Source organism: Peromyscus eremicus, chromosome 18, assembly GCF_949786415.1.
Source record: "Peromyscus eremicus chromosome 18, PerEre_H2_v1, whole genome shotgun sequence".
Classification (NCBI taxonomy): Eukaryota; Metazoa; Chordata; class Mammalia; order Rodentia; family Cricetidae; genus Peromyscus; species Peromyscus eremicus.
The window spans coordinates 4,705,379-4,849,557 of NC_081434.1; the positions used below are offsets into that span (position 1 = coordinate 4,705,379).

Consider the following 144,179-nt stretch of genomic DNA (forward strand, 5'->3'; position numbering starts at 1 on the left):
CAGGCTCCCTGGTTGTCAGTTCAGTCACTGTGAGCCCCTATGAGCCTTGGTTAGTTGATTCTATGGGTTTTCTCATGGTGTCCTTGACCCCACTGGGTCCTATAATCCTTCCTCCCCCTCTTCCACAGGGTTCCCCAAGCTCCACTTAATGTTTAGCCGTGGGTCTCTTCTGTTCCCATCAGTTGGTTGGGTGAAGCCTCTCTGATGACAGTTAGGCTAGGCACCAATTGGTTCTGGCTGGTTCATTGGCCTGCCTCATTGTTCTTTCTTGCTCCTACTTTAACTGAAGCCCGGAAGTTAACAGAACAATAAAGAAGAGAGGAACCATCTGAACTTAAAAAAAAAAAAAAAAAAAAAAAAAAAAAAAAAAAAAAAAAAAAAAGCCTCTGCAATGAGTTAGCAGGAAGTGTCAGGCATATTCCATTCCTCAGTGTGACTTCTTTATCTCTGGCCCTCTTTCCGAATTGTGCGCCCAGGCAGCAGCTATCTCATCCCCGTGAGAAGTGCGCCACTCCTCTGCCACACACAGTCACTGTGTCCTCATTCCTACACTTACACTGCCGATCGTGTGGGTTGACATCAGGGCTAATGAGCAAATGGGGCTTTTCCTTTCAGGAACAATTGGCTCGATAAACATTTGGGGCAGTGTCTTTTTTTGCTTGCTTGTTTGTTTTCATGCAAAATATTTTGGTCATTTTCTTCTTCTCCCAATTCCTCCGTTCCTTCTGGATTCTTCCCACATTCCTACCCACCCAACTTTATGTTCTTTGTTTTCTCTTTCTCTCCAAAACAACAACAGAAACAAACACATACATAACACACACACACACACACACACACACACACACACACACACACACGACAGAGAGAGAGAGAGAGAGAGAGAGAGAGAGAGAGAGAGAGAGAGACTGAAATCAAAATAAACAAGTAAAAACACCATAAAACAACAACAACAAAATGCTCAAGCAAAGCAAAAATGAGATAAAAAGTCTACAAAAATACTATTGAGTTGGTTTTGTTTTGCCCAGCTACTTTTGAGCATGGGTCCTTCCCTGAGGTATGGGTTGATATACCCAGTGAGACTTCACTGAAGAAAACTGACTTTTCCCTCTGCCAGCAAGCATCAGTTGCACATAGCTTCTCAGTTAGATGTGGTAGCCCATGTCCACTTCTCCTTTCAATGCTGTGATTCTGTTTATCTTGAACCTGTGCATGCCTTCTATGGGCTGCAGTCTTGAATACTCCTGAGAGTTCGTATGGGCATTGGTCTTGTTGTGTCAGGAAGAGGCCGTTTCCTTGAAGTCATCCATCACTTCTGGCTCTTAAAAAAAAATCTTTCCACCCTTTCTTCTGCATAGATCACTGAGTCTTGCTTGAGAGGAAGGCTTTGATGAAGACATCCCATTTAGGACGAGGTGCTCCAAAGTCCCTCACTCCCTGACAATGTCCAGCTGTGTGTCTCTTTGTTAGTTCCTATCTACTACACGGGCAACATCTATCTTTTTTTTATATTTACTTTATTAATCTGATCCATGAGTACAGCAGAATGTCATTAGGAGTCATTTTGTAGCTAGAGTTTTCTTGCCTGGCCCACAGTCAGGGCAAATCTCTCTCACCTGCCAGTCCCACAGCCGCTCAAACCCGACCAACTAAACACAGAGACTTATATTGGTTACAAACTGTATGGCCGTGGCAGGCTTCTTGCTAACTGTTCTTACAGCTTAAATTAATCCATTTCCATTAATCTATACCTTGCCACATGGCTCGTGGCTTACCGGCATCTTCACATGCTGTTTCTCATCATGGCGGCTGGCAGTGTCTCTCTGACTCAGCCTTCCACTTCCCAGCTTTATTCTCCTCCTTGTCCCGCCTACACTTCCTGCCTAGCCAATGGCCAATCAGTGTTTTATTTATTGACTAATTAGCAACACATTTGCCATACAGAACATCCCACAGCACATTTTATTGATTTTTTTTTCCTTTTAGAACAGTAGTAGTTTTTCCCTAGGTCCCTGGCCTATCTAGTCTCAGGTTCTTGATCACTCAAGCAGTATCAGATAAGGACTTAATCTCATGGAGTGGGCCTTTACTCAAATCAGATATTGGTTGGTCACTCCCACAAGCTTTGTGCCCCCATTACGCTATCGTATCATACCTTGCATACAAGACACCATTGTAAATCAAAGAGACTGTGGCCACCTTCATATTTATATTTCTCTATTGGTAGCATACAGAGTTCCTTCCTGTACCAAAGAGACTAGAAATTATGGGTGAAGGCTCTCTGTAGATGCCAGCTTGACTTCTGCATGTTCACTGAGCTGTGTGGGTGTTTTCTTTAGCGATGAGACCTTGCTGTCAGATTGTGGAGAGCAACCTATAATCCTAGCAACAGTTTCCAGATTCCATGGGCAGTGTCTCACACCTAGAAAAAAATTCAAACCTAGTATTTGTTCTCCTCTACCTCTCATATGGTTCAGAATAACGAAGTAAGAGTTCCTGTCAAGACTAAGTCATTATATTTGCTAACGTGTCCCTAAAAAGTTGGGTCAGAGAGGATGATGTTTTCAGACACAAGGAAATGATTCGTCTATAACATCCAGAGAATCAGAACCTAGCATTTCTTAGAAGCTTTGTGATACAGAAGATGCCTGTAGTACATGGTTTTATGAGCTTTCTCACACATGTCGTCTGTGTGAATGCATGTGCTGCTGAGTTAAATCCTACCAGGCTCTACAGGACATTGATGACTCTATTAAGACTGTGCCTCTATTATAGCTTTAATAATTCTGGCTGGGTAGCTCTGCACACATCTATATTCATCACAAGGAGAGCACATATACGAGAAAAGAGCACCAGCCTTACTTACCTTGACATCGCTCCTTGTCCTTCCATAATGGCTTTTGTATGCTAGCCACCCACTAAATGTTGGTTAAACTAATTAATTAAGCACAAGGAGGAAAAAAAAGCAGATTCAGCTAGCTTCTCAGATGCATCTACTCAATCCTTAAACCTGATGTTGCACTAGAGAATGTGGTTTGAATACATAATCAAGTGGAGATTTTAATTTGAATTTATCTCCAAGCTTGGCTTTCTCTTCTCAGAGAGAGAATCTGTCCTAGAAAAGGCATCACAGTGTTCATCTCCAAATCCATCTCTCCTATAGTAAGACACCTGAGAAGAAGCATGGGGATGACCTCACCACCCTTGCTTAGCTTTTTGAGGGGATGAGTATTTTGATTTTTCCCTTTTCTTGAAAAAAATCATCATCTAAATGTAGAATGGACTGTAGTGTTGTTTTAGCAGATGTATTTGCATAAGAAACTATGTAAAAACACTAGGTAGGTGGTAAGCCTGAAACTCTGGTTACGCACCTTGTTCAAGGTAAGAATAGGCTGGAACTCTACACTGACAAGTAAAAGCCAGTATCTATAACAAAATCGGGAACCTAGAACCCCAGTCCTATAGTGCAGAGAAGAATTGCAAGCAGTGGGTTATGTTAGACTATGTAAGGAAACAGGTAAGAAAGCAGGACAAAGAGACCCAGGGAGGACTCCGGGGCTGGTGACATGGCCCATGAAAGGCAAAGGAGGCCTTTGTCCTCTGCTGCTAGGGGGTCAGCAAGGAGATCTAGTCTATGCAGAAAAATAGCAGACAGGAAGATAACACTGAAGCCTATCAAGCCTCAGGTGTGGTACAATTCCAATTAACTGTCTTTGTGCGTGAATTTATAATAATGTTCTTCATTTTTAAAAGTTTACTTTTAGTTATGTCATTATTATTATTATTATTATTATTATTATTATTATTATTATTATATTTGTATGTTGCTATCAAGCTTCAGGCATGATTAAAACTCCTGTTAACTGTGTTTCCTATATGACTTTATATTACTTTTCATCCTTTTTTATTAGATTTCCCTTTTTAACATGTTTTTATTTGAGAATTTCATACAACTTAGTTTGACATTATACTTTCTCTTCCCCTACATCCTTCCAGATCTTCCCCCATTTCCTTACCCCTAAGTGCATGTTCTTTCTCTTTATTTTAAAAAAGAAGAAAAAAAAAAACATCACCGAGTCCCATTTCTGTTGGCTGACTACTCCTAAGCATGGGTGCATATACCCAGTGTCACTCCATTGATGACAACTGACTTCTCCCGTCCCAGAAACTACAGGTTACAAACGTTTTCTTGACTGGAGGTGGTACTTGTATCTACTTCCCCTCTCTGTGCTGTGGTTTTCATCTGGCTTGAACTTGTGCAGTTCCTGGACATGCTCTCACAGTCGCTGTGAGTTCCCATCAGTCCTGTTTTATCCGCACAGTGTTGTTTCCCTGAAGTCATCCATCATCTCTGGCTCTCACAGCCTTTCTGTTCCGTCTTCTGCATAGATCCCCCGAGCCTTGAGGGGAGAGGCGTGATGTAGCTGCTTCATTTGTGGCTGATTCTTCTAAAGTCTCTCATTCTCTGCACTCAGTCCAGTTTTAATTACCCTAGTGCAAGAGGAAGCTTCTCTGATTAGGGTTCAGGGGACACAATGGTCATCTGTCATATGTATACACTTATCTTCTATTGAAGAAAGTTGAATTTTAGTTCTTAACGTTATTGTGTGTGTGTGCACGTGGGTGTGTAGGGGTGTGTGTGTGTGAGATATACATGTAACATAGCACTAATATGGATGTCAGAATACAGCCTTCCAGAGTTAGTTCCCTCCTTCCATGTCTACGTGGGTTCTGAGTTCTGGGAATCAAACTCAGGTCATCAAGCTTTTATGGAAAGTTTATTCATTGAATCATCTGGCTGGCCCTACATTTTTTTATTGCTATTTTCTGATGTCATCAGATGAAGAGCTTATACTTTCCTTTAAAATAGCAGTAAAAAGAGGTTTTTGCCGGGCGGTGGTGGCGCACGCCTTTAATCCCAGCACTTGGGAGGCAGAGCCAGGCGGATCTCTGTGAGTTCGAGGCCAGCCTGGGCTACCAAGTGAGTCCCAGGAAAGGCGCAAAGCTACACAGAGAAACTTTGTCTCAAAAAAAACAAAAAAACAAAAAAAAAACCAACAAAAAAAAACAACAAAAAAAAGAGGTTTTTACCAAAACATCTTAGAATGACTTAGGAGTTGAGTAATTTATTCATTTAAGTCATTCTGAGACATTGAAGTGTCTCACTCCCAGTGAGAAGATGTGTCTGAGACAGTCTGTCCAAAGCTGTCTTCAACTTAACTTGTAGATACCTTGTTAAGGGTGAATGCCTGTATGGTTTAAAGAAACAGTATAAATAACCGCTCCTCATTTTCCAAATGACATTAAAGAGCCAAAAGACATTGAGATATGCATCCTGCTGCTGTTGCCTGTAACAGTGCATGGCATGCACACTCTGGTTATACTATATTTTATTTAAAAAAATGTTTCTGGAATTTCCATGGGGTTTGGGCAGGTAGGCATGTGTGTATGGTCTGTAATTAGACAGGTGGATGGATAAAAATTGGAGGCTACTACAGTTATTGAAGTTCAAGGTACCCATGAAACGAAAGAAAGAAAGCTGAGTCTGTGTGGTCGGAAACTTTGATCTCGTAAGGTAGTGGGGACATTTTTGCCAGTCTGGACTTTGTGCTGAGTCACTGACAGAATGTTGGTGCGTGGGACAAAAGGCGGCGGCGGGGCTGGTCTGTGCTGAGGGTGATGCCACAGAGTTCTGTGAAATCACAAGTTCTGAGATGGGAAGATACATTGTTCCTGAATATGCCCATCTGTTAGCTGAATATGCTGCGGTGTACTGTTGACCAGACAATACCAAAGAAGGAAGGGACCTAAACCTCTCTTGCCCCTAAGTCACCTTTTCATGCTTCTGCTCTATTGACTTCCATGAAGGACAGATGCTCTGAGATGGTAGAATACTTGCATATTTTTTAACATCTTTGTCCACCCTGTTTTATTTTCCTTTGATATGTTGAAACCTTAAAGGGATGACTCCATGATACAAATTTAACAGATAAGCTCTCTTCTTGTCCTTGATACAAACAAGATGCCTTTTATGTTGTGTCTCCGAGGGATAATTAACTCAGGAAATGAACTAGCATCCTTTCCCTCTGCTGTCTGCTAATTTTGAGTTCTATTGTGTTCTAGAATTCATAATATAAAATCACAGTGAGTTCTGTTTAATGAATATAAAGGGTATAGTACTTTTTCCAGGAAAGAAAACAGAGAAAAAAAAAACTACAACTCAGAAAATAGATACTCAGATTACGTTGGGAGTCTTTTGTTTTATTTTTGTCTGTTTGTTGTTCAACTAATTTCCTTCTAAAATATGTACGTGGGCTCTCTGTTCTTTTTAATCAGGTGAAAAGCATGGGTTTTGCTCATTCGTCCATTTTGTAACATTTAGTCATAATGTACACAGCATCAAAACCTCACAAGGGAAATGTGCAATGACTGCGTGAAACTTGGGAATAAGAATATAAACAAATCTATTGCCAGGAACTTATTGTCATGATTCAAGCATGGGCTAAATAACCTGTTCCAAGACCACACATGCTATTCATCAAGATTTTCTAAGACTATGTCCTCTTTCTCTTGTCCTGAACCGATTGAAGCGTGCTAAAAACTTGGGGGTCTGTAGGAGCAAACCTTTTCATGCTCACAGCTCAGGAATTACTCTTGAGAGCATGTCACCTTGGCAAAGGTTAGTCACCTTCTGCCCCAGTCTCCCTAGGGCTCAGTGAGCAGGAACAGGGCTCTTTTGCCTTTGTCTTTCTCAGAGGTACATGTAGCCAACACAATTGTATTTATCTCACACCCCACAGAGTTGATTGTACAACTACAAGTGTGTGATTTCTCTGTGCTTTTCATATTGCGTATTTCTTGTTAGTTAAAAAACATGAAGAAGAAGAAGAAGAAAGAGAAAGCTTGGATGGCTCAGTGGCACAACAGTTGTGCAAGGCCCTGGACTCAATGTCCATGTCGTGTGGTGAGTCAGACCAGCTACATTGGCTATTTTTTCAACTACAGCAAATGTTAACCCTTAATTTGATTTCTAGATAAATTTAATTTTTGGTAGAGTTAATAAAAGTAGATATTTAAAATGTTAAAACAAATTAATAAAGCAATACTTTGTGAGAAGAAAAAAGTACCTTATATATTTACAAAGTAAATGGATGAGAGAATTTGAGCATTGTAACCTTTCCTAACATTCTGTAAACTTAACATTTTGATTTTAATCAGCGCAGGGAATTTTTAAGGATTTAACATTGTAATAGCAGTAAACGAAAGATGCTAAAAGTGTAAACTATGTTATCCATATTCTTGACAATCATGTAGGTTTTGTGAAATTATTTATTGATTACAGAATTGCTTTTTTTAAATTTTTGCAATTACAGTATAATTACATAATGTCTCCCTTCCCTTTCTAACCCCCAAATTTTTACATATCAAACATAAACATATTTTTTTATTTCTCTACTTAGACTATCTTGTAATATCGAAACAAAATATTATACATATAAAAGCTTAATCAAGTGACCACTTGTGGTATAGTTAATAGTGCTTATTTATTGACATTAGTGTTCTTTTCTATGTATAAGATTGAGTATTATTGCCACCCTTATATAGATAAAGCAAACGACTTCAGGGACATTTATTCTTTAACAATTTTATTTTTAAAGAAATTGAGGTAATCTGGAGAGTGCACAGTGGAGTTATTTTCAGTTGCTCAGTCGTTTGTATTACATAATAATTCTATTCCCAGTGAATGTTCTGAACCCTGAATAGTGTTAAAAATTATACAAGAGGCATTGTTTTCTGGTCTAAGCTTCTTGGCCCCCACTAGACCAAGTTGAAAAGTCAAAATGGAGTCACCCATGATACTAAGTGTTGTTGGATCTTAATGATATAATCCAGAATGTCTGGGTCACCAAGAATGAAAACGAGCTGCATGTCTGCCATGATAAAGCAAGATTATGGAGATAATCAAATGCGTTTCCCAAGCAGGCCGGTTTCAGTTGGTGAGATAATGCCTTCCCCTCTCACCTTAATCTCACACAAAAGAAGCCGAATATTAACCAGTCAGTTGCCTTCAGTCCTGCTGTCTCCAAGTCCCTAGTTTACAAGGCAAATATTTGAAATGGCCAGTCATTCTCAGTTTTTTTAGGGGGTGTGGGTGTGTGGTCTGCTTTCTCTTTCTCTGTGTTTAGGGTCAACCTGTTGAGCTCAGCCCATTAGAACACTCACTCTGTTTGGTAGAAGGAAGTGCTGCTTGATGTTAAAATAGAAATAAAGCTGTTCAGGTCATTAAACTAAGTTGTTGTAATCTGTCCTTTGACACGAGTTGCTAAGTGCTGAGCTTTGTTAAGACAAAGGTGCGTTTGAAGAGGTTTCTGTAAAAATGTCATCTCTGGATTGCCAGATGTTTACTATGTCGTGGGAAAAAATCCATACAACAGTTTGTCACCATATCAGAACCTCAGTATCGGTCTATATTTGTAGAAGGAAAGAATTCCCATATGCTTCTATTTCATTTTACTTTGTAACTCAAAATTTTAATAGAAGAAGCAGAAACCTATCGTGTTTTTGGAAAAAAAAAAAAGAATTGCTGTATTTGGTCAATAAATCAGAGAATTTCTGGAAGAGAACTGTCTTTGTTACTTGGTCATTATAACTATTATACACATTATTAAAATCTTTGGGAAGCATATTTTGCAACTGGTTGGTATCTGGTGTGCTCCGTTCTAGAGATCTGAATCTTTCCCTTTGGAAACCATGAGTCTTGTCTTATTTAATTGACTGTTATTGTGATAAAATACTCTGACTAGAACAACTTGAGGGAGAAAGATTTCATTTCTGCTTGTAGTTCTGGCTACCGACCATTGTGGGGAGTCACAGAGGCAGGGGCTTGAGGGAGTGGTGTACATAATACCTGCCCCCAGTAACAGGCAGAGATGAAGGAATGCATGCATGTTGGCACCCAGTCATTTTTCCCCACTAAGGACCCTCTTCCTAAGACATGATAGATCTGAACCTGTGTTAAGATTAGCCTTCTTCCATCAATAAATGTAATCAAGATAATCACACATGCTTGCCCATGTTCTCCTGTCCCGGGTGATTCCAGGATTTGTCAAATTCACCATTAGCATTTAAGTCCCTACTGACTGTGGAGACATTAGTCTGCTGTTTAGTAGAGAGGAATATGCACCTTAGATCCATTAAAAACTAGAGAAGGAAGCCAAAACCCAACATTCCCAAGCTTTAGGACCTTACGTAAGTAACAGAAACTCTACACCTCAGTGTCCCCACACTTAAAATGTTTACATAGCCACCTATCTTATGCTATTTAGAGAATGAGGTGGTGAATGCAAATTATTTGGCAAAATACCTCAGAGCTGCAGAGATGGCTGTCAGTAAAGTGCCTGCTGTCTCTGTCCCCAGCACCAATGTAAAAAGCCAAGAGTGACAGCATGCCTCTGTCACCACAGCCTGGAGGAGGTGGAGCCAGGACAGTTGCTGAAGCTCAGTGGCCACCTTAGTCTAGCTAAATCTATGACTTCAAGGTCACTGAGAGGCTATGTCGCAATATAAGACAAGGGTGGAGAGCAACCTAGGAAAGCCACCTGAAGACTACTTTAGGCAACACAATGAAACTCTGTGACCTTGACCTTGTCAGTATTGTTCATAATGCTGTCTCCCCAGTATTCAGATTCACTTAAGATTCACAGACACAGCGTTGCACATTGTACAGGGTTTCTGTAGTGTCTTCCAGACATGATATCAAATTACATGATGGAAAAATAGTACCCTTGAAAAATGTGTCCACTTCAACAACAGAGGAGAATCAGAAGATTAAATGTAGCAATTCAAAGTGCCAGACAGGTCACCTTCTTTGACCCTGGATATAATTTAAGCCCAGTCTACGTTCCACTGTGTGAAGTATGAACTAATTGTGCATGTCATAGCAAGTTCTTCAAGAAGAGAGAGGGAGCTGCCTTTCCCCTATTTGAGAGGAGAGAAGGAAAGGGAAGCAGAGACGTGGCCTCTGGAGAGCTGTGTGCAAGTTTGCTTCTGGCTAAAAGTTAATGATCAATCGCTTGTGTTCTGAGCTCTGAGTCCCCAACAAGCGGCTAATGCAGCTTTTTTTCTCTCTCTCCAGGTAACTTTAAATTTCTACAAACTCTGCTCATGTTGGCTCTGGTAGATTATAGGCATGGCTCTTTTCATTGTATTACATGTTTTAAGATTATTGAAAGTCGAGTTAAAACTCATAAATGTTGCCTCATGGAAAAGTACTTGATTTCTGAAGTGGACTGAATTGAGGCTAATGAAAGATTGTGTGCTTGGGGTAGCAAAGAGAATTTTTAAATGTTCTATAAAAGTTATTACTGTGGTTCTTAGCCCTCCTGGCTGAAAGATAAACGAACCATAATTATTTAAAAGAATACCTCACATTATGTGGCCTGCCAAGTTTTGATTTGGAGGAAAGGTTTTAAATCATCAGTACCGAATTTTTGAAAATAAGAGTGATTCTTTACTCACTAAAATTCTCTTTGTGCCTTACATTATCTAACAATAAAGCGCCTTTTTTTCTTATATAAGTTGTTGCATCTTAGAAGTGTGTGTGCTCGGCTGAAAAACAGTCAAATGAACTGTGTTAGTTTGCGTATGCAGGTGAGGTAAGCTGGCTCCCCAATGTTTGGTTGGTATGGTGGAGGGGATGAGGTGAGCCTACAGTTCTATTTCGGGTGGTACTTCTGCAAAGCATTGTTGTGACTGAAGACCTTGTCTGTTGAATTTTCATGCTCAAAGCAACCGGCTGAAGATGACAGTACACACTCTGTGACCTTCAGAATCAGTTATTCTGCACTAAGTGTTCTTCATTGAGGGCACAATTGCTCAGTTACAGGAGCACAGGCTAGACAAATTCAGAGAGTTTTTGTTTCTGAAGTGTCTGCCCACTTGGTATCTTTATGCAACAAATATCTAAGGCCAAGAAAACTTGTGTTGGTTGGATTTAGACTCAAACCATATGAGCCTTGAATAGCATCAGCAGCTAGATATTTCTGTGATGCTACATATGTAGTCTTCCGTTTATATTTTTTTTCCTTAGCTGAAATTCAATGTCAGACAATGAACGATGATTTTGCAATTGAAATTTAGAACTGGTAGGAACACAAATGAACATCCGTTTTATACACCAGGAACAGGGTCCAGAGAGGGGACATAGCTATGTTATGGACAATGCTGGAACTAAAACAAGGCCTCTATTCATGGGTGACAAGTCGAGTGGATGGTTTATTAGTCTACACTCAAGCTGGTTTTGAAAGGGAAATCATGTGTTACTCCCTAGCAGGTTTCTAGTTTGGAGCCGGGCTGGCAAAGCATGTACAGTTAAGAGCAGGGGGCCAGTGATGTTTTCCGGTTCACCTTTGGTCTTGTAAACCTTTATCAGTTTGTCTTGGAAAACTGGATCTTGTCTATTTGCTTAGGTTTATTTAAGTTCCCCATACAAAAGGAGTTTCTCAGACTTAAGAATATCTCCAGTCATTTTGATGCACACAAAAGCAATGTAGAGAAGTTTGTAATTTATAATTTTTCAGGTGGCTGAAGTTTCCTTAATTAAGGAAATTAAGTTAGTGTTAAAATCAAAGTATACAGTAATAGATGAATATTCACACAAAGTTTGAAGTGATCCACATATAATCTGAAGATAGAGTGACTATTTGCCATGATACTGTAAAATATTTTAGATTCTAATGACTGAGACTGTGTGTGTTAGTGTCTCTTTGTGTGTCTGTGTCTGTGTGTTTGTGTATGTCTGTGTGTCTGTATGTCTATGTGTCTGTGTGTGTCTGTGTCTCTGTGTGTCTGTATGTTTGTGTCTCTGTGTGTCTGTGTGTCTGTGTCTGTGTGTCTATGTCTCTGTGTCTGTGTCTCTGTGTCTGTGTCTCTGTGTCTGTCTGTGTGTGTCTGTGTGTCTGTGTATGTCTGTGTGTCTGTGTCTCTGTGTGTCTGTATGTTTGTGTCTGTGTGTCTGTGTCTGTGTGTCTGTGTCTCTGTGTCTGTCTCTGTGTCTCTGTGTCTGTCTGTGTGTCTCTATGTGTCTGTGTGTCTGTGTATGTCTGTGTGTCTGTGTATGTCTGTGTGTGCTCATGCCCACACATTTGTGTGTGGTGTGGAATGTTTGCAGCTTGCTTGCGGGTGCTCAGGTACACATTCATGTTCATGTGTGCAGAGGCAATGGCAGGTGTGTGGAGTGCTTTCTCCCTTGATCTCCACGTGTCTTATTGAGAGACACAGTCTCTCACTGAACCAGAAGTTTGCCATTTTGACTAAGCTGGCTGGACAACATCCTCGTGGAATCTCCCTGTCTCTACCTTCCAATACCAAAGTTACAGGCACACAGCCATACCTGATTTTAAACGTGAATGCTGGGGATTCCATAGCAGGTTTTCATGTTCGCAGATCAAGCATTCTTAATTACCTAGACATCTCCCCAGACTGAAGTTAGGTTGCTTTTGTTGTGGTTGTTTTTGGTGTTGTTTTTTCTTTTGAGTTGGATATATTCACATTTCTTCTTGTAGTTGTAGTATACTCTTCAATTAGCACATAACTCATGTCTGTCTATTCTGATGCACTGTGCCTCTTGTCATTTCCTGCTCAGTTTCCCATCACAAGTTTACACATCACGTTACCATCAAAAAGCTTATCTCTGTTTCTTTAGCCCACTTATTAGACATGGATAAACTGAATTATGCACTGTTGACATCTGTCAAGGTTCTCATAGACATTAAATAACACAGAGACACATAAGATTTCAGATTCTCTTCAAAACAAAACAAAAAAAAAGCAATTGAGGATCAATGCCACATAAGATTTCAGATTCTCTTCAAAACAAAACAAAAAAAGCAATTGGGGATCAATGCCAAGGAGAATGCAGGAGTTAGAGAACCTGGCTTCCATTCACTGACTTTTTAGATCATAGGTGAATCACATGACCTGTGAGAACCCCTATTACATGAGCTCCAAGAGTAGGGGCTCTAGCAGTTGGCAAGCTTGTCTTTCTTGGTTCAGCGTGCCAAGCAGGCCAGTTACAGAGCCTTGGACCTGGTATGCGATGCAGCCTTCCTAACATTCCTTGGTCTGCCTGAACAAAACTGCATCAGGTGGGTGGCTTAGACCCACTGAAAACTCTTCTCATTCCATTTTGGAGGCTGGCAGTGTGAAATGAGGTGTAGGTAGGCTGGGCTGTATGTTCTTGTCTCCTCCAGTTCTGGCCTGACCTAGGCTTTGCTTGACTCATGGCCCTGTCATTCCAGTATATATACCTCAGTCTGCACATGACATTCCCCCCATATTCCAGGGATACCTTCTTATAAGGACACCCCTCAGGCTGTCAAGCAACCAGCCCACTTGTTTAAAGCAGGCACATCTGCAGCAGCCTTGTGCTAGAATTTGCATCTAGACTACCCCTCAGAGTCCTGTGTGTTAGAAGCTTGTTTCTTGCTTGGCAGTGGAAGCTTCAGGAGGTGTGGATTAGTGGGACAAGTTTGGTTATGGTAGACACGCCCTTAAGGAGATAGTGAGTGAGATATAAGCCCCCCCCCCCTTCCTGACTTTACCTCTCCAGCCAGGAAGTGAGTGGTTTTGTTCTCCTATACGTGATGTGCAGTCACAAGCTCAAGGACAGGACAGACTGGTCGTGGTCTACATTATCCAAACCTATTAGGCGAAATGTGTCCTGCCTTTGCAAGTTGATTATTGAGTTGTTTTTGAAATAGAAAGTTGACCAGCATACTTTGTTTCCAAATCATGACACACTATAAAGGAATTCCTGCTTTTCAGGAATGTAATCTAATCAGGAGATTCTCTGACCTTGATCCTGCCCACCCCCAGATACATTCACCAGATCCCAGCATCTCAAATACTGGCCCTTTTAACATCAACTCATAGTCCACATCCTACCGAAATAAATTGAGAGACATGGAGTAGAGCCCACGTTCCAGAATAAAATTCTTCTCCTCCTGTGGACCTCTGAAACTTTGGAAACCAGTGTCATGAATTCCAGGCTAAGATGGGGAGAGAGAAAGATGAGACATTTATTCCAAAAAAGAGGAAGTTGAAAGGAAGGAAGGAAGGAAGGAAGGAAGAAAGGAAGGAAGGAAGAAAAGAAGGAAGAAGAAAGGTTTCACTAGTGTAGAGGAAGCTTACAGCCCAGCAGAACAAAATCTAACAGTTACGCACTGGCTTGGCACACTGTCTGCTGAGCCTGCCACAGGCGATGCGGACCTCAGTCAGCCCAGGGTCTCCAGCCTTGCTCAGTTCTGGCCCTGAGCTCCATGGCCCTTCAGCCCTGTTTCTTACATCCTTGGAGTCACCTCTGCCCCCTCATCCCTGGCAGTGGTTCTTCTCTCTCCAAACAAGAAGGCTCTGTGTCTGGAAGGGCAGCCATAGTTCCACCCCCTGTGTCTGGGAGCCCAGCCACAGGTCTACCCTTAGAATTCTTCTTTCAGGTAGTTGGTTGTTTGTCCTCTGTTTTGGTTGCTTCCAGGGCAGGCTGGCCGTTTTTCTGATGGCTGGAAGAATTTCAAACATCTGTCACCCATGTGAGCAGTTCAAGGGATGCCAGGTCCTCAGACAAGAGGGTCCTTTATGCCTCTTTTCTTATATTCTTTACTATCTGTTTTGAATTTTAAATTTACACGTTTCCTTGAATATTTTGTTCTCATTTATTTCATTTTTTTTTGTGTGTGATACATCTGCTGTCTTTAAGATTTTTGAGGTTACAGTATTATATAATTGCATCATTTTCTCTTCTCTTTAAACTTTCCATATATATCCCTCCTTGCTCTCTTTCGAATTCATGGCTTCTTTATTTTTTTTAATTGTTGTTGCATACTCTGCGTGTGTGTGTGTGTGTGTGTGTGTGTGTGTGTGTGTGTGTGTGTGTGTATTCCTAAATACATAAATACAACCTGCTCAATCTATATAATGTAACTTGTATCTAAGTTTTCAGGGCTGACCATTTGGTACTGGATAACCTGTAGGTGTGTGCTTTCCTAGGAAGTCTAAATCTCCTACCCCCAGCATTCCTTAGCTGTCTGTTGTTCTTTGTCTTGGGCTGAGACCTCTTGGGCTTTCCCTCTGTACACGTTATAATTTCTATTGGTGTCATCTGTGTTCAGCTCCTGTTCAGGAAGTTATGTTGGTGAGACTTTATCCCTGTCACTTCTGACATCACTAGGAGACGTACTCTCACAGTAAATGCTTCTGACTCCTATTCTCCAATCAACCCTGAGCCTTAGGTATAGGAGCTGTGCTGGTGATGTCGGTTGGAACTGGTCCCCACAACTCTTCATGTTAGTTGGTTGTAGTTGTTGGCAGTGGTCCCCTGTTCCAAAGAGGAGTTTCCTTGTTGGGTGATGAGGACTACTCTGTGTGGGTATAAGGAAAAATAGTTCTAATGTAGTTAGGGATTGTGCTGGCTATTAACATAGCCTTTGTAGGTTCTCCTCTAAGATTCATGACTTCACCAGCCCCAGAGAGCTGGCTAGGTTTCCAGGACCAGGCATGAATTCTCTCTTGTTGAAGAGGTCTTAAGTCTAATTAGAGAGCTGTCAGTTAATGCCAAAGTGTGTGCCACTGCTACACTCTTAAGGTTATTGTGCCGTGTTAGAAGTTGTGGTTCCTGTGTGTCACATCTGGATAGAACTGTTCATCACTTCACCACCTTTGGAATCTTGCATGGTGCCTTCTGGTACCACAAATGCTCATCTCCAGGAAGAAAGCTGGTAGGGTTAGTTCTAGCTGGGGGGCCTCTGGGCTCTGCATCTAAGTTGCGTAGTGTCTTCAGCATTAAGGATTTCTCTTACACCTTTGAGGGCCAGCGAAGGGCAGCAGGAATCACTTGTGATGTATTTGGAATCTCTTGGACTCCTCTGACCAACAACCCAAAAGGGGGCTTTTCACACCTGGTGTTGTAGCTTAAGTTTTCCTGCCTGGCCCACAGTCAGGGCAAATCTCTCTCACCTGCCAGTCCCACAGCCACTCAGACCCAAACAAGTAAACACAGAGACTTATGTTGCTTACAAACTGTATGGCCGTGGCAGGCTTCTTGCTAACTGTTCTTACAGCTTAAATTAATCCATTTCCATTAATCTATACCTTGCCACATGGCTCGTGGCTTTACCGGAATCTTCACATGCTGTTTGTCATCATGGTGGCTGGCAGTGTCTCTCTGACTCAGCCTTCCACTTCCCAGCTTTATTCTCCTCCTTGTCCCGCCTACACTTCCTGCCTAGCCAATGGCCAATCAGTGTTTTATTTATTGACTAATTAGCAACACATTTGCCATACAGAACATCCCACAGCATGGTGTTCTGGCTATAAGCACATATTACCACTCCCAATGGATTTTTGGTCTTCAAACTTACAGGGCAAGTGCCTGACTGACTGAGCTACCCTTCCAGCTCTAATTATGTATCACTTTTATTTTTTTATTAAAACATTAATTATACACATTAGTGGATTCCAGTGTCTTTCCCCACCCTGCCTTCTAGTCCCTCTACCTCCACACCTTATCTGATTCCTGGTAACCACGATTCTACACTCAGGTTCACGATTTTAACTTGCAAAGACAAGTGGGAGTGCAAGGCCTATGTTCTTTCCTTGGTTAAGTCACTTAGCTTAACGCAAAAGGCAGGATTTCATTGTTTTCCGTGGCCTGGCTAAATAATACTGTACACATGCTACAGTAAACACTGGCAGGCAGGTGTGTCTTTATTGACCTGATTTCATCTCCCTCAGCTGCACACTATCAAGTGGGCTGGTGGGTTCCGTCTATCTACTTTTACTTTGGGGAGGTCCTTCTGTCCTGTTCTTCCACGTGGAGGGGTCTTTGAGGGGTCCTTTCACACTGCCAGTTGATTGTCCTTCACTCTTTGTTACTCACTGATTTTAAGTTGTTACATAATAGCAATTCTAAGTGGGTGAGAGAGTAACTCAGCCCAGCTTTGGCTAGATTCTGTGACTGACTCAGGATACTCGGGCTCATCCGTTTTATTCCTGTACAAAGAAAAATAATAATAATTAAATAAAAAAAATCCACTGTATGAGTAGGTGGACCTTCTCAGTGTCTCTGTCCAGCCAGCCCCGTGTGAAGTGTTTGTATTTTTCTATACTGTGTAAGTTGTGCCAGAAGCAGGTCTTCGGTACAGATGTGCACATCTGGAGGGAAGTAAGTGCTTGTAGGTTATTCAAAGGTTTGAATCATAGGCTCTTTTTTTTTTTTTTTCTTTTATCTTAAGAGAGAGGTCACATGTACTAGGTCATGTACTGGTTTGGAGCTGTGGAAATCCAGGCGTCATTCTGATTTCCATGTGCAGCCCCGCCCACGTCCTCTTGGCTGAACTGTTTGTTTTTGTTTTGTTTTGTTTTGTTTTGTTAATTGTCCTGTGTGCTTGTGACCTTCAGGAGGACTTGAGGACTTGGAAAGCAAGGCCAGGTGGGTACCGGGCTAGTACCAGTAGCAGTCTTTCTAATCTTCCATCTTGCACGGAGCAGTTAACCCCCTTCTGCTGTTTGGATGTGAGCTTCACTGACAGCCTCCAGGCTCCAGCAGATCACGGTTTCACAACACTGCTTCTGTCCTGTGTCGGGGCAGTAGAAATGTCCATCAGTACTTAATTTGTTTTTTTCTCTTCAGCTTTGATTTTGCTAACAGCAGAGGAATTACCGCCAAATGCAAATATATAGACTTTCGTGATCTGGTGGCTGATTTTTGACTAAACCTATATAGAATGAATCTGCAGTGGTTGGCACCACGGTTTTCTGTGTTTCTATTGGATGTAGCTGATTTGAATTCTCATTGTGGGGTTTGACAAAATGATTTCCTTATATAAAAGTCAGAGAACCATATTTGTATTTTCCCTAGATGGACGAGTGTGTCACAGCTCTACAAAGATGATTCTGCTTTCATGCTTTGCAACAGCCTGAGAATTTGAATTCAGCTAATTGTCTTTGGATTGATTCAGTCATTTGAACCAAAGATTTAATGAAGCCACGGAGCTCTATATCATAAAACATAACAGACTTGATCTGACTTGAGATATGTTTCAGGCAAAACTTCCTCTTTTTTATCACTCCTGTCTTAAAACTTACAAGGCTCTTAGAAGATTCAGGACATGGAACAGTGTAAGAGACCATCTGAGTGACTTTGCTGGTTGACATTCCCACATACAACGAAGCCCATGCGTTGGACAGAAATTTTATCATTTTGCTTCTGAGAGTAGAAGGACATTTGCCAAAACAGATGAGTTTGTATTGGCAAAATGAGTGTCGAGCTGTTCTCTCTGACAGTAATTGGCAAGTAGATTTAGTTATTTCTTGAGGCTAGTTCAAAAGTGCACACTAGCACATGTCATCGGTATATACAGAATGAATACTGGTTCTGAGAATCCCACCATACCGAGCACAGTTCAGTACTATGTCATTGATGCAGTGTATCATTTGTAGGCCATACATACAGTAGGTTATGGCACTGACATAAACTATTCAGAAAAGGAGAGATTTTGCTTTACTCTTGGCTTTAGAAGTTTCAGGTCATTTTTTTTTTTTTTTTTGGTACTATGACTTTGGCTTCAGCTGAAACAGAAAATTATGGCAGGATGCATTGTGTAGAAAACTCTGTTGTCTCAAGGAAGCAGAAAATGGGGAGGTATAGTCGGGGAGGGGGCCAGAGGGAGAGGGAGAGAGAGAGAACGAAAGAGAGAATGGCTGGATTCCAGTGTCTTTAAGATGTTCACAGTATTTTAATGTTCTACAAGGTTGGGTCTCCCACATCCCACCACCTACTCTTAGCCTCTTGATCTGGAAACTAAGCTTTCCATATATAAAACACTGGGGAATTCAAGGTCTAAACCATAAGACTAGTGAATAGAAGTTCTTTCAGTTGTAATCCCCAGTATATTCAGTGTTTGTTAGCAATCAAATGATTCGCATCAGTATTTAATTTATTCATTTTTTCCTCCTTAGTATATTCTAAAAGCCACAGACACATTGAATATCTTTCTCATAAAAGCCAAGAGGAAATGGACCAAGATAATGGAAAAATCACAAAGCTTATTTCTTACACACCCAATAGAATATTGGATAACTTTTATAAAAAAGAAGTTACATGTGCACTTTGTGTGCCAGTCTCTCCAAGTGACTTTAAGCTCTACTGGACTTGGTGGTAATCTTTGTTGGGCACCACTAGTAACTAACTAGGAGAGGAAGCCACTGTATCCATGAAGAACATCACCCCTCTCACAAGAACCTTAGGAGACTTTCCTGTTGGGTGTTTTTTTCTCTCATTTTGTCATCTTAGTGAATCATTTCATTTTTCAGGTTAAGCCAATGGAATCATGATCAGCTCGGCTGTGTAGTTACACTACTCTCTATATAGGTGTTATTATAGACCAGCTTTTCTCAACCAGTTTGATAAGAAAATTATGCCCTCATGTCATTTTTCTTAGACCATGAAACACTCACCTTATCTATTGAGCTAACTTTTCTCCTGGGCACCGAAGCATAATATTTACATTACAGAACTAAGACAGAAGCCACTGAAGCCATTTTCTCTTTCTGATGGTACAGTCAGCTCAAGCGGAGATAAGCTGCTCTTGAGACCTATAACACCTTTTTGCGTATCTGTTGTTATCTCCCAAACAACTATGCATGGAGTGAAGACATGGGCCATGGCTCCTTCCATGACTGTGAGTTTAGTACGACCAACCCAACTCCTTCCAGCAAGGGCTGATTTTATAAGTCTTGTGGATGAAATGGTAGAATCGAGGCTTCTTTTTCAGAGCAGAACTTCAGTAATAGAACAGTAATAGAACTCTCCAAGGTGACCCATCACTCATATCACTGGGCACAAGGAGCTCAGATTATATACGAACTAGTGTTGACATTTGAGTGGTGTAGTCAGCAAGTGAGACCAGCAGCTATTCTGAACTGTGTTGATACTTGGTGTCAGGGCACCAAGATTATCTCCACTGCTGATAGGTCTGCTTGGGGAAGGTAAAGTCACATGTCTTGTTATTGTTCTCTACAGTGAGAGACACTACAAAGGCTAGAAAGAGGCGACTAATGGCAGAAATAACGCCAGGAACCTGTGTTCCTGTTACAGAAGCATCAGAACTTAGGCAAGGAATCCAATTAGTTAGGGTCTGGAGTGCAATTCAGCAGCCCACAGAGGGGTCATGTTTGACAGAGAGTGATATGACTTCTAGATATCCTAAACCAAACTTGCATGTGATGGGACCAAAAAGAACTCAAGTACTTGAGAGGGCTGGGAAGGCCCAGAAATAGTAAGTTATACTTCTCTCAGAGAATGGAATGCTATTTTTTTCAGGATTACTTGCCTGTACCTTAACATGCCTGGGTCATCCATGATGACTGTGGAACCAGCCTCATATCTTTCATGATCCAGTAGATGAGCTGAGGTTCCTTGGCGGGGGTTGTGTGTGTGTGTGTGTGTGTGTGTGTGTGTGTGTGTGTGTGTGTGGAGAGAGAGAGAGAGAGAGAGAGAGAGAGAGAGAGAGAGAGAGAGAGAGAGAGAGAGAGAAGGATCACAACATACCTTTGATGCCTGGTAAGTGAAAACAGGCTCAACCATACAAAGGCTTCTCAAAGGGCTACATGATTCATGTCTACTACTGACTCATTCATTGGCTACAGTGTTAAATAGAATATTCATGTTCTCCAAATTTGTTTTGCCATCTATATTGCCCTAAGTGATGGTATTTGAAGATGGAGCTGTTGGAAGGTAATTAAATCATTAAGGAAGATTCTGGTCTGGTGATGTTAGTGTTCTCATAAGGACTCTTGAGGTCTTGATCTCCATTAGTCCTTTCTTGAGCCATGGAAAACAGGTGATCCCACTGGGAGACATCCCTCACCAGAACCCTTCCACACTGAAAACCTGACCTAGGCCTCCAGCTACTGGATCTGGGAGAAAAATCAGTTTGCATTGTTGAAGCCACACAGTCTGTTGAACTATGTTACCACAGCTTGAGTAAGCTAATAAAAGAAATCACATGGCCAAACCCTAGAGTAAATATAAAAGCAAATGGAGCTATTTCAAGAGGCAGATGTAAGAGAGGGAAATTCGTGGCCTGTTTTCCAATCAGCCATAATTGCACCATAGTCTGAATAAACAGAATCCATGATGCAAAGGCATTTGTGTAGCCTTTGTAGATTAACAAAGATACTTTATTTGACACATACTAATGAGTGAAATTTAACCCTATACAAAATATATAACTTGGGGTCAGGAGTTCTGAGGTTTCCTTGGTTCTTTCTAATTCTCACATTTATTAAATGCATCTTAAGATCATTACATACTTTACTAAATTTGCATTCTGAATCATATTTCCGACTGCATATGTACATAAAATTAAATTACAATGCAAGGTAAATATTCATTAAATCCTTCTCCCCATATACTGTTCCAAACCTATGATTTCTATTATTTCATTGCTGATTGACCTTCAGGCAAATTGTCAAGAAATTTATGAAGGCGATGGTATGAATATGTGTCCCCGGGTGTCTCTTGGGCAAACGATGACGCACAACTTTCTTGTTCCTGAAATGATTAAGCCTCAGACCTCAAGCTGACAGCAGAGGCACTGTGCAGATGGATGGTCTCAGTGACTAAGGACTGACAGTTTGGTTCTGATTTATTATGCTTCGGGGTAAAAACAATTTGCTTCATTTTAAAGGCATTTTACTATGTTCTTTCAGTAATTGAATGAAAAACTTAAATTTCTTTTTTATTGAGGACATGTGCAGTTTGAATAAACTAATGTTTTTAAATTAGATTTCTGTTTAGAAAAAAAGCACAGTTTCAGTTGTTTTATAGTGTAGTGACATAATTTTCTTTCTTTCCTATTTAAAAAAGTGTCAAGTAACTCCTGATTTTTTATTATATTAACAGTAAGGTATTACTCATATGAAGGCTGCTTAGCAGTTATAGAGTTTTGTTAATTTATCCAAGTCCATTAATGTACTTTAAGAAAATTATAGACAATTAGGCACAACTCTTACTAACTGAAATTATAATTTCTGTAAAGCAAAAACACAAGAAATCACTTTTTTTTTCTCATTGAGAGTGCTTTGGATTATAATATTTTAAAAATTTAAGAAATAAAACATGCCACATTAACTTACTACTGTGTTCTTCCCCTTCCTACCCCCTCTCCTTTTCTTCCTTTCCATATCCTTCTCTCTCTCCTTTCTTTCCTTCCTGTCTTTCTTTCTTATCATCTTTATTTTAGTGAGGGTCATATGTGGTCAAGACTGGCCTTGAACTCACTGTACATTCAAGGATGGTCTTGAACTTCTGACTTTCATGTTTCTACTCCCAAGTGTTAAAGTTACTAGCATATGTGCTGTCATGTCCAATTTACATGGTGTAGAAGGAGATCAAATGTAGGGTTCTGTGCATGCTAGACAAGTACTATATATATTCACACACACACATAATATATATATATATATATATATATATATATATATATATATATGTAATTTGCATTTTCCTCATGGCAGAAGTATCTAATAAAAAATTGTGATTTTTTTCATCATTTGAATTTTCAGTGGAATCTTCGATTTTAAGAAACTCTGCTTTGTTTTTTTTTATTAACTACAGTGTAATTTCTACTAAAAGCATAAATTCAGAAATTATGTGGAAGTTGCTAGGTCTAGCAGATCATTAGTCTACAGACCTTGGCTCTGTTGGAAATTCTAACATCCGTGCTGGAAATATCTGGGGCCACATAGCATGGATTTGGGGGATGACCTTAGTGAAGTCTCTGTTTAAATGCTCATTATGAAAGCCGGTGGTTATTTGTAAAAGTTGCTACTCGCTGTAACTCACTCTACGTTAAATGTGTCCTCTTCTACACTCCCTCTCTTAATGGAAGACTTCACTGAGGCCCTAACTTCAAATGTCTGTCATCTGCTTAGCCCCTGTTTCCCACTGCTTGTTAGTATCCGTTTCCCAAGGGTTGGTATGGTTCGAATTCCTTGACGGTGCTCAGATCTGCCCTCTGTCTGCTTTTTCCCAAGAAATCTTCAGTGCCTTGTCTTTTCTAGAACACTACTGTGAAAGATGCCAAAGCTCTACCAGCGAGCAAATGCCTAGACAGCGACTGCAGGAGAATATAAGAGGGTTGTCATAGCCTCTGTCCCCAGCCATTTTTGCGTTATCCTTAGGGTTATTTTTTAAGATGTAGGCTACTCCCAATTTTGTCCTTGCTAGTAAAATGAAAAAAAAAAATCCAGTATAATTTCCAAATGGATTTTTCCTTTTCACTCTCATTTCTCTCCGATTCCATATACCTTGATGTCATGCTTTCTCTCTCTTTCAGGAAACAGTCTACTGGTATTTTTGTGGTCCCCTGTTACTTTTTCTATTCCCACCCTAGTGTAACACATCCTGGGAGTTAAGACTGTTCGTGCAGTTCAGTGCTCCACTCAGTATAACTGTGTCTTCATTACAACTGACCTGAGACTGGATGACTTACAATAATGACTCATTTCTTAATAGAAGTGGGTAAGCACTAGGTCAAGGTAATGATACCTGATGATACCCATCCTATGTGCCATGATATCAGAGCATCACATAGTGAGGCAGAGGGCATGAGGGTCAAATCTCTCTTCCTTCTCTTAGAATGTCCTGATGCAATCTCTAGTGGCCCTTAAACTCTGAATGTCAGGGATTAGAGCTCAGAATTTAGTGGCACATGGGTGTGAAACTTCCTTAGAGATGATAATTGTAACAACTCTTAAAATCTTGAGGATGTCATAAAATGTGAAAAAAAATCCCTATTATGTTCACTGGTTTTATGAATCCTTTGTATGACTGTTAGCAATTACTAGTCTCCACCAATGTGGTATCATAAAGTTTGTATGTGTTTCACAACCTCTCAAGTGTCTTGACAATTTTTTAAATCCTATTTTACATGAATTTCTTAATCTTACAGGGTATGATTAATATGATTGTCATTTGTTAGCTGTACAGTACATATTTCTGATAGTGTATACATTATTCAGAAACAGAACTGTATAAAATACCTAGTTTGTGAGTGGAGACTGTAGTGCTTTCAAATACTGAATATAGGGACATAGGATTCATGGTGCTGTTTTCATTTTATCTTCAGAAATATCTTCATGTGATTGATTTGTGGCACTGAGCCAAATTGTCTCAGTTTTATGGGAGCATTTTCTTTTAAATAGCATGAAAAATATACTTCTCCATTTTGATTTTGATTAATGAAAACTCCTCCCTCGTACATCAGACTCTCTGAGGATCCCCTATGATAGCTTTTTATGGGAACTGAATTGTGATTTGAGACTGGAACAGGACTCTAAGTACTCGTTTAAGATGGAAGACTTAGCCTCAGGAGCACATGGGCTTCATGGCCGAGGACAGACTCTGTCTGCGTGGATCATGCAATTCTTTCCATGATTCTTTGAAAAGCACTTTTCTCCTTCAAACCACTTCTTTGCATCTTGGGGAAACTGTACACAGCTTTCTATAGGTGTTCATTACTGTGTTTTGAACAGCAGTGCCATTTCTTGGAACAGGGAAGAAGTTTATATTTCCCACTAGCAAAGTCTTCGGAAGAAGAATGGTTCAGGGTGATAGACTGACGCAAAGGGAACTCCAAAGAACCTTAGAAAATGTGACCTTTCAGCCTGTCATTCTATGGATGAGGAAATTAAGACCCAAGTGTAACTGCCACCTGCCTAAATGGTGACACATTATTATTTGCTCTGATGTGTGCATTGTGTTCTAATTCTGAAAATCACGTTTCGAATTACTGCCTGTTAGAGTCGCGCCGGTCCTTTTGACTTTTTCTGTTTCTGGTACTTGTTGCTTCCCCGTGAGGTTGGCACCGCATGGGGTAGCACAACCCTCTTCGGAGCATTTTTCAATCACGTGGGTGCAGATCTCGCTAGCTAGTGCAAACATTTGCACTGTATGGTTTACTGTTTGCACGGTTGTGACAAAATAATCTCACAGAAGCGACGCAAGGAAGGCAGGGTTTATTCTGGCTTGAAGTTTTGAGAAGGCGGCCTGTCATCTCTGGGAAGCTGTGGCAGCAGGGATGAGTCACATTGTGCCCATTGTCAGGGGAACAACGGACAAATGCTGGTGCTCAGCTCCGTGTCTCCTTTTGTTTCATTCCTAGACCGCAGCCCATGTGATGCTGAGGTCCATCTTTAATCCTCAGTCCTCAGTTCACCCTTCTGGAAACACACCCGCAGACACACCCAGAAGTGTGTTTTCACGGTGATTCTAAGTCCAGTCAAGTGGACAGTGAAGATTAACTGTAATGCATACCATCACTTCTGTGTGTGTGCCACTCTACATAGGTTTAATATAAAATAATGTTTGAGTTTCTCACATCGAAAGGGGTGACATACTGATCTCCACTTCTTTTTTTCTTTCTTTATTATTAAGAATTTTTCTATTCGTTTTACATAGCAACCACAGATCTCCCTCTCCTCCCCCTCCTGCCCCCCTTTTCCCCCAAATCACTCCCCATTCCCACCTCCTCCAAGGCAAGGCCTCCCATGGGGAGTCAGCAGAGCCTGGTACATTCAGGCAGGTCCAAGGCCCTCCTCCTGCACCAAGGCTGTGTAAGGTGTCCCATGATAGGCACTGGGCTCCAAAAAGTCCACTCACACTCCAGGGATGGATCCTGATCCCATTGCCAGGGGCTCCTTAAGCAGGTCAAACTAAACAACTGTCTCATCTATCCAGAGGGCCTAGTCCAGTTCCACGGAGGCTCTACAACTATTGGTCCATAGTTTATGATTTCCCACTAATTTGGTTTGCTTGTCTCTGTATGTTTCCCCATTATGATCTTGATGCTCCTTGCTCACAGAATCCCTCTTCTCTCTCTTTGACTGGACTCCTGGAGCTCAGCCTGTTGTTAGGCTGTGAATCTCTGCATCTGCTTCCATCAGTTACTGGATGAAGGCTCTATGATGACAGTTAAAGTATTCACTGATCTGACTACCAGAGTAGACCAGTTCAGGCACCCTCTCCACTATTGCTAGTAGTCTAAGGTGGGGTCATCCTTGTGAATTCCTGGGAACTTCCCTAGCACTCTGTTTCTCCCTGTTCCCATGATGTGTCTCTGTATCATGGTATCTCTTTCCTTGCTCTCCCACTCTGTCCCTGTTTCAGCTCAACCATCTCATTCCCTTATATTCTCATCCCCCATCACCTACCCTCCATTGCCCCCCCCACCCCCAGTTTGCTGATGGAGATCTCTTCTATTTCCACTTCCCAGGGCAATCCGTGCATCCCTCTTAGGGTCCTCCTTGTTAGCTAGCTTCTCTGGAGCTGTGAGTTGTAGTCTGGTTATCCTTTGCCTTACATCTAATATCTGCTTATGAGTGAGTACATACCATGTTTGTCCTTCTGAGTCTGGGTTACTTCACTCAGGATGATATTTTCTAGTTCCATCCATTTGCCTGCTAATTTCATGATATCTTTGTTTTTTACTGCTAAGTAGTACTCCATTGTGTATATGTGCCACATTTTCTTTATCAAATTTTTAGTTGAGGGGCATCTAGGTTGTTTCCAAATTCTGGCTATTACAAATAAAGATGCTATGAACATAGTTGAGCATGTGTCCTTGTGGTATGATTAAGCATTCCTCGGGTATATGCCCCAGTGTAGCATGAATCTTAAAAGTTATTATTAATAAAATCAAACCTGAGCCAAGTATTGGGGTGAACTGGAAGATCAGAGAACCAGAGCAAGCCACAGCTAACCTCACCTGGCCAACTTCTCAGCTGGTCCTGTTTCCTCAGACTGAATGCTTCTGTGTTCTCATCCCAAATGGCTCTCAGCTGAACTGCTTGCTGCTCGAAAGCCTGAAGCTTAAACAGCTAAAAGCTTAACCAGCCAAATGCTTCTAGTTTCTGGTCCTCAAGCCTTATATACCTTTCTGCTTTCTACCACCACTCCCTGGGATTAAAGGCTTGCTTTCTGGGATTAAAGGCGTGATGAGTCACCATGCCTGTTTGTATCCTTGAACACATGGATTTCTGCCTCTGGAATGCTATGATTAAAGGCATGTGCTACCACTGCCTATCCTTTATGTTTAATATTGTGGCTGCTCTGTCTCTGACCCCAGATAAGTTTATTAGCATGCACAATATTTGGGGGAATACAATACCACACCCAAGAGTGGTATAGCTGGGTCTTGAGGTAGATTGATTCCTGACAATCTGAGAAATCACCATACTGATTTCCCAAGTGTCTGTATAAGTTTGCACTCCCACCAACAGTGGAGGAGTGTTACCCTTGCTCCACATCCTGGAGGAGTGTTACCCTTGCTCCACATCCTCTCCAACATAAGCTGTCATCAGTATTTTTGATCTTAGCCATTCTGACAGGTGTAAGATGGTATTTCAGAGTCATTTTGATTTTCATTTCCCTGATGACTGAGGATTTTGAACAATTCCTTAAACATTTTTCCGCCATTTGTGATCTCTACTTATTTATCTCCTTCCAACAGATTTTCTTTTTTAACTGAAAAAAAAGAGCTGTTTAGATGTTCTCATAACATAATGCTATTTGCCAAATGATAGGTCAAGTAACTTGATTTAACCATTCCACAATGTATAGTTCTACCAAAACATCATGCTGTACACTAAAAATGATAAACCTTATTTTGTCAATTTAATCTAGTAATAAAATGCACATAGGATAAAGAAAAATTCAAAGTATGCTAAGACTAGGCTCACAGTTTGATGTTTGCCCTGGCTTGGTAACTTTGCCTTTGACTTAACTTAGTTTTGATACAAGGTTAAAGATGAGCAGACATGAAGAGGCTGTAGTTTCCATTATCTGTAACTTCACTTTCTACAGTTCCAATTACCTGTAGCCATGCTCCAAAAATTAAAAAAAATTGTAAAATTCTGGTAGTTGTGTACCATTTAAAGTAAGATGATGAAATTTCATGGATTTTAGTACCATACTGACAGAGTTTTAAATCATGACTTTGTCCAGCCTGGGGCAGTCTCCACTGTGAGTTGCCATTCTGTCCATCATTTAGTAGCCATGTGGGCCATTCCATATGTTCTCAGAGCTTCAGACTTTTGTGTTTGATAACTCCTATTGTGTATGTATTAGTAGCCTCAAACTACCTGAGTTATAAGACTGACCATTTGATATGACAAAGAAAAACTATAAATAACGTCATCCAAGTGAAACATGGAAGTTTCTAACATAATTAGGAAACAGAAAACTGAAACATAACCCAAGACTGGAGCTATAACGTGGTTGATAGAAGGCTTCCTAACATGCATGAAGCCATGGGTTCATTCTACAGCACACACACACACACACACACACACACACACACAGAGAGAGAGAGAGAGAGAGAGAGAGAGAGAGAGAGAGAGAGAGAGAGAGAGAACAAAACAAAAACAAACACCTGAACAAAACAGGCATGATGACTCATGACTGTAATTCTAACAGAGGCAGAAGAATCAGCAGTTCAAGGTCATCCTCAGCCACACATGGAGTTGAGAGCCAGCAGCCTGAGATACATAACAACCTCCCTTCGAAGAAAAGCCAATGAAAGTGCTCATGTGATGAGTGTTGATGTTGTTCAAAATGTCAAAATGTCAAAAATGTTCCTCTGTGTTCCTGTGAAACATCACAGTGAAGAATAAATGAAATTTGAGTGCAGTATTAACATAATCCAGTCTTATCTAAGGTGTATTTGCTGAGGCCCTTGGAAGATTCTGCCCAGTGTTTAAAGTTGGAGGTACTGTAATGGCCAGTTCTGATGTCCCTTAATGCATGTCAGTTTTCTTTTGACATCTCTGTTTGCAGGCCTGCTAAATATGGTAAGGTGATTGAGCTTCTCAAAATCGCCAATTAATTACAGTTAATTACAACATCTGAAGCTGCCAGCATCCTATCCTTACCTCTTTCCCGGAGACCCAAATACCTTTGCAGGACATCACAGGAAAAGGGGTTTACCAGATATTTTCTGCTTTCTAAAATAAGTTGCCATTTCCCTAACCTTCTCTGATAGTGCCTCCTTGCCAGCTGAGCGCACAAGTCAGCCTCTGTTTTCTGTACCCAACCTCAGATGGTCTTTCTTCTATAAAGCCATGCCAATGTCTTTGCACTCCCAACAACATACATTTGCTTTTTTTCTTGCCTCTTGGAGATTCATTGCCAATATTGCCTCCAGTGATTATTACGATGATTGCTGACTTTCAGGAATGTTTTTATTTTCCCTCAGGAATCCAGGCTAATGAGATCTGATGTCATTTTAGGAGGCTGGGTGAAGTCGAATGTGCCAACATAATTTTAAGCTTACTTTTGGTTGTGGCTTCTACAGCACTGGCATATTCCATGGCTCAAAGAAGTCACATGGCCACACTTAAAGTTTGTAGTCGAGAACTGTATGCTGGCTACAGGAAAACGTGGTAGGGATGAATACCAGAGGGTGAATTTTTAACAGAACTGACACAGTTTGATTGACCTAGGAATGTATAAATTGTGCTCAAATTGTGAGGTTTGACTTACGGTTTTTTGTTTTTGTTTTTGTTTTGCTTGTTTTACTTTGATATTTTAAGATTAGAACATCCTCAGTAGAAAGTGAATTTTGAACTCCAAGCTCTTTCTGGACTTGTGGCCTGAATGCTGGATGGCACTGGTGAATCATATGACTCCCAGTTACGTGCCCTGTCATGAGAATGAACAATCTCCTCTATCATGTGCCATATTGCTAAGCAGTGATGCTCCTCCGGTTGGCAGGCAATGCTTTCCAACTCAGCACTTTTCAATTCCCAGTAGGTCTATGAGATGAGTGTCACTGTACGCTGAAGAACGTCTGTAGTGGAAAGAGGGAAATTGATCACTTTCTTAGGTTCCCACAAACCCACAGTCACTCCCTTCAACAGGTTTCTATTGCCACCCTGACTAAATATTACACAGTCCTTCAAAATCTATAAAGAACTCTAGGTTTCCTTTCTTCTGCCTGTTTTAGAAATTATAAAATGATTGTTTCTTTAAGTCAGTGGAAAAGCGTTATCACTGGACTACTAGAGGGCAGACATCCCAGTCCCACTGTGGAACATATAATGACAGCCAGAGAGAGAAAGCCGAGTTGAATGGATGGCAGCAGAGGGCTCGGAGCGTTTAACCCTTTAACAGCCTTGTTCTAAAGTGAGATTCTTCCTATGGGAAAATATAAAGGCTTAGAACAAGACATGGAAGTCCTTTAGTTTTGTGTCTGCAGAACAGGGCCCACAGCTACCAAATCATACTGCCCCAAATCTACATGTTGAAGTGCCAGGTGCCCTGTTCGTTGACACTTACCTAGACTGTGACTGTATAAATATTATTTATACAGTCTGGTGCCAATCAGAAAATGTTATTTACATCTGTATGTTTGTGTGGTTGCCTTCTCTAGGTACATGCTTAAAAATCTTTATAGTTATTCAGGTGTATTAATTAACTTAGGTATAACCAAAACAGAAAAATAATAAAAGCCAACACAGAAATATTTTTCATTTAGATACAAGTTTGGCTTATTTTTATTTCACTTTATGATCATATTTGACTAATTAAAACCATTTTAAGGTATATTTTTAAAAACCCAAAAAAGCAACAAAGTAACTGTGTATGTAATATTAACTCAAAGTGTTTTGTATTTATTATATAATGGTGTGACTATACTCAGCTACTTTGAGGACATATAATTTTCTTGGACTTCTCACTTGAGCACTACAGCTAAAAATACTATGGTATTTTTCAATACTTCTTTGGAGTTTTGCTGACAGTGGTTAATATCTTCCTTTTCAGTGAACAGTTTATAATGAATACCATGTTTATTGTATACTTTTCCCAGCTTTGTCTATGGAATGTACAGGAACCTATCCAGATGATAGTATTACTTCTAGCCAGTGTCCAGGGGGAGCATTTAGACAGTCTAGTTCCCTCATGATATTAACATTACGACTCAAAGGAGGTGAGGGCAGAAACTGTAGAATCCTGTGACCTAACCTGACATAGCACTGAGTGACAGAGATATGTGTCATAAATGAAACTAAGTGCCCAGGATTCTGAAAGGAACAATGCCTCACAGGAGAGGCCCACTGTCCGGTGGCTAGAGGAGTCAGTAGACCGAAGCGGCTCATCTTGGTGACACGAAAGACTGTGTGGCCCCATGTCTCTGGCCAGCCCGACTCACTTTGTTGTGATCATTTAATCCTGCTCGAATGGTACTGTTCCTCCCAGAAACTTTGAGTAGATTCTAGCCTATTTCTGATTCATATTATTGAGACTATAATAATAATAATAATTAATAATGATACGGATTTTTTTTTCTTATTTGATGTTTGAAAAATGAGTATTTTAGTGGGAGAGTTAGAAAAATATTCTCTGGCTATGTACTTTTGCTAGAAATATCCAGGGATTTTTAAGGAATCCTTTCTTAAGGCCAGTATTAATTTAATCCTTTTGAAATTGATAAAGAATCTAAGGGCTAGTGTGATACTTTTTTGTTGTTTGGTTTGGGTTTTCTGTTTGTTTTTGTTTGTTTGGTCAGCCTGACACAAGCCAGGTTCATCTGGGGAGAGGAAACTTCAGCCTAGAATATGCCTCTACAGAGTTGGCCTGTAGGCAAGTCTGTGGGGTGTTTTCTTCATTAATGATTAATATGGGAAGACACAGGCAGCTGTGGGCAGTGCTACACCTGGGCAGGTGGTCCTGGGTTGTCTAACAAAGCAGGATAAACCAGCCAGGAGGAGCAAGCGAGTAAGCAGGGTTCCTCCATGGCCTCTGCCATCAGGTGCCGACCTTGAGTCCTGCCCTGACTTCTTTCACGATTGACTGTAAGCTTTAAGATAAAACAAATCCTCTCCTCCACACATGGCTTTTGGTTATTGTGTTTATCACAAGAGGAAGTGAAGCAGGACCTCGAAGATGTCCATGTAGATTGATTGCAAATGGACAATCCCAAATCTCTCAAGTCCTGTTCAAATTTTCTTATACGTTGTTCTGAGACTGTCAATAGGCATGAGGAGGGAAAGTTCTGGCCTTGTTCTGGGAAGTTCTAAGCATTTTATGCATACCCTGGGTTCTGTCTCATCAGAAATTCAGTATTGATAGGGGGAGATCCAGCTCTCTGTGGTCTCATCACTTGAACCAAACTGTCTGGTTTGGGTGGTAGGATTACAGTCAAGATTTTTCTTTCTTTCTTCTTTTTATTTAAAAGGTTTTTTTTCATTTTACATACCAACCACAGTCCCCCCTTTCTCCCTTCTTTCTGCTACCTGCCCCCAACCTCCCCTCCACCCCACCCCACATCCACTCCTCAGAGATGAGTTGACTCCATGGGGAGTCAACAAAGTTTGGCATATCAAATTGAGGCAGGACTAAGCCCCTCCCCTCTGCATCAAGGCTGAGCAAGATTTTTATTTCTAGTGATTCCTAAAATCGTCACAGCCCTGTGCCACTGGGTTCAGCTCTTTTAATATAAATAGAACAACCAGCTACTGAATACAACCATCTTATAAAGAACAGATTTATATGTGCATATTAAAGCTTTGTATTTTAGCACTTTTATGTAATAAAGCTTATAATACAAAAATAATATGCATTCATCATGTAATCTTTATAAACACTTTTAAAGCCCCACAAGTTATATAGAGCTACTTCCCAAAACCATTTGAAGTTAATAGCTTTTTATGTGTTGCTCTAGGTAATTTGTATGTGTATATAACCACATTATATGGTTAAAGGAAAATCTTCCCTAGACCCCTCCAGAAGCTTTCTTGAATGGGCCCACAACGGATACATTAATAGGGAGAAGACATATTTTTTGTTTGGTTTTGAGGTAGGATTTTACACATCCTCGGGGCTGGCCTCAAACTTGAGATCCAACTTTGTCAGCCACCTGAGACAAGAACAACAGGCATGAACCACTATTTCAGGTAGTCCATATGAACTTACTTAACCTGCACAGTGGTGACTAATGGGAGAATGATTACCTACCTGCCCAGGGAGATTTCAGTGGTTACTTCCATTCAGGTACTGAGGGAATGTGGACCATTCCCTCTGAGGGGTAGTAAGAGTTGTTTGTCTTTTTGTTGTTTTTGTTTGTTTGTTTATTTATTTCAGGAGAATGGAGGGAATTTAGAGGAAAAAAAGAAAACTCATTTGCAAACAATTATCTCTGGAATTTGAATGCATTCAAAGGACAGACTTCCATGAACAGCATTCTATCTGTGCAAATTGAGGTCATCAATATCCTCTTCTGCCTTGTTATCCATGAGATTTTAAGGTGATGTGGAAAGTAATTGTGTTCTGTCAGATCTAGCATTAAAGAGGATCAAAAGATGAGATATGGAGGCATGATGGCCAGCAATTATAATTCTCAGACTGTTTCTGTATCTCCACACATTGTGGTATTGTTCACTCAGCCAAACACCATACCGGTATACACAGGTATACCTGTGCAGTACATACTTTAAAACACACAGAAGTTGGCTGGAGAGGTGACTCAGCAGTTAAGAGCACCTTCTGCTCTTGTAGATGACTTGGGTTTGGTTTCCACACCCACATGGTGGCTTATGACTATCTGTTACTGCAGTTCCAGGTAATCCTCTACTCTCTCTGGCCTCCAATGACGCTGCATGCATATGATGAATACATATACGTTCAGGCAAGACACTCATGCATCTAAAATAAAAATAGATTTAATAAAGTAAATAGAACCACATTTTACTTTTTGTAATTTACTTTTATCCTTTGTTTCACTCATCAGTCGTATAGATCTGCTGCATTACTTTAATATTATTGGATTAGTGCTTTTCTTAATGAATGAAACAATTTGCCCTTTTATGAGGACTCTCCTTAAAAAGTATTTTCAAATATCTTTGTATAATTATGTAATTATCCATGAAAGAGACAATGTTACAGTGCAATCCCTGTGTTTATGGCTTTTAGAAACAATTTACCATGACATTATGGGAATTTCCCATGAAAATTTTAAAACATTAGTATAAGCCTCATGCCGAGAACAATGTAGACCCGCTCTTAACACTAATGGAGACCAACATGCAGGACAGCCCTCCCCAAAGAGGTGTAGAGGACTTGGCTCCATGCCTTCTCAAGCTTCTGGTGGTCATTGTTGTTACTGGATGTTCTGTCCTGTGGTCGCTTCAGTTTCTGCTCTGCATCCATGTCTGTCTGTCTCTCCAAACTCCATTCCTCTAGTCTAACGATAGTGTGATTGCAAGCAGATCTCACCTCAGGAATACAGGAAAAGGTTTTTAAACTCCTTATGTACTTGCAGATACTTTCTGTATCTCCACACTTTGTGGTATTGTTCACTCAGCCAAACACCATACCGGTATACACAGGTATACCTGTGCAGTACATACTTTAAAACACACAGATCCTGGGAATTGGGACATGACCATAGCCACCATTTAGACTATTGCAATTGTTGTCAGTGTGAGTCTAAGAGCATAATATCATAGTAAGCCAGGATGATTGTTTGGTGTGAATGGTTCATTTCTAATTATTTACAGTTTATTATGCATTAGTTTATTATTTTTCCTTAATTTTCCAGTTCCAAAGAAATCTTTAGTTAGTTTGACCCTTAACATCAATTAGAACTCTGAGTCATTTTAACTACAGCAAGAGTTTGCATCTAAAATAGGTTTTGTGTGGCTGACATTTTGAGGGCCATGTACTATTGATATATTTCTTGTCTGGATGTGAAAGTAAATCAGTCAATAGGATTTAAAAGATGGTCCGCTTAAAAGAGGAGAAGAGCCCCCAGGATCAGATTTCAATTTTAATTCAATTACAGGTTGGAAAAGAAAAGATTCGGTTCTATTTAGTTCCTGGTGTTAAATTGGATGAGCTTGCACCTCAACTTAAAACACTGTACATTAATTTGGCATTGTTATACTGTTTTGTGTAGGAAAGAAGAAATAGAGAACAAAAAGATCACATGGCTGTTCTTTATGGAGCATTTTAATCTACTTAGCTGACACATAGGCCAGTGTTGGGAATATGTGAGAAAGAGTTCCTGCTTTAATCTAAAAATTCTGGGGGCATTTACAGTGGAGCCAATCACCTCCTAACCACACTTAATCTGGGCCTTTGTTTGCTGAGTAAATTATTTCAGGATCTTATTTTTAAAGATTATATATGACACTATCTGGTTAAGGTTTGGGAAGTTAAAGAAAAGGACCTTCACAGTTCATAAAGGAATGTGCTGATATTCTGTAGTGTGGAATGCAAGAGAACATTGAATAGACTGAGGCTGTAGATTATAAAACTTTTAAATGAATGTCTAGAAGTGACAGAATCATTAAGGCATCATTTATTCAGCTATCCTATAAAGCATGTGGCATACATACGCACAGCCAAGAAAAGTATTAGAAAATATGATGTCCGCCAGTGATAGCTACAACAGTTAGCATTGCTTTGTAGTGAGGAGGAGGAAAGAAATCTACAAAATTTTTACTTTATGTACTTAAAATTTAAAAATTCATGTTTTCTTAATAATTATTTATTAAAAACAAATTCCTAAACCATGATCCTGTTAAAATTAACAATAAGCTCATATATCATATGTATATGTGTGTATGTGCCTAAGTGTCTATAAACTACACCATGATTAATCAAAATCAGTAGAGAAAGGATGTAACTAGATTATTTGAAACAACTAAGTTGAGGCTTCTGGATTATTATTATTATTATTATTATTATTATTATTATTGTTGTTGTTGTTGTTGAAAGGTACCTATAATATAGATTGAGTTTTTTTTAAATATGGACCAGTTAGATTGTACACTGAAAAATTTCACGGAGACATATCCATATTGGTGAGCATGTAGAATTTGTAGTATCCTGAGATTTTTCTCAGAGTTCCTTTTATTCTTGCTTCTTAACTAGTGTGTGTAAGACATGAGCAATTAATTATAGCCTGTGGGTCAGAACCCAGTTTTCAGGGATGCCTCAGGCTTTCCTCTGAGGCTATGCCCTAGTAAAGTTTATTATGCCAGAGAAAAAAAGAAGATATAAAGATTTCCTACATTAACATGGACTGGTGCTTGGGATAGGCTGGAGTTCATGACCTACCCAGCTTTTGAAAACTATGGCAACTCCCAAGCATTCCAGTAGCACCAAGGCCCACACAAACTACTCTACAGGCCCAGGAAGTCGACTGAGTGAACCTTTAGCTCCGTTCCTTGTCAGTTTCTTAGATCCAGGCAGTCTCTTCAAGACTTCTTCACACGCTTTATTGGTCGCCACACGTCCTTCATCCTCTTACACAAGCACCTTTGGCCCACTGGTCACGAAGTCTTCTTCCCATACTTGATGACACGCAGCTCTGTAACCAACGTGGGTGGCTGGTTATTTAACTGGGAGAATCTAGTTTTCACTTTTTTCCTTTGCTTACTCAGGTCAAAATTAAGTTATACCAAGTTTTATATGTTCAGTACCACACTGAAGTTAATACCGTGAATAAAGATATTTGATCTATTAGACATGTAGACCTGATTAGGAAGTTTGAATTTCAAAACAGATCCCTAGAATACTTTTTAAACAGTGTTGCACTGTTAAAACCTGTTTATTGATAGTGTTTAGAATTACTTTGTTAAATATTGTATGTACACACCCACAGACATGTACACACACACACACACACACACACACACACACACACGTGCAGCTGACTTAGCACCAAATTACTTAAAATGATAAAGGGAATTGAGTGGTAGCTAATAAATGTCAATACATTTTCTTTTTCCTAATGTAACCTGTCTAATCCATTCTTGTGTGATGTGTCTGTATATGTCCTGGTGTGTGTTCATTTGGGTGTGAATTTAGAAACGAGCCAGAGGCCAACCCCCATTGTCATTCTCCTGGAACCTTTCAGTGTTTTTGATGTAGGGTCTCTCCCTTGGATCTGGAACTCATCCATCCGGCTAGACTGGCTGGCTAGCCAGCCCCAGAGATCCTCCTGTCTCCACTTCCTAGAGCTAGAATCTTAAGAGAGTAACATATGCTGGACTATTTACAGGGATGCTGGGAGTTGAGTTGAGTTCCTCATGCTAGTATAGAGAGCACTTTATCCACTGAGCTATTTATCCTGGTCCTATAATTTGTTATTAATTTTGAAGAAAATAATTTATCTTTGTCTTCCACTTTTTATGTTTGGCTGTGTGTGTGTGTGTGTGTGTGTGTGTGTGTGTGTACATATATACAGATATATGTGACTGACAAGCATATCTATACACATACACATACTTATTTAATTATTGGCGTTATAAAAGATGTGCAGAATTACTGGGGTAAATTAAAGCTAGTGACAAATGAGGCAATGGAATACGGTTATACATTTAATACTTATTTCTCTCCTTTTTCTTTAGGTAATCTGGAGTCTGCTCAACCTCTCCCTTCATATTGCCTTCAAATATTGCTCATCAACATAAAGTGACCAGGCTTACATATACACAGCACCCAAAGAAATCTGTTAAAGTGGACATCTGACAACAGGTAAAAGAATATTTTTATTTCTGGTTCTTTTGGTCAGACTTACAAATAAAATGGACAAAACATGGCAGCTTCCAAAAATATTATAGAACTGTTCACAAGGAAAATCATTGTGAAGGAGTATGTATGTTCAGATTGAATCTTGACAGTTGATCAACTCCAGCTGCTAGTGAGAGTTTCAGGAGGTGCTGTTTTCCAAGGGTAACAGGCTTAGAACTTCATACCATGAACTATTAGTAGAGTGCTAGTAGTAAGTCCTCCCAAGGGCCTAAGATCTGTCAACTCACAGGTTCTCAGGCCCAATAACTGGTAGATGCATATTCCGTGTTGTGGAGTGTGTCATAAATCCAATGAGAAAGTGGTGGTTTGTTCTCATGCTCTCTGTGGCACTGTAGCTCTTTGGTTCACAGCTGGATAAGATTGATAGTACCTTTTCTCCTCTGGTGGTAATGCACACCTCCTTTAAGGGCTATGAAAGGTAGTAGGGATTAAACTCCAAGGCCCATAACAACTTGATTTCTCTGTATCTGTGACTCTCAAGTATGGCATATCTTCAGTCTCGGGGTGTTACCATCAAGTTCTAGGCAGTAGCCAAGAGCAATCACAATAGACTTTAGTATTTGAAGGTCTGTGGGGCCTCAGTAGCCAACAACACCAATAAATGTAAACCACTCCTGGCTTTGGGATTTTTGGTTTTTAGCCTATAGTTTCTTGTAGGGGGATTTATGCTGCATTATAGGGTAATTATATTTTGGCTTTTTAAATACATGTACATGCTTAAATTTTAGAAATGTCCTGCAGTAGTTTTGTTATGATTTTCCTGAAGGTCTTTAGTGTTAGTTATCCCTCCTTGAATTTCTTCCTCTACCCTCTATTCCTCCCCCGCCTTCTATCACTGTGTTCTGTCTTCTATCTCTTGAAAACCTCCTCTTGCCATGGCATTTTACTAATTTCCTGATCTGTATGGGTATTTCACATGAGACTTGTATACATAAAAACTCAATGCTAATATCCTCAAATGAGAGAAAATAGCTATTTGTCATTCTGGGTCTGGGTTGCCTCTCTCAGAATTATTGTTTACAGTTTTATCAATTTACCTGTAAATTTTGGAATTTTTTCCTTTGTACAGGTGAATAACATTCCATTTTGTAAATGTGCCACATTTTCTTATCCGTTCATTCATTGATTAATATTTAGGCTTTCAAATTACTTGTTATCATGGATAGAGCCTCATTGAACATGAATGAACAAGTATCTCTGTAGTAAGATACAGAGTCCTTTGGGTTATATGCTCAAGTGGTGTAGTTGTATTATGTAGTAGATCTGTTTCTAGCTTTTTCCAGAACTTCCATACTTCTGCAGTGATTGTCAAAGTGACTCCTATCACCAGTGAGTAAGTGTTCTTTCTCCATGGCCACACCAGAATTTGTTGTTTTTTGTTTTTTGTTTTGTTTTCATCTTAGATATTTTGACTGGAGTAAGATGAAATCCCAAAGTTATTTTATTTTGCATTTCATTGCTAAGCATTTTGGCCATTTGAGAAGTACTTCTCAGCCACTTATCTTGTGAGAACTTTCTAGTTTGGTGCCTCCTTTATTAATTGAGTGTGTGTTTTCTTGATGTTTGGCCTTTTTACATTTTTGCATGTCTACATACTAATCCTCTGTCAGATATATAGCTGGTAAAGCTTTTTTTTTTTTCTAATTGTGTAGGCTGCATATTTACTAGAAGTAAAACTCAATGTCCGAATTAGAAAAGTCAGGGGAAAGCCTTACAAATGGAATGCATAAAAAGAAGAGCTGGATAATATAAGCAAAGTAAATAAAAGATGTTAATAAGCACAGGATAGGAAATATGGGAAATGCAGGACACTATACAGAAAATATGGGACACTAACAAAACATAGGATCTTCAAATTATAGCCATAGAAGAGAGAGAAGAATCCAAGTTCAATGGTTTAAACCATATTTGTAGGAAGGCTATAGAATAAAACTTCCCCAAACTAAAGGAGGACATTACCATGCAAATGAAAGAAGCCACTGAACCCCAACTAGACAAGACCAAAAAAGAAACACCGTGTAGTATATAATAGTCAAACACTAAATATACATAATAAAGAAAAAATATTGAAAGCTGCAAGAGAAAACATCCAAAAGACACATATAAAGGAAAACCCACCAGAATGACAACTGATTTCCTAGGAAAACTCTAAGAGCCAGAAAAGCCTGGAGTTCAATAATTCTAAAAGGCCATGTCCGCCAACCTAGACAAATGTACCCAGAAAAACTACCTGGCATAGTTGAAGGAGAAATAAAAACTTTTCATGACATAAACAACCTAAAAAATTTAGTACTAAACACAAGATACTGAAGAGAGTACTGGAAGCAATATTCTGAACTGAGGGGAGGAACAAACATAGCCAGAAGACTCTAGAAAGGAAACAAAGCCATGACTTGATGAACACACACCACAGGTAAGACTATAAACCAGCAGGAAACATCCAATGGCTGCAGTCTGTGCATAGCTTTCAATAATAACTCTATCAATGACTGCAACTCCCCAATCACAAGACACAGCAACAGCAATCCCAAGCAGAAAGAACAATACTGGATGAATAGCTATTGCAGACTCAAAGACACATTTCAGAACTATAGAAAATAAAAAAAACAATATTATACTGAAAAACAGAGAGACCAATGGAACAAAAGAGAAGACTCAAATAGGAGTGAGCGTAACTACAGCCATCTGACTTTTGACATAGAGACAAAACACACATGGCAGAAAAGACAGCATCCTGAACAAATGGTGCTGGGAAACTGGATGTCCCCATTTAAAAGAATGAAGCTGGGTCCATATCTATAATCCTGCCCATAAATTAGATTCAAGTGGATGAGTGATCTCAGTTTGAATCCCCAAACACTGCTAGGAGAAAACCTAGTCGGTACCAAAGACCTTACAAAGTGCAAGCTTAGTATCCTAACAAGACATGGGCCTAGGGAAAGGACTTTGCAAACAGAACTCCATTAACAAAGGAGTTAAGGCCAAGCATTGACAACTCAGACCTCATAAAACTAAAAACTGTATAACAGCTAAGAAAAAAAATCATTCAAGTGAAGAAAAAAACCCCAAAAGCAAAAGAAAATCTTTGCCAGCTATAAATCAGAGGATTTATACCCAGAATATACAAAGAGCTAAAAACAGTCAAGGGATGTTGAAAGATGACCTTGGAATCTAAACAGAGTTCTACATAGAAGACATAAATGGCTGATACCTCAAAAAGGGATTCATTTTTCCTTAGCAATGAAAGGAATGTGGGTTAAAGTAACTTTGGAGATTTTATCTCACCCTAGTCGGAATGGCTAAGATATACTACTCTCTTCTTCCTGGCCCAGTCTATTCGTGACTTGGTCCTTGGATTTTTTTTTCTTTGAATTTTTTTTCCACTTCAAAATTTTACTTCATTTTGGCTTTTCTCCAGAGATTTTCTTTATTAAATTACAGTTTTGAATTGTTTTCACTATTTCATTCAACCGTGTGTTTCATGGTCTTCATCACAGCACTTACTCATACCCTCTGTGCGTTCTTCGCAATTGCATTTTTGAATTTCTTGTTCGTGTATCATTTAAGTTGTTTTTCTCAGAGAGTGTTACTGTGGTAGCAGTATTTTTATTATTTAATTTAACTTTATTTTTTGAGATTATAGTTAAAATACTCCTCCTTTCTCTACCCTCCATCTAAATCCCTCATACACCCCTCCCCATTCTCCTTCAACTCATGACCTCTGTTTTTTTCACTAGTTGTTACTGCATGCACATTTGTATGTGATGTATATTACTAAATATAACTTGTTTCCAGCTGTATAAAAACTACCTGTATGTTTTCAGGGCTGATCATTTGGTCCTGGACAACTGGTGTGCACCCTGCTGGGGAAGACCACCTCTTCCACTGGCAGCTTTCTTTAGTTGGCTACAGTCCTTGATATAGAGTTGAAGTATGAGTACCAGTTCTTAGCAGAGACAATTGTGTTGGTTAGTAGGTTGTTTGTTTGGTTGGTTTTTTTTTTTTTTTTGATGGGAACTAAAGATATAGAATTAGGTCTTTGGTAGTGTTTCTTTGTGTAGAAATCGTGTTTCCCCTTTGTTGAATGAGTGTTTAGATATCGGTTTTCTACTAGCACAGTTTATCAGGTTGTACATCCATTCAGTCTTGAGGCAACTCACTGATGGGGTTTGAATGGAGTATCAGAAGTGGTCCCAGCTCAACCCAGGCATGTGGAACAGACTTATGCAGAGTGGGAAAAATGCTCATAGATAGTCCTCAGGAGTTAAGAACTTCCCCTCAAGTAGCTGGAGTGAGTGAAGTGGCTATGGGTCTCTGAGGTCCCAACCTGGGAGCAGAGAGGGCATGAAAGCACAAGACACAGGGTCCTCAAACAAGCTGTAGGTGTGGATATGTTGGTGGCAGGAATCTTTCCTTCCTACATGGAGGGGAAGGGCCAGCCAGCAGGAAAGGAACAAGTATCCCTCAGGAGGTTGTGAGAGCAAGTGGAATTGGAGTGGAAGTGATGAGTCTGGTGTCCTTACCTGGAGAGTGGTGTGTGTGTGTGTGTGTGTGTGTGTGTGTGTGTGTGTGTGTGTGTGTGTGTGTATTTATGCCTTTAAAAATGATAGGAAATAAATCACGAAATTTTATGTCTAAATGTTTGCCATACCAAATGTGATCAAGACTACAGTCATTTGAACTCATGGATTAGTAATGAAAGATAGTTTCTTTTCCATTCTGCATTTTGGCAATTACGGGGCCACGTCTTTACCTCTAGTAACTATCTCTACATTCTACAAGAAAAAGCTGTTTGCTACATAAATGCCTTCTGGTTTTTCCTCAGTGATTCTCCAGCTTTTCTTTTTTAGTTTACAAGCAAGAAGGAAATTGGTAACTTCACAATTAAATTTAAAAATGTGTAATGAGCTCAGATTCTTAAGACAATTATCAAGGCCAATTGCTGTTGTCTACTTATTTAAACAATGTTTGCAATCCCCCTGTTTTCTTTAAGTGTTTTGCATTTCTAAAGATACTATTTTTGGACTGAAATATCGTAAATTGATCAAGATACAGAAATAGTACTATTTTAAAACCTAATAAATCAGGAAATAGGAGAGATAATTAGTGTTGTGTCCAACAAGAAACAATTAAAAAAGATTATATCATACTGTAAACATAAACATTTTAAAAGTAATTCTTAACAAATGTGGTATTTTTTTTAAGTAACTTGTAACCTCTATAGAATATTAACCTAATAGAAGTGTTTTTCATAAAAAAACAACCAACGCACATTTTATATGCATCATTTGTCTATGTCCAAACCTTCTATCCTGTTGCTGGTTTCTTTGATATTTTAGTAGACTTTTGTTGTGTGAGTCTTTTTCCCCCTGGGAAAACATCATAGACACACACACACACACACACACACACACACACACACACACACACACCTTACTCCCAAATGGAGACCGCTGACAGACCAAAGTCACAATCTCACCAAAGTACAAGTTGTTGAATGAGTGAGATTTTGGGGGGTGACTTACAGGTGTACAGACGATTCAGAAGCAGCTGCATCCCCGAAAGCCCCTCCCAGGAGCTCCCTGAAGCTGGGAAGACCTCAGAATCCCTCAGAATCCCCTCTCCTTTTAGCAGCTCCCTGTCAGCGGCTCCTTCTGCAGCAGTTTGGCCCTCTGTGTCCCTGGGTAGCGGCCCTGGGGGAGAGTTTCTGCTTTCCCTGACTTGTGAAGTTGGCTGGCCTCTCCAGTCTCTCGCATCTCCTGTCTCTGTCCTGGAGGGAATGTTTCAGAGGAAACTGTTAACACAATAGTTTCAGTGTGTCGGAAGCTTGCCTGTGCTAGCCGAGTTTTTACCACTGTGACAAAATACCTTATGAAATTAACTTTAATGGAGGAAAGAAGTTACTTTTATCAGATGTTTCAGAGGCTGTCATCAGTGTTGCTTCCTTTCCTTGTTGGGGACCGCTGTTGATAAATTGTACACCCCTATCTGGGGGTCAGAGGACACAACAGCCACTATGTTAAATATAGGTTTAGGCAGTGGTAGCACACGCCTTTAACCCTAGCATTCAGGAGGCAGAGATCTGTCTGGATCTCTGTGAGTTCAAAGCCACACTGGAAACAGCCAGGCAGGATGACACACACCTTTAATCTCAGGAAGTGATGGCAGGAAACAAAAAAGATATATAAGGTGTGAGGACCAGGAACTAGAGGCTTTTTAAGCTTTTAGGCTTTTAGCAGCAGTTCAGCTGAGATCCATTTGGGTGAGGACTCAGAGGAAACAAGATCAGCTGAGGAATTGACAAGGTGAGGTAGCTGTGGCTTGTTCTGTTTCTCTGATCATTCAGCATTCACCCAAATACCTGGCTCCCATATTTTTTTTTTTTTACTAATAAGACCCTTTAAGATTTGTCTTGTTCCTGTGGTGTGACACCTTGCACAGCCTTGGTGCAGTGGGAAGGGGCTTGGACCTGCCTAGGCTCAGTGAGCTGGGCTCTGCTGACTCCCCATGGGAGACCTCAATTTGGGGGATGTGGGGATGCAGGGTGGCTTGGGAAAGAGGGCTGGGGGTGGGAGGAGGGAGGAAGGGGGTCTGTGGATAGCATGAGGAATGAGTAGAAAAATTCTTAATAAAGAAAAATAAAATAAAATAAAAAAAGATTTGTCTTACAGTGGACCACTGTGAGAACACCATTATAAGGGAGCATGTGATGTATTCTACGAAAGATAATCATGATGGATGCCATGAAAAAAGTCAGAAAAGGCCACAGTCCCAGAGTTCTCTACAAAAGCTCACCCCAGGGACCCAACTTCTTTCTCTTAGGTTCCCCAAATTAAAGGTCCAACTTTTTCTCAACAGCACCAAAGGCCTGTGCCTAATCCTTCAGCACAACAACACTGAGAGATGTTTAAGATCAAACCATACAATTTCTACGGAGTGAAATTTTTAGGCTAATGATGTTTTGAAAAACAAGTGCTCTTGACTGTTTGAATCCTTAAGGACATTTAGATACACAGAATATAATAAAAAATGTCAAGTGGTTTTTCTTTGACTTACTTTGTTTCCTGAGTACATAACCAAGTAAGACTTATTTCTAATTTCTTTGTATATAGCTTTACCACCATCAGCAGTTATTAATGATATCCAGTTGCTCACATATTACTTACACTAAGTTTCTTAATATTTCTGAAATTTGTCTCATCTTAAAAATAGAGTATCAAAGGATGTTTATGGAAACTAAATTGATTAATAAATACTAGCGATCATAAGGACTTGTTTAGCAATAACAGTGATTCAAAATTTATAAAGGTATATCCCCTTTATCCATATCATTTTTGTGTACCATAATTATATTTAGGTTAACTTGAATATCATGCATTTAGGTCAGTAGAATAAGAGATGCACAATTTGAAATGTTTTTAATATTTTAAATAGTTAATTTTATTTTTAAGTTGAAAATAGTTTTTTTCTTATACTATATTCTGATTCTGATTCCCCTTTCCCCAAATATTCCCATATACTTACCACCTCCCCACCCTCCTAAATCCACATTCTTTCTTGGTCTCTTTAATTAGAAAACAAACAAGCATCTTAAAAAAAAAGAGAAAAATGAAATAAAATAAAACTTGGCAAATCTGAACAGGACAGAACAAAGAAAAAAAAGAGCCAGAGCTAAATAAAGCACAAGAAACATATATAGACACAGGGACACAAGGCTCAGCTCACAACAAAAATATAAAATTTGTGTGTGTGTGTGTGTGTGTGTGTGTGTGTGTGTGTGTGTGTATGTGTGTGTGTGTGTGTGTGTGTGTGTGTGTGTGTGTGTCTGTCTGTCTGTTTGCTGTGGGGCACATGTAGAGGTCAGAGGACGATTTTCAGGAATTAGTTCTCAGCTTCCACCATATTGGTTCCTGGGATGGAACTCAGGTTGACAGAATTGGTTGCAAACACCTTTCCCTGATGAGTTATATCTTGCTGACTCTAATTTGAACTTCGTGTCGTTACTGTGCTTGGCTCTCACCCCCAAGCTCCTCCCTCTCTCTTTCTGTGTAGTTTTGAATAACTTGTTATCATACTTTATCTTCTTGGGAACACTAGAGGACTAAAAGAATCTGCCTCTTCCATTACCACTCAGAAATTCTGTTACACTGATTTCTCACCATCTATTCTCCCTAATAGAATGGGAGGGGGCACATTGTCATTCATTTCCTGAGATCTTTTTAACTGTAATTTGGGAGTGCTTTAAAAATTATCATCTGAGACGGGGGGTGGGGGGGTGGGGGGGGTGGGGGGGTGGGGGGTGGGGGTGGTGGTGGTGGCGGCGGCGGCGGCGGCGGCGGCGGCTGCGGCGGCGGCGGCGCACGCCTTTAATGCCAGCACTCGGGAGGCAGAGGCAGGCAGATCTCTGTGAGTTCAAGGCCAGCCTGGGCTACAGAGCAAGATCCAGGACAGGCACCAAAGCTGCATAGATAAACCCTGTCTTGAAAAATAAATAAATAAATAAATAAATAAATAAATAAATAAATAAATAAATAAATAAATTATCAATGTCTGACTAAGCAGTGTATGTAATAGAGAGCTAAAAACAATACAATATAAAATATAAATTTTCTATTAACCATGGTTCAATGAAAAGTGGAATCTTTATGATTTTTAAAATTATAATTTATACTTCCTGTATTTCCTATATTGTCTAAAACTTGTGTAGCTACAAAAGAATTCTACGAAAACTCAAAAAATTCATAAAATAACTCATAAAATTGCAGTTGTATCTCTGGGATTCATGAAATTACATTATCATTTAAAATAATCAGGCAAATAGTCATATGAAACAATAATGAAAATAAATATGTACAATTTTTGATAATAACCATTAGACTGAGTGCTTTTCCTCTTCTGAGCTTTCCTCTCTACTGTCTGTTATAGGCATCATTAAACTGCACTTGTCAGTACCAGGTGAAGAAAGCGTCATCGGAAAAACCATGCTCAATTATGTCAGTGTCATCCGTGACATTAAAATTCAATTTGGATAAACACTCAGTGCAGACCATGTAGCCAGGAAACCTTACAGAATTTATTTGTCCTTTACAATAAAATCTTGAAGACCCTTATCTTATAATTAAAGTTGATAAAAACACTATTATTGATCACATTCAAAGGCTTGTGGGATCCAGTCACCTTTGTGACAGCATGTGAGGACCCAGAGGATGTTAGATTAAATTACATACATCTGACCTCAAAGGAAAAAATACTGAAGGATCTCACTTTTTTGTTGAATGTTAAAAAGAAAACAAAATCTGAAATCACAGACATCAAGAATAGAGGGGTATTTTCTTAGGGCTGGAGGCCACAAAAAGAAGTTGGTATTCAGAAGAAGGTGCTGTTCAAAGGCTCAGAGCTGTAGCTGTGCAGGATCTGTTAGCGTCTGTCTCCTTCATACAGTGGGCTTTGTATCACAGGGTACTGACTGTATGCTCTGAACCTACTAAGATGGTAGACTTTAGGTAGTCTCAACACACACGTGTGTATGAGGGGGAGAGGGAGGGAGGGAAGGAGGGAGAGTGATGGACATTGCATGAGGATATGAGTGTCAGGTTAAATTGAAGGTAGTTGTCATCTACACATTAAAATATCATTATTTACACCTTATACTCTCGCGTGTGTGTGTGTGTGTGTGTGTGTGTGTGTGTGCATCTGTGTGTGAGAGAGTGAATGTAAAAACCATCTACACATTTACAAAGGCAGAAATAAATGTATCCATGGGCTGATTTTGGAAAACACTTTGAGATACACACACACACACACACACACACACACACACACACACACACACACATAAATAACAGGAATTCTTGAACACAGGAGTGTTGCTTTTTCTTCTATATTTCAATGTAGCATCTCTGTACCCCAAGAGGATGTGGAGGTAAGGTTTTCACTGTGTGTAATTCTTACATATTAAACTGTGTATCATCTCTCTCCACAGGAGAGTATTTAAGTGTTCTTAGGTGTGTACATATGGAAGAGACTTTTCTCTATTCCCTCAACAAACCAGCACATTTATCCGTGTACCTGATAGAAGTTCTTGGCAATGAAAAGGGAGGAGACATACTTACAAAACCGTTGGTAGTATTAATTTTGGAAAGGTAACATTTTAAATTAAGCTGTTATTCTTAGGGCTTGGTGATGGCTCAGTTGTTATGTGCTTGCCACAAAATTGTGAGGACCTGCGTTCAGTCCTCCAGAATCTGCATCACACCAAAAAGCAAAAAACAAAAACCCAACAATTCCCTATCCTCACAGTGCTGGGGAAGCAGAATGAGGAGAATTCTTGGAGTGGTTGCCCCTAAGAGGAGCCACATCGACAAGCTCCTGATACCGTGAGAGATCCTTTCTTGAAAAATAGGGGGAGAACAACTGAAGAAAATACCATATTTTAACACCTGACAACACACACACACACACACACACACACACACACACACATGCAGACACACACAGAACGAAGCATTTTTATTATTGAAGTAAAGTAGTTATATTTCCTTTATGTTTAAAAGTATGATTGGAATAATATTTATTTTTGTTTACTTGGCACTTCAAGGTTATATCTGTATTTCTTAACTTCACTTTCAAATGTTTTCTTTTGAAATAAATAAGTACTTTCAGATTTTTCCTCTTAATAATCCAGGCTGCATATCTCACATTTTGTTTTCTTTTTTTGGTAATTTTCCAAGCACAAGAGTACTAAATATATTATTAATAAGGTAATATTGTGGTTACAATGAGAATGCTATGCCAGCAGCTATCAAGGGTGGTCCACAAAAAACAAACATGGACGATGAACTGTTGTTTCTTTTTCAATAGGTTACTTAAGTCTCCAGAAGAGGTGCAGAGATGCCGTCGGAGACTGGTATACCACCTCCACACCCCCTCCCTCCTGATGGAGGGTGGGGTTGGGCAGTAGTTGGAGCATCATTTATCTCCATTGGATTTTCATATGCCTTCCCCAAAGCTGTCACAGTGTTCTTCAAAGACATTCAGGAAATGTTCCACGCCAGCTACAGTGAAATTGCGTGGATATCATCCATCATGCTGGCTGTCATGTATGCGGGAGGTAAGGTCCTTGGGGTAAGAATATAGTTCTTTGTTAACACATACTTTCTATATTGACCATGTCCACATACTAGAACTCTTACTATATTATTATATCAATCAGTTAAAACCAATCAAAAGCATAATTAGAACTGCGTTTTTAATGATTTTTTTGATGATTTAGCATCATTATCTGTTTACTTCATTTTGAGTCTTCATAGAATATTTGGTGGCATGGAGAACTGTCTGTACAAATGAGGTTTGCCACATTATGAAGATTCCAAGTGAATTATCTGCTGTTCAGTTTGGAATGAACGCCATACTATAATGTTAGAATAATTTCTCACCATTGCTCTAGCTGGCCAAAATGCTTTTTTGTTTATGGAAAAGGAAACGCATATTTCTGTCAGTTTATAAACCCATAATATACTCCATTTTGCACTGCCCAGAAGGACTGCTTGCATGTACTTTCTACACACATTCAAGTTTTATATGTGGAATAATTCCTTAATGCTTTAGGACTCCCAAAATAATGACATCGTTTTATTTAAGTGGCTGCTTCCAATTATCTTGTTAGAGTCTACGTTAAAACAGGAGTGTAAGTCATGAGAGAGAATGAATATATCAAACCACCCTGCATTGGAGTGTTAAATAATGGAAATTCCTCATTATTACGTGATCTATTGTCTTTAAAATATTCTCAACAGTAGACCAGACTTTTATAGATTTTTTTTTTATAAATCATCACTTAAAATACATGGGTTTTAGAATTTTCATTTGTCAACTGGTAATTTAACTTCAAGGGACAGTTATAGACTCAGAATATAAGAATTCAAAGGTATCATATAAATCACCTACTGTCATTTTTTTATTATATAAGTAAAGATAATGTGATCCCTAGTGAGGGAGACAGAACATTAGCAATAATAACTAATATTTATTAGAATTTGCTCTTGGCCAAGGCCTCCTTCCACACTTGATTTGTGTGATATTTCCTAATCCTCTTGACAGCCCGAGAAATGATGGCTGCCTTTCTGTTCTGGGACGAAGGACATAGACAAACTAGCTTTTCAAAGACACAGGGCTCATTTCTGAGTAAGAAATCTAAGCCTTCAGACATGTGGCCACTGTGCTTTCATCCTCTCATCTCTCTCTCTCTCTGTATATCTACAAAATGGTAGAGCTAGGCTAAACCAGTTCTTTAGAAAACCCAATACAAGTGCTCTTGCCTTACAGGATTGGCACACGTTCCACCTGGCCCAGAGGTGTACCATTTATTCTTTAAGATGTTGTCTCTCTACTCTACTACCCGTGTAAACATTTGAGCCATAATAATCCTACCTTATGTATATATGTGTGTGTGATAAATGTCACAATGTCAGTGTGTATTTTCCACTTTTTTATGTTTTAATGATTCTAGATTAATAAGACTGACATGTTTAAACTGTTGAGTTTTTATTTGATTATCAAAAGTATCATTTAAATTCTATTTGAGCATGTATTTGAAGAACTATGCTTCAAAAAAATCTTTTCTGGCAGTCACTTTTGGGTGCTTATTTTAAGGATTGTAGCTGTTATTTCTTACATGTATATTAAGATGGTTGTTCTTGTGAAGTGCATCTTGTTCTTCGATAGCTCTGGTGTTCTTTGATGATGCTGTGTTGGGCCAACCCATTTGTCTTGACCTGACAGGTCAAGGTAAATATTAAGATACCTTTGAGATAATTTTTTCCTGCGTTTTAAATGGATGCCTCTAGAGCTAGACATTGGTTCATTGCATTTGGATATCAGGCTCCATTATATCTTTCAGAATTTTCTGTTGAAAATATTGTTGACTGACAGTCAAGACACAGCCTTTGATGTTAAGGTCAATATCTGAGTCATCTTCTTTCAACCTTTGATAATAAGAATAACCCCAAGTTCTCAGTGACTTCAAGACAGGCAAAGTTCATTTCTTGCTCATTCAGTGCTCTCTGTAGTACCTGCATTAGCACCCATGGCTTTGTGCCCTTCTCTAAACCTACACCCTCTATGAGATGAAGAGAAAGGATATAGCATGGAACATCATCTGCAGTGTTTGGTGTCCAGGCTTGGAATTTATGAGCTTCATTTCTAACTGTATCCCACTGGTCAGGACTGATTATTGCCCTACATGGAGGCAGGACCCACAATAATTGAGAGCTTCCTGGAAGAAAAATGGGAACTGGATAACATACAGTAAGTCCTGGACAGAGTTTCCTGCTCAACAGCTGTTCTCCACAAGCAAAGGAGAGCTGGTTTATAGAGCTGCTGCAGTCATGGCACAGACTGTGAGCTGCCTAGATTAAAAAGGGGTATGAGAGTGAAGAATGACATCATTTTAATTTAATTCACCATGACTTTAATTTTCTCATATTACTTAGTGTGTGTGACATCTTAATGAATAATTTTTATCCGACTCATCATATATAAATGATTTTATGTATACATTTATTTCATTTTAAAGATGTATATAGCATAAATTTGAAAAGGCACAAAGGAGAAACAGAGTGTCTCATGTATCCCATTCTGGCCTTGATCTCATTGTGTAAATGATGATGGAAGGCTGACCTTGAACTTCTGATTCTTCTGCTCTTACCTTCCAAGTGTGGGTTATGTAGTTCAGGGGTTGAACACAGGCATAAAGGCTAGATAAGTTCTCTAACAACTGGAATATATCTCTATCACTCAAAAGAAAACTCTTGAAATTAGTAAGTACAATGGTAATGTGATATTTATAATTTTTAGGAAGATCATTAAAATATTTACAGTAATAGAAGAATCAATTATGTCTAAAGTAAAGTGAATAGGTGTTTTGTTTTTGGTTGCTTTGAGAAAATAACTTAAGGCATGTAAAAATACTGTGTAGGAACTAAGAATTGTGACATCTAGTAGAGATACAACTAAGCTCTTGGAATATTGACCCAAATCCTTAAGTATCAGGACTGCAGCATTTTGCATGCCATTCCTGGCTATGTGGGAAATTATACGACCTTGTGGTGTTTAGCTTAAAACTGTAAACACAACCAAGGCCAGTGTCTAGTGGGAAAAAACCCATTAAACTGCAATACATTCTGCTGGCTATAGAGTTTATCCATTCACATAGTTCCTCAAACTGACTGTTTTATGTCTTATCCCTATAACCAGGCTTTGGTCTATGAACGAAAAAGTGTTTTGCACTAGGCATGCTGATGCACACCCAGAATCCCAGGACTCAGTAAGCAAAGGCCAGGAGGAGTGCCACAAGCTTAGCACTAGCCTGGTCTACGTAGCAAGTTCTAAGTCAGCCAGTGCTACACATTGAGACCTTTTCTCAAAAACTAAAGGGGCCAGGTGTGGTGTGGCCCATGACATGAATTCAAGGCCAGCCTGGCCTACATAGTGAATTCCAGGAAGGCAGAACTACGTAGGGAGACCCTGTCTTAAAACAAACAACCAAAAGACGAATAAGTAAATGAGTAAGAAGAGCAAGGGAGTCTGCTAGGAGATTGTTTCGTCTAAATATATAACAGGAGTGCTACATCCTTGAAATCTCAGCAATATGTAAAAATGAAACACGAACAGTTTCAACACCAGTTGACATTTCAATGTAGCTGGGTAAAATTTCATAGAATCCTACCCCTAGACGGAAAGTTACAAGCAATTAATGACTGGTAAGAGAAGGAACATTAATCTTCCCTAGGGATGAGCCTCCTAATTGGTCATGGTTACCTAATATCAAGTGGTCAGTCCCACAAACATATACATACAAATAACACTAAATGGACTCCACAGGGATACACCCACACAGCGACAGCCACACAACAATAATAATTAAAGATAAAAGAGGCCATGAATCTGAGTCAAGGAGAGAATGGGAAGGGCTGAAGGGGAGGATAGTGAGAGGAAATGATGTAATATAATTAAAAACGTATGGTAAGGGTGCTGAAGTTAGTTTTTCACAACTGATAGCTTCCAGCAGGGGTGTGGGAAGGGAAGGACTCTGTTCTATCCAAAGGGCAGGCCCCTGAGAGTTTGAACATGCTCCAGTGAATGTATAGACAACCCAAACTGGACTTGTTTGTTTTTTTGGGTTTTTTGGTTGTTTTGTTGTGGGGAGAGTTCACAAGGGTGGGGTGGCTGACATTGAAGGACTGGGAAGTGAGTGTGATTGGGATGACCAATGTGAAATTCCCAAAGAATCAATAAAAATATTGTGTTGAAAAAGTATGTACATTAATGGAGTATAAAATAAGACAAAAGCAGAAATGAAGGAAGAAAAGCATTGGTACTAATAAAAATAATGCATTTTCATATTAAGCTATAATCTTTTATACTTAGAAAATTATATGTATATGCATAACAACAATTAATTAAAAAGAGGCATGATTTTGAAAGAGAGCAAGCAATGGTTTATGAAAGGGTTTGATAGGAAGAAAGGGAAGGGAGAAATTATATTATACTATCATCTCAAAAATAAAAGAAAAGGAAAAGAATACATTTATAAAGCCAAGTAACCGAAAATGATCTGTCCAGATAACATTCCACACAAAACATGGTGACAGATTCATGAGAGCTTTAAGAATGCCTTCCAACAACTGAGGGATCTGGATGCAGAGATCCATGGCTAGGCCCCGGGTGGAGCTCCAGGAGTCCAATTAGCAAGAATTGTTGAGACCAAGGTTGGATAAAGCATAGGGACAAATAGCCAAACGAATGGAAACACAAGAACTATGAACCAATGGCTGAGGGGTCCCCAATTGGATCAGGCCCTCTGAATGAGTGAGACAGTTGATTGGCTTGATCTGTTCGGGAGGCATCCAGGTAGTGGGACCAGGTCTTGTGTTCATTGCATGAGTTGGCTGTTTGAAACCTGGGGCCTATGCAGGATCGCTTGGCTCGGTCTGGTAGGAGGGGACTGGACCTGCCTGGACTGAGTCTACCAGGTTAATCTCAGTCCGTGGGGGAGGCTTTGCCCTGGAGGAGGTGGGAATGGGGGGTGGGCTGGGGGGAAGAAGAGGGGGGCGGGAGGGGGGAGAACAAGGGAATCTGTGGCTGATATGTAGAACTGAATTGTATTGCAAAATAAAAAAAAAAAAAAGAATGCCTTCAGAGTATACTAGTCTTTGGTGATTTCTGATGAATGGGGCATTGGCTAATCTAACAGAGAATGAACAGAAGAAAAACCATGATATGTAATCCAGAATCAGCGAGACAATTTTTGTTTATTTGTGATGGTTTACAAGTTCTTTTTGGCTAAAAGAAGAGACACTATGCATTTAAAAAGCACCATGCTTTTTGAGATATAGGTCACATACTGTGAGATTTATTCATTTAACATGTGAAAGTTGGTCGATTTTTGGTATATCCATAAAGTTGTGTCAATACTGCCCCAATTAATTGGAGAACATTTTTGTCACTTCAGAAATAAGTATTGTAGACCCCAGTAGTTTTTTCCTATGATTTAGCCTTCTGTCTTAATGAATGTGTTTATTCTTAGCAGTCTTACAAATGTCCTTTTTCATTACCTCCTTTCACAAGGTAAATTCATATTATAGGATGAATCCATACTTCACTACTTTTTATTACACAGTACTCTATTATATGGACATACCACCTGCTGGTTACCCATTCATTTGTCAATGGATATTCATATTACTCCCACTTTTAAAATTAATACAAATGGTTCTCTACAAACACTTCTCGTATATGTTTCTGTGTGGACCCATATTTCCATCTTTGTGTAGCATGACATGCTTAAGCTTCTATGGAACTGACAGATGCTTCCAATATTGCTAGATGGGTTTTCATTTCTTCTCACGTGCACTGGCTCTGGCTTCTTCATGTCTGTGTCCGAACTTGTGTTTTTCATTATAGCCTTCTTAGTGGATATAAAATATGTCACTGTGTTCTGATTTGCATTTTCTATTTAGGGGAGTTTATTCAGATCAACTTTCTATGAAAATGTTTCTTATATTTACCCCCCCCCTCTCTCTCTCTGTGTGTGTGTGTGTGTGTGTGTGTGTGTGTGTTGGTCAAAGGACAACTTGCAGAGGTCAGTTCATCTTCCACCACATGGGTACTGAGAACTGAATTCATGTTGTCAGACATGAAAGTAAACAATTTGTAGAGACAATGGTTTAGAATAGAGTCTGATATATTTGATTAATTCAGGTATTAGTATTTTTACCTTTCAGTATATTTTTTTCATGTGTGATTGACAACTTTTCTGCTATGACTATTAGGTCTTCTGTCAAAAGTTCATTGTCCTAGGCCTTACCCTCAACTCCCTTTTACCATGATTTTTATGGGTAATTATGTATAACATTGCCGTTTCTTCTTATAGAGGACAAAGTCAATATTTGATTCACAATATTTAAATTTTTGCCTACTGTTGGGAAGACCTCTACTTACAGAGGCTTTTCTTGGTTGATGACTATAAATATATTCAAAGACCATGAGGGGAAAAGGCCTATAGTTTAGTGTGAAACATAATGAAGCAACTGAGGTTATGTTCAACACAATGCTGACTTCATTCGCCTAGAGAACGTCTAAGATCTGACACTCTCATTAGGACTTTCCGTTCCACCTATTAATCACTGCAGTGGGGTCACCCAGAAATATGGAGCGTTGTTCTGAGGTCTGGCCTATGATGTCAAGGCTGGAGCCTCTTGTAGTAATTAGTTGGCATCTGGGCCCTGGTAGCAAGGCATTATCTTCCCTTCTGATGTCTAAATTAAAAATGAAACTAATAAAAGGTATGCAGAAAGGGTTGAAAGAATGCAAATTACATTGATACATTACCTCATCCTTAGAATAATGGCACTAAATTACAGCAACCCATCTGGCTGCCCATATGGTCTCCTGGAGTTCTAGCAAATTTCGGCAAATAGGTCAAGCTGGGTGGTCATCCCATTAATACAGCACTAAGTGGAGGCAGAAAGTATAGTATAATCTTAACTTTTTGTGTTATTTAGATGAAGGTTGGATTTATTGCCTGAACAGTGATGATACAGGGTAGTGTGTACTAGAATGTTGTTTTAAGGTATGTTACTTTTGTTTATGTTGCATTTATTTGACTCCATGAAGCTATGTTACTATACCCGTATAAAACACCTGATGTTCTAATAAAGAACTGGTCAATAACAAGGCAGGAGAAAGGATAGGCAGGGCTAGCAGACAGAGAGAATATATACAGTAGGAAGAATCTGGAAAGGGAGATTGAGGAGCCAGAGAAAGAGGAGGACTCCAGGAGCCAGCCACCCAGCTACACAGTAAGACACAGAGTAAGAGTAATAGTTACAGAAGTAAGAGAATCGGAAAAGCCCAGAGGCAAAAGGTAGCTGGAATAAGTTAAGGGCAGCTGGCAAGAAAGAAGCCAAGCTAAGGCTGGGCATTGATAATTAAGAATAAGCCTCTCTGTGTATTTGATTTGGGAGCTGGGTGGCAGACCCCCCCAAAGGAGCAAAAACCACCACCACCAATAGTGTTTTAGTGGAAAATTTGTCTGTTACTCTGCTGAAAGATAACACAAGGGTGAATACATGCAGGACTTCCAAATACAAATTTTGAGGAGCCATTCTATATGATTGCTTCTTTGTGTGTGTGTGTGTGTGTGTGTGTGTGTGTGTGTGTGTGTGTGTGTGTGTTTTCCCTCTAATTCAATTTGGAGGGGAAAAAAATGTCATTCTGGTGAACAGAATTGACTTTGTCACCCTGGAAACTTGTTCTGATTTATGAGGGAGGAAACTACCAAATGTGATAAGGAAGGGACATTGTTTTATTATGGACCACTGGGAAGAGGGGACCAAGCATTAACCAATGAACGTCTTTTCCTGGAGGCTAAGAAGCAGAAGGTTTTAGTGTAACAGATTGGTGGACATATATGACTTGTATCTGTTCTTTTTAAGATTTAAATAAAGCTATTATTTTAATTTGCTTTGTGCTTTATAATATTTGCATATTTGGGGGAGAATATTAATATAATTTGTATAATAATGCTCTCCTAAGAGCAATAAAAGTGAAGGTAGTTCTAGTGTTCTGTTAGAGATAGCTTGGGATTTCCTCTTAGCTTTCTAAATCTCAGAAAGTCTAGCTGCTCTATTTAGCCAATAGTGTACATATTACACTTATGTCACATTAGATTTTTTTTTTTTTCTTTTGGTTTTTTGAGACAGGGTTTCTCTGTGTAGCTTTGTGCCTTTCCTGGATCTTGCTTTGTAGACCAAGCTGGCCTTGAACTCACAAAGATTCGCCTGCCTCTGCCTCCCAAGTGCTGGGATTAAAGGCATGTGCCACCACTGCCCGGCTAGATTTTTTGTTTTTTTAATCCCTGAGTATTGCCGAACATTTCCTAGGAAGCATGGAGCAGTGTGGAAGAAACTATTATGCCCATCACATATGCATATTCTCCTGTATTCCCAGGTTCCCTTCTCTTAGGTTAGGCCAAGTTACTGATTTTTCCAATGAAAAGTGACTGAAGGGTATTTGTCATCCTTGGATACCTCATGGACAAGCTTCCTTTGTCCTAACCAAAAGGAAAGTCCATGACCTAAAACCAGACTTTGAAATGGGTGTTACATAACACATACAATGTTGAGAATTGTTATGCAAAGAACCTAAACTATACTTGCCATTCAAATCATGAAAACTTGCCTGTTGGGTACACAGTATAACTTGTGCAAAGTATTTCCTCATAGCTGGACCAGTCTATGAGATAGTCTTAGATTGTAGATGAAGAATGGTTATACAATAAGTACTTGCTTCTCTGTTAAGGGGAATGTGGAGGTGGGTGGAATCTAACACAAAAGTTCTAATGGCTATTGACCTATCCCAGCATTCATGGGAGTAAGGTAGGAATAGGGAATTTCCAGTGAAGGAATGCCTTTGTCCCTCCTAAGATGGGAATTGAGAGAATTAAGAGTCAAAGATATATTCCAGGTATCCGACCCATTTGAAAGTTTTCATGAAGACTGCTTCCATAGAAAGGGATTACATAAATCATATCAGATTTCAATTAAATGCACATTGGCCATTTTTTAAGAAAAATATTGAGAATTTCATAAATTCATTTAACATGTTTTGATCAAATTCGTCCCTCATTCCCTCCTCTAATTCCCCCCCCCCCCCCGTCTCTCCCACCACTGTTTGCTTCCAAGTTCACGTGAACTTTTTTTTTCTTTCAAAACCACATTGAGTGCTGCCTACAGGACCATCTACAGGAACTTGGTAGCTTTTCAAGGGTCACATCTTTGAAGAAAACTTATTAACAAATAATAAACTCTATTCTGAGGACAAGTCAGCATCCGTTTATGATGTTTCTGTCAATGAGCAGTACATGTTCATGTCTTCTGTCTTTCTACTCTAAAAAGTCTTACTTAATTGCATTCTTGAACTATTAACATAAACCTTACCACAGACAGCGTTGTAAATGTTCTCTGGATGAGGCTCCTCTAACATCCATTCTATATTGACATATCCCAGACTTCTTATGCTTATGTATAGTAGCCAGAGCATCACCATCAAGCCTGAGGACAGCAGAAGCATCAAAATCAGAAAGCACAAAAGTGTGGGGAATTTGTTGTCACTAGGAGCATGAAAGGAACCTCTGTTTACAATCTCTGAGCTCCAATAAGAAAGCTGATCATTGCCCTCTTTGAACTCTTACTAAGAACGTAGATGTCAGCCCATTCAGATTTTCAACACATGGCACATACCCACTAAGGACTTTGAGAGCACTTGAGCACTGATGTTTGCAATACAAGTATCTTTTAGTGAGGAAGCACATTTGCAGATAGTCTGATATAACAAGGTTGGGCCATACCCTTCTAGCTTGTCTGATTGAATTATATCAGACTGTTTCCTCTGCTCCATGTATCACTAACTGCTCATCTTTATTCTAGTAATTCTGCCTATTGTTTTGTGGCAGTGAGAGAAGCCTGTGCAACCATAGTGCTAATGTATAGAGAATTTATGCAGCCAGACATCATTTATCACCTAGATTTTCTGACAGCTCTTAAATGAACACAACTCTCACACATTATTAAAACAGTAATAATTACAGCTAGGTTTTTTTTTTTTTCCTAGTCATACCAACAGCACTAAATGTAAAAGCTCTGAAGAGCTGATAGGGAAGATTGACAGAGATTTTAAAACATCAACTGATGAGCAAATATATGATGGTTCCGAGTGTTGGGTTTTTCTAACTAGAACGTGTTGTGTATGTTGTGGGAGTTTGGTACTTTGGTGGTCTACAGGTTCCTGCTCTTGTGGCTTCACCTTTTACGCAGACCAATGACTTCCACCACTAAAACCAACCTGTGTGTTTTCTCAGCACACTAGGCAATGAGTGAGCATTTCTGGAAGGTTGAAAGCAAATAAGACCGTTCAGAAAAGTCCTCACCTATAGACAAATTTCTAAACAGTCTTGTTAAATAAGAAACACAGAGCCAAATACAGGGGTGAAAGCCATAGAGATCACAGAAATAGTGATATTTCTCTGTGAGTTTGAGGCCAGCCTGATCTACAGATGGAGAGCCAACACAGTCACCAAAAACTACACAGAGACACTCTGTCTCAAAAAAAGAAAACAGAAAAAAAAAAAAATAAGCTTCCCTGTGTGCATTATTTGGGAGCTGGGTGGCAGGCTCCGCACAAAAAAATAAAAACAATCAACAATAGCAAATCTCATAGAATAAAACCAATGAAACCAAACATGAATTTACATATGTGCACTTCAAAATGAAGCCAAGAGGTACCTTTCCTTTGGAAAACACTTTCCCAAATGGGGACGACTTACCTCAAGCTTCTAGTGAGCTAACCTTAGCTCACCCTGCTGCCTAGCTTCCCAAGAGAACTTGTATCTTCCTGTCTAACCTGTGCCTTTATTGCCTTGCTGTTCTGCCTTCTCATTGGCTCTTAGCCCAGCCACCTCACTTCCTCATCACTGCCTGTCTATGCAGGCCTCCAGGTCTCTATGGCTGGTACTGGGATTAAAGGGGTGTGTTACCATGCTTGGCTGTGTCCTTGAATGCACAGAGACTCTGCCAGCCATGTGATCAGATTAAGGGCATGTGCTACCACCGCCTGACTTCTGTTTATAGCTGGCTATCTATATCCTCTGATCTCCAGGCAAACTTTATTAACATACAAATAAAATATCACCACACTCACCCATTACAAATTGATCTCTTCTGTTTATAACAGGTGTAAAAGGCATCTGCAAATGAGGCAGGAATTGGAATGTAGATGGAGAAAAGTGGAGCGAAAACACAGGTGTGATTATATATAGGTGACTTGGGTTTTCTTTTACTTTTTTCAGGTTTTTTTTTTTTTTGATAAACTAGTACTGATGTCAGTGACTTACATTGATATGGAAACAGAACCATCTACAGGGTCTGGGAGGGTGATCCTGTGTGTATAAACCCCTGTGCCAGGCATGAAGACCAGAGTTTTTATTCCTCGCACCTCCATAAATTCTGGGCAGGTGTGGAAGCCCACCTATAATCAATCTCTTACGAGAGATACAGACAGGGGATTCCTTCCATTAGCTGGCTAAATCAACTAAACAGATCAGTGGGCTCTGTGTTCAGGTGAAAGACCCTGTCTCAGTAGTCAAGGTGGAGCGAGCATAACCAAAGAGGACAAGGCAACCTTGACCACTGCCCTCCACATGCACGCAGACAAACATGCAAATGGGCAAAACACATGGATGCACACACACACAAAAAGAAACATTTTCTTAAAGACTTATCTACAGAGCAAAATAGTATTTTGGTATCCATCTGAACTATGTATAAGAAAAAAATCGAAGGTTCAAACCCTTAGGAATTTTATCTCGACAGGTGTAAGCTATTATGGTATCGGTGGAACTATGAACTGGTGTGTGTTTTGGCAAGGACTGTTGCAAAATCTGTGTGAACAATCTGTGACTGCTGGTTTGATTCTGAGGCAAGAACTGGCTGCAAATTCTGCCGTCTTCCAGCGACATCCACCCACCTAGAAACAAAAGTCTTTGAAAGGCACACTTTTAATTCTTTGACCTGTGTTTTCTGGGAAACTTTGTTTTCCCGTTCCCCTCCATTAGTGAAGAGTTGAATTTTAACAACTTCATGTATAGTCCTTGAACACTCAGAGGTTCTTATTTACCTCCCAAATACCTGTAGGGCATCAAGAGTATTTCACAGTGAGTTTAAAAGTTACATAAAATTTGACTTATTCTGTTAAAGTAATTTAATGAGAAGGCTCAGATAAAACGAACTATAAACATGAACATTGTTCTATACAAGAAGTGCTCTTAAGCTAGGGTTAAAAAAAATGTTACTTTGTGATTTTTGTTAAATCATATGCTTTGGGTTGTAGAGGGTGGAGGGAGCCTTCCTAATCAACATAACATCTCTTCAGAGCCAGCCTCAGCTTCAAATGTGACTCATACACAGCTCACTAGAAGCTTGAGGTAAGTCGTCCCCATTTGGGAAAGTGTTTTCCAAAGGAAAGGTACCTCTTGGCTTCATTTTGAAGTGCACATATATAAATTCATGTTTGGTTTCATTGGTTTTATTCTATGAGATTTGCTATTGTTGATTGTTTTTATTTTTTGTGCGGGGCCTGCCACCCAGCTCCCAAATAATGCACACAGGGAGGCTTATTTTTTTTTTCTTTTTCTGTTTTCTTTTTTTGAGACAGAGTTTCTCTGTGTAGTTTTTGGTGACTGTGTTGGCTCTCCATCTGTAGATCAGGCTGGCCTCAAACTCACAGAGATCCTCGTGGCTCTGCCTCCTGAGTGCTGGGATTAAAGGCATGCACCATGGCTGCCCAGTGGGAGGCTTATTCTTAATTATGAATGCCCAGCCTTAACTTCCTTCTTTCTTGCCAACTTTCCTTAACTTAAATAACCCCTTCACCCTCATGCCTCTGGGCCTTTCCTGTTCTCTTCTGTAAATCTTACTCTGTGGCTTGCTGTGTAGCTGTGTAGCTGGGTGGCTGGCCCCGCCCCTGGAGTCCTCCTCCTTCCCTTACTCCTTCTTCCTTTCACTCTGTCTCTTTTCTTTTCCCTCTTCCCAGATTTCTCCTACTTTATATTTTCTCTGCCTGCCAGCCCCACCTATCCTTTCTCCTGCCTTGCTATTGGCCAGTTCTTTATTAGACCATCAGGTGTTTTAGACAGGTACAGTAACACAGCTTCACAGAGTTAAACAAATGCAACACAAACAAAAGTAACACACCTTAAAATCACACTCTACAATGATTCACTGAATGAGAGGATAAATGTTGAGTGTTATTTGGTGTAGCTTTTTCCAAGCTATTCATGAGAAAATGTAGCTTAAAAAAGAAGTGCTTTCCCCCATTTTAGTCCTTTGGGAGGTCGAGTCTGGGAAGAGTGATCATGGAAACATGTCTCATAAAGCAACTTTATTTCTTCTTGGCTACATGCAGGCCTTGTTGCTTTAGCAAACATAAATATTTACCTCACAATGAGTTTAATAAGTGGCAAATTAAATTAGCCAGATATGAGAACACCAGTTTTATCTTCTATGAATCTTGCGTCGTATTCATAAAGGCTGGGGTAATGGTTCGTTTGGTGCTTTATTCTACAGATGTTTCTTTTCCACTGACAGTCTTTTTCATTTGCCCTCTGTGCCTTTCTTGATTCTTGGTTCTAAGATTTTATACTGCCTTCTTATTCCAATGTGGACTCAAACTTTTAGAGTATGTAACTGGCTTTTTAACCAATCCCTAAGCAAAATTATCTCTCTCTTCCTTTTCCCTCAGTTTCACCTTATTTAGTCTTTGAGACTTGGTGCCAGGGTGGAATATGGGGTACCGGTTTAGAGAGAGGGCACTTCACAACACTTAATCCCCAGTGTTACCACTATGAGCTGGGTACTTGTGACAAGACACTCCACTCCACATAATGGCCCATATTTGTTTACATGGATATAATTTCTGAACTGCACTGACCATCCTGTCTCTGATCACACTCATTGAGAAAGAACTTGTGACTCTCTGGGTAGAAGGCACTCTACTATCGAAATCTGCTTATATCAACATGATGCGTCAGCTTTGAACTCATTTAGTCTATTTTAACTATTCAAACTTGACGAATTATGTAGATCCTTCTATAATTCAGGAACTTGAGTGGATGGATAGATGAAAAGAAAGTATCATATGGCAACACCTGCCATGCCTTCATTTTCTCCTAAAAGAATCATGTTCGAGGGATGAACATGGGCCATGTTCCCATCACCTTAATTATTTTCACATCTCTAAGTACATCTAAAGTAGATAGTTCAATGCTTAGTCTAGGTTTTGTGTTCTGCCTTTTAGAGTCCCTTCCATACTTTTTTTTCTTTTTTAAAAGGTAATAATTTGAGAAAACGTGTCTTGTGTAAAAATGCATAAATCACCAAATCCATACTAATTAGACATGTCATTGTGTGCCTGTGACCTTGGCTGGAGATGGCTGTGCTGTGTTTAAACAGATTGTAAAGTAATGTGTGCCCATAGGAAACCTCCCCTGTCACATAGGACAGCCAGAGAAAGTTCAAAGCAGAGGTGCTGAGATGAGGCTAAACACATTTGTGGGTTGGTGTTTGCCCTTGAAGTAGCCTTTGCCTCTCCAAGCAGGACAGGCAAATCACATTCTGCCTTCACTGAGCAGAAATTTCAAGTCTAAAAAGAGATACAATAAAACAATATGAAATTCTGAAGGGTATGGTTTATGTGAATAGATGTATTAACTAAATTCTACTATATTGGAATTTCAGCAAAAAGGAAAATGGAGAAGTCAGTGCCCAGAGAAGCCTAAAAAGACCGATTTTATAGCATGTGGTGTCAATAGCCTACTAAAACTATGATGCCAATAATGAATTAAAGCAAATTCTGTAAACTAATTTAATATAATTTAAATAAATTCATTAGTGATAAATCTAGAGAAATGGAAGCAATGATATTTAATATATTCCATATCAATCCATCAATCTATACATTACTGATGATTATTATATTATGAATTTACTACAAATAAAATAGTGTTGAAAACAGGCTTAATTTCTAATCTATATGACTCTAATGTTCATGCTTCCGTTAACTGTTCTGTCTAGTGGCACATAAGCTGCCCATCATGTACTTTTCCCTTTTCTTTTATTCCCCTTTTCAGCATGGGGTTATATGCTGGAGTTGAATATATTCTCTTGATGTTTCCCACCATGGGGCATTGACTGAGCAAGGAACACATTCTAGAGAAGGCAGTCACTTTGGCCCCAGATCTTTTCTTATGTCAGTGTTACCTAATTTAAGACTAAATTTCTTTTTAGCTTTTTTTCAATCCCATTTTTTCCATCTTAGCAATATTTATGAATTTGGCCTACATTTCCTTTGAAGTAGAGTTAGTTTTTGGAAGGCACAGTTGGTTCCTATGCCAATTGCAAATAAATCTTTTGTTTAGAAAAGGATTCGTTATGGTAATATGAACTGCTTTTATTCCAGAGATAAAAATAAAGAAGAAAAGTATAAACTGTTAAAGTAACATAGACTTAGGCATGATCTGTTTGCAGTATCTCCTTAAGCCTATTCCTATACCCTCAGAGATTTATATTTTCTTTATCATATGTGGTCAATTGAATGAGAATGTCCCCACCGTAGGCTCATGTATTTGAATGCTTGGTCTCCAGGGAGTAGAACTGTTTGAATGATTTATAAGGATTAGGAGGTGTGGCCTTCTTAGAGTATATGTGTCATTGGAGGTGGGGTTTGAGGTTCCAATAGCTCATGCCAGGTCCAGTCTATTTGAGCCTGTGGATCAGGCTGTAGCTCTCTGCTACTATACCAGCAACATAGTAATGGACTCTGAAACTGTACAAAAGCCCATAATTAAATGCTTTCCTTTAAAAGAATTGCTTTGGTCATGGTGTCTCTTCACAGCAATAGAACAGTGACTACTATATGAAAAGATGTTAAATTCCAATCCAGGTCTTGTAATCTTTTAGAAGAAATACAAGAAATAACTTCTATTGACATCAGCATCATCATTTAATCTAACTACCTCTCTTTTCAGTCCTGTACCTTCTTGGTTTTGGAACTCGTCATGTGTAGGAATACCCTTATTCCTGTGGTCATATCCGTAGACTCATTATTACCAACAATTTTGAACGTCTTAATACCAATTTTATAATATCTTATTTTCTACATACTGGGCCCTATCTTCTAGTACATGACTGTTAACATCACAAGTATCACAATCTTTTAACACTATCCTGCTATTAATCCTCTGATACTGCCACATTCATTGATGTCCTCCACATGTTTTCACTCTGCTAATGTATAAAAGTGGTTATCTCGCCGGGCGGTGGTGGCACATGCCTTTAATCCCAGCACTTGGGAGGCAGAGGCAGGCAGATCTCTGTGAATTTGAGGCCAGCCTGGTCTACAGAGTGAGATCCAGGAAAGGCGCAAAGCTACACAGAGAAACCCTGTCTCAAAAAAACAAAACAAAAAAAAAAGTGGTTATCTCTTGCTTGCATACCTAATGATAGTTTTCTTGGCGCTATGGTAAGAAGGAAAACTTGGTTAAATTTAGTTCTGTACCTACTTAATCCTTGTGTCTCTGTAATTAAAAGTAACAAAACCAGACAGTTGGATTCCCTGGTCTCTCTTAGTTTATCAGTAACCTCAAATGGGCCTCTAATGCTGCATTCTGTTGTCCTAACCTGAGTTTTCCTACAGTCGATGGGATAATTTTTCTTTCTTTTTTTTTCTCTAGTGAAAGACTGTATTTATTTGTTTTGTTTCTGTTTTTTTTTTTATGCTAGACACTTTTTTGGAATTTAATTCTAGTTTTTCCTAACCTCCTAGCTATCTCTACATTGGGAAGATGAGCTTTTGAGTCTTTCCTATGTATTTTTTCTTAGGTGACATCATGCTTTTTCTATTTGATTTGAAAAGAAGTATTTTTTAGTTTATTTTAAATTTCTGGTTTAGGTCAAGTATTTTTTTTCCTATTTTCTTGGGATTATTTCTCTATACTCTCTTGCATTTCACCAAACTTCTTTCAATGATTTTGTATTCTTTGTCAAGTAGTTCACTTATTTCCAGCTACTGGAAAAATTTTACTGTCTTATTTGGTGGTTATTTCTTTCCCTGGTTTATGTGTTTGCTTTACATTGACAACTGAATATTAGAAGTAAGGGCTTATTCCAGCTTTTTGCAGACTAATTTTCTCTGGTAAACAATCTCATTAGTCATCCAGTACAGAGATTCTAGGCAGGCTGTCTTTCATGCCCATTTTAGGCAGGCTATATAGTTCCTGAGTTACCATGCAGGCATCCTGGTACCTATATCTGCATAGTTGGTCTTAGAGTCTATATCTACAGTGATGGATCTGCTGACTGGGTCTTTAGAGATTTTCTGGGATCCTGGGTTCATCCATGAAGGAATGCCTGGAACCTGTGCCTAAGTAAGGCCATTGCGAAGTCTCGAGTTATAAGAACTCACCTAATGCTAGGTCTGCCTGGGTCTCAGTCATTGAATATAGTTCTTGTCCTGGATAGGTCTATATTCTGTATCTACTGGAGCAAAGTGAGCCTTGGATTCAGGTATGCAGAAAAGGAAGACTGACTCATGCTGGGACTAACATAGGGCTCAGGGCTGGTAACCTTGTACTTTCTCATGACTTTCTATAGCTTAGAGATTGATATTTCTTTGATATTTACGTCTAAACACACCTCTTCCGAGTCCAGACCCAGACTTACATGGCTTCCTTCTAACACCTTCAGATGCCTAATAAACATTTTTAACTTGGCATGTTTTACTGTCTACTTTCCGGCGTTGTTCTCCAGGTCAGATGAACAGACAGTAACACTCATGCTGTGCTTGTTTCATAATCCCCAGTTAGCAAATCTGTTGTTTTTCCCGACTCAGTATCCGCAGAAATTACTTTCGCTGCTGCTGTTGCCATTACCTCATCTATAGCACCGTTAGTTGTAGTCCAGGTTATTATTGAAGTCTATGATTGCATAATCTCTGCTCTCAAACAACCATCAGTAAAATACAGGAAGCCAGGTTCAGGGAAGTCTTCTCATCTCAGGGTGAAGACCTACTTCCCCATTTTCTCCCTGCCCTTGACTCCTATCGTCCCTCCTCTTGATCATTGTAATTACAGTCTCCACCTGCTATTCCTAGAATGGGTCAGCATTTTTTTTTTTTTTTACTTTTCTCTTTGTCTATAACGATTTTCTCTGAGATTAAGAAATGACTTGAACTTCTGTCCCACTTGTTTTAGATCTTTGCATGAGATTCATCTTTGTCTAATGATATTTTAGAATTACCCTAAAGATATCAATATTATATCCCCCAAATTATGTCCATTTTTCTTGCATTATGTATTTCCATTCACAATGTGTCACTATCTAATTGTCTGTGAGGATCACACTGTCCCATAGGGCTTTCAGCAGTCATTAAAAAATCCGATTGCCCAGTGAATGCTATACACTAGCCACATGTGGCTATTGAATGCTTGCAATGAAGCCAGTTTGCAAAAATAATTGCATTTTTATTATATTTAATTTTAAGCAACTTAAATTTTAAAAGGCCTGGGTTAATTACAGGTTACTATGTTGGACACTACACACCTGGAACACAAACTCCTTTCCTTTACGCTGGAATATATGCCTCATGAACATGCCTACACTGAAACAAAGAAATATATTTTAATGAATGGATAAATGGATGACATTGTCAAAATGACATCACTGATCATGTAAGACATTGAAAAACTGACTCCTACTCCTACTGTTTGACTCAATGTTGGTGTGATTGTGCAGGAGTCACTGTCTTGGCGCTTAGATTTCTTCATATTTGTTTTCAAATCTAATAGGAGTGTATTGAGATTCTCCTGTGCTCCCATAACCATACTAGATGTTTATACATTTAAAAAGTCACAGTTTCTATATAAAAATGCAAAAGTTATAGAAATGGAGACACTAGAAAAGAGGTTTCTCCAAGAAGGAGGTAAACATAAGAGTTATGAAAGCGGTGTTGTAATCGGCATATGTAGCCATGCACCGCTATTAGGGAAGAGAGAAGATACAAAGGAGCCTAAACGCTCAGAAAATGAGTGGAAAAGAAAATAACAAGACTTTTGGAGGAAAGAGAGGGTTTGAGGCATTTGGGAAAAGTCAGCATTTCAGTGTCTAAGCAACAGAGAAATGTTTAAAGTTAATTCTTTCCCATAAAATGGAATGTGGAAATGCCATGGGCATAATCAGGCACAAGGCATCCCATACTGCAGCTCTGTGCTGGTGTGAGGTCACAGTGTAAATATCCGAAGGATCACTCATCAATTTTGATAACCCTTCAGCTTCCTATTACGCTTTTCAAACAGCAGCTACTTACTTTCAGCTACATTCTCTTTTGCATTGTCTTTTTATTTCCACTGTGTTCTTTCTTCTGGGTCAGAAGTATTTTCCTGATGCTAGCTAACCAACCAACATTGTGTGATGCTTCTTCTTTCCTTGGTAACAGGACATAAATATTGAAGAAATTCAAAGTTATAAGTACAGTTGTAGAGAAAAAGAAAACCCAATATAGACACTTAGTGTCTATTTCACAGGCGTTCACAGTGCTGGAACGTCTTAATTAAAAACTGTCCACAGTACTCCCCTGTGTCCTTATATGATTTTAATGTTATAGGTACTTCCTTGACTCCAAAAGCTGTCAGGTACTTTCCAAGAAAACCTTAGAGCTGGAAGGCTAAAGGCAGTGGGAGTCTAGAGCAGCCACTGCGACTTTCACATGCATCTTTCTCCTGCGGAGGATTAAGTGACAGTGGAATGAGAGGACCAGTAACGTGAGGAAACGGGGCAGCTTTTTACCTTCTGCATCTGCCAAAGTACATATTGAGTGTCTCTCTGAAAGTTAAACGTACTCTTCTAACTCCATACTAGTTTTCAGGTGTGTGTGCTCGTGTGGGCACATGTGCATACATGGAAAGGAGAAAATAGTCTGTAGAATTTTCCAACAATTGCAAATAAAGAATTAAAACTGAACAGTTAATCCATCATATTAACCCTCAAGCATGCAAAGGTCTTTCTATATGACAGATCACAACCTGTTGGAGGTGCTTGAATGCTTTAAACTCAGGTGTTTGACAAGTGGCGTAGAGAGACAGAGATAGAACTTAAAACCCAATTGCGACTAGATATATGGTTTAATTCAACAGCATTACCTATTAGTAATTTCACTCAGGAAGTCTTAATTAAAACTACATTTAAAAGAAGTAATACTTTTTAATCTTAAGAATGGTTTTCATACATCTAACAATAAATCCTGTATAAATTCTATAAATATGAAAGGAAAGTATGCTAGGAATTTTTACCTAGGAAAATAATAGGTAAGCTAAATTATGCAAAGTTTAGTATACTTCCTGATGAAGAATTACTACAATATCACCACATATTATTCTAATATGAAGGAATAACAAACAATGTGTCTGCAAATACATGGTTGAGCGAATGTGTTCCCTGAAGAACATATCCATTTTAGTCACAGAGACCAAGCTCAACTTTTTGTTTTTATTCATAACTAAGTAGAAAGCTGCTGGTGAGGTCTTACTATTATTTTGTAAGTATGGGTTGCAGTTAATCAGCTGGGAATCTCTTAACTTCACATACATGAATAGTATGAAGAAACACCATAGTTTTAGCGATTCCTAGATTTGTACACAATGCAGGGAGGTTTCCTTTCTCACTTCACTTTCCAGAGGAGGGATGATCAGAGTGTTCTGAAGGCCGCAGGGAGGCTCAGTATAGACTATGTGATCTTGCTCCACCCTCACTTCCCTGCATTTGCAGCCCTGTGTGCCGTGGTTTCCAGATGCACTTCTCCATTGTTGTTAATAGAAATAATATGGGAGGGAAAGCAAGTATTTCAGAGGAGGAACTTTGGCTTTCATGCATAATTATTTGCCAGCACAGCAAAAACCAGGTAGAAGCATAAATAAATAACATAATAATTTTTCTATTAGAAATCCTTTTCCTCAGCCAAACATATTTCTCCACAAGAATATTTTCTGTGTTTCAATGGATTTCTAAACTTATTAATTACCCTCTAAGATATGTTTTTTTTAATTGTCCTAAAGAAATAGGAACTAACAGTAGTGGTCATCATTATCGTACTTGGTGAATACAATGTGCTTTTACTTTTCAGCATGCTTAGGTTTAAAAACAATGAAATCATCACATCACCCTCCTTAGTATTTTCTCACCAAGCTCCCCATTTTTTTTGTTGTCTTTACTAACCATCATAAATCAGCCCCGTAACCTGTTACACATCTCACTTGCTTCTCCCTGAACTGCCTTCTGCTCGCAATTGTTGTAATTTATTCTTTGAGTGTTGACAGTTTACATGGCACTGCTCAAAACATAACATCTTTCTAAAAACTGCATTCTACCTAGTGGGGCCTCAGTAGACGAGAAAATGAAATCCCAACGTGCAAACCCACTTCAGCCCAGTCCAGGATCACAGGAAGGGTTGAAAATGAACAGTAAGTGATTAGAGTTCAAGAGGGATTCTGAATTCTAGTTTCATTTCCCCCTGACCATGTTTATACTTTTCTCTGCTAAAATGGGGGCGGGGATAAATAAGTCCATTGCAACCAATTTTATGATTCTAGCATTGCAATAAAGTCACCAGGAGACATTTGAAAAACTTTTTAATATAAATAATAATGTAATATTCAAGTAGCTGAAGACTGTGTATTCAATCAATGTTTTAAAATCTTTTGGAAACACCAAATACTAAAAGTTTGCCATTGTAAATTAATAAATGCCTTAAATACAGTTCTTCTAAGTAGATGTTCTGTTTAAAAAATAGGAAAAATATGGGGCTGCAAGATTGTTCAGTGTGTAAAGTCTTGTGCCATCAAGGCCTACATACTTCAGTTTTCTCCCTGTTATCCACATGGTAGAATTAGAAAATTGATTTCTTAAAATTGTCCTCTGACCTCCACATGTGTTTTGTAGTGCTTGCACACACACACACACACACACACACACACACACACACACACTTCATAAATAAAATTTAAATTTTAGTTAACAAAATATAAAAAATGAAGGTCAAGGGAATAAAGGAAATGGAAAGATGCTGATTAAATGCATTGTAACCAGGAAGCTTTTTGGTTGTTTGTCTAGTACAACTTTAATGTCCTCACTGCCCTTGGATGCTGATTATATGACCTAGATTTTGATCTCTGTGCACTGTGAGCATGTGAGTGGACAACATTGAACATTAAAGAGTTTATGGGATAGTTTAGAGGGAAGAAAGAGAGGAGGGGATAATGTGATTACAATCTCAAAAAATAAAACTAATAACACACAAATGGTTAACAAGGACCAGGAGTTCTGATTGCTGGTATTTGATCCCTATCATTTAGCTGTTGGAGCTGCTAGTTCCTTGATTGTGCTCTACACAGTCCAGAGCTGAGACCCATAGTCTTTCTCAGTGTCTTGCAAAACCCATCATTCAGTAATCATTACTTACATGTGTGAAGTTAGAGATTATATATGGTACGGCATGTGGAAAGAAGATGATAGCAGGATTTATGCTTTGGGTCTCTATATAGTAGATCAGATTAGGAATATACAAAGCTACCTAAAAATCAGAGAGCCTCCTGTACTGCAGCAGGAACCATACTAAGCTAATGAACTTATGCAAAGAAAGACATCAGAAACAGAAACAGAAAATCAACAACTCTCCAAAACATCTCCAGTCTGGTGGTAAAGGGACATCAGCCAACTGACAGTGTAGTAGGAGTCTGTCATCAGAACAAAAGTGGATGTAGATATCACACTGGGAGGGAATAAGCTGCATATTCAAGTGGAGTTGGCCATCTAATCTGGAAAGATGACACACTCCTTGATGATAACTCTTTTGTCTCAAATTACTTCTGTTCAGGTGGGTACTGAATGAAAGAATGTAGCTGTGACAAAAAAAATAGAGGAATAGGTATGTGAATTCTGAGAGAGTGGGAAAAGACAATTATTTAAAATGCATATAGCAGTATCAGTGTGCTATAAAGTCTCCTTGGAAGCCCGCGGTCCTGAAATTTAGATGCCTGTTAAGGCAGCTTAGTGATCTTATGGGGCAGTTTTCAGATTCAAGGAAAATATGCTGGTTGAGCTTCTCCAGAGCTTCAAATTCATCTATCAACAGAGAGCAGAGTAAATGAATCAACGACTCCTTCACAGAAGTTGTTGCCAAAAATCAGCCATCCAATTTAACTGTGGTAGAAGAGGGGAAAGTAGACCTTGGTGACTCTAGAGGGATGCCAGAGAATCTGTGTGGAGTCCTTGGTGAAGTTAGTGGGTGAAATGCAAGGAGAGGAATCCACGTTGGTAAATGGGGTGGTAGCTAGCATTTGAAGTGGAGTATGGAAAGGTGTTATGTTGGTTATTGATGGATTCTAGCTTTGTTCACTCAGGATGTGACTGAGTTTGATGATGACAAGACAGATGAACTCAAAAGGTCAAGGGAAATAAAAAGTGTAGGAAACTTACAAGAGACCATGTATACTATGGTTTTAGGAAAGATGACTGGACATGGAACAGGAACAGGTTCTTGGCCATGAGCCAGGCAGTTGAGAGTTTCAGATACCAATTGATAAGAGCAGCAGGAACAGCAGAGGGTGTTAAGGATGTTATACAACTTAACAAAAACAGCTTCAAAGAGCTGGGTGAAGCTGTAATCCCAGCTCCTCCTCAGAAAGCCAAGATGAAAAGATTTCAGGTTTACACAGTGAGACCCTGTCTCAGAAAAGGGAAAAACATAGCTTCCAAGAAGCAGAGATTTACATGTGAACGTGGTCTCGAGTTCAATTCCTAGTGGAAAAAAAAAAGATGGGAAAGGAAGAAAGAGGAAAGAAAGTAGAAGAGACATAGTAGATGGGGGGGCGCTAGAATGTGGTGATCAGGGAGAATCATGTTCGGGTCAAAAGTACTCAGCTGGGAGATGAACAACTGAGATTGTTTGAAGGAGAATACTTCTTTATGGAATGGGGGAAAAAAGTGACACTAGAAGAAAACCCAAATTCCAAAATTGAAAACAAGACACTCAGGATCTTTCTGGTACAAAGAACTGGGACGCAGCTTTGATAAGCAGCCTGGATATAGAGAACAGATGTGTGAGTGGTCAGGAGCAATGAGGACTCCAGGAAGCAGTTCTCAAGCCAGCCAGCAGAGCGTATGACACTCATTCAGTCTTCGCTGTTGGGCTACACAGGTATTTTAGTGGCTTGGTGACATCCATTCCCTCTTGTCTGCACAATGGGGTAGGGTCTGTTAGCTGTTAACAAGCATTTTTAGTCAGTGTACCATGGGTCAGTGACAGTTCTTTAAGGAGAACTGCAAGTGATCAGCATGAATTGTAGCTGGAGTTTTCCTGCCTGGCCCACAGTCAGGACAAATCTCTCTCACCTGCCAGTCCCACGCCTCAGACCCGACCAAGTAAACACAGAGACTTATGTTGCTTTCAAACTGTATGGCCGTGGCAGGCTTCTTGCTAACTGTTCCTATAGCTTAAATTAATCCTATTTCCATTAATCAATACCTTGCCACATGGCTCGTGGCTTACCGGCATCTTCACAAGCTGTTTCTCATCGTGGCGGCTGGCAGTGTCTCTCTGACTCAGCCTTCCACTTCCCAGCTTTATTCTCCTCCTTGCCCCGCCTATACTTCCTGCCTAGCCAACGGCCAATCAGTGTTTTATTGATTAATTAGCAACACATTTGCCATACATCCCACAGCAATGAATGGTTCTGAGAAGCGGGTGTGCTCTTCATGTAAACAACAGTGGGACTTGGCTCTCAAGGCTAATGCCTGTCATTACTGTTTCAATAATGAAGACACACCATGAAACCTGTGAGTGACACATAATGAATTCAGCCATGCTTCCTTAAGAGGCGCTGTTCGCTTTTGCACACCCTGGCGTACTTTATTCTGCTAGAGGAAAATAGAATCCTAGACATTCTGAAAACATGCCAACATCTTAAAAACAGAAAAATATTAGAGAGATGTTCCACCTAGATATTGTTTGGGGTTACTTACACCGTTTGTCTCAGCTTTCATCTTCAAAGTCATTTTTGTTAAAAATTTCAAAATCATTTTTGGCTTTCAGTTACTAAAGGCGCCATAAAATCATGGCTAAGTAAAGCCCCATGAGTTCCTAGATCCTGAACATATTCTTATTAGGTGTGTTTATGTGTAATTGGGAATCATCAATTCCATAGTTGTCCTCTTTTGCCAGCAATTATTTATTATTTTTGAACTAACTGTTAATACATGTAAACTTTATACAAATACATAGAATCCATAGACTTTAAGAGAATCTTTGGAGTAAGTTATCATATTCATTACCAAACTGGATTTTTTCCTTCCCATACTCTCTTCTTTTGACTTCTTCCTTCCCCAAGAGAAAGGAAAGGGCCATTTGTGTGAAAACAGAAGTCTCCTTTCTGTCTTCATCTTTCTTCCTCTCTCTTCTCTATCCATAGCGTCTTGTAATTCCCATATTATCAAACACTCTGCATCTCATTGCTTTGACATAAGTGTATTTTATTGCCCTTAAGCCTTTACACATATAAAAATCAAACTTCCTATGATTCACCTTTCTCTACAGGAAGCCTAACCCACCCCAACCTCCCTTAATACCTGATGGTTGAAGAGTCGCTGAGATAATAAGGCATTACTAATCACATGTTTTTGTGGTTTTACAATGGTTATATAATAGGAAAATGAATCCTCTCCTTTTAAACAGATCAGTTTTGTGAATATGCAGCTCAGATCGACGTGATTTGTCACTTAAAATTGGACTTTTAAAAGTAGACAGCTGAATGCACATTGACAGTTTAAGAAAAGTCAAACCCAACATTCAGATACCACAATGAGGCTCGCTGACAGTTTAGCTGACTTGATATCTTCATGAAGCCATCCAGTTTTCCAAGTTAAAAGGAGCTGTAGGAAGGGATCATTCTTTCAAGGTGTGGAAAAATCCGTTTGTAGAGACATCCACCAAGCTGCCTTCTCTGCAGATGGGCTGGGCAGTTCTGCACATGATATCCAGTTTGCATGATGACTAGGCTCATTACTAGGAATCTAGGCTTGAAATTTCAAAACAGGAGCCTTCCAGCCATCACTCCAGACAGCACTGAAGGTCTTTCCTTGCAATTATTGCTAGCACACTTTCTCATGTTTATCCGAGTTTGTGGAATTTCCAATGGTAAAGGCAGTAACAACCTCTAGCACCTTGTATAAGTTCATTGCTGTCTGGACCAACTTCCTGTGCTGTACCATGACTCCTCTAATGTGCATTCCCATACACAGTCTAATGTCTGCTGTCAAATTAAAAGTAGCCAAGAAGGACAACTCCTAAAATGATAAGCTGCTGGAATTTCAAAACTTCCCCCCATTACTACCTTACATCAATATATTGTAAATATTGGGGTAGGTGGTGTGATATGGGTGTATATTAAATGCAGCTGCATCTGAATATTGATAAAATAAAATTAAGATATTAATAAAGACAGCACATAACATGGGGAATGATTAAGAAAAATTAGGTGGGCAATCTTACATCTAGGCAAAGTTCACGTATTCTTTTTCTAATTAATTTTGAGAGATTTAGATTCCAATTGGCATTGTTAAAGTCAGCAACTCTCTCCTGAAATACTTATTTTTCCGATTGGAGTTGTCTTGTACTATTCTATCCTACTAAATTATGATTTTGTTGGTCAATTTAAAGAAGTTTCAGGCTCTTAGTCTTTTGACACTTATTCCATAACATTATTTATTTATCCAACATTTCTACACATGCCCAAAGACCTTGGAGACCACCAGGTTGTTTAACATATTAACTTTTTTCAAGAATAGATCCAATGGACAACACCCCCACTGGTTCTCTCCTAATTTCCTTTATGAATTATTTAATTCTGCATGTTAAGTTGTAATCCATCCTCACATAGGTCTAAATTTGTACATTGTATTCTTATGCAGATTCATTTTATGGATCAAATAACAACCTTCTCTAAGACTTTGGATTTTCTGCCAATGAACTAGCAGAAAACAATGATGCATTACATTGTAGGTGTGTTAAATGTATAACATCCACCCACAGGCATTGATTCCTTTGCATTTTAAGAAACTGAATTTGGGAATGTTAGGATCATCACTTTCTAAATAGCAATTTCCAACTGAAATTCAAAAGGTTAAAAGATTGGCAGAGATCACAGGACTAGCTGTAGAAAGGCAAACCTGGCAACCTATCACCATTGCTTCTAAGCATGGGGTGGAAGGAGAGAGTCATGGATAAATGCTCATTAACTTTTTTTTCTTACAACAGTAAGTTCATTGGGTATCTAAGCACTTGAGATTTGAAATGCAAAACTGCGTGCTAATCTTTATTCTTTTATGTGATGACCATGTGACTCTTACACAACTCAGCTCAACTCTTGGAGCCTGACTTCAACAGTAACAGGTTTGTTTATGTAAGCCTTGGCTCTTTCACCAAAGGTCATATGCCCCACACCACAAAGAGAAAGTATTCTGGAAATGACTGAGTGCTTTTCTAAAATATAAACAAACCTTATTTCGTGCTACTATGGCATTTTATAACAAGAAGTATCCCAGAATAAAAAGATATGAAGTCAAATCTTGACTCTACTATTGAGAGTTACGTGATTCTAGCCAAGTCAGGAAACTGAGAATCTGCTTTGCTCACTATAAAACAAGGCATTAGGTGGTGTTAATATCATTAAAACATTGGGATGTATGTACTACAGGCTGTGAGGGGTCAGATAAAATAAACAGGAGTGTAGAATTCTTCAAACACTGAAAATGGATTCTAATAGGATAAACATACAGAGAGAGAGGGAGAGAGAGAGAGGGGGAGAGAGAGAGAGAGAGGAGAGAAGGAGAGAGAGGGGAGAGAAAGAGAGAGAAGGAGAGAGAGAGAGAGAAGGAGAGAGAGAGGAGAGAGCGAGAGAGAGAAGGAGAGAGAGAGGAGGGAGGGAGAGAGGAGGAAGAGAGAGAGAGGAGGGAGAGAGGAAGAAGGGGGAAAAGAAAAAAAGAGAACCCTCTTTAGTCTGTAGTGTACTTGACATATTCTTATGTCTGTGTCAGAGAATATAATTATCTCCATAAGTTCTAAAAGCAATAAGCCAAAGCAAGCAGGAGAGGGGGCAAACCACAAAGGAAGGTCGTATGTGACTTAAACCTTACATACAACTCTGGATTGACATATCCTTACACTTTGAACTTTCTCCAGGAGTTTGATCCCTTTCTTCCTTACCTCTTAATTTTCTCAAGCACTCAGAATGCTTGTTTTTCTACCATTGTACCAGGGCCTTCCTAAGAGCTGAATTGATAGTCCATACTGACTCAGCCCTTTGTGGATAATTCATCATCCCACTCACTCCACTAAACCAACTTCATGCCTTAGCCGGGTCTAGTGAGACTTCTAGATTCAGCCATTGTAGGCTCCGTACCCTCTCCCTGCAAACACTAATTTCACAAATGAGAGTGTGTTGTGTCAAGGCCTGAATTCTGTAAGAGTGAATGTAGGGGATGACTTTTTATAATGTCCCAAAAAGAAAGGATAGTTCATTCTTCTTGGTATGAAAAAATATTCTGCAATTGTCAACACAAAGAATACCCAAGAAGCGCTCTGAAAAGTAGTCAAGCATATTTAAATGATAACCATATTCTCTCAATGTATAACTGTTTTTATTTATCTGAACTCAAACCTGATTTTCTGGCTATAGCAGCAATGAACAGAACATTATGAGAGGCTCAATTAGAATCAGAATATACCTAAAATTTCTTTAAGATTATAGTCGACATTGTAGATTTTGCTAATTTAGATCATTGTCAGTTCCTCTTTTTATGTAGCTAGACTTTATTCAGATATATTAAAAATAAAATTATGATAATAGAATAGCCCATGGTTCATTTTATTTATAATCTTAATTTTTTGAAATCTTCAAATGCTGCTCCAAATACATCCATCCCTCAATTGTTCTCTAGTTTCTTAAAATGCGGCTTGAAGTTTCCATTTCCCTGACAGCAACTATAAAGCCCAATACATGTCCCATATAACTAAATCATCTTCAGAAGAATTTAAAACATGATACAAAAATGAAGGCAAAATTGTTTTTTATAGCTCATGAATACAATTTGAACACTCCCTTTGTACTTTGTGATGCCGTATGAAAACAGCTAAGGTATAAATAGCAGACCACAACTGAGCTCCGAAGGACTCAGTTTGATTTGAGGCATATTTAACTTATACCTCAGAGCATAGTTTTTATGTCAGGAGAAAGTGTTTTTACTACTAAGAAACCTCCATCCTATTCTCATCACAAGTCTGGAATGTTGCATTTTTTCTGAAGCTGGTGTATTTCATTGAATCATTTTAATGGGCTCTGGCTGCAGAATATCAATATCACTCTTCAGCTGAAAGGTGGTTCCGGTAATACCTGATGCCTCAGCATCGTCTGTAACACAAGTGAAGGGGAGCGTGTGGCTTAATGGCCACTAATTTATTTTGAATGTATGATAGATAGCATCCATTAGTAGTAGGCCGTCTTACTTCAGTTTGTGAGGAATAAGAGTTCGGCTTGCAGAGAGTTCTATTCTTTAATATCAGATGGGGAAATATGCCCATTTCAAGAGAAAAACAAAAACAAAATTGGGAAGCAGTCTGCTGTCATGTCATCATGTGGGGTTAGCTTATACATTTACCAGTCCGATGTAACATTCTCCTGTTTCATGCTCCTAAACAAACAAACAAAAAACAACCTTTGCTGGGGTTTGCCTTTATTTAAGCATGCAGCTTCCACTGGTTTTGGAACACTGTTTCTTAATAGATACCTATCATGACACTTTTCTCCAAAAAGCTTATATATTGTCTTTTATACATCAGAGCTGCTGTATGTCTCAATACGCACCAATATTAGATTAGATTGCCAGCATTTTGCTTAATTACATGGTGGAGGAAGGCAAGTTTGCCCAGGTTATTGGAGTTCTCAGAAGTCATTTTTGCTCAGTGATGGACCTTTCAAAACAATCAATGTAGTCTCTAAAACCTCTGTCCTCTGGTAACGTGATTAAATCATTGTAATTGAAACTGCGTTCTTCGGCATTTGATTTTCAAGCATGTTGATATGACGCCCTTCATTGCGGTGACTGTAGTTACGAAAAGGGCCAGCTGTCTGAGTCAGTGTGTGTATGGAACAAGGCTTTTCTATTTTTTTTTTCCCATGATGATTCAGGATCTTAAGATGTCCACACTCTAGACTTGTTCCTGTCACACTTTCTTTTATCCTTGATCCGGTGTTCCTCTCCCTGAGGGCCAGCAGAATTGATGAATGCCTTCTAGGATTGTGTTTCAGGACCTCCTACTTGCCTATCAATACCAGTGTGCCCTTGCTTCCCCTCCAATGTTTCCGTATTCTAGCCTGTCTTCTGCAGGTCGATACTCTGTATCAGTGTATGTGACACCATCACATAGTGTAGTAGCAAAGTATCACCTGTTTCTGCAAACAGGTGATGCTTTGCTACTACACTATGTGATGATGGCCACCATTCCCATATTTCAATTCATTATTTGTGTGTTTATGTAAGAACTAGACATGGAACATCCTGTGAGGATTCAACTCTACACAGAGAACTAGCAGCAACTAAGGAAAGCTGGGAATGGGAGAGATGGTCTTCCCCTGGAAATAGCACACCAATTGGTTGTCCAATGCTAAAATTATCAGCCTGGAAGACATACATACAAGTAAAATTATATGGACTGAGCAGGTTATATTTAGGAATATATGTTAATAGATGCAAATGCAATAACAATTAGCAGAAAAAGAGGCCATGAATCCGAAGGAGAGTTGGGAGAAATACATGGGAGGGTTTGGAGAGAGGAAATGGAACAGAGAAATGTTGTAATTATATTAATCTCACAACCATAAAACAGACTAAGCCTTAAAAAAATAATGTTAAATTATATTCTCACAGAGCCCCCATTTTTCTTATGGGTTATCCTAGAGATAATTGGATTTATAGAATGTGTCCACTTGTCCACATCAACTCTAGATCAGATATCTAACCTAACGTATTTTACACACCACACCAAGAGAAACCCAGTTCCTGAAAGGGCCCACACTGAAGACTGTGAAACGTAACTATCAACCTGAGCTGATCCAGGGGTCCAGGTGACCTGGAAAGTCACACTAAGGCGTGAAATCCTGCAGAGCGTTTCTTGATAGGACTCAGGGGAGACTTGAAGGTTTGCTCTGTCAGGTTGAAGTGGTTGCTTGACCATATGCTGTGTCTTCTCCAAGTAAACAGTTTGGGAAAGTCGTTTACTCCAGAGAGACAGGGCAGAAAGAAAAGATAATGGAAATCTTAAGAGTTTTTGAGGGGTGGGGGAATATTATTGCCTGGAATTTACATGACTTGCCTAGAAACTACTGAGGATACCTGAGCAGCTTAGGAGACAAGAGATCTCAAGAAGACAGTGGATCATAAAATGTGATTATTGATTTTCACTCTAGCCAAAACTTTAAGAGATTAAGTATTAACCGAGGTTTGGTGAAACTGGTTCTGGTCAGCGGCTTGTGGCCTTGTCAGAGAGCCCAGCGCAGCCTCATGGAACTGGCAAGACAACAAAGAACTCATTCAAGCCGGACTGTTATCACCGTTGTAAAGGGGGGTGAGCCAACAATAGGAAGCCTTGCTCTTTGAAAACAAATGTGGACTTCAATTATTTCCCCAGCTTTGGCACCCTCTTGGCTGTTTTAACATATCTGGGGAAAGACCCCTGACGGGTTTAGTTCTATTTCTCAGAGGCAGACAAAAATGACACCAGTCAAAATGCCCATCTTGTTTCCAATGGTTCCTGTGAATCTTAAAAAATAAACTCTGGGTCATTTCCTCATGATCAGTCTCCTTCACAATGTCCCCTGTGGGGTTTTCAGGTAGAATGACTCGCTCATTTCTCACAGCATCCTTACTGGATGTTTTGAAAATCTATTTATCAACTCTAAACTCTCTGCTCTTGATCTTAAACCATAGATGGTTCTGGCATTCCTCCTACCCTTTGCTGGTATTTCAGCCTTTTCCTTGTTGCACATTCTGACTCTTACTGAAGACAGCTGGTAGTCTTAGTGGCACGGCCTGTAGCCTTGCCTTAGAGGAAGGAAGTGCTGATGATTGGCTACAGGTGAAAGGCCATTGAACACAGAGCTTAAACTCTTAAGAATTGTGACCTTTAAGTGCAAAAGAATCAGTTGAGGATCCTGATTTCTCTCTACAGATGTCTGGGTCTAGGGCATCTCTAAAGATTCTACTGCATAGGGTGGGTGGCACAGAAAAACTTTGAAAGTTTTTAGTGTGTTTGCAAGTGTGTTATGAGGAAGCGAACATTTTCCAGAGGTAGGCTGGAACTTCTCCTTCTTAATGTTTTGCTTACTTACAACCTTACCATGATTCCTTGTGGATGTTAGTTAAAAAATCAGGCAAAGGGGGGCTAGAGGGGGAGGGCTCAGTGGTTAAGATCACTGGCTGCTCTTCCAGAGGACCTTATTCCCACACGCCAGCTCATAAATGCTAATTTCCAGGGGATCCAGTGCCCTCTCCTGGTTTCCACAGGCACCAGACATGCACGCACATTGATGCATCATCTCATAAATGCTAAGTTCCAGGGGATCCAGTGCCCTCTCCTGGCTTCCACAGGCACCAGGCATGCAAGCACATTGATACATAGACATACATACAGGAAAACAATCATACACATAAAATAACTGAATAAACGTTTCTTAATCTTTCAAAAAAAAATCTGGATATAGAGTGAAAGGTTCCATTCCTGAAGAAGGAAGAGTAGGGTATGCTTTCCTAATGGTCTCATGCTAATATATCCATAGCTTTCAGTTACTGGCATCCTTTTCACTCAGTCTTGGAGCTCTTGAAAGAAACAAAAAGGCATTGACTTGAACCCTTGGGGGGCTCCTGAAGTCAGTTGAGAGCTGTGAGTGGTAACTTATGCTATTGATTTGTTGGTTTGCAGTTAATTTTAGGTTGTAGAGGAAAGCAGGATCTTAAGGTTCAGATTGTGTCAGCCTGTCCTTCCTGAACTTCATGCCCACGTAGAAAGGAAGTGAGAAATCACTGTGGAAATGAAGGAATCAGCAGAGATTTGTAATGAAAAAATTGGAATTTAGTCATGGAAAATATGTTAAAGATATTTGGTGGGACTCTAGGGAGACATTTAAAATAATCAAGTCGTTATAGAAGATAGCATGATGTGAGAAACAGAAAAGAATGAAGAGAGAAAAGAACAGATATTCCTATAGAAAATCATTACTATTATTGATCAGTATGAGATTCTCTAGAGATCCCCTAGGCCGTACTAAATATAAGAATGAATGTTTCTAATGCTACACCTCCAGCAGTATCTTTTTTTTTTAAAATTCCCTTCCTTTCATTATGTCTTGCACATCTCTGTAAATCCATGCACCATTAATTACCTTCATAATTTCCCACATTTTAGTTTTATTTGGTGACTGAGTTGACAGGGAATGGATGTTTCAAAAAAAAATCTCTCCCCATAAGAGAACTTGTATGTATCTGTATATTGTCTAAATAAGTAGATGATTCAGTGCATAGAAATTGTCCCTTAAAGGAGCCATATCTGGCTGAAGAAGGAGGAGTACCTGAGATTCCAGAAGATGGTCCCTGTGGATACCAGGAGGGTAAGGAGCTTGCAATGTTCTTTCACTAATAACTAGCAACGTTGGAGAAAATTGGGATGCTCAAACTAAGAAGAGAAAGGTTTTAAAATTACAGAAGTCAAAACTAAAAGCAAAATTATTCATTATTTACCTATGAAATAGAGTTTTCTTTCACTGGCATTTCATATACTTCAGAAAACGTTGTGTTGGTATAACATGTCATTTGTCCTTAATGCTTTTTTAAAAAACCTGTTGGCTCCTGCTTTTTTTATTGTATATTTTTATTATTTAAAATAATTTTAAAATTTAAATATACTTTGACTATATTACTCCCCTCCCCAAGTCCTTCCAGATCCTCGTCCCCTTCCTACCCACCCACCCCATTTAAGTTCCTTATCAAAATTAAAACAAAAGACCCAAGACAACAACAAAATCCTCAAAACCAAGGAAACAAAATAAAGCCATACACTCACCTAAGAAAGAAACAAATTGTAACCAAATAAAAGCACACACACAAAAAACAAACAAAAATGAAAACAACAAAAACGTGGAGTCCATTATATGCTGGTCAGCTACTCCTGAACATGAGGTCTGTCCTGCAGTGGTTAATATACCTAGTGTCACTCTGTGGGAGAAAAATGATTTTCCCTCTTCTAGCAGGTATAAGTGACAATTCAGTTGTTAACCTTTACCTAGTGGCTAGGTTTTCAATCATTAATGTATTCATTTTTTAAATAAAATAAAACAAATAACATCACATTGAAGTTGGAAAAAATTCACTGAGTCGTTTATTATCTCCAAACAAGAGAAACATGCTAGGAAAAAGGCCAACTATCATAATCATGCAAGTCAATCCAAATGTATTTTAACTATATAATTCCCACGGATGGCAGACACCTTGAAAATGGGGGTTGTAGCTCTTTTGTTTGTAATGCTTGTACATAGCCTTAAAAACGACTACTAAATATTTGTTGAATAAATGAATGAAATGTTTTATTTGTAGCAAAAATTTTTCCTGAATTTCCTCTTAAATAACTTTAAATTTACAAGTACATTATCATATATGAATTTAAAGTGGCATAAACCATAAGGTTAGTTGATTCAGGACTTGAGTGATGTCATCAGAAGACGCAGTCATGCCTCACCCCACCTCCTCCCTTTTACTTTTTTCTTAACCAAGTTCTCTCCCTAATTACCAAGTGGTTACCACCATCAAATAGACAAGGTGCACTGTTTCCAAATATTAAAGAAAAAGAAACACAGATAAAATGATGGAACAAACTATGTATAGGTGTCAAAGCAGAAGAAATCCCAAAGTAGAAGGTAGTAGACAGGTCACCAAATACTCAGTAATGGCAGAATCAGCCACATTCTAGTAAGGGAGACAGAAACATCAGAATTACAGTAATCATACATGTACTAGAGAAATGTACCAATTATGATCCATGCACAAATGAGGAAGCAAGGATTTCCTCCTGGGAGACAAGGCAGACAGATGTACACAGATGTGACATTTGAGAATTTGGGATTTGGTGACTTACGTTGTATATGAATGTGAATATACGTGTGGGAAGGTGCATGTATGCTTGAGCATGGGAAGGCTAGAAATCAACCCTGAGTGTCATTTCCCAGAAGTCTTAACTTCTAGTTTTGAGTCAGGGCTTCTCACTGGGACTTGGGGTTTGCTGATTCTGCTAGGCTGGCCAGCTAGCAAGGCCCAGAGCTCCTTCTGTCTCAGATGCCCCGGTACTGCCACCCTCTACCACACCCAGCTTTTGACATGGACGCTCAGGCCCTCGTGCTGACATGACAAGTACTCTACCAACTGAGCGATCACTCCTGGACCTTGAGTCCTGTGGGATAATGCTGTTGTACGCTGGCTTAATAAAACACTGATTGGCCAGGAGCCAGGCAGGAAGTATAGGCAGGGTGAGCCGACTGAAAGAATTCTGGGAAGAGGAAGGCTGAGTCAGGAGTCGCCAGCCAGACACAGAGAAAGCAAGACAAGGCAGAACTGAGAAAAGGTATCAAGCCACGTGGCTAAACATAGATAAGAATTATGGGTTAATTTAAGTGTAAGAACTAGTCAGTAATAAGCCTGAGCTAATGGCCGGGCAGTTATAAATAATATTAAGCCTCTGTGTGATTATTTTATAAAAGTATAAAAGGCTGTGGGACAGTGGGTGAGAGATTTGTCTTGCCTTGTGAGTTTGGGGATTTTATGCATATATATATATATATATATATATATATAAACTTATGCATAAAAGGACTTATATATAAAACATTACATGAAAATATTTTCATATAAATATATAGGTTTATATAAAAATATAAAATATCATATATATGTAAGTATATATATTTACAGAAAAGCCATAACCAACCAGAAAGGATTGCCTTCAAATACTAGAGACTAGGAAGTTTCTGTTTTGTCCATTCTATATACTTAATGCCTAAATGTATGGATAAAGCATAGAAGGCATTAAGTATTTCCAATGTGTGTTAATGAACAGCGCTCACTGAGAGAGTAGATCATACACAAACATGGAAGCTAAGGAGTTGTGAAGGTGAAGACAGGTAACATGATGAATGTCCCATGTCTCATTTTAAAATTTTTCAGCTTTATTCCAAAGCTGATCATCAATTAGGTGTTTTACCAAAGAAAACTATGATCGATATTATGCTTTTATAGAGATTACTCTAGTGAGCAATTTATGTCTAGTAAAAGAAGAGATGAGTGACAAGTAAGGAAATGCCAACAAGGGAGAAAAGAAAGAATTGTCTGAGAGGTATATTTTATGACCTAGAGTTGATATTATTGCCAATTAATCTGGCACAAAATGTGGAACACAAGGGCTGACCTAGGATGAGGTCTAGGTTGAAGCTGGGTTACATAGTGAGTTCCAGTGTAACCTGAAAAAAATATATATGATATATATATCATATATATATGATATATATATATATATATCATAATAAAGAATGAGCATCCTAGTTAAGTTCTATCCATGTTAGCATTCCACACCAGCTCACTGTCTGCATCTAAACCTAGCAGAAAATTATTGTATTTTTCCTTCAAAGAATATTGACAATGTACATAACAAATAATTAGATTTATTTTATGGATGAGTAGGTCCTTGCAATCTCATTTCCCCCGCAAGGCAGGGAAGCAGTATTGAGTGTAATTCTTCTTTAAAATAAGTAATAGATTTCTATCAAGAAGTACACAGACAAAATAGGTATGTGTTCATATATATATATATATATATATATATATATATATATATATATGCGCTATTATAACAATATGAAAGAAAGTCTCTAAAATGATTACTATTTAAACAGAAAATGCACAACTGCTACAATGCATTGTAGTAAAATTAACAAACTGTACATTTGAGCAAACCAGCCATTAAATAACCTCTAGAAGTATAACAAATTATCATTTAATACAATAATTGAAAATATATTAGTACACATTTAGGATTTGTGACCTTGTCCCTTTCTCCTTGGCTAAATGGAGGAACAAAATCTAGAAAGAAGACTGTAGAGGTCAGATATCTGGAAGAAGGGACGCAGTGCTTGGCTTACATCATTTAAAGCACGTTAAGGTTAGAAACATGAGCTTTCTTTCAGCTGACAATCTTGAAATATTTGAGTTAATAAACTTGCTACTTACTTTATACACATGGCTCATTATTTGTAATGGACCCTATAACATCCAGTTGGCTTTGGTGCTCCCAGTATTCTATTTTCTAACAACTACGAAAAAACAGTAATTTACCTGAAATCCTTGGTAACATTTGAAGAGCCAATCTCATGTAACATAGCCTTACTATAATAAAAGGAAGATTTTTAATAATGACCTTAGAAAATTAGAGAAAGGAAAATTTGTAGTTAGGTTGCATGTTTTTCTAGAGAGTATTGTTTCCTGTGGGTAATGTGGTATTTTTCTTATGCAACACCTACTTTACAAAGGAAAATTAGAACTGTTCACTTCAATTCCATGACTCTGCTTAAATGAAATCAATGCCAAGCTATACTCAGCAAGAACAAAATCTTCATCCTGTGTAATTGTTACTGAGTATCAGTTCATTCAATATAATCTATAAGAAAACAGCATACAATAATATTGATTAAGGCAATAAAACTAGGAAAGTGAGAAGAATAGCTACGTTCAGCTGAATATAAAATTAATTGCTAATGATTATTCTGTTTACAGGTGCATAACGCAGATCTTAAAAACAGCAACTGCTGTCTCTTCCTGAGTGGCATTTCTAGAGAAAACAAAACTTAACACCTTTCCTAACTGTGCTAATTATCCACCCCCTTTGCAGTACATACCCACATCTCTGTGCCTCCCTATTTTAAGATAGGCCTGTAACTCATACTTAGCTGGTTGTTTGATGTCCCTTTCTGGAAAAAAACAAAAACAAAAACAAAAACACTTTCATTTATCAGATCACAGTAAAACATTTAATTAGTTTTTCTTTATATTTTCTAGCCTCATTGCCATTTTAAAACAACAGAACTCTTAGCTGACATATAATATGACAGAGAGTTTTGTGAGAGTCACTTGGTCTTTATTGTAACACTTCTACACTTTAGTTTTCGTTTGTGCATTTAAGGAATGACTTTTATACATTCTGAAGCCAGACATCTACTGATCCACTGTCTGTTAATTGTTAACTGTGGGTATCTTCTTGTGACTATGAGCTAGTAAAATGAAACTGCTGTGGGATGGTCTGTATGTCAAATGTGTTGCTCTGATTAGTCAATTGGCCAGGCAGGAAGTATAGGCAGAACTAACAGAGAGGAGAATTGAGAGAACAGGAAGGCGGAGGGGAGACACTGCCAGCCGCTGCCATGACAAGCAGCATGTGAAGATGCCGGTAAGCCACGAGCCATGTGGCAAGGTATAGATTTGTAGAAATGGATTAATTTAAGATGTAAGAACTAGATAGCTAGAAGCCTGAGCCATTAAGCCAAATAGTTTAAATAATATAAGTGTCTGTGTGTTTATTTTGTAAGTGGACTGTCAGACTGCCAGGGCTTGGTGGGCCCGGAGAGAAAACTCTCCAGCTACAAAACTTATCTTTTCCCAGAATAATGAAACTAAGCAAGTATCTTACAGTATATATGATAAGATGTGAAGAATATCTGGGGTATTACTAAGGCAGTCTCTCTTCACATCTACATAATTACTTCCTTATCTACCTATCTGTCAAGATCTGTTCTTCACACTAGATTATCAGAAGCATTTTCCAACCACTAAATCTATATCCTTTTCATTGCTCACTGAATGGAATTTGAATCACATCCCAGGACCTCTTCTTGCAGGCTAGTGACAATAGATAGGAATATAAGCAAACTACACAGATGTTTCCCTCAAACTATTACTCTGTAGATTACTTTTAGCTATGTTTTTATCATTTGCTTTTAGACACTAAGCACCTATGTTAAAAGCCAGTCAGGGTGTTATGACCCTAGCACCTCAGTATCAGGAAAATTGACACAGGAGTATCCTTGGAGTTTGATGTTTGGTTAAGGTTCCCAAATCAGTTTGCTGCAGGGTCAGTGAGAGACCCTGTCTCAAAAGCCAAAGTGGAAAACAATTGAGAAAGACATCTGACATCAAACTCTGACCTTCATGTTCACAAATGCATGCACATATGCACACGTACCTTCAGGCACATATATACATACACAGATACCCATACATACACACATAAACCACACACACACACACACACACACACACACACACACGCATGCACGGCAAATTGGCTAGTGCCTTCATTATCATTAATTAAATGTTGGATATCATTTCATTAAATATAAAACTGAGGATATTTTAGAGAAGAAGCATGAGATTTTAATACTTGATCCACTTTAAAATATTAATGTGTCTTGAAAATATGATGTGCCACACTTGTGTTTGCAGACTGAATATTTGAAGTTCTGGATTGGGGCAGCCTTCAAGATAATGCAGCAAAAATGGTAGTGAATCACATAGAACATGCAACTATTGTTGACTGTGTGGTTATAATACTTAGGGGTCTGGTTTGAATTTTTTAGGTTTACAGTTTTCTAGGGTTTCAGGGCCTGGCAATAGGTTTATGATTTTTGGAATGTTCCAGTTCATAAACCTTCTGCTTCTGATATGCATATGTTTCATGGTTTGGGGTACGCCTTGTAAAATCTGTCTGACTTTGGTGCTATTTCTATTAATCTGTTTTATAACAACTACAGAAAACAATACTTTACTGTTTGGTATTTTTGGAACATGTGCTGAATTCTTTTATTACTTTTACTTTTTGACTAACAAAAAACATTTTATTTAATTTTTCTCTTTAGTAATCATAACAGTGACAAACCTTAGTACAGTTTAATTTGCATCATAGGTAGCATATCTCTACCCCCTCTTTTACAATCACCCCTGAACCTTAGGTAGAGGAGTTATGTTATATCTAATTGCATGAAATTAACATTATACAGGCTGTGTTTGTGTGTGTGTGTGTGTGTGTGTGTGTGTGTGTGTGTTCAACAATTAAAAAGAGACCATGAATTTGAAAGAGAGCAAGGTGGGGTAGCATGAGAGAGTCTGGAGGGAGAAAAAGGAATAATAAAATGATGTAATTATATTAAAATAAAAAACCAAAATGAGAAGTGATTTTAAAATGGAAGTTTAGAGCCAATGTATATATCAATAAATGTCTATCATCTGTCATTCTACATTAACTAGTAACTATTCCTGTGAAATAGTTACTTAGGGAGCCTCCTAAGAACAAGAAGCAAGTATCTGGAGCCTGAGCAGAGTTCTATGGAAATCCTGACACCAAAATTTCCAAAGAGACTCATGATAGGGCTTCATGTTTTTTCAAAGGTTTGTCTATGACATTTCTTGGCATCGACACTCTGAAAATAAGTTCACAGGTGTCTGTGGTTAGTTTTCCTTCTTATTCAGAGAAGATGAAATGTTTTCATGTTGTAGAAGGAGTAGGTAATCCTCACACATCACAGGTGATCATGCTGGTTATATAACTTGTATTTTCTTAGGGCTTTGGTCTTTGTGTTTCCCTTCACTGCCTTCACTGGGCTATGGCCATGTAGGTAGTGTACACAGTACACTTAAGCCCCGATCAATTGTTCTTTAGTATAATTTGACCCAGGGTGGACTAAGAGGATCTTTACCAGTCTACTACTTCTTTTATGTCTTTGTATCTTGAGTTAAAGTTTTTCTGCCCCTAACCTGCTACTTAGTACCTATTTCTTCTTATTTCTCTGTTTGGTTTTTTTTCTTCAGAGTCAGGGATAAGAAACAGCACCAGGGCTATTGTCTTCTGGGCAAGCTTTTGGCCACCTATGCCCCGCCCCCAGCCCTGAGCACATTTGAGAAGTTTCCCTCTTGTATGTGACACACCAGCATGCTGTGGAGAAGGCAGGAACTTCTCCTCATATATGGGTGCTTTGTTGCGTGCCTTCAGGAGAAGCTTTTCTCAGTTGTTTTGGTCTAGCTTGATTGGCTGAACAGAATTTGTTAAGATAATGCTTACTCATCATTTTGTGTGATGTTGCATTGTTATGACACATTGTGAAATGAATAAAATATATTACAGATTTCCTAAATCTGCAATGCTTTGTAAAGCTATGCTCCAACCTGTATATCATTTTAACCACATGTATAACGTTAACCACCAATACCACGAAATTTCCATTACAGGCACCTTTACAATGAAAAGCTCCCAAGTATGAAAACTTGACTAACAATTCTACTTAGAACTTTTTCATCGTTACAAATATTTGCACAAACATAGAAATAGTAATTTCTTTCTAAAATAAAAAAAAACAGGTAATACATTTTCATTCATCCTTTTCTGAGTTTGTTGTTTGTTTGTTTTTTAACTTTGTACTTTTAGTTTTCTTTCTTTTCAAAAACATTACATCCATCCCTTATTATTGAGAATACTGTGGGCTACTAGACCCCAAGTCTCCTATGCTAGTAGAACTATATAATAATGTTACAGGAGACTGAACCAAAAGACAGAAGTGTCACAGAATGGTAGATTGACTATTAAGGTGTCTTCCCTAGCCTGGCTAGTTCTTCTTTGTAGCCTAGGTAAGTAGTCATTATTAGTGGGTAAGCAGATACAATCTTTCCTTTTGTTTTTCATAAAGGCAGTTGCTACATGATTGTTCAACTCAAACTTTGAAGACAATGGAGAATATTTGACTTCATTAGTCATATCAATCAAATTTTTAACTTAAAGTTTATTAGTGATACAGTTAAAAAAAACAATTATTTGTAATGATCCACCAAATAACTATTTTCTACAATCTTCTCTCTGTTTGTGAAAATATAGACTTGTAATCCACCCATTTTATTAAAGTGCTGTTTCCAGTCACTGAACTTCTCTACTTCTGAGCTGACTAAAAACATTTACCAGAACTTACAAATCACAGACAACTGCATTTTTATCATTTAGATGCAATTAATTTTAATGCAGTGTACTCATAAAAGACAGGGAAAGTGGGGCTGGGGAGATGGTTCTGATGTTAAGAGTTCTGCTGCTCTGGCAGATGACATGGCTTCAGTTCCCAGCACCAATGTGGTTCACAAGCACCTGAAACTCCAGATCCAGGAGGTTTCTGATGGTGTGTGCAGGTACCAGACATGCACAAGGTGCACATGGATTTATGCAGGCAAACATCCATTAACACAAAGCAAAAATCATAATTTTAAAGAGAATAATTTATATATATATATATATATAATATATATATCTGTATTGTTAGAAATGAATGTTTTTCCTACAAAATTTCTTTTGGTAATCCCAACCTCCATATGGTGATATTTGGAAATGAGGTTCCTAAGGAAGAGTAAGAGGCTGTATATTTTGGAGTTCTAAACTGAAAGGATAAGTATTTTAATGAGACAGCAGGGAGCTTTCTGTTTCCTGATGTATACATATGGACACACCCTGTGATGGCACACAAAGGACTGGGGGTGAAATGTACTTTGTTCACACTCAGAGCTTGGACTTCCCATCTGTAGAAATAAATTTCTGTTCTTTAAGTCACAATGTGTCTGGCATTCTGTTATGGCAGGTGAAGCAAACATATGCACAGGTCAAAGAATTATTCATGATTAAAGGTTTATATTCTCATACGTTTCAAGTGTGTATTTGTGAACACCTTAGAGATGTAACCTTACCTCATTCAATGTGTTCAAAAATAGCTTCATGTAACTTAATTACCAAAAATGGGAACCCACTTGCAATATCCAGTTTACTTTTTGTTAACGTCGAATAAACACTTTAAATGCATCTGAGGATTATTTGTAAAAGAGATGCTGAAGCCGGGCGGTGGTGGCGCACGCCTTTAATCCCAGCACTCGGGAGGCAGAGCCAGGCGGATCTCTGTGAGTTCGAGGCCAGCCTGGACTACCAAGTGAGTCCCAGGAAAGGCGCAAAGCTACACAGAGAAACCCTGTCTCGAAAAACCAAAAAAAAAAAAAAAAAAAAAAAAAAAAGAGATGCTGAAAAATAAATTATATAATTATGGCTTATCAAGTGAGGACATAAGAGACAATACTATTAAATATTTGAGAACAGTTTAAACACAGGTATTTTGACAGGCATTATTACTGTTCTTCAAATTTAATGAAAGGTAAAGGTATATTAAATATGGCCTTAGAAGGTTATCTTTCCTCAATTTTCACACCTGTGGACACTAGTAGAAGTTTAGTAAGCCACACACAGAAAGAGAAATGTTCATACATGGCTCATATAAAAGACAGAGATAGAGTGGGGGGAAGGGAAGAGAGAGAAGGAGAGAGGGGGAGGGAGAGGGGAAGAAGGAGGGAGGGAGGGAGGGAGGGAGGGAGGGAGAGGTAGGGGAAAGAAAACAGCAGGAAGGGTGAATGCAAAGGATGAGTTACAGCCATCTTGCCTTCTACGACCCCCATCCCTACTATGTATCAGGTATTACATACCATGCTAATCCCTTTCCTTGGTATCTACAGTTACTCAAAACTCTCATTAAAATATCTTCATCTTATCTGGGCACTCGAAATGCTCGTTAATTCAAAATACCTCTTTGAAAAATACATCACATATGAAAGCTATTGTTTTGAAAATGCTACTGTAGTGAACTTAGGTGCATTTCTATAATTGCAAATAACTTCTTTGAGTCCTACACAGTTGCTTAGTCTCCTTTCATTTGACAGGATACCACAAATTCAAATTTGAAATATAGCAAATAAAAAAAATAAATTACAATATTTTATCACTTCTTCTGTTAGTGTTTATCGTGTGTATAAAATTTTATATTGCTCCAATTGATGCTCCATTCCAATTCCTGGCTGTAGATTTGATCAAGTATATTTTTTGAAACATTTATTATTTTGCACTCCAAATTTTCTCATAGACTTTATCATGTACTCTTATTTATGGAGAGGGAAGAAAAAAAAAACAGGAGTGAGGGAGAGCATTGAGTCTGTTTACAAAACATAACAATGTATGAAATAGACTTGTTCTTATAGATGTAGATCATATCTGAGCTTTGCTATGGGAGGGCCAGTTGTGTTCAGAGACTCTGAGACAATTTTCTGCTTCAGTGATTCACTCAAAAGATTCACAAGACTCAGCTAACCTGTGAGGCTAATTCTTTGTTGTGGCTTTGATATATTATGGCAAAGACACACGAAGTCAAACCAGGAAAGAGATAGCACATAGATAAAGTAGAGAGAATATCAGGTCCACACTTACCAGGCTTCCCTTCCTTTCCATGGAGTCACACTAAGTGTTTCGTTTTCCCAGAAACCGTTGTGATGAAAAGTCATGAAAGGTTGTCTATCGGGAAGCTAATTAGAGGGTTGGTATTGAGTGCTTTTTATTAGTGCTCTGGTCTCAAAGGCAGTGTTTGCAGGTGTGTACCACTGAGTGTGTACCAAAACTCCAGATTCCCCAAACGAAAAGTAAACAGCATATTTGTAAAAGGTGGTAAACGTCACACACACACACACACACACACACACACACACACACTATTTGCACAGACTAGTCTGGTTTAGCTATCCTGTAACTCATTACTAATTATGGAATACTACTGTGTATCTATCACAGTAGTATTCCATGTCAGACAAGATCCTACATTGGAAGCAAACATTTCTAGTTGTCTTAGCCCTGGCGTGTTGAATATTCTCTGCACATTAGTTAAAAGCAGTTTTGTCATCAAATGAGCCTGAGACAGTCTACATTTTACTACCTAACATTGAGAGACTCATAAATAAATTGAATTATTTGCACCTCTGTTTCATTAACTGTTACTATTAGGCAGTTCAATCACAGGATTTCCATGGCAAGTCTTTGAAACAATGCACTTAAAAATCTTAGCACACTATCTGAAAAGAGTAATAATAGTTGCAGGCAACTAATAATAGGATATGGCATCTACCTCTAAAGAATTTATAGTAGAATGCATGAGCTTGACACATGAAATGAGAAGAGCATTGCTGTTCGTTATGTGTGTTCCCATCTATTAGTACAAATATGTATATATATATTGCACTATAGTGCACCTATAGATGTGTGCTCCCATCTGCCAGTGCAACAGGACCTCTGAGAATGAGCAAACACAGCAACACTGTGAGACCCGAACTACTACTTTCGCATGAAGCTGATTGTTACAATTTCATGAAAGTGACCAGATTCTCTAATTCTGAGATTGTTTAGAAATGAGTATCACATGAATTTGTGTCTAGACAGTCTTATATGCATACAATCTAATCTTCTTGTGAATGGTTTTGGAAATTAAAGTTATTTTTCATACTCACTCACCCTTTGTGTGTATGTGTGTGTGTGTGTGTGTGTGTGTGTGTGTGTGTGTGTGTATGTGTGTGGTGTGTATGTGTGGTGTGTCTGTCTATAAGGCTGACTATCGAATAGAAGCATTTTGGTGAATGTTGCCTTTATGCTGTTTAGGTATGGACTCAGTTATAACTCTGCAGATGGGACTGTTCATTACTGATATGGATAATAATCATAATTTATATACATATATATCATATATATATGATAAACATAACTAATGATCATTATATGTTCAATATGTGTATTAAACATTGTGATTATAAGAAAATACACTGATTTTGAACATTCAGATTTATTGACAAAAATGAAAAGTATGCTTAGAATGTAGTCAGTCCTAAGGCTGTTCAAAAAGAACATTTTTGGTTGCGAAGCCAATTGATGGCTAAGGAAAAAAACTGGTATTGTGAGAATGTGTGCTTTGCTCTTATCTTCCTCTTGCTTGTTTTTATAATAAACCAAACTGTTAATATATCAAAGAGATGTACCCCTTGGGAGTGGGGGTTGCTTTCAACATTAGGTGTGTCCTTGGGCTATTATTAAGCATTTAGGGATTTTTTCCATAAAAAAAGTCTTAATTTGTATCATACCTCTAAATTCTATTCACAGCTCCTACAAATTAGGGATACTTTAGGAATTCCCTAAGTGTTAATGTTAAGAGGGAGAGAGTTTGGTCTATTTCTAAAAAGATCACTAATAAAGTAAGTCCTTACTTTTGCTAGAAAAAAAAGATTACAGATGAGTGTTATAAACATACCCACACAGAATACCATTTAACTAAGGCGCACAGTTTAAAGTAAAATTAATTTATTAAGGTTAGAACTTCCATTGTATCTCAGCTGAAATCTTTGCAGAGATGACAGAAGGAACACAAGCATCGTTAGCTGTTGTCATGGCTCTCCTAATTAATCGTAGCAAGTGACAAAAGATGGATTGAATGAGAGTGACACAGCTTATGGCTATAGATGTATTGGAGAGGTTGGCTCAACCTACAGATATAGGTATATAATTGTTTTCCATAGATTACAAATTAAATTGTGATTCAGGGCTTCAGTTCAATTTTACAATTGTGCAATTTAGGCAAAGATACTTAGGAATATAGCAATGAATTATAGACTTTGTCCATAAGTTAGTTGTTCAGTCACCACACAGAAAATGGAATACATAATAGAAGAGCTAGATTAGTTTTACAATTCTAGCATGTTTTGCTTATTATTTTATTCTTTATGTAAGTCAGTTGGCTTTATCCTGAGAGCTTGAGTAATGATGTCTTGAACTGAATCCAATTAAGCGGAATTAAATTGAGTCAGTTAACTAATTTTGAGAAAAGAAATAGGAATAATCCTTTATGAATCATCTACACCTGAGTTTAATAATGATGTCCAATTTATTCTGTTTTTCTCTTCTTTTTCACTCAAAATTATTTTAATTTTGCTATATGCCTTCCAAAAATGATGTTTCATTCTATATAATAGGATCATATTATGTATTATATAATATGTAATTTTTTTTGTTCTTATCACATCTTCAAGGGACTTTACCATATTAGGGACACAATGGTGGTTTTCACTTATCTTAATCATTTTTCCTCTATTTTTGTTTCCCAGCCCCATGGTTTTGGAATATTTGTATTCTGTTAAGTCTTTTAAAAATGTTTTCTTGTCTGCTACTTTAAATATAAGATTTTATCTTTTTTTTAGTTAACTTTTTTGAAAACTACATTATAACTAATTATATTTGCATGAATGAATGTGGGCATAATGATAACTGAATTACAGTATGTGTTAACTTTATCCACATAAATATTTTCAAATGCAACATGATCAGATTTAGCAAAAATTGAAATTGTACTACAGGTTAAAAGTTTATTTTTCTAGATCCAATTTTGGCTGACAATTCTGACCTAATGTTATATTTTATTTTCCTTAAGCAATATTCCTAGTGTCAGGTGAAACATAATTTTAAGTTATGGAAGAGATGTCGAAGGAAATAGTTTCTGCATCGGCAGATTGTGGGAAATGGACTTTCTTCACATCTGAGTTTAATTATTAAGTTGCATTAGTGTTTTGAGAGACAGAAAAACTGACCACTAAAGAAAAACACAATGCTTTAATATTCAGAACTTACATTCTACAATACTTAAGACAGCTTCCCTGCACTTAATTAAATGTGCATGATTGTAGCGATCTTAATTATTCCTGAGTTGTTTTTTTTGTTTTTTGTTTTTGTTTGTTTGTTTGTTTATTACTTGCATGTACGTCCCCCCAAATGCACTGGAAAATATATGGTAAATAAATGGTGTAAGCTATTCCCAAAGCGCCTTCCCTCTGAGTCCCAGACTCAGACCTGATTGTTCTCTTTGCCAGGGAGGTAGGATTACCTCCTACCAAGGGCAGCTGGAGGAAGCTGCCCTCATTCTGTAAGCTTCCATGCTGCTGCTTACGTGGTGTTCACAGAATGGGTCACACAAAGAACTTTTGGGCAAAGTCAGGATTCATTTTCACACAGTTAATGTGTGAGTGACTGTTCATGGTCATGCAAATCATGGAATGTGATACAAAACCCAAGCATGTGTAGCATGACAGCTATACCAGTGGTGGTGTGGTTGGCATGGACCAGCAACAATCAAAATCTTAAAAGAAGGAAGTATGGGCCTGAAAGACAGCTTAGAGGCGCCAGGCGTTGGTGGCTCATGCCTTTAATCCCAGCACTCGGGAGGCAGAGCCAGGCTGATCTCTGTGAGTTTGAGGCCAGCCTGGGCTACAGAGCGAGATCCAGGACAGACTCTAAAACTACACAGAGGAACCCTGTCTCGAATAAATGATAGCTCAGAGGCAATTCCAGCCCCCAGGAACCTGAATCTCTGAGTGCAGCAGCACTGACATGCATATATCCATGCATGCATTGTGTTCATGTGCGTGTATGCACACACACACACATACAGACATGCGCACACATGCATGCATGCACTGCACACACACAATTTTAAGAATAATATCTTTAAAAAGTAAGAATCAATAAAATATGGCATTAAATAAAAGCCATATTTGTGTGTAATTCACAACTTGAACTCTGGTTAATGACATATACCTACACATACATTATTTCAGAAATATAGACTACAGCTGTGTATAATACCCAGATTTTTTTAAACAAAAATTTGCCATCATTCTAGAGATATTTGGGGCTCGTTTGGCTGTGTTCCACTGAAAGCTTTTGCATTACATTTGATTGGTGTCAGTCTTAAAAACTATACATGTTAAATGTTTCCAATTTATTTTCATGTGTTTTTATAACATGGTTAAAAAAAAAACTGAAGGGGACTGGAGCATTAGGCTCAGCAGTTAAGAGCACTTACTGGTCTTGCAGAGACCTGGGTTTGGTTCCTCCAGCACCGACATTTGATGGCACTAGTTCTAAAGAATCTGATTGCCTCTTATGGCCTTCACACACACACACACACACACACACACACACACACACACACACACACACAAAGACACACTACACACATACTAAAATAAAATCAATCTTTATAAAGTAAATAAAAATCCCTCATCAGCTGGAAACAGTCATGCTTTCTTCTAGTCCCAGATAATCAGGCCTTTGGGACGGAAAGATCACCCTAGTCCAAGAATTTGAGACTTCCATCTCAAAAAAAAGTAATGCAAAACAAAAGTTAAAAACAAATCAGTCTGTGTGTTGTGTTGGAAAGCTCTAATTATATTACATGCGAACCAATCTATCTTGATCGCTAAACTTCACTTTCTCAGCGTTCAGCACAGAGAGACAGTAAGGATAAAATCGTATTGTGTCAATCACTTGTCTGCCTCAGGTCCCGTCAGCAGTATCTTGGTGAACAACTATGGCAGCCGGCCAGTGGTGATAGTTGGAGGGTTGTTATGCTGCACCGGAATGATCTTGGCTTCCTTCAGTAACAGCGTGATACAACTTTATCTCACGGTTGGCTTTATCGGAGGTAAGTCAGGTTCTCTTCTCATCTGAACAGTTTGAAAAGGAAGAAGAAGATACAAATTCTTCATGGTTTGTTTCAGTTTGTTTTTGGAAAACAAGTCTACTCTGGGGTCTTTTTATCTGATGCACTAAAAGACTGCTTACAGTAGGGCTACACGTTGTTTCATTTTAAGGAATGATTTTTAAAGGTTATCGTTTGGTCATGTGTCATCCTACAGATACGGACACAGGAGAAGCTTTGGTTGTTTTTGACTTGGTCACTTTTTAATTGTTGAGTCTTGTGAATACCTCCTAGTACAATGACTTCATGTATAAAACACATTTTCAGTCCTGCCTAGAGTACTTGACTTACCACTCATGGGTAAGTTAAAAATGCTGTCAAACACATATTTGGGGATAGCTGTGATTTAACACCAACAGTAAAATTACGACCAGCTAGGCTTTAATGAGTGGCAGAGAGAGCTTGTTAGTCTTTATCTACATTTCCCTTACTGAAATGACCTGCTTATGAGCACTCACACAGACCTGGCATCTGACAGCACCGTGCCTCATGAGAGAGCCCTTTCCACTAACCCGACCTAAACTGTATAGTTGAAGAGCACCACTTTTATTTTCCTTGTCAATAAATTTTATTTACAAATCTACATTCCATGTTTTAAGAAAAAAAATGGCCAATAAGGCTAAATTAACATTTTTGTCTCGTGTATGAGTTGAGATCCATCTCAATGTATACATGTAAACCATTTGCTGAAGAGAACAGGTAGGTTTTACAGGCTACTGTGCAGCAGACATCCTAGTTCAAGTTTATAATAAAACCAGCACTAGGAAAACTGAGGCAAGAGAGTCTGAGTCCAATGTTAGTTTGAGCTGTACAATGAGTTCAAGACCCACCTGGGCTACATACTGAGAATAATAAAAACAAAGATCTACAATAATAATGATAATAAATGTCTGTATTTGTAACCACTCTGTGTCACTCTGACTTTTTATACAGCAAAACACTTTCTTTGATTGTTCAAACATCAAATCTAAGTATTACATATTGGAGCTAAGCATTGCTGCTGTGGAGAGAGTATCTGTGTTTCCTTTATAAACACATCCTGACTATCTTCTGTCTCACCAGAGAAGAGCAAGAGGCTAGAGTACAGAGGCCATGGTTTTGATGTTCCTATACTCGAAAATTCCTATACAGTAACATCATTGCTATTCCAACACAATTTCGTGTGTTTGGGTCTTGGTGACATTGCTGTTTCTAGAATGAACCAGTGTATATAACTTACCTTGACATAACATCTAAAGGCAAAAAGTCCTCCTCTTTGTTCAGGGAGAAAATGAATAAAGATAAATGAAAACCAAAACATAGGTTTTTAATTCAGCTTCCTCTGCTTACAAGCTACCTGCCCATAAACTGATGAGCATCGATCTAATGATTTCCAGTCTACATATCTCAGTGGTGTGTTTAAGGGAACTCATGAGGAGTTGCAGCTTCTTTTCCCTAAATTATAGCTTTGGTTTCTTCCATGGCTTTTAGAGAACTTAATTCAGAAAATGTCATCAAGAGTTGGAGTATTTGTACTTAGCGTTGCATATCCCAGAAGTTGAATACTGAAACACTTAGCAACATGGCTTCAATTCATCCAAATTAGCAGGCTAAAGAATTTTAACCTTAATAGTCCTTTACATATAGAATAGTACCAACGCTAATGTAGTAAAAGAGATAGTTTACATAAATTAGTTTATATGCTTTTCAAAGAACTGGTCATCTATACTGCTGAATAGTATCATGTCTGGGTGATCTGCAAGAAGTAATTTGTCTCTCAAAGGTGGAACTAACACTGTTAAGGATATTATGGTGGGAACTTGGCCCCAAAGAATCAACTAAAACTCCCTAAAATAAAATATATTCCAAAAATTTTTACTCAGCCCATTTGTAGATCTCTAGATACTAAATTTAGAATGTGATGGATGTGGAATAAAATAATGGAATGAACTTATTTCTCTGGTTTATTATTACATGGTGTTGAAAGGAATATTTATGAGAAGGTAGATTGTTAAAAATTGTGACTTTTTTAGTCTGTCCGTAATTTTACTGCAATAACAGAGTACCCTCATTTTTAAATCTCACTAGAAACAAATCTAGCCTGTTTATTTGCATAGAAGTATGCATGAGAAGGAAGGGGTTAATTTATCAGTGGGATTATATTATTCTGATTAAGAATTCATAATTTTATAGGGATTGTTATAGCCTATTTTATGGTATTTCTTTCATACCTCAGTAGTCCCCAGTCTTATTTCTGGCTTTAAAACAAAGGACTCTGAAAACATTCTTACTGTTTAGTTATGAAAATCAAATTAGTTTTTGTGTTCAATTATATTTCCATTTGTAATCCTCAAAGATTGGGATTCACGGCTGCATGTCTGATTGCCTTATTCTCCATAGAAAACGTTTTGAGGAATTTATTTGGTGAGTGATATAATGCGTTTATATTATCTTTTGTTTTTGGTTTTGTGTTTCAGGTTTAGGATTAGCGTTCAACCTGCAACCAGCCTTAACAATAATTGGAAAGTACTTCTATAGGAGACGACCCATGGCGAACGGCTTGGCCATGGCTGGAAGTCCTGTTTTCTTAAGCACACTGGCCCCTTTCAATCAGTACCTATTTAACAATTATGGCTGGAAGGGAAGCTTCCTGATTTTGGGAGGCATATTTTTGCATTCCTGTGTGGCTGGGGCTCTCATGAGACCTGTCCAGAAAAGCCCACGTAAGTCGAAGTCTAAAAGTAAGGTTGGTTCAAGACATGATGCAAATATGAAGAAAGCCAGCAAGATGTCAACAGCAGAACAGATTAATAGGTTTTTAGATTTCAGCCTTTTTAAGCATAGAGGATTTTTGATCTACCTATCTGGAAATGTCATTATGTTTCTAGGGTTTTTTGCCCCTATTATATTCTTGGCTCCATATGCTAAAGACAAAGGAGTGGACGAATATAACTCAGCTTTATTGCTGTCTGTGATGGCTTTTGTTGATATGTTTGCTCGACCTTGTGGAGGATTAATAGCCAACTCCAGGTTAATCCGCCCACGAATCCAGTATTTCTTCAGCTTTGCGATCGTGTTCACTGGCATAGTCCATCTCCTCTGCCCCCTGGCAGATACCTACGCAGCCTTGGTGGTCTACGCTATATTCTTTGGCTATGGATTTGGAAGTGTTAGCAGTGTTCTCTTTGAAACTCTCATGGACCTGGTTGGACCTGCCAGATTTTCCAGTGCTGTGGGACTTGCCACAATTGTGGAATGTTGTCCTGTTCTTCTCGGCCCTCCTCTTGCTGGTAAGCATATTTCTCATCAAGGACAGCAAAATGAATAGCATAAATATATATGAAGAAGTATGTTCTTTGCACTGATTAATGTGCTTTGAATAATTCTAGTTGCATAAAAGACAGGAGGGGTTTCACACTTGAAATTTTCATAATTGGTTGATGTAACCCAAAATTTAGAACCCTGGACTTAACAAAAGTCATGAACTTAAATTAGATTGAGGGTTAGTATAACTTTAGGATTTTTATATACATCAATTATTTTATGATTTTTAAGGCTATATCACAAGCTATTTTTGCTGAACAGAGTCATGTTTCACTTACACAAAAGTAAGCAGAAATATAAAATAATATCTTATAAGGATTAGAATCTGGATTTTTATGAAAGTACATTAGCTACGTTGATTTTGAGTTTTTGCCTAAGGTATACTTTCATATCATTGACACAGAATATGCAAGGATGAAGGAAAATGCATTCAAGTTCAGTTTTTTGAGTAAATAATAAGTTACATATTCATAAGTGACAAAGATGACATGTAGACTTTTAAGATGTGCAATGGTTTCTAAGTTGGCTATAGAAGTGTTTATTCTAAAATTCCTGCTGAAGGAATCAAGTATATGTAGGTACCACCACGTCGAGAAGTTGAGAAAAAGGCTTGATATTTGTCCTTTTATGAAAGAAAGAAAGAAAGAAAGAAAGAAAGAAAGAAAGAAAGAAAGAAAGAAAGAAAGAAAGAAAAAGAAAGGGAGACAGAAAGAAAGGGAGACAGAGAGAAAGAAAAAGAAAAATGAAAAGAAGAAAGAAAAATAGCCCAGTGGTGGTAGTGCACACCTTTAATCCCAGCACTCGGGAGGCAGAGGCAGGAGGATCTCTGAGTTCAAGGACATCCTGGTCTACAGATTGAGTTCTAGGACAGCCAGGGCTACACAGAGAAATGCTGTCTTGAAAATAAACCAAAAAGAAAAAAAAGAGAAAGAGAGAGAGGAAGGGAAGGGAGGAAGGGAGGAGGGAGGGAAGGAGGGAAGAAGGGAAGGAAGGAAGGAAGACTGAAAGAGAGAGGGAGAGAGAAAAAAAGGACAGAGAGAAGACAAAGGGTGAGAAAAAAAGGATAAAATGGTTATTATAGAAACATTGCGTTTTGTTGATTTTCCTATGGATTGTTTTGTGGCTTCCTTTTGAAGTATGTTTGAGAGTACTCCTGGAAGGAAACTATGATAGACAGTTGTGCGATTTAAACTTAAATTATAAAGGCAAATGGCAAATGCATTACATGCATGATTTAATTTAAAATCTTTTTTAGTGTTAGATTTTAAATGTTTTTGATGATGGTGATGGTGGTGACACTAATTGTTATTTGTGGTATAATCTCTAACAGTCCTTGTGTATGCATAATGAATACTGAGCTCATTCATTTAGGTTCTTGGTCTGCCTGCCTGCCTAGTGCTCAGAGCCATGCTGATAAAATTTTCTCACATCTTTAGTCAGTTGTTAAACTGTTTTCTTTAGAACATGAAGCTGCTGTGAAGATGGGAAATTCATTATTAATTTTTTTCAGTCTTAATGCTATCATTGAAATTCCATCTTCCACTTTCTACTGATTAGAAAGACATCCAAGTCATTGTCAGACCTTAGTGGTGTGGCTGGCACTTCTATTAGTAAGAAGCATGAATGTCTTAGATGGTAGGGCTTTCAATGCAATGCCACATTGTCAACAACACAGTTGTGAAAAGAGTGATGATCCTTAGGTCTTAGGTTTATCAATCAGTTTATTTTATGGCATAAAAAAATGGCACAGCATGCCTAACTTTCCATGCTTACAGAATCGATTTCAGGAATCTTGGAGCTTATGAGTTAGTGATAATATTCTATAAATAGGAAAAAGTTATGTGTGACTATCATTGACAGAATTAAAATAAATGTTAAGTCAAGCAAAAGAGACATTAAGTGGGCTCTAGGGATTGAAATAGAAGAGTCTAAGCTGGCCACTCCTGCCTCTGCTGAGAAACTTCATGACTAAATAACATGACTATTATTCTTACATGAGATTAATTATTGCATACATATCATATGCCATACTACACCTTTTGGAGGGCAGTGAAAAATAGGGAGTGTGTGGCATTTTATTTGTCTATCTATTTCATGGTGAACTATTTTATTACTCTACAAACAGCTAGTTGTTTGTTTCCCTGGAAAGCACACCTTATTTCTTGATGCTAGACTTCTTCAAACTTTTAAAAAATATCCTAAGGTGGCAGTCCAAAATGATATTTGTTGATGAGGCCATGGCCACTATATTTGTGTGTTTATAAGTATACTAACCACTGCACTAACAGAACCCTTTCACAGAAGTTAAGAAAGAAACCATGTATGTGTGATGCTTACTCAGATAAACCCACTGAACCCTGATTGGTGCATTACAATTGTTTCTAATTAAACCAGAGAAATTTTCTCAAATGGGTAAATATTTCAAGTAGCTCAATTTAAATGCTAACTATATTGTAGTCAAAACTCCAGAGACTCTGACTAAACTGATGCACTTGAAGGTCTACAACACAGTTACCTGGGGTAGAAGTAATAAGTAATGAGAATCCTCGACATTAAAGTTTGTCCTTAGGAGTTATTAAGAATGTAATGCTTTCATGAGAACATCCTGCAACCTGGTTAAGAGGGTGAGCTGTGATGGGCCTCTTTTAAAAGTCCACAGTCTGGGGTGTCAAAAGATGGCCCAACAGTTAAAAGTACTTGCTGCTCTTCCAGAGGACCAGAATTCAGTTCCCAGCACCCACCTTAGGGAGCTCACAATGGCCTGTAACTCCCTCTCTATGGGAGCTATCTCTCTCTTCTGGCTTCAAAGGGATATACACAAATACATGTGCATAAACACACACACACACACACACACACACACAGAAACACACACACACATAAATTAAAGATAAGTTTTAAGAAAGGAAAGAAAGCAACCAGGCCTTATTTTGATAACTATAGCAACGAAAATTAAAAAAAAAAAAAAAGAGTATAGGCCACAGGGGCGTTGGTCATGTAACCATGGTCAGATCAGTTCATAGTCCTGACAAGGGAGATTAACACAGATAAATGCTCAGCCATTAGTGAACCACACAAAAGGCCATTGGGTCTTCCTAAATAATGTACAATTTTCATTATTAAAGTAACAAAGAAACATGGGAAAAGGAAGTGATCTCAAAGTGTCTGATGTAAAGTAATAGTTAAATATATATGAAGCCACATGCCTATATACAAAAAAACATGTCTCCTATTCCTATTTATTAATATACAAACTCATGTGTGCCTAATTTATCTTGATTATACATTTTCTTGGCAGAAATAGTTTTCAATACATGTGATGTGCTGGTAAGGTAATTCTGTGGATATTTGTTCACACCTTTATTGAGTATATACAGGAGCATCATCTACAGTATTTTCTGTGTTAAAGTGTGATTTGATTCTAGTTTAAATAAGAGAAATACAGTTTGTCTGAGGAGTTTCTTCCAGTTGTTGTATTGTCATTTTATCAGGCTCTCTTAAAGGATATTCTCTTGTCTCATAGGTAAATTGGTCGATAAAACTAAAGATTACAAATACATGTACATAGCCAGTGGAGCAATCGTGGTAATATCGGGCATTTGGCTCTTCATCGGCAACGCCATAAACTATAGACTTCTTGCTAAGGAAAGGAAGAGAGAGAAAGCGAGGAAGAAGAAATCAGCCACCTATCCGTCCAGAGAATCGGAGGCTTTGAGCAAATCAAAAGAGGACGCTGTTGCTGTCAAAGTTTCAACTGCAAACACTCCTCCCGCAGACAGAGAAAGGGAAAGTAATATTTAACACGAGTCTCATCTCAAATCAGTGTTTATGAATTTACTCATGAGTTTCTTTGTGTTTTTCAAAGTGTTGGAAAGGATTTTAGCTAAAACAAAGGATCACAGACAATAATGAAGCTGAGATTTTTGAGATTATGTATACAGAAATTCCGTGCAGTGGCTTATTTGCGTACCTGGCTTGGGGTGTTGTCATGCAAAAGAAGAATTTTTAAACCTTTCACTGACTTTTACTTTTAACTGTAGAATGAAATCTGCACCCCAGGCTCCTGGCTTACTTAAGCATATATTGAATTCTATACAACGTCTCACTTCAAAGTTCATTTTTTTATTTGACATTGTTATGAATTAAATTGAGGACAATTATATCTCTTTTCACACACAAAGAATCACATCTATATCCACACAAACACTGAGCATCTGGAGACCATAAAGAAATAAATGAATTTGAAAAAAAATATATTATTATAGTCATTTTTAAGTAAAAGAAAAAACTTCAGGGAGACAATGGGAATGTGTTTTATTTCCGTGCAGTTTTACAGTGTGGATTTAAAATAACAGTATATGTTGAAAATCAAGATGCTATTAACTCAAAAAAGTAAGTAACTTCTACAACAAGAAAAAAGAAATGTTTGTAAAGTAAGTTTGGCTAAAAAAGAAAAAGACCCCTTCGCACAATTACTTCTGTAAACTCATGCTTAATCCATGCACACAGTTTCTTTGAAAGGTTGTGATTAGTGCCTAGTGCTAGACAAGAGAACAACTCCCCAAGTAATTTCTCAAATTCTTAGCTAATACATCAGTTGAATGAAAATCTTAATGACATTGAACAGTAAGTTGAATCCCATTGATTTAAAAAGTATCTTAATTCATAATGTACAACTTAATGATGACTTTTTTTAAACCAAGGCTCAATTCAGATTCAGTGTTGTGCTGCAATATCCAAGCCAAATAAACTAGAATCCTAACTGACACTTTCACGTAGACCAGGTTCTATTTTTTCCCAACCAAAATAGTGATACAAGCTCAGGCTTATGAATAATTCATAGGCATAGAGCTGACAAGAGTAGGGGTCATTATTGAGCCCACTAATATCTTCTAATTCTTTACAAAAGATAAACAAAAGCAAAAAACAAAAACACCTAGGACTTGAATTCAGTCCTTGAAGATCTCTCATGGTAGAAGAGAGGGTGAGGAAGCACTTGAAAATTCTGCCCTCTACTGATTTAAACTACCTGCTGCCTAAGAAGAGAACCAGGAAATTGGGATGTGGGGGTGGGGGGACACTTCTAGAAATACAAGCTGTGGGGACTTGTAGGTATATAGTTTATAACACAGTGTTGACATGTTGAAGGATTGTTGCTCAGGTTAATTTAGCATGTTCTCATTTTCCTACGTAAAAGTACCTGGGATTCAGAATCATTCTTAAGACACTTTGGCAGATCTGTGATTTCATAACATATAAATATCAACTGAAATTAAATATTCATGTATGTCTCTTTTAATTTTATGATGACTAGAGAGAACTCAGTGATCTATTACTAAGTGATGCTTAGTAACAATGTCCTTGTCTTTCATTCTTTGCAGTAGAGGTGGGTGCTATTCTTACTCCTTATGAGACTCTACCCAGACCCTGTACTTCTACAACATTGATATTAAAGGTTTGATTCTGTCATAAAATGTATACACTGCTTCAAACATGTGGTTCATATGTTCACATTTAGGGATTTGATGCTCCATTATTTAGCATTTGCTTTTTTGAATATGGAAATATTTTCAACTTTCAGTTGTTTAATAAAAACAAGATGTGCCAATATCATAGGGAAATGAATCAGGACAACATGTGACACCATATGACTTACAATGTCCTTTTCTTTCTTTCTTTCTTTCTTTCTTTCTTTCTTTCTTTCTTTCTTTCTTTCTTTCTTTCTTTCTTTCTTTCTTTTTGCAGCATCTTTCCTTTAACTTGGTTCCACTACATCCTGAGTCAGCTCTTTTTACAGGATTATCCCTTTCATACTCACCTCTGTGGTCATAAATCATTCTAGTCCATCATAAACACTTCCAAAAAGAATGTCTTGCACTCTTTGAAAATATCTTTTCAAACTAATATACATATCAGACAGCAGAAGGAGAGGAACAGTAAGGCAGTGACCATGGGATTTTCGGGCAAACCCGTGTGCTCTGACTACCTGCCCACTGAGATGTAGTGGGTGGGCTCCAGTGCCTTTCTTTCTCCTTGGAAAGAGATTTAGTTACGTCAATTGCTGATGAATCAAATCAAAACCAAATTACGTTTTCTTTGCTGCTTCTCAGTTGCCTTAATTCACTTCTTTTCTAATGGTTATTGCATTGATTTTTTAATGGAGTGGAAGGATTGCAAAGCACATGACCTGGTACGTAGCATCATGCCAGAAACATGGCAATATAAGTATGTATATCTATCACAGACATGCTCTAAATTAAGTCATAACTCACCTGCATCAGTAACAAAACCACTGTAGAAATAAATCTACTTGCTTGCTCTTCCCAGTCCATTGCACCCATTGAAACACTTGTTGCTTTAATTAAATCTTTCAAAGATTGAGGAAAGACTGTTGGCCCAAAGCTTTTGTTCCTATTGTCTGCAACTTTTAGGGCTGAATACATTCCTATCACAAAGGAACAACAAATTTTAGATGTTCAAGATAAGACTAAAGCGATATCATTAAAATCCCCACTAAATCCTAGTTATCGCAAAACTATACAAAAGGAACTAGAGTACTCCTAATTTCTGATCATTAGCTAGTTTACATATTTTGCCATTTGCTAGTTGAGCACTCCTCATTTTTTTGGTATTTAACCTTAAGTATTTTTTCATCGTCCATAGAGAGATATATAGGTATGGATTTGTTCTTACCTATTCTTCTCTCTAGATCCTTTTTGAAGAGGCAGTAATATATATCACATTGAAGACATGATGTTTTCTCATTATAAATTCACACGATTCATAGAGCTCCCCTTTTTGGTCTGTGTTCTAACCACCTTCACTTCAATGGGCACATGCTCTACCTGGGTACCAGAAAATAAGTAAAACAATTCAATTTGGTATGTTCAAAAATATTCTGTAAGGACGTAATTGTCTACTTACTTGCTTCTAGCCCTACAACATGACAATCAAGAACACAGAAAAGTATAAATAGAATTTTATAGAGATGTTATAAATAGCTGAAATCACATTTTATCCAAAGATGCCTTAGAAAGAATAAACATATATGGACTATTTCCAATCTTCAATAAGATAAAGTATCCTAAATGTTTGTCTTAATTTAATGGGAGAATACAAAGTGAAGAAGGAGCTAAGGGATCTGTGACATTTATTTTGCCTACATATTGCCTTTTAATATTAAAACCAAAGCCATACTAGGAGTCATTAGCTTGATATAATAATCACACACACACACACACACACACACACACACACACACACACATTCATACACATATGTAAGCTCAGGAAATTTCCCTAGAGTTAAAAATACTGTATTGTCAAACCAAAATTTAAATTTAAGTTTACCTAAAAGCAGAAAGTCCTCAGTGAATTCACTCAATTTACAAATACAGTTGATAGTATCAAAAGCAAGTAAAAAGATAAATGCAAAAAAGCAAACTTTATATGGGAAATGAGACCTAACTGCAATCTGTATGATGATTTACTATAGGTTCATTAGCAGCTGAATTTTCTATAAGGAAAACATACTTTCAAATTGTCTACTTCTCTTATCAAATTACCTCAAGTAAAGATAATGATCGTAATAGCTGAAAGTGCTTTAATAAAACATTTTCTCATAAAAATTATGGCTTACTTATATGACTCAGGTGTCATGTATTTTCCCTGAAGATGGAGTAAAAGAAAATGTTCTTTATTACACATAAGCTATTCCTATATTTGTTCCAACCTGTGATGTAAACTGTAAAAATGACTACAGAACATGAACATTTGAATTTTAGTGATGATCCCATTTATAGGATTACCCCAAGAACCAAGAAATACTTATGAGATTAGTGAGATTAAAGTAATTCAGTTCATTAATACAATGTCTACTTATTTTCATTATTTGCAAAAACATATCCTAAATGGTTACTTTTCAACTTCCTCTGAGCATGCTCCTTGTTCACTTGTCTCACGGAGAACATAACTATTTCTGCTTTTGTCATCTTCTCTTGCTAGAGTGTTGAAGATCTTATGTATCCCTCCTTGTTTGAGGAGATCAATCTCAATGGAGTTTTCCTCATGATGTCATTCATGGATGACGTCATGTGTGGATGACGTCCTGTGTGGATGGCCTCAGCTGTGATGCAGAGGGTCTGATTCATTTGTGAAACATAAGAATAGCCTCCCTGAAGTACTACATATACTTAAGAACTACTCATCTTCACAAATAGGAAAAGCCCTCCTTCATCTAGGGTTGAGCGTTCTGAGACTGGAAAGGTGTTTGTGGCTTAGAAGACTTCTTTCAAGTGTGGATTTTTCTGTGAGTAAGATAAATACATAATTGAATCTGATTTGACAGAACCTAGCAAAACAAATCATTCTGTCGTTGGCACTTGCCTTCTGGAATTTTCCCAATATTTTTGAAAGTGTCTGAGACCTTCAAGAAGTCAACTTAGCAGTGGCACCCCACTATTTTGTCGATACAGTAGTACCACAGTGATATCCACAACTGTTTGTGATTCCAAAGGTCATTCGTATTTCTTTTTTAAGCCTTGAGTTTAATCCTATCACTTTTACAAATTTGACTTCCATGCGTCCATATACCTCCACATGTTTGAGAACACAGATAAAAAGCCAAGAGACACACATGTCAGAAGCTCTCATGTAATAAAAATACGAGTGGTCTTTGTCGCCACACTTAAATGAACAATGGACTGAGGCCATCGTTTTTACCGATCAAACTTAGTCTTCTTTGCTTTGAGTGTTTATGCTCAGTCGACTTTGACTCTTCACACAGTATTATATGGTTAGATGTCCTCTCTACGCTTTCTTTGCTTTCATACCTTGGTGGACAGAGCTTTAGAAACTTGTGGTAATGAGCATTATGAATGACGTTTTTACATTTCTCTACATTGAGCAAAATTCACATTGACATTGAACAAAATCACCCCTCATTCCAGTCCCAGCTGCTTTCTGTTCCTACCACCATCCTCTGCCACTTAATTTTTTACTTTTTGAACTAATTTCCTCTTTCCATAATGTTTGGATAAACGTCTTTAAGATTTTTGTCCTCCTCTTCTGGACATTTTCCACATAGAATATTCATCAGTGGTGGTGGTTCAATGATGCTGTCATTGTTCTCATGGTCTTTTGTTTTCTAGTCTTCATAGAGAACTTGTTAATAAGGTGAGCAGCATTCAGCAGTAATAAAGAAGGCCAGTGTATCACAAATTTATTAACATCACGGTGACTAAATTTTCCCTACACGATAAAACTGGCATTTGTTTCTCTGATTTTAATTTGAAGGACAAAATAAGCCACGGAGGAAATCAGCTTTGTATGCAAAACAAGCCCTGAATGAATGACCGCTGGGGTATGGTAAAGTAGGAAGCATTTTTTTTTTCAGAAAGATTTTTATCTCACTAAATTCAGCGTGAAATTTCAAAACATTTGGCAATAATGTTTATTCTGTAGTTTTGTTGTTTGTAATTTCATTTTTACTTTTATACGCATCTAATAATGCTTTTGATAGATCTACTTTATACACAACACGTTCGTTAAAATAGACTGCAGGTTTCAATGGGCTTTGCTTTCTACCACCTGCATTGTATTGACTGAAGTCTGAGCAATTCTGGACTTCTGGGATAGGACCTGCCAATTGAAATGCTGATTTTGGAACATTGGATACAATTGTATTTTGACTTGTGACACAGTTTCTCTCGGCACACACAAATATCAAAGTTATGTTTAATTGACTGATTGCATTGTCTTGCCACTTTAAGCTGTTTCTTGTTAGTTGTCCCCACTTTGTGGTACTAGAATAGAGCAGATTAAAACATCTGCTTAGGTGTATCCCAGTGCTGGGGGTAAGTGCAGGATTGAAGATACGGCCCATCTTTTGACTTCCAAAACGTTTTTATTTCTATTCACAAGATAAGCCCTGCTGTCAGCAATGATGACCTTATAGAATTAATAAAATATTTTCCTAGAAACACACTTAATAATTCTTCATATTCAATATAAAAGTATTTCTTCTATCATACTTTGCAAAGTCAAGTTTGCAAACAATTTGAAGGATATCTACTGATTGCCACAGTAGAGAGGTCTGGATTTGTCACAGATAGTGACTAATATGCTACTAAATTTTGCAAAATATATGATATTATAGTAGTATCAAAGCCATTCTAGAGATACCAGTATTATGCTAATAGAAATTTATAAGTGTACCTTTATTGCCCTTTTTGCCTAGACCTAGACCTTATTTTAAAAGAAACATTCAATTGTTTCCTAAATAACTGCCATCATTTAAATTAAGGGCATCACTCATACAATGTTCTAAGAAGCTGAAGATATGTTAAGGAAAGTACTAGCATGAGTTCTACCAGGCAAAACTAGATACTTAACAGGATGCTCATAACAATGTAATTAAAACTTTAATGTCAGAGAACACCCTTTACCTCTCTTCTGCCTGCATTTCTAGACTTTCCCTCTTTTTCATACCCATCCAGAAAGCAACAACAAACTCCAAAAATCATCCATAATGAGATAAGTCTCAGGAACACAGGTGGTGACTGTTTAGAATTCATTTTGGCAAAGTACAAAAATAGTATTCTGCACTAGAAACGTGTTTGTTTCAGTCATTGGGGACATCTACCATAGGGTCCACTGTAGTAAAGTTGTTCATAAACCAACACGGCCCAGGAGAATGTCGAGTGCATATGAGAGACCTTCACACCTCCCCGGGCAGGTGTGTGTTGGTTATACTCAGCCAGACGGATGCCATGTAGCCAACTGATGACATTGTGATGGGGAACAGCCTTGGAAACTGCAGCATTACCTATCCTGGTCATGATAAAGTCAATATCATAATTTAGTCAGCAGTGTCACACCATAATTTCTATGTTGGAGGTGAAAGAGCAGGATCTTCCCAAATAGTCATTAAAACTGTCACTTGATTTGAAGAGTTTTTGTATAATGTGTTAATGAATTATTTTCTAGGTTGAAAAATTCTCCATTTGTGAAGGAAATTTTGAAAAATTGTTATAACTTCCAAGCTTTGGATAAATATTTTCTTATCACAGTTTTAAATCGGAACTAAGATTGTTGGGGGGGAAAGTTAGACATAACTTGTTATTAATAAGACACATATAAAGTATACTATAACCACACTTTTTGAAAAAATTCCTGAAGAGATTGGGCATCAGAGTTAATTTGTAAAATTATTTTAATTATAAATTATGCCTTAAGCTCTACTTCTAAGATTTCCAAGTGTAACATAATGTGTTTTGTTCTCTATGTATCTTGATGACCACTGAGCAAACCACCACATGATCACATAAATATGGGTATTCCCAGCTGTGCATAGTAGCACATTCTTTTAATCCCAGCACTCAGGAGGCAGAGCCAGGTGAATCTCTATGAGTTTGAAGACAGCCTGGTCTACAGAGCAAGATCCAGGACAAGCTCCAAAGCTATATTCCCTATGATAGTGAAGTAAAAATTAAGGTAGCCTTGCTTGACACCTAAGAGGATTCAGTCAATTGTTTCTCCATGATCTAAGTCATGGCCATACCGGCCTCACGTTTTGAAAGTAAAGTACAAAATAGTCAGTATGAATACTTGTCAAAGTTTAGAAATACAAGATGATAAACTGCTCTTCTGTTGCCTTCCTGCAAGCGACTATGCTTGGAGTCAATCTTTTTGTATATTTCTGGAAATGTTTGTAGATATAGCAATCCCTAATTTAGGAAATAAATGTAAAAAAGTGACTCCCAAATGAAAGATAACTGGTGTTTTCATAGAAATGCATATTTTATTTTAGTTAAATATTAAGTAGATTTATTTAAATCAAGAATAAATTGTTTGGGTGATGAGCTCATTTTTAAGAGAACTTTCCTGAGTACTAAAGTCTTGCCCTGATATGGTGTCATGTGGGCATAAAGGTTTCAGAAAAGGACCTGGTAGAGTTTCTGTGTTTTGCTGTTTAACAGGTTTGAAAGAAATGTCTAATTCTTCTGTGAGAATGTGTTTTGCTTGCTGTTTCAAATATATTTCCAAGGTAGACTATGAACTCCTTGTAGACAAGGATGTTTCTAGAATAACAACCTTTATGCCTGGCATAGGGCCAAGCACAGAATAATTCCTCATGGAAATGAATGAATGGAATGGATGGACCTAGATTGTCAAGAGTCACACAGTATTCTATGATGTGGCCTGAGGGGGATTTTCTGACTAGTTTCAAACAATAAGATGGAGAACACCTTGGAGTCTTTTGCCTACTCAAAATTGATAGTCTGTTTTGAAGGATTCATTTTCATTTTCTTAGTCCAACAGTCTATGCAAGTGTTGAGACATGCAGCAGGTAAACTTGTTTGTATTTATCAATTAGTTTTATTTTCTTTATAAGGTCATAAATGCTCTATTTAGGCTTCCTGGAAATATTGACAATCATTTTAATTACTAAAGGTGCTAATTATTTTCCTACATTGACCTTGATCATGAATGCTCCTGTCGGCTGAATTTTGTGTTTTCATTTTTTTAGGGGTGGGAAGAGGTGCAATAAAATTAGATTATCTTTTTGTGTGAATTATGCAACTTAGGAAAGTCTGTATCTATTTGTACTCTATTGTTACTGTATTTTAATTATTACTGCTCATGAATTTTATTGCAGGTATGTGCTATTTATTAGAAATTACATGCATATATATTTCTATAGTATGTAAGAAAAACCTGTATTGCTTCTTAAAGTTAAAATTAATGTTCATGTTGAATTTTTGAAATGAAACCTGTAACTGCTTTTTCTCAAGAACCATTAAATGCTATGCTATTCTATGCTGATCAAAACATAATGTCCAACTTTAGCCCACATGTAAGGGTACTCTTTTGTCTGGATGGATATAACTGATCATTGGCAATGGAAAGATTAATGTCAACATGAAAATATACAACCATTTCTGATGGCTGAAAAGACTGTGTACAGTTTGTTTTTCATACGACTTGTTTGAATGGATTCACACGGAGTGAGCATTAATATTTCAAAAGATTATTGTCTGAGCTGTAGAAGCTCTTTCCCTTGACTTGATTTTACAATGATCTCTATTTTTTGAACTCTTTTAGAATAGTAGCAATATTAAGAGGAAAAGAATAAGGTGTCCCACATACTACTGACCCATACACTTCCCAAGACCCCTTAAGTAGCATCAACCCCCACCAGAATGGGATCTATATTAGCAAACTGTCACTAACATTTTTACCTAAAGCCCTTAGTTTATGGGCAAGAATTCACCCTCAGTATTGAGCATTCTAGAATTTTGAACAAAATAGTGTGTGGATATATCGTCTTTTTGATGACTTTTTTTGTGGGAGACATGAACAAGCATTTCTTTACCCCAGATAAGACAGCACAAGAAACCAAAGAAATTATTCTGCCCATATTTAGCCAGATGCACCAATAAGTTAAACCTAGGTGCTTAATGGGAACATTTGTGAATGGTTTTTTATGGGAGTGTGGATGGGGCCTTGTCTGTTCACGTGTTTGTGACTTTATAACAATTGATGCATCTATTTCTCCTTTCCATTCTCATGTTTTCATTCTTATAGATAGTACCATTATTCGCTTCACAAATTAAATGATCTTTCCTACTGGAAAACTGCTTTTTTATGTAGCTCACCTTCTTTTAGGCCTGATTGCTTTTCTTAATGTGAAATCCATTCTGTTTGAGATTTTCTTCCTCTTTTGTTTGATTAGCATTTACATGATGTATCTTTCTTTGCTCACTTATTTTTAACCTACATGAACTATAAGAGGATTTCTATAGGCTGTATATCTTTTGGTGTTTTCTTTTAATGACACCTGTCAATCTCTCACTTTGTGCATCGAGACAGTTAGTACTCAGAGTGGTTACTAATGTAGTTAAAATCAATTATATCTCTTACTATTTCCTACTTATGGCCTTTGACTTTTTGTTTTGTTTAGTTTTTGTTTCTTGAGACAGGGTTTTTCTGTATAACAGTACTGGCTGTCCTCGAACTTACAGAAATCCCCCTGCCTCTGCCTCCCGAGTGCTGGGATCGAAGCTGTGTGCCACTGCCACCCAGGTGTTTCTTTGCTGTTGCTTTTAAATTCCACTCTTTCCTGCCTTTTATCATGGTTTAAGTTGAGTATTGTATAGGATTGCAGCTTGTCTTCTGTTTTGTTTTTTTTTTTTGCATAATCAAATACACTGACGCTATTATTATTTCCCACTATTATCTGTTAGGTAAACTAAGAATGGGGAATATGTTTCCACTTTGCATTCACTCATTCCTATTCTTCTCTTTCCATAGATCTAAGTTTCCAACCCATGTCATTTTCCATTTTTCTTTTTTCAAAAGAACTTTTGCTCTAACATCTCTTTAAAGTAGGAATTTTTTTTTTCTGGCAACAAATTCCCTCAGATTTTGTTTGTGTGTAATTTGTTTTCTCTTTTGAAGTTAATTTTGGGAATATAAAACTTTAAATTGGTGGGTTTTTTAAAAATACACTAAGTCCTTTCTCTTTATATTTAAAGGTTGAGAAGTTAGATGTAGTTCTTTTCCATGTTCCTCTACAGGTAAAATCCTTTACCAGTTTAGCTTCTAGCATCTTTTAATTTTCAGTAGTTGGAAAATTATATGTAAGATGTAGCTTTCTCCGATATATGTTCTATTTTTCTGTCCTTCACGATTTCTCAGTCTGTTGCTCAGTGCATGATAATAAGTTGTGTGGTGATATATTGTGTCCCCCAATATATTGTGTACCCCAATAAAACTCACCTGGGGTCAGAGAACAGAACAGACACTAGATTAGACATAGAGGCCAGACAATGGTGGCACACACCCTTAATCCTAGCATTCCAGAGGCAGAGATCCATCTGGATCTTTCTGAGCTCAGGGCCACACTGGAAACAGAGTCAGGCATGGTGGCACACACCTTTAATCACAGGACTTGAGATCTTATGTCTTGCTTGGGAAAGACACACACCTTTAATCCCAGGAAGTGATGGCAGGAAACAGAAAGATATATAAGGCATGAGGATGAGGAACTAGAAGCCTTTAAGCTTTTAGGCTTTTAAGCTGAGATTCATTTAGGTGAGAACTCAGGGGCTTTCAATCTGAGGAAACAAGATCAGCTGAGGAGTTGGTGAGGTGAGGCTGGCTGTGGTTTGTTCTGTCTCTCTGATCTTTCAGCATTCACCCCAATATCTGGCTCCAGGTTTTTATTAATAAAGCCTTACAAATTTGTCTTACAAAGTTGGACAAATGTGTATTTTTATACCTTTGTAGCTGTCACACAGTCTTCCATACTTTGTTATGACTTGTTTCACTTCAGTCATTTTTCTCTTTGCTTTTTAGTATTTTGAAGTTTCCATGATGATGTCCTCAAGCCTAGTTTCTCCATGCAGGGGTATCTGGTAGACCAAGAAGCCTGTCAAAGGAAGGCATTCTTTACTTCTGTCACAGGAATTTTGACCTCTCACATTTCTTTTTTACTCATACAATTTCATCCCTCTGTTTACATTGCCCATCTGCTCACTCATGATGTTTATCCACTAAGGCCCTTAGCATATTAATCATAGTGGTTGAAAATTTTCCAATCTTGCCATACTAATATCCTGGTATATGTCACGAGTCTGGTTTGGATGCTTGGTCTTAAAATTCCAAAGTGGCTATTTTTGGTTTGCTAGTATTTTATTTCTTTGTAAGGGTTGAGGGTCTTTTTGTTTGTTTTGATTTTAGTGTATAGCAGATTTTTTTTGAGCCTTTTACTGTCTTATGGGTTTTTTTATTTGCTTGTTTTTGATAGCTAAGCATAATGCATAAGTAAAAGGAATTGTTGTAAATGGCACTGTAGTCAGGTATGAAACTATTTTATAGCCCCCTCATTAAGTCCCAATGTTTTAAGGAAGCCTGAACTTTTGGGTTTTAACCTTTGCACATTGAATCTCACCCTGCACCCTCTTTAGGTGGGACAGGATGTCAGCTTAGTCTAGATGGGGTATCTCCATCGTCCTAGTCCACAATTTCACAATTCTGTGAGGCAGACCTTGTTAAGAGCAGAATACTTGATGTATTTCAAAAGGATTCTTCTCCTGCTGCTGCTAGAATCTTGAGAGAATTTTTCCCTGGCATTTTGCTATGATAGAGTTCCTGGAGGTAAATCTCACTGTGTGGTGCTTCTGATAACTGGGATCCCCATGCTTATTAATCTCTCATATAATCTTCAATAAGCCCCTAATGGTTGATCAGTTACAATTCAGAGCTTTCCACCCAGTCACCAGCTACTGTAGTGGCGTCCATTGGTGAGTCCTTCCTGACATGATGGCTCTCTGCATCTGCTTTTTCTCTCTCTGTTGGGTTGGGCAACAGTTTGTTCTTGACCTTGCTTCACTTAGAATCTAAAAAGGAGCTACTGGTTTGTCAGTCTGTCTGGTAAGTGAGGCTTCTATGCTTCTATGTGCTTGGAAATCTACCCCCACTTTAATATCTGAATAATCTTTAAATTGGATCTCATCTTGTAATGATATTTAACTTAGTGATAATATTCAATGTTTTCACTGTTGTGAACTTTTAGCAGCATACTGACCTTTTTAAGATGGTGATGTAAACTATATTTTGAAACAATAAGAAATGACTCTGGGAGTCTTCAGCATGAACATTATTGATCATGTCAATCAGGACTTTTTACAATTACATGCAATGGGGCATTGATCTGCAGTTTGTGTCAGTCTTACATATTAACCAAACTATCCTGATGCAGTCTTATCCAGTGTTACCAATTATTAGGCATCACTTATTTTATGATTACAGTGCTTAGAGAATATTCTTTAGGAAAATATTTGTATAAAAAGGAGCTTGAGAAATAGTAGGTTCCATAAGTTTGTATTTTCTTTCAGAAAAAGAATCATCATGAGTATAGAAAGCATATTCAGTAGAAATCACTTGGAATGATACATCATTTTAAATTATGTATATATATATATATATATAATGAACTGTTATATATGAGCATGTATATGTGAACTGTTATTTTTATTAATTTTGAATATCATTTTACCTCAAGAAGACATGGACCCACTTTGATAGGTTAAAACTTTATAGGTAGTTCCTTAATATTGTATTAGTAATTTAATATAAATCATCACTTTTCAATAAAGGATTTAGCAAGGAATGCATGATTGTGAATAAACAAGGTGTATGGTACAGTGCTGTCGACATCAACATACTTGAATCTCCAACTCACTATCGCATCAATTAAGAACAATCTAGAAACACCAAAAACTTTGACACGTAGTCACATGACATAGTTGTCACAATTGGGATTCACATCAGCAGTGCCTGCCTTCACAGAACTGGGCCATCCACATTACCATCACGGGTACCTGAGGAGCTGTAGGCAGTTAATGGTAATCTACCTGCTGGTACATTGTCAAATCGAAAGCTCCACACCATGTTCATAAAGGTAACATAATTATATGCAGTAGGCTGTACACAAAGAAATGAAAGGAGTGTGGTGACTTGGGAAGAAATGATTCACTGGGCGAAGAAGAAGGGGATAAGAGATGAAAATTTGGAGGGAAGACTTTGATTAAAGAATATGCCACTGGTGTCCCACAGGATGTCCCCCTACAAAACTACAATGCTTGTGAGTTGGTAAAGGGTCCTTTATCCATATGAACAACTACTTATATAGTAAAAGTCTATCCACTATGCGTGATCAGCACCTCACCCCAGATTGAACAGTGAGAAGTTGTACCACCAGGATCTCTATGCAGAAGAAGCTCATAAAATGAGATGTGGAGAGTGCAGACCCTAGCAGACCAGTTATCTACTTACACTACTTCAGAATTCAGCGTTCTGACTCCTGGGAATTCTTGGGAGCATATGTCACACCTCTTACTTAGAAGCACACTGTGATGCCAGGCAGGGGTGGCACATGCCTTTAATGCTAGCACTTCGGAGGCAGAGGCAGGCAGATCTCTCTGTTTGAGGCCAAGGTCCAGGATGGCCATGGCTATATAAAGAGAAACCCTGCCTTAAAAGAAGTATAGTATGCCAGTTAGACTGGATGCCAGGTCATGCCTGCCTGAATTTTCTCTTATAAGAATATTATGTGTGTGTGTGTGTGTGTGTGTGTGTGTGTGTGTGTGTGTGTGTGTGTGTAAATTTGTCAAAGAATAAGTGACAACCAGAAAGGTTCCCCAAGAGCTGTTTCCTAGAAGCTGCAAGGTGTGTATTTTGCCTTTGTTAGTTCAGTGCCCTCTACTGTGCCCCTTACCTGCTCTGTGGCAGCCCCTTCCTCCTCACAAGCACTTTATGGTGGGGGGAGGGGGAAGAAAAGGACAGCAGTGAAGTGTAGAGGAAAAGAGTAAGAAGTTTAGTTGGGTAGACTTGCCCTTTGACCAGTAAACAGTCCTTCTCTAAAACTCATTTTGGTAGCTCCTCACTGCCATCTTGTCCCCAAGAACTGAATGGGGTCATTCCTAAGCCAGTCACCAGCCAAAGGAATTTTCATAGTACTTTGGATCACAGGGATGACTCTTCCCCTGTAGCACTGGCTCAAGGGCCTTTTCTGCGTTTTTGGCCTATAGCAGTAAGACAGGGTCAAACAGACATTGTATGCCCATTGCTGTTCATTCCACATATGACAAAGGCTTAGGGGAAGCCACCATGTACTATGCCAACATTGCATCAGAATCAAAAACCATGTTCAACCTCATATTCTCTTGATTTTCTCTATATTGCTCAGTCAGATTCACATGGTGGGGCTTGATCGTATGGTTCTCTGGGTCGCATAAAGGACTTTGGCTTCAATGTTAAGAATTGTAGCTTTTTCTATAATTACTTTTCACAAAAATAGAAAAGAATATCATTGTAGAGAAATCTATAAGCAAACAGTTTTCTACCATGTACATTGCCACAGAATACTATGAACAAAACACAGTATTTTCCCATGTACATTGTGCCATGGTCCTGATCTTAAATATTTTACTTAATATTCACTTAAATATTTGCAGTCTGCCATTTGCTCTTCATCCCCAATCTCTTTCTCCTTTCCAAGACTAATTTATATTTAATCTTCCACTCCATTTCCTACTGCAACTACTTAACCTTCACATCCTAGTGAGATTTATCAAACTACTACTAACCTACCAGGTATCCAGTGAATTCCCTATTTTGTGAAGAAAATATCAAAATCCTGATCCGTATTAAAATTCTTCATTATCTGTGACTGCATACTTTCTTAGACTTATTACTTGAGTCCTTTTATAATTTCAAATATATACTCAGATGACTCTCTTCTTACTTTCATAAATCATCTAATTCTTTTTCCTCATGCTACTCCATAAGTATGTAATCCTTTTTTTCCCTATTTCTTGACTGGATGAATTACTACTAAGGTCCACTGGATTTTTTACAGCTATGACTTTTTCAATGAGACAATTACTAATTAAACTTCCATTAAGATAGAGTCTAGAATGGAATCCATGCATCTAATTGCACACAAATTAATTTCTGAATAAAATTATCAGGCTGAGGAACAACTGCATATATTTGTTGAAATGGGACAAAGAACATAGGCATACCAGAAGTTTATTTTTCTTATAGATTAGGTACAGAGTGGTCATGTGCAAAATGCTGTAGGAACATTTTGATATTTGCTCCCTCTTATGTGGCCTTCCCCTTATAAGCTCTTACCTTATCCATATTATCATAGATGTCAAAGATAACCCTTCTCTCATCAAATACTCATCCTCTCCTTGCCAATCATGTTTTTGGATGTTAGCCCTTTGTATAGTTAAATGATTTAATCACAAACTTTAATTATAAGACAGGGATGATGGTAAGTCATTCACTTTAATATGTTTTCTATTTAAAAAATATACTGCAAAATCTTTAACAGCAAGTACCATGCTCATATCCTGCTGTATTTGTCAGTAGTGAGCACACACTAGATGTCTGTGGATTTGTACCAATTTTGAGTACAGGAACTCTTCCTGTAGATAAACCTTGTGTATTGATGATGCAGTGGACTATATCTCCCTTAACTAGTGGTATGACTTTTACAAACATCTTTAAGGTGATAATTTAACTGAAGGTATAGTTAAAAAGTACAGATTCTTCATTATTACTTGATAGGAAGCACAGATGCAGGGTTCAAATTAAGTTCCCGTGATGGAGTCTTTATTATTCATATCAGATTTCTCTGTGGTGGCTAAGATCTAGAGAGGTTTTCTTTATTTAACCTAGAAAGTATCTGTCTTTTGTTTAGGGGGTTCATACTCCCAAATCCAAGCCTATCTTTACAAATCCTAGGATCCCCTCTAATTGGATAAACTCGCATCAAAGGCTCAGCTTCAGCCAATCATTGTGTCTATGACAAATCAGGTCTCTGGCCAGGCCATTGCTCAAGTAGCCTAAGACAGGCTCTTCTTGAACAGAATGACCTGTGTATAGAGGGATGGAGAGAAGATGTTTCTCAAAGGAAGCCAGAGAAGAAGGGCTGCTAGATAGGCAGAAAGGAAAAATCACTACTACTGTGTACAGTTCTAAAACTGATAACGTTAAATTACTGTTTCTATTGACTGCGTTTCCTCATTTCTAATCTACTTTAATTGAGCTAACTGGGCCCTCATGAGATTAAAATTTAAAAATAATCACCATACAAAGTTTCTGACTTCTATGTAAAAGAAATATCATGAAAACAGTTTGCCCATTACCCTAAATTGAAAACAATTTAGGCGCTTCTTATTCTAAAGAATAATTGAATATAAAGAATAGAAGTATTTTCTGTAATGAAGCCAAGCTTTCATGTATCGGTTTTTTTTTCTCCAAGCTTAATTACAAGAAAATCTATTTAAAACAGTTGTTCACGTTTTCCTCTGATTTTTTTTTTAAAATCTTACATATGTAACTGTTATTTTAAAATTAAGTCAACCTAAAGTTTGGAGTTGTTAGATTTATATAATACTCAAACTTTAAATTCTGGAAATTCAAATTAATTTGAAGATATACTTTTATGGTGCTAAAATGGCATGAGTATTATTTTCAGAAAAACACATAATACAGTTTATATTAATGTCAGTAAAGCAGTTGGACCGTATTTCTCTAAAATGATCATTGTTTTCTTGCCTTTCTTTCACGTAACACATTAGGTAAAGAATGTCTTTTAAAGTGTATGAAACTATAGTTAGGAAAACAAACTATAATACAAAGGTGTACCTATCTTTGTGTATGCTTTCCTATAATATTTTATATGTTTCAAATTTCTTGCTAACTATTGCCCATTAAATTATTTCAGTCACAGGTGTTTGGTGCCAACTTAAATTCATGTTAAGTGGAAAAGTTATTTATATTTATAATTTTTATTGGAAACGTTATTTAGTAGAGGAAAATAATAGAATGAAAGAAGTTACTAAGGACATAAAGGCGTCTCTGAAACATTTAAATAACAGTTGGGATAGTCTCTGATAACTCAAGTCTCTATCTTCCTCACACAGACACATGCGCCACCCTCCCACCCCCCCACCACACACACACACACACACACACACACACACACACACACACACACACACTCTCTCTCTCTCTTTCTGCCTCCTCTTCTGCATGGTTGCTTGAACCCTGAACCTAGGTATTTTATGGAGACATCCTCTTTAGGGCTGAGTGTTCCAAGGTCTTTCATCTTCTGTATAATGTCTGGCTGTGAATCTCTGTGTTTGTTCCCATTTGCTGAAGAAGTTAGTTTCTCTGATGATGGCTAAGCAAAGGACTGATCTCTGATTAGCAGAATGTCATTAGGAGTTATTTTATTGCTACATTTAAATTATTATTAAAAATAGCATTACTTGGTTTTATTCTAGGTGCCTGTGCTATATAATCTCAGGTTATTGGTCATCTATCTAAGCAGTGTTGAGTACGGGTTCCATCTCATGGAGTGAGCCTTAAGTCAAACCAGATACGGATCAGTTATCCCCACAGGCTTTTTGCCACCATTGTGCTAGCATATCGTGCAGGTAGGACATAGTTGTAGATCAAAGGGTTTATGGCTGGGTTGCTGTTTACATTTCCCTTTTGGTGGTGTGCAGAGTATATTCCTATACCACAGACATTAGAAAGCTGTAGTGGTATTTGCTCTGCCCATGACCTTGGGCTAGAGGGCCCAAAGGAGGCGGTGCTTCCTGCTGTTCTTTGGTGACCTTTTAAAAGGAGAGGGAGAAGGGTCACATGCCCCTTCTCCCTGATCCTGCCTGCAAGGAGGATTCACTCCTGGTCAGATCAGAGGACAACTTCTGCTGTCTGATCTGTTCTGTATTTGTGAGTATATTTCCTCAATTTACCTTAATAATTTTCCCTAATTCTTCTTAAACAGACTTCCGTGGATTTATTGCTTTAGAAGGTAGTGATGAAGGCTCTATGTAGGCACCAGCTCTATGTCCCCACAGTCACTGAGTTGTGTGGGTGTTGTCTTCATCAATGGGGCGCCCTGCTGTCCGTTTGTGGGGAGCAACTTAAGTTTTGGCAACAGCCTGGGTTGTTGGGGGACTCCCAAGGGACCCCGTTGGACAACATCTTATTTAGATATAATTCAACCCCAACCCCATTACTGGGAGCTTCATTTGGTGACAAGAGATGTCCTGCCAGGGCTCTGTCTCCACATTATTTGGTGATTTCATTTAGATTGTCTTCATATATATGTATGTATTTTAGAAATCTTCTACTATATTAGGTTTTGATACTACCCTTCAAATGGTCCTTAATTTTATCTGTCTCTCCCCATATTCTCTCCTTCATCCCCCACCTTGCTCCCCTTCCACATTTGATCCTCCAGTTCCAATCACTGCCCCCCCCATCTATCCATAACCATCTATTTCTCTTTCCTAGGAAGATCTATCTGCATCCCCAAGTCACTTACTCTATACCTACACTCTGGGATTCTATGGATTGTAACTTGGTTATCCTTGACTTAATAGCTAATATACACATAAAACTGAATACATACCACATTCGTCTTTCTGGGTCTGGATTACCTCACTCATGATGACTTTTTCTAGCTCCATCCATTTACCTGCAAATTTCACGATTCCATTTAAAAAAAAAAACACTTTATTAGTTTTTTCTCTTTCTCCCGACAGCTGTGTAGTGAGCACAATAAAAAAATGAAAATAGCCACTACACCCAAGGCTGCACCTGATCACCAGAACCCAGTGACATCCCTCACTCAACATAACCAGACCCAGCCCTAGAACCCCATTATGCCCATTGACTATATATATATATATATATATATATATATATATATATATATATATGCAGAAGCCAAGAGCAATGCTCTGCTGTGCACATCTGGAGAGATGCCACCTTGATCTGCCCTGGGGCTGGAGAGTCTCCCCAAGGATCGGGGCCCTCAAACCAGAAACGTCTGTTAGAGACTGGACCTGACCTTCAGCTAAGATAACGTGGTACAGGTGAGCAGCCCTGGGGAGACAGGACTCTGCTTAGAAATTGAGAGTGTGACCCTTGTGTGATCACCCTCAGTGTCATAAAATATAACTTTTGTTATCCTAACTACAAGTTTCTACCTTCTGGCTCTCAACAGGCTGTCACCGATTTCTCACAGAGAGTTTCTTCCAGTCAGTTTTTGTTCTCTGGACTGGAGTAGACCCCAGGGCTACAGGATTCAGGTCTTACCACCAATTCTTCTCAGAGCTCAGAGAAGATTGTGCTGGTATACATTGGGGCAGAATACTTCCATACTTTTGCAAGGCTTCATTGATAACAAGCGAGGCGGACAGTTTTCATAAGACATGCATCAGTTCTCTGCCCTAATAATGCAGGGCACATGATGAATGTCGGACACACTTCAAGTTCTGAAGCACTATCACTTCCTGTCTGTCTCAGGACAGACTAAAGAGAATGTCCTGTTTCACTTTAGCTGCTTCCTGGCGATGACGCTAGCCATTGAATTGATTTCTTACGTAGCTCTTAGACGACGTGGTGGACTCTAATCATTCCCAGGTGTCTGTGTGGCCTCAGGGGCAGTAGTAGATTGAAGGGAGTTGGTCACAGGTGCTGTCCTCATCAGGGTCTCTTCCCCAGGCACCCCGGGGCTGCGTTCTGAGGGTTTAGTGTAATAAAGACTTACTCCATGGAATGCTCCTTTTCTCTTTTTATCTCTTGTCTTTTTCTTTGTGTCAGATGAATAGATTCAATTATTTTCTCTGCTCTCTGAGCAAAGGAAAATGCTACATGTTAATTTCTGAATTAAAATTAATAAGAAGGAAGAGATAAATGCCATAATCCCCCATTCCCTGCTTGATTTGGAATTATCGATAAATCCAATTATTATTTTTTGTTAAAAAGAGGAACATCTCAAAGTTCTTTGCACATTAGAATTAAATTGACCTAATATTTCAAATTCGTCATAGTAATGCATGTAAAATTCTATCACTGTTTCTAAAACCTCAGTGCATGTGTATAAATGAGGAAGATGTGGTTTAATAGATGCTCATGAAAAGATGAGCTCTTTCCTTGATCATACCAACAATACGATTCAAGACATCGTAATGTGAGGGGCGAGGAGGGCATCTCAATAGTAGAATTGGTGCTGAGCATGTACATGGCCCTGAGTTCAGGCCTTAGAGCTCTCTCTCTCTCTCTCTCTCTCTCTCTCTCTCTCTCTCTCTCTCTCTCTCTCTCTCTCTCACACACACACACACACACACACACACACACCATACACACACACAGAATCTTTCTGCTTCCATGATGATCCCTGAGCCTTAGCCATAGGAGCTGTATTGTAGGTTTACCGGTTTGGGTTGTACACTCTAGGTCTCTAGGTAACTTATTGTCTACTCTTTGTGTAGTTGTAGATATCTGTAATCATCTCCATCTGGTCTCTAGGTACAAGGACAATTATATTGATTTAGGAAAATGACCATAGTATGTACTTATTTAGGGTCCATGACCTGTCCAGCCACAGGTCACAGTAGTTGGGGAAGTTTACAGTACTAGGCTCCATAGGAGACAAATCATGCAAAAGATCCAATTACTAACTCACTGTTAAAATTTGGAAATCACTTCTTGAGACCCCATCTACTTATTGGTCATCATCCATGGATGACACGTGCAAACAGATTATATAACAGAGATATGCACTTGTAGTCAGTATGGCCACTGCCTTGTGTCCATCTTGGTACATACATGGAATCTTTGTTAATGCTTTGCCACCATGGGTTTTACGTTACCTTTGGAAAGTTTACTTGTAGTATACATAATTCCTTTTCATTCTTGAATATACAAATTATGTAGAAAAAGGGGTGTTCTGACTGACTCCAGGTCCCACCAATCCTGCTCTTAAATTGTTCACATACCCTCCCTTAGTAGAACAAACTAGTTGGTCATGGCAAATTAAATTAACAGGAGTTCTTTATAACATATTTTAAATTCTTTTAAAAATGTATTCTTTGGCAGTTTCATGTGCATACAAAATAGAGTTTAATCATGTTCATCCCCCATTACCCTCTCCCATTGAACCCCTTTTTCTTGCTAACAATCTACTCTCCCACTTTTATGGTGTGTGTGTGTGTGTGTGTGTGTGTGTGTGTGTGTGTGTGTGTATGTGTGTGTGTGTGTACTGATGAGTTTAATGAACAAAGGTTACCACAGTAAGTGTGAAAGGTTATTCCTGTGCATATGGGCAACTTACCAACGGCTACAACACTGAGGGAAATTCTCCCCTTTAACCATTAACATTGAATAGCTCCTCAGAAATGGGTAGGGCCTAAGGAGGCCCTCTTCCATCCATGATAGAATATCGACAGGCTCAATCTTGTGAGGGTCTTGGGTTGGTAGGTACCCACTAGGGCTGTGATTTCATGAGTGTGATGATCATGTCACATTCAAAAAAGATCTTTTCACAGCACTCTTTACTAACCTCTGGCTTTTAAATTTCCTCTGCTCCTTCTTAATGAAGTTTCAAAAGATTAAATTTCTTTGTCCTTTTATTCCCTCAAAACTCTCTTGGGATAAATGTCATGTACAAACCACTCTCATATATTTAGTGAGTCCCTCCTATGTGTTAGACATTCTTATTAGAGTAATATTGTTACTTTACATCTTTCCTTCATGGATGAGCCACCAAACAGAAGATGCAGGGAAAGTATGTGACATTAAGATAAGTTTTAGTCAGCCGGTTTTGTTTCTTTACAGTCTATACTCCCCTGCCAGGTGATATCTGCTGCTATTTGGGTGTTTATACTACAAAATCAGATGGAAAAAGGAGACATGAAATAAAGCCTCCTTCAGTCCTACAGTGGTCAAAGACAGAGTCTTGAAGCCACAATTTTAGATGAAATACAGAAACAACAATAAGAGGAGGTGGCTGTTATAGCAGAGATGTAGATGAAAGGTTATTTGCTTTTCAGAGAATAAAAGACACATTGTAACCCTGGATGCAGAAAGGTTTCTGGTATAACATAAAATAGTGTTCTAGGGAAGAAGAAATAGCAAAAGCTTGGTAATAGGAACATTTCACCAGGTCTTTAGGAAAGATGTTTTTTGCCACATGGAGTTGAAGGCAAAGGCACTCCAAACAGACAAAATTATGAGACTCAAGAATCTTTGAATAATGATATCTATCTGCATTAATGGGATGAATTATGGTTTTACTAGAAATAATGAATTAGTGGATAATCAGATTGGAGAGTTCAGTTTAGGGAGATAAATTAGAAGAGATCACAAACGTTGCTCACGCAGGATCCAAGGAATTTTGAGTGACATATTGATGTAATGTGAATATGGTCTGCTTCAATTTTCATTTAAGGAACTATTTGGTGTGCAGCCCTTGTTAGTATAATAAAGAAAATCTCGAAAGTCAATGGAGAGCGATGGAATCTTACCATGTACTGCATTGCCTGGCAGTAGCCAAAATGCTGTAATAAGACTTATTTCATTAGTTAATTTTCCCACAACTTTGACCTGTAACACAATGTAAGGGAAGAAAGTTTTATTTTGGCTTATAGTATGAATAGAAACCATGGCAGCTGCTCATATTGCTTCCATTGCCAGAAAATACAGAGAGAAGTAATTTGCATTTGGCATACTTTCTTTTAGAGAATGGTGCTGTCACATTCCAGGTGAGCATTCTTACCTCAGTTAAATGTATTTAGAGATACACACACACACACACACACACACACACACACACACACACAGGGATTTTTCTCCTAGGTGAGTGTAAATTTTTTCTAGTTGGCAATCAAAATTAAGCATCACAGCTCTATTTTTTTTGACAACTTGACATCCAAGCACTTCACTTTAAATAAAACTATTCTGTTCTTGACTCCTAAAGTTTCATAATGCAAAATTTATTCAGTCATTCTTGAAAGGTTTCTGCCATCTTTAATAGTCCCAATACTGTTCCAAAGTCCAAAGTTTATTCTAAGACTAAACTCCATCTCTTAACTGGGAATATATACATACATACATACATACATACATATATATATATATAATTTATAGTTACATGCTTCCATAAAACAATGATACCAAATAAACATACCCATTCCTAAAGGGAAGGATGGAAGGATGACAAGGAAAAAAAAGAACAAATCCCTAAACAAGTAAACAGCAAACCTCACATCAGCTCCCTATCTGACATCTGGAACTCATGGACTCTAACAGCTTTTAGCGGGCTGGCTTCTCCAGCTTTGCTACCTACAGTACACACAGACTCTTCTGTTGGACCAACTTTACTTCAAATTTGCATTTTCTTGCATGATCCTCCATGTTCCCATGGTCTGGCATCTCCAACATCCTACAGTCAACCTTACAACAAGACCTCATTTCGGGGAGTCTAACCCTGCCACCAATTGCCTTGCGTCAGTAGTTTCTTAGAACCATGGTGGAAGCCTTACTAAGCTCCACACTTTTGTATTGTTCACACCTGCAAAACCAGTATCCCTCAGGTAAAACTTAAAACTTAACGCTGTCAGCTCAACGTGTATCTGGCCTCCTTCAACCACAACAGGTTCAGCAGCTTTTCAATCCCTTGAAGTGTAATCCTGGGAAAACACTTTCCTAGGTGTCCATTTTGGAGCAGACAACCCATTCAATGTCATTCTCGGTTGAGGATTTCAATGTATAAGGTCTTGTCCTTGGGGGATTTTTGTTGTCCCCATGCAGAGGTGACTGGAGTAATGCAAAAGTGAGGTGTAGAAAATGCCTTGAAGGCCTGCAACACATCCTCTTCCACCATTCCCAAGTTTGTGACAGACACTTCTGTACACACCAAAGCTTGCCTCCTTGGACATGACACCCGTAACTTACAATCTAGTACTTTTCCTTGTAGGCGTAGAAGGCCCTTCCACTTATCTAGCAGTTACTGGCAGAGGGGTTTGGATTTGGTGGGAAATACCCCACTTCTGTTTGTATATGATTTTGAGTCACTCTACACGCTCCTATCAGGGTTGGGTAGAACCCTTCTTTACCAGCATCCTTGACATCACGTTTCACTGATATGGTGGCCAGTCTTGATTATGAACTTGATTGGATTGTGAGGCGCTTAGGAAGTTAGTAAAGCATATTTCTTAGGGCATCTACGAGGAGGCTGCAGAGAGGATTGAGTGGTGAGAAGACCTGCCTTATATGACAGCATGAAAGCTCCACTCAGCAGGACAAGGGCTGGATGGAATAAAAGGGAGGAATAAAGAAGTTAACCAGCACAGACATTATTTATTTCATTCCATTATGCTGTTCTGCCAGAATGGTTTGCCTTTCAACAAGCAAGAAACAATGGAGACAGCCAGCATGGAATAAACTCTCTAAAACACTGAGCCAAAATAAATCTTTCTCCTTTAATAGTTTTATTCATATATATATATACATATTTCTCATAAATATATATAGTTTATATATTTACAACAATCAACATTTTACCTAAATACCACTTTGGATAATAAAGATATGCTAATATGATGAATACACATAACTAACTTGAATGTCTTAGGAGTCAAACAAGACAAAGAAAAACTAAGTCCAGTTATTTAGCAGCAATCAACACTTTTACATAATATAAGTTGGATAGTCAGGAAGAACTTTAGTGCTGAATAAAAGTCCATCTGTCGTTTCTGCTGTGATGTTTATGATGGCGTCTTCCGTTGCTGTGCTTTGTGAACCAAATTAAAATGAATTGAACAAAACAACCGTATGAGTCATTCATCTCCTCGGGGTCTTTGTAAAAGCAGGCACTTACTACTTGTTTCCCATTTATAAAGTAATAAATATTCATCATAGAAAATGTGGGTATTACAGGAGTATATAGACGCATTACTGTAAGTCTACTATTACCACCAGGTAATATAGTATCTGTTTAAAGATGCGCTATATAGAATTGATTTTATTTTGTTAATATAAATATGACTATCTTTATGGCACAAATATATAAAGAATAAAGCCTAGACTATAGGCTCTATATGAAGCTCAAATAAGCTTTTCTCCTTCCTCATCATTCACTGTTAAATGACTCTGAGGAGCCCCTCAGCTTTCAAACAATTGACCACAAAATAGCCTGTAAATATGCCATAGATTTACTGACCTAGTCACAGACAAACAGGATTTTAAAAGCTATATTAGTACAATATTGTGACAGTGCAAATATATAATACAATTAATGAGAGAAAAGTTAAAAACTTATTTTGCTTTCCAGAATCATGCCAAGTTCCTTTCTAAAGAGTGAAATGAGTCACTCTCTACCATCTAGCATTAAACAATCTCAAATGCTCTCACCCATACCAGCTTAATTTTTTATTTAGTATTTTTAATAAAAGTGAGAGTTCTGGATTGCTAGCAGCCCCATATCAAGAAGATTCTGTGTGGAGGATATTTTAACAGTCCATTCCTGTTACTTAACAAGCAGGTCCTGGTACATAATGACAGTGAACCCTGGTGAGAATGTCACCAGAACCTAGCTAGCCCTGAGTTAAAGATTAGAATCTGCATCTAATTAACAGTTACTTGTCCATTTCTTCAAGTCTCTATTCTGGGTTTAGAATACAGAAATCTATTTAAAGAAATGTGACCCTCAGAGGTGTGATAATTTAATATGAACTGAAACTTAAAAAAAAAAAAAAACTGAACATAATACTGTTTATCCCTTGAGTCAAACTCAATCCTTCCCTCATGAGTAATGCTGTCCTCATTAATGCTTTTTTTTCTACCAGATGGCTTGCTAATTCAAAATCCCTGAAGTGATAGGTGTTTTATTATAGACAACCCACTTGGGTGGAAAAAGTAAGACCACAGCTTTTCACACCTTCACAATGAAGTTAATGAGTTCATATCAACTTTATGAAACTTATCCCACTTATTCAGATTTACAGAGTTGGACTTGAGGAGGACCAATATGGATTTCAAATTCAGAAATATTTGGAGGAAGTCTTTGACCTAAAAGTTATAGAACTAAACTAAAGACACAATGCTCGCCTCCCTTAGTATGGAATACATTGAGGACTCCCTACTCAAAGCTCATGCAAGCATTCCGAGTCCACTGCCAGAGATTCCTGTTTTTATGCTTTGAACCTCTCACGTCTTCAAATCTAAGTTCATACAGTAATAAGGGCAAAAATTTATCCACATCCCTCTAATATTATGTACTAATGACACTGATTAAGGAATAACTTCCTTGACCCATCATTCAAGGTCATTTTAGTCATCCATGTCCTTTGCTTATATTTGTCTATAGGAACTTTATGTTTCTGCAAAGATTATTCAATTAGCAGTCAATTTATTTTATTTCAGACCTTTGTTGTATTTTAATTCATGGTTTTAGGGGGGTTGGACTGTGGTTACTTGCCCCCACTCAGTTGATCAGAGTATCACGGCAGTGGGAATGTGTGGCTAAATGGAATTTGTTGCAGACATGAGGCAGAGTTTGAAGCAGTTATGGCCAAGACCCAGTCATGGGTCCACCCCAAGTGACCTACTTCCTTTGACAAGGCTCCCATAATAGGTCCACCAGATGTAGACCAAGTCCTCATCACACAATTATTTGGGAGGATGCTTCATATCCAGGCCTTGAAGTTCTGTATATTTGTATTTGTTACTATCTAAAGGCTTTGCTAAAGGTCATATCTCCTATTCAGTCTCATTCAACTCTTATTCTAAGTTACCCATGCCTCTTTTGAATTCTCACAAAATTTATTTTCTCTAACAGTCATCATTGTCAACAAGGACATGAAAAAAATATGTAAATAAATAGAAAAATCATAAGAACTATATTTTGCTATGCAATATTGCTTAGTGATACAGAATAATTGACTAGTTACCTCATCCTGGATATTCTGGGAGGTGGAAGGCTGAGTTAGGAGACACTGCCAGCCGCTGCCATGAGAAACATACTGTAAAGATACCAGTAAGCCACGAGCCAAGTGGCAAGGTATAGATTTATAGAAATAGGTTAATTTAAGATGTAAGATCTAGCTAGCAAGAAGCCTGAGTCATTAGGCCATGCAGCTTTAATTAATATAAGTCTCGGTGTGTTCATTTGGGTCTGAGCAGCTGCAGGATCAGGCAGGACCAGAAAAACTTCAGCTATACTCACTTAGAGATATGAGACATCATTGGGAATCCATGCGTGGAATCCAATAAGAAAAGATAGCAGAGTTGGGCCAGCACAGGAATGTAATCACCAAAACTGTGCTTTAAACAAAAGATTTTGATTGCTGTATAGCCATAGATTGTTGAGAATAATGGAGACCATTTGCAGCTGTGAAGCAGGACATAATACTGGCTTGAGGGAGGTAGAGGTCAGAAGGATGAGGCAGAGAAATCATATCAGTAGTATTGTTTGGAAGCAAAACCCACAAGACTGGTGGATACTGTGACTATTTGAAAGCCATAAATTAACCAACATTCCTTGGTGACTAACCTGGGAGAAAGAATGCTACCTTTTCCCGCCCAACAGAAAACACTAACCTAGATGAGTAAGGTTGAAAGGAGTGGCTACCAATTCAGAACTCTGTATTATTTGAGATGCGTTCAGCTATTTAAATGCTTTTGTCAACAGATCAAGTAATGAGTTCCCCGTGAACTGAAGGTCCCAGGAAGAAACCTCCGCTGGAAGCCAATCTCAAAACTAACTCACTACACAAAATGAATAAAGTGACTTCAACTATATGTTAGAAATTTGCTTAGAAGTGATACCACCCTGTTTATAACCCCCCTGACTGCCTCATGTGTAGGTAACTGGGACAGGAGGCAGTTCTTGTTTGATGATAATCAGAGGCTACCTTTGACATTGAAACCCCATGGTGGGAACGAAGAAAGGGGCTGTACAATTAGCAATTACCCTCAGAGCCCACGTGGCTTCAGGTGAGTTGTTGACACAAATTCAAATAGTTCTTCCTAGTTTAACTTGCAAGAGCAAGTAGGATTTTGACAGGAAAAGGAATCGGTATTATCGAGCCTGGTGTACCACTGAAACACTGTCCTTAGCTGAAGCCTTATTGACAGCCCCCTACCCCCCACCCCACCCCCACAACAGTCTTCCTTACTCTACATTCCAGGCTTTCACTCTTCTCTGCCCCTCTTCCCTCCTTTCTTCTGTCCCTTTTTTCTCTCCTTTCTCTCTCTGTCTCTCATCTCTGCTTCTCTCTCTCTCTCTCTCTCTCTCTCTCTCTCTCTCTCTTCTCTCTCTCTCTCTCTCTCTCTCTCTGTCTCTCTGTCATTTTTCTCTCTCCACTCTTCCTCCCTTCCATCCAGTTCTCTCTTCCGTTTGTTTCTGCAACAAAAAAAAAAAGAAGTAAATTCCAAGCTCATCTACAGGAAGTTGCTTTTATGGCTTGTGTTCACTATCGAGTCCATAAATTTATTAATACTGCTAGCTTTACTTTTCCTAAGTAATTACGTAATTTCATATTCTTTAGATTGCTTACTTGTTTGCTTGCAGCCATCTCTAAATGCAGGCCAGAATGGTTGGAGAATACATCCATGGACTCCACAGTCTTTTATTTCACTGCTATTTGTCTTGTTGCTGCCATTTCTTAAGGAATTAATGACTTCACCCTCTATCAGTATTATAAGGAAAAATGTGAACTGTGGGATATATTCAGAAACACAGTCCCATAAATTGTATTAGTGGGTATCACTGGCTTGACAAGTGAAAGTGCATATTTTAGACACCCCATAATTCATAAAACTTTTCAGAGAAGGTTTAAAAAAAATCAGTGTACTGTAAATCTCGGGGCAGGGGGAAGATGTAGAACAGATTAGAAAAGAGTACATTTGATATATTTTAGGTCCTAATCGTGCTGTCACCGGAGGTACACACACTCGTTAAGTAATGGCTGTCAAAATAACTTGAGGGCAAGAGAGTATATTGTAGTACTCATCTTGGAGATCATAGGGCAGGTTAGATTCCTCCTAAAGCTTGCAGCAAGCAATTGGTGCGGCATTATTTGATGCTGCGCAGCTGAACCATCTGCCTCTCTGTTGTGAAACGTGGATCATCTGAAGCCAACACCACACATCCTGTTACTCTGAACCTATTGTGCCAGCCACGGAGGAGCCAGAACAACCTAATTCAGTGTTGTGTGTCACAGAACTTGATGTTGTTTTGACTGGAGAGTAGTCGCAGTCATTCCTTGTGAAAACCCTTTAACCTTCTATCCCACACTTCTGTGCTTCCCCTCACTTTTTACGACACCAACTGTAACCGTGCTACTAGCACAGGTAGAGATGGCCAGTCCTGTTCTCTTTCGGATTCCCTGCCTTGTCTGCAGAGGCCTCCCAATCCTACACATGAAATGCTGATGAGACCTGGCATAAGGAATGTGGAGAAGTTGGCTTCTCCCTCTTTAAAACTAAAATGATTGTTATTCTTCTAACCTTCTTGAAAGGATGAGATTCTACTTAGCTTACCCTAGGAAACTACCCTTTTCATTTTCACAAGACAAATAAGAATTTCTGTGAAGTAGCTGCTTTGTCCAATAGGATATCCTAGAGTTGAAGGTAGGGTCTACTTAAATCAAGACTTTAAATGATTTTAGTTTGTGTTATTTACTTCATGCAAACTTATTGACAATGTCTGACTAAACCCATTAAAATCCTTTTCTAGGACATATGAATAAAACCAAAATAATAGACAGAACTTCAAATAATACTCAAAAAATGCTTTTCTTCACAGTGACATGATTCAGTTCAAATTTAGGTGGTTATATTCCTGCATTTAAAAATAAAATCCAGTGAGATGGTGACATATGCCTAGATGTTCTGGAGCTCTCAATTCAGAGGCAGAAGAACAGCAAATTCAAGGGTAGTCTGGGATACATGGGGAGTTTAAGGACAGCATGTACTATATAGTGAAACCTTATGTCAATAATGACAGTCTGGGAAATGCAATGTTATCATGTGTGAGACACACACACACACACACACACACACACCTAAAAGAACACATTCCCATACACAAATACAAATATGTTTGAAACCAAATATAATAAATTTTCTTCCTTACTAGGAAATGTATGCTGGTTTTGTTTCATAAATTAATGAGGTAAGGGAATATAGAACTCATTTTTCAACAAAAATGAGACAATATCTTTATTTCTTAGATATTCATCCATCCATACATATATACATCTATCCATCCATCCATCAATGCATCCATCCATGCATCTGTCCATTCATCCATCCATTCATCCACTAGCTATCTGTTGAAAGGCATTCCAGGGTACAAGGGTGGAGATCAAAGGACAACTTGAGTTGGTTCTCTTTGATTACAACATGGGTCCTGAGGATTGAACTCACAATGCCCACCCCCTAATCCCAACCCAGGTTTTACTTTTGAAATGAGACAATTTCTATCATCATGCTTGTAGTTGTCTTGAAGAATACATTTTCTGATCTGTAGAAGATTACAAACCCACAGCAAACTGTCAAGTGCTTTTTTATGAGTGACAAGTAAAACCCCTTCTACACCTATAGAGAAGCTGCATTTGAAAATTTCCTCTGTTTCACCTTGGGCTTTTGCTGTGCTAGTTCTCAAGGTTCTTCCCCTTTTGTCCCAGTCTAGCTCACAGAGTGAGGTCTCAAGGTTCTTCCCCTTTTGTCCCATTCTAGCTCACAGAGTGAGGTCTCAAGGTTCTTCCTCTTTTATCCCAGTCTAGCTCAGAGTGAGGTCTCAAGGTTCTTCCTCTTTTGTCCCAGTCTAGCTCAGAGTGAGGTCTCAAGGTTCTTCCTCTTTTGTCCCAGTCTAGCTCAGAGTGAGGTCTCAAGGTTCTTCCTCTTTTGTCCCAGTCTAGCTCAGAGTGAGGTCTCAAGGTTCTTCCTCTTTTGTCCCAGTCTAGCTCAGAGTGAGGTCTCAAGGTTCTTCCTCTTTTGTCCCAGTCTAGCTCAGAGTGAGGTCTCAAGGTTCTTCCTCTTTTGTCCCAGTCTAGCTCAGAGTGAGGAGATCCTAAGAAAGGGCCATTACTCTGCAACACTTGCTCTCAAACTGTGGGAGGGATTGTTCAGCACTGTATAGCTGTTTCAGCAGCTTTCAGTAAGACTGGAGATGGAGTTGCACCTGCCCTCAAAAGACAAAAGGGCAGTGGAAACACTGAAAGATCCACCGTTTCAACACCGGTTCATAAATCCTACTTGCTTCATAATCCAAGACCCTGTCCTTTGAAGTCTGGACATTTTCAGATGGGCTTTACAGAGGCGTTTGAAGCCAATTCTGATTCCCGCCATTGCAATGTGCAGTAAGCAGTGTTTCTGAAGCCGTTATTCAACTTCACAGATGCTGCCATTTACCTTTCAGCCAGCACAAACCACTAGCACTTGGTCCTCTGTTTATCCACAAGATTTATGAATGCACCTAGGGAATCTATCATCCTTCTAGGTTTTCAGAAGTCTTTTAACCAAACGTTTATGAGTAATCTGCCATTGTGTAGGTAAGCCAATTCACTCTGAAATATCATCTAGAATTATCTTTGCTTCAATGTTCATTTCCTGGAGTTTTTGACTGCCGGCCTATTTCTTTCTTTTGGTTTTCTAGACAGGCTTTCTCTGTGTAACCCTGGCTGCCCTGGAACTCACTCTGTAGACCAGGCTGGCCTCAAACTCAGAAATCCACCTGCCTCTGACTCCAAAGTGAGCACTGGGATTAAAGGCATGCACCACTACTGCCTGGCTCATATTTCCTTTTTAAAAATATCACTGTGGCGTTGGCATGGATTTACAAGGGAGGAGAGACTTCTTATCCACACAACTGTTGAAGGGATACAGTCAGTACCAATGCCCAAACATGGTCTACCAAGACAAAATGTGCATTTAAAAAAATTTTACATTGGACTATGCCCTTCTATTCACTTCTCTACCACAGAAAGTTTTTTTTTTTAAATTTCAACGCAATTTACAAATCTGAATATGTATAGCAGTGACATTTATTGATGAAATCTTTTGACTCATCTGTTGTAGAATATTAGTTAAAGGTGTGTTACATTTGTTTATACTATGGAATATTTGTTTAATGATGCAAAGGTGTATAGCATTCTTTTATTTTGCATTTTTTAAACTCTGAAGTTGTGTTACTTTTCCTGTCTAAAACATCTGATTGATTTAATGAAGAACCCAACATCCAATAGCAAGACAGGAGAAAGGATAGGCATGGCTGGCAGGTAGAGAGAATAAATAGGAAAAAAAAATCTGGGAGGAAGACATCTAAGAGGAAAAAGAAAAGAAGAAGGAGAGGAGCGAGAAAAGAAAGGACCAGCCACTCAGATACACAGCCAGCCATAGAGTAAGAAGTAAAGAAAGGCATATAGAATAAAGGTAAAAGCCCAGAGGCAAAAGATAGAGGGATAATTTAAGTTAAGAAAAGCTGGCAAGAAACAAGCCAAGTAAGGCCGGGCATTCATAAGAAAGAATAAGAGAAGAAGACTCTGTGTGATTAATTTTAAGGGGGGGGGGTGCTGTTTCCCAAAGAACAAAAAGTAAAGAGCAAAGAGCAAAAGATAAAAATCAAAAAACAAGAAAAAAAAGCAAACTAACGAACAACAACCACAACAAAACCATTCACCAGCCAAAGAAAGACTCTTTTTGTTGTTCTGTTTATCATTTACAGCCTTTTCAGGCTTATGAGAGGCATCGTCAATATGTCATCTTATTTTCTGTGGGAAAGCAGGACCTTTTTATTCCTTCCACTGTACCTTGTTGAACATTTTGCTCCAATTTACATGCTGGCATTATTAGTTTTATTTTTCTGAGCAAGAAGTAGATCTGCTAAATAAATGACTTCTAAGCCCTCTCAACACTAGAATTTATTCCCATTAGTTCTAGGACTGCAGTGACTGTTGAAAATACTAACACCTTTATTAAATGTCTGAGAACTTGATGTATTTGCAAGACATTTGTCAGAGGTTTGGATTACCAAGCCACGTGAACACACATTGATAAATAAGTGCCATTCTAAAGGTGATTTTCTGTCCCCTGATGAATTGTGGTGAAATGATGCAAAGATTCTTAATTCTCTTTATTTCTTTTTAATAGATTTTATTTTTAAATTACCACACAGTAATTATACATATTTATGGGTTACAGTGTGTCAATTCAATACAATGTTCATTTAAGTAATCAGATCTGGGTTACTGGCATCTATTACCTCAGACATGAATGATTTCCTTGTGTTAGGAATACTAAAAGATCCTGAGTACTTAGGAATATTTAATTTTTATCAGCTATGTGTTGTATTAGAGGCCATCAGAAGTCATTCCCCGTGGGAAACCTCACCGACCCTCCTCTACCCCTCCCTGGCCACGCTCTTTCCTGCTCTGATTCCCTGTTTCTCTGAGATTGACTCTCTCTATCTTCTACATACAAAAGCACATGACTAATTGTCCTTTGAGGCCTGAGATTTCACTTAACACGATAGCCAGTTCCATGCATGGCATTATCAATGACAAAATTATGTTCTCTTCATTAACTGATGTTATTCTTTGACAGTTTTACACATGTATCCAATGCAAGCTGATTACTCTTTTTATACCCTCTCCTATCTCCTTCCTACCCCTGCTATTAGCCCCATTTCCCTCAGACCCCGGTCCCATATCAAAAATTCCCAGAGCCTTAGCCTTAGAATTCTCTTCTATCTTGACTTCAAAAAATTTGTCACTTTGAACCTCGTATTGGTGTTTCTAAAACAGGAGTGATTAAATGTAAATTAAGTAATTAAGCCCAAGATTATAAAGCAGACAAAAGTTCAGACATACACTTCCAACTTAGATTATCCATGTTTTATAATATTGGCCGTAAGAGCAGAGCAATCGAGGGAAGTATGTATAAGTGGAAGGTGCACAGTAGCCAGATCATGACATCAAACAATTCCTTCTTCAGTTTTTCCTTCAGATCTCTGTCCAGCAAAGCCTCTCTAGGCTGTGTGTTCCTTATTTAAAATTATACATCATACTGCCTTGTGGGCCCTGTAGTATCAATGAATATATGGGAAAAAGACAGAAATCTTGTAAAGAAAATGCTGAGAATTCTGTGTACTGTTAAAGAAGACTACAGTGGGCAGGAGCCAGCAATTATTTCTTGGTTTGTTCTACTTGTAAATAAGATGGAACTGGAATGCACAAAAAGCCCTCCTGGAGAGGCACGAGAATGTTACTTGAGAAGACAGGGGACACCGATTCCACTACTAGTTGTAGATGTAATTCTGAACGGTTTTATTAAATAAGAAACACAGAGCCAAATACAGAGTTAAAAGCCCCAGAGGTCAGAGAATAGTAGCTAAGAGCTGAGTTCAAGACCGCCTTCTTACCACCTGCTGCCGCTGCCATCCTTCCTCAGAGAAGGAGACCTACTTCCTGTGTGTCTGTCTTTTTATTGACTTTCTGTTCTGCTTTCTCATTGGTTGTAAACCCAACCACATGACCTCCTCGTCACTGCTTGTTTATACAGACCTCCAGGTTGAGGTTCAAGGCATGTGTCTCCATGCTAGTGGTGTCCTTGAACACACAGAGATCTGCCTGCCATGTGATCGGGATTAAGGGCGTGTGCTACCAGTGCCAGACTTCTGCTAAATGGCTTGTTATTAGCTCTGACCCCCAGGCAACTTTATTTATTAACATACAAATAAAATCACATTTCAGCACAAATAAAATATCACCATAACTAGTCCTTCTGTTTTCTGTGGTTTTTAGTTCTCCCATCAGTAATCTAGAAGGGAAAGTGATAAAAGAAGATCAGGTTCTGTGATTTTATAATTGGTCTCCAAGGATGCTTGAATGTGTAAAAGAGAGCAAGATCCCCCCTTACCACAAACTCAGAGTTTGAGTAAAATCTTCCCTGGTGCTATATTGACTTTGCACCTGAGAAGGTGCTGTGGCTATCACTCTGTATGCTGTGAATGTGTTGCTCTGATTGGTTAATAAATAAAAATGCCAATTGGCCAGTAGCCAGACAGGAAGTATAGGCGGGATAAGCAGAGAAGGAGAATTGTGGGAAGGCTGGAAGGCTGAGTCAGGAGATGCCAGCCCACCGTCCAGGGAGTAGCATGTAATGGCACACAGGTAAAGCCACAGAACACGTGGCGACATACAGATTAACAGAAATGGGCTGAGTTTAAAAGTAAGAGCTAGTCAGTAGTAAGCCTGAGCTAATGGCTGAGCAGTTTTAATTAATATTATTAAAGAATCAAACATTAGCCCCTATACAACTATGTTACTGTGTTTCTCTATATCCTCAGAAACTGAAACTCAGCTCAGCTCAAAGAAAAAGAGAAGTGATAGGAACTTCTAAGATTTTAGAACATAGCAGGACTGTTGGATCAGGGCAGAAAAATGATAGACAAATTAAACAAGAGAAAGTCTACAATGTAGAAGACTCAGTATAGTGCGATGATTCCAATGGTCAATGAGCTATTGACCTTTCTCTCTATGGAACTTAGCCTCTGTGTGTTTACTTGGGTCTAAACTGCTGGCTGTGGACCATGGGGCCACAGGAGCCGGACGGGACCAGGAAACTTTCAGCTACAAGAAGGTGTTTCCTTGTGAACATGGGTATCTGCCTAAGAATGCCTGGGACACACAGGGAAGTTTCAACCTGAAATACTGGGAAAGTTTGCAGGGATTCCTAGATCCATAAAATACTTTATATTGCTTTAAATTCCCTCTAAGCTGTCTCAGATTCCGGATCTTATATTTTTACACCCTGGGGAAACAAATAAGAGAATTTTACTTGGAATATGCCTTCTCACGGTGCTCGGCATGCTTATTTAGGAAAGTACAGTCATGGCTTCATCAGATTCCTGCCACATACCTCAGACCCCAGCACCACAGAGCAGCATCTGTTACACTCCCTCAACTTTGGTGCTGATGAGAAGCAAAACAAGCAGTGTTTTCTCTCTTCGCACAACAGAAGGTAAGCCATGGGCGCTCAGATGCTCAGTGACGCCATTGTAAACAGGGCTGTGTACCGACCGGAGTTAAAAATAAACGCATCCCACTTGAAGGCTATTTTTCTTTTTCAAGCTATGATACGGCATAAAGCAAATAACTCCTGATCGCTTTTAAGTCTCTCCTGGGTGGAGTAACAAAAACGTGGGATGTTTGAAGTTCAACTTCATGCTATAAACTTATTTCTCTGGCATTGGTGTGCTCATCTTGGCCCTTTAAAAACACTGGGTTATGTGTAATCCCTGACATGAATAAAAGTTGGAATGGCATCCTCTATATTTCTTTCTAGATCCCAAGTAGTATCTCTCTTTCAGAATTAAGATTTTAATAGTTAAACTTGGGTGACACTCTGACAACTTCATTCACAATGGCTATACAGAGATAAAGCAATAATAAATGTAATATTGTGTGTGCTGTGATACTAATTTACCTAATCATAGGTGGAACTTCCATTTAAAAATATAATAATATTAGTATCAATAATTGTCATGATGTAAGCTGAGGCTTGAGAAGGCTAGTAAAGGATGACTTTACCTTATAAACTGGCAAGAAAGAACTTCCTTGCCAGATGGGCTGGGTCTGATGAAAGCTCTACCTCCTGCCTTCTGGATAAATGAGAGTTCTCTCATCCTCAGGTCATCTAGGCAAGGACAAATCCATAGTGTTCTCATTAGGTAGTTCATGAATTCAACCAGTCAGCACATTGCCTTGTACACAGAGTGTGCAATCACCTTTATCTACTGCTCCAAGTGGGTATGTTCCATAGAGAGAAAGGTCAATAGCTCATTGACCATTGGAGTCATCGCACTATATTGAGTCTTCTACATTGTAGACTTTCTCTTGTTTAATTTGTCTGTCATTTTTCTGCCCTGATCCAACAGTCCTACTGTATTCTAAAATCTTAGAAGCTCGAATCACTTCTCTTTTTCTTTGAGCTGAGCTGAGTTTCAGTTTCTAAGGATACAGAGAAACACAGTAACATAGTTGTATAGGGGCTAATGTTTGATTTTTTAACTGGAGACATTCAAAAACTAGCTCAGCAGTGGGTCTTTAGCAACTCGTGAATTACACATACCGGAATCCTTTCTATGTTCACTAACAAAGCCCTGTGCCTGCTCAGAAGAGCTCTGCTTGCCTGCAAAGAATGCCTTGTTATGGGCTCCCAAAGAAGCATGCTGTGATAGTCTGTCTGTCCTTCCTCCTCTTTGACAAGGTCAGCACTGGAGTAAGGCCAGCTTTCGGCTTACTCTGAACACTTTCACATGTGATTGCTTACAGACAGGTTTTTGTCCAGTTGTTCTTGTAATAAACTCTCTCTCCCAACTGCCTGATTTGTTGTACTGTCCTGTGACAGAGGTAGAATATTTCTAATGCAGAGTAAGTTACCTGATTACGTATCTGAAAGGATGACTACAGGCAAAATTGCTGTAAAGAAACACAATTTTACTGCCTTTATTGGTATTGACAATAGTCGTATTGATTTTTATCCTCTATACTTTGTATTATTTTTTTCCCAGTAAGTTATGTAGAAAAACAGAAAATAAAATTAGTATCCGCATAAAATCCGTAGGCTCATGGCAATTCAGAAATCATGATTCCATGAGTATTTTATAAATGTTGGATTACATACTTTTTTCCACTTAAAAAATAGCAGCCTGGGCTGGAGAGATGCTGAAGTATTTAAGATCACCCGCTGCTCTCACAGTAAACCCAGGTTTGGTTCCCAGCACCCACAGGGCAGCTCATAACCATCTGTAACTTTAGGTTCATGCGACCCGATGCCTTCTTTTGGCCTCCATGGGCCCATACATGTATGCAAGTAAATATGCATGTACATAAAATAAAAATAAAGAATATTTTAAATGGAATAAAAGTGAGATATCTACACACACACACACACACACACACACACACGCACACACGCACACAGGCACGCACGCATGCACGCACGCCTACGACTAACTGTCCCATCCATCTGTTTACATTTGTTTTCTATGCCCAATCTCGTTTTTTAA

General features: G+C 38.4%; 1 protein-coding gene across 2 annotated transcripts; it reads left to right on the plus strand.

Moving 5' to 3' along the window:
- The first annotated feature begins 31,133 nt into the window (after nucleotides 1-31,133).
- On the plus strand, nucleotides 31,134-107,198 carry Slc16a7 (solute carrier family 16 member 7). 2 transcript variants are annotated; one of them, XM_059245342.1, is made up of 7 exons: nucleotides 31,134-31,296; nucleotides 33,197-33,359; nucleotides 37,471-37,597; nucleotides 48,515-48,764; nucleotides 98,217-98,360; nucleotides 100,874-101,686; nucleotides 105,244-107,198. In XM_059245342.1, the coding sequence occupies exons 4-7, from the start codon at nucleotides 48,545-48,547 to the stop codon at nucleotides 105,519-105,521; spliced, it is 1,455 nt and encodes a 484-aa protein (XP_059101325.1). In that variant the 5' UTR covers nucleotides 31,134-31,296; nucleotides 33,197-33,359; nucleotides 37,471-37,597; nucleotides 48,515-48,544; the 3' UTR covers nucleotides 105,522-107,198. The 2 variants fall into 2 exon arrangements, with proteins under 2 accessions (XP_059101325.1, XP_059101324.1); XM_059245341.1 differs by lacking the exon at nucleotides 33,197-33,359.
- Nucleotides 107,199-144,179: the final 36,981 nt, after the last annotated feature.

Excerpts from the sequence above, each read along its gene's own strand:
- Slc16a7 (XM_059245342.1), top strand. The coding sequence starts at position 48,545 with ATGCCGTCGGAGACTGGTATACCACCTCCACACCCCCTCCCTCCTGAT. Across the intron at positions 48,765-98,216 it reads GGCTGTCATGTATGCGGGAG|GTCCCGTCAGCAGTATCTTG; the intron begins GTAAGGTCCTTG and ends TGTCTGCCTCAG. Across the intron at positions 98,361-100,873 it reads CACGGTTGGCTTTATCGGAG|GTTTAGGATTAGCGTTCAAC; the intron begins GTAAGTCAGGTT and ends TTTGTGTTTCAG.